General features: G+C 35.2%; 1 protein-coding gene, 1 long non-coding RNA gene, 1 other non-coding gene and 1 pseudogene across 3 annotated transcripts; 2 read left to right on the top strand and 2 right to left on the bottom strand.

Moving 5' to 3' along the window:
- LOC124887799 overlaps positions 1–11,294 on the top strand; it is a 25,734-nt pseudogene extending 14,440 nt beyond the window's left edge.
- Positions 11,295–23,644: 12,350 nt separating this feature from the next.
- LOC124887798 lies at positions 23,645–81,099 on the top strand. Its single transcript, XM_047397712.1, has 2 exons — positions 23,645–24,046; positions 80,722–81,099. The coding sequence occupies exons 1-2, from the start codon at positions 23,645–23,647 to the stop codon at positions 81,097–81,099; spliced, it is 780 nt and encodes a 259-aa protein (XP_047253668.1).
- On the bottom strand, positions 79,601–79,706 carry LOC124888276. Its single transcript, XR_007046406.1, has one exon. It is a non-coding gene; the product is annotated as a small nucleolar RNA R71 (small nucleolar RNA).
- A 48,940-nt stretch (positions 81,100–130,039) lies between the features above and the next one.
- On the bottom strand, positions 130,040–135,136 carry LOC107845764. The gene is made up of 3 exons (XR_001666984.2): positions 134,766–135,136; positions 134,634–134,684; positions 130,040–130,294 (listed from the first exon to the last, which is right to left on the bottom strand). It is a non-coding gene; the product is annotated as an uncharacterized LOC107845764 (long non-coding RNA).
- Positions 135,137–144,179: the final 9,043 nt, after the last annotated feature.

Below are 144,179 nucleotides of genomic sequence, written 5' to 3'. Positions count from 1 at the left end.
TTCGGAAAGAAGGGGAAGCTTAGTCCCCGTTATGTTGGTCCTTACAAAATTCTTAGCCGTGTTGGTAAGGTAGCTTATGAAGTCGATTTACCTTCCGAGTTGTCCTCTGTTCATCCAATATTCCATTTCTCCATGCTTAGAAAGCATATTAGCGATGTTGTGGTAGTGGATTCCTCTGTGAGTGCTGACATTCAAGAAAATCTTTCTTTTGATGAGATTCCTGTTGAGATTCTTGATTTCAGTGTCCGAAGACTAAGGAACAAAGAAGTTGCCTTAGTCAAGGTGTTGTGGCGAAACCAATCTGTTGAGGGTGCAACTTGGAAAGCTGAGGCGGATATGCGATCCAAGTACCCACACCTATTTTCCGCGAATTCCGACCAAGCCGAAGGTACCGTTCTTTCCTAAATCATGCACTTTTGATAAAAGTTGTTGCGGTTCAGCTGTCATTTATTATGTGTTCAATTGTAGTTACTTGAATTTATACATTCTATGTTGCATTTGGAGTGAGAAACGATGTGGTGATGAGTCTAACAAATGGTTTCATCTGAATTCTCAATTATATATCTAATCTTGGCATGTCTAGCGTCATTCGAGGATGAATGTTTCCAAGGGGGGATGATGTAATACCCCAGGAAATTTTTTGTTGAAATTTTATGCGTAAACCTGCTGGGTTCTATCTTCTAGAATGAATTATAAATTTTCCGTGTGAAATGTCTTAGATTATGATCCATCATTGCATAGAGTATCGAATAATATTTCCAATAATATGTGGATCATCCAAAACGGACACCAGAGCGACGAATTATGAACATTTCGATTGAACCGTGAATAGTAGTGAACAGTAAAACATGTAGGAAAAAGTACAGAGGCCTGATGTATTTTTTCTCTAACTTTAAATGATCGTAACTCCTTGTACATAATGATCTGGGTGTTCTACTATATATCAATAGAAATATCTACGAGTCCTCTTTCCAATGAAATTGGTTTCATCCAATTTGTCAATCGAAGCAAAATGTTACGGTCGATCTACTTCAGCCTATCAAAAGTGAAATTTTGGGTCAAATTTAAACGATCATAACTCCTCGTACACAATGATCTGGGTGAGATACTATATATCAATGGAAAGATAAGAGAGTTCTCTTTCTAATGAAACTGGTTTCATCCAATTTAAATATTAGAATAAAACGTTATAGTTGATCTACTTCAAACTATCAAAACAGTCCACCAAAGGACAGATTCCAGAATTTTTTTGATTTTTAGGGGCGTTTTGGTCATCCTCCCTCACCCAAAATCCGTCTAAACCCTATATTAAAGCCTATTAGAAGTATTATATGTTATATTTCATCAAAATCCCTCAAAAAGAAAATCCTAAGCTACTACATCCAACTTCAAGAACCTCCAAAGTTCACCATTAATTCTGCAAATTTATTCAAGATTCCAAGTTTCTAGTTCAAGAACTCCAAGAACCATCATTCAAAGGCACGATTAACATCTCAAAAACGAGTATCGATCTAAAGTTCATCATTCAAGATATGTGGGGGTTTTCAATAAGAACTCTCTTTTGTTCTTGTGCCCAAAAGTAATTTTCTTTACAAAGGCATGATTTTTATTTGATTTTTTATCAATTTGAAGCATGAACACATATCTTATGATGATTATTATGAAATCTTGATGTTTATGATTTTGAAAGATGAATTTACATGTGTGGTGATATATAGCATGAATTTTTAATTATATTTATCATGATTTTGATATTTGGGTTGTGAATCCCCATTGGAAATTATGTTTTTTTGAGAAAGTGTGTGTTATAAGCACGTTGATGCTGAATATTTGAGATATTTTGAATGATTTGACCTTTTGGTCTTAATGAAGTTGTTTTGAACTCGAGTGTGAAAGAAATCCACAACGTGGTTGATTTTGATAGATGGGAAGCATGATGGTTCCCGATGTACTATATATAACTGAAATTGTTTTATTGTGGATTGTCTTTGAAATGATCTGAGCTAAGTCCGGGAGAAATTTTTAGCACCAAGTGAGAGGTATAAAGCGACCTTACTTTCCTAGAACTGCGTGCCCCCGTAGGAGTGAGCCTGAAACTGATTTATATAGTGATCACTAGTTTGTGTGGATTTGATATCGATAGTCCTTCTCTGATGGCAAGGATAGGACGGCTCTCCCCAACGTGGGTTGTACGTTGGACTCCATGTAGCTCACATGGTTTATGTCGGTTATAGGATCTATCAGTGCATGTGTGTTTCCTTGTGTCTATGGTGAATGGTGAAGTGATTTGAAAGTGGAATTGTGAAAGTTATTCTTTCGAAAGATTTAAATGATATTTACATTATGAGAATTGATATTCTTGATGATCTGAAAGTGATTGACAAATTATATGATGACTCACATGTGTTATTGTACTTATTTCATCCTCTCATGATTATGATGATTTTCTTCTAGCTATGTGAGTCTTTCATAGATCCTGCATATTTCTTATAAATATTTATGATGATGATATTTATACAACTATATACATCCCTATATACTCGGTTCCTTTCCATGGTACTGACCCACATCTTCGGATGTGGGTTGTATTTTCTCAGAATATAGGTTCATGTGCTCAGTTCCAAGTTCGATAGTGATACTTCGGGCACGCTGTTCTACATCCTCTGTTGTGGTGAGTCCTCATGTTCCACGGGCGTGATGTCTGATGTTGTTTTCACAAAATTATTTACATTTGATAACTGAGTATGAGTTAGTTGGGGCATGTCTCAATGGGTCACTGGTTTTATTGATTTTCTTAGAGGCTTGTCAGACTAGTATAGATATTGGGAGTTTACTAATAAATCGTATTTTGTTATCTTTCTAAAAAAATTTTATTTGATGATGATTACTCTGTTGATATTTGAGGGTTATTTATGGAAACCCCGTTGATTTTTGTTGAACTGAATGAAAATGGCTCAAAGGGTTAGCTTAGGGCTACTCGTAGCCTCAAGCACCATGTGACGCTCCGGGACTCATTTTCTGGGGCGTTACACTTTGATATCAGAGCCTAAGGTTTTAATATGCCCTAGGGAGTCTGACAAGCCGCTTTAAGTAGAGTCTTGATCATCGGTGTGTAGCGTACCACATCTATGAGCAAGAGGCTACAAGACATTTTAGGAAAAAGTGTGATTCTTTATTTCAGAAGTCTATCGTGCTTAAAGTATCTCTCTTTGCTATTGATTCGTGCTTTCCTATTTCAAAAATATGCCTCCACATCGAGCGAGAAGAAATAATGATGGTCAGCAACCTCAACCCGCTGACCCATTGAATGAAAAAGTGTTTCATTCTTGATTTCGGTAAGCCTTTTAGGTGCTGGCCCAAGCTGTTACTGCAAATATTCTGGCCAACTCGGCCCTAGCTCCAAAGCAGCAGGGAGGTGATTTAGCTGCTGCCAGGATCCGTGACTTCATACGGATAAATTCACCGGAATTCTATGGGTCCAAGTCTGATGAGAATCCACAGTTGTTTTTACAAGAGGTGAGGAAGATTACTCAGGCGATGCATGTATCTGAGGAACATAGTATGGAGTTGGCTGTGTATAGGTTGAAAGACCTTTTTTATGACTGGGTTCTTGCTTGGAAGAAAGGTAGAGGTAAGGGTGCTATCCCTACAACTTGGCAAGAGTTCCAGGATGCATTCCTGGATAAGTTTTTCCCTTTGGAGATGAGGGAGGCAAAGGTAAAAGAGTCTATGAACCTGCGACAGGGCTCTATGACTGTCAGGTATTACTATCTAAAGTTCAATCAGTTGGCCAAGTATGCTCCTGACTTAGTGGATGATAATCGGGCTAGTATGAGTAAATTTGTGACTGGAGTGTCAAGTTATGTGGTTAAGGAGTGTAGGTCTGCTATGCTGACTAGTGAGATGAATTTTTCTAGACTGATGACTCATGCCCAATAGATGAGGCAGGCAAGATTAAGGAGAGAGATTGAATAAGAGGGAATAAGAGAGCTAGGTTCGAGCAGCACGGACAAGGTCAGACTAGATCGCAGGAAGGAAGTCGCCCTTAGTATCAGGATCGTTCGTCTATGCCATCACCGTCATCTGCTAGTGCTCCCATACCTAGAGGTAGGCAGGAGCAAGGTAGCAGGTCATATGCATCCAGGTCCCAGTACAGTGCTGGCAGTAAGCTAAATCATCCCCTGTGTCTTAAGTATGGTAGGGCTTATTCGGGTGAGTGTTGGGGTGAGAAGAAGGATTATTTTTGGTGTGGTGACATGGGTCACAGAGTTAGAGATTGTCCACTGGATGGATAAGGGCATAGTGACTATCGCCCTCAGACCCAGATTCAGACTGTTAGTGCTCCAGTTCTAGCGACTCACCCAGCCCCAACTCAGGGCGCCTCTTCTAGCAATACTGATGGGCAGTGCTATAATAGATTCTATGCTTTACTGTCCTGCCAGGAATAGGAGGACTCTCCCGATGTTGTTACTGGTATGCTTCGTATATTTTAGTTTGATGGGTATGCTTTGTTGGATCCTGGATCCATTTTCTCATATGTTACACCTTTGATTGCTGTGAATTTTGAAATGAGTCCTGAGATAATTCCTGAGCCTATCCTAATTTTTAGCCCAGTGGGTGAATTCGATTGTTGCCCAAAAAGTGTATAAAAAGTGTCCTATTACCGTTTTTCATAGAATCTTATTGGCTGATCTGATTGAGTTAGACATGGTAGATTTTGATGGGATTCTGGGTATGGACTAGTTGTATTCTTCTTATGCCTCTATTGATTGTCTGACTCGAGTGGTCAAGTTTCAGTTTTCGGGTTCATTCGTGTTTGAGTGGTCTGGGAATTCTGTGTCACCCAAGAATCATTTTATCTCTTATCTCAAAGCTAGAAAGCTTATTTCCAAGCGGTGTATTTACCATTTGGTTAGAGTCAAAGACACTAAGTCTAAGACTACAACTCTCCAGTTTGTTAACGTCGCCAATGAGTTTTCTGATGTCTTTCTGGATGATCTCCCAGGGATACCTTCTGATAGAGAGATAGAGTTCGGGATTGATCTTCTTCCCGATACTTAGCCCATTTCTATTCCTCCTTACCGTATGCCCTTGCAGAACTTAAGGAGTTGAAAGAGCAACTCAAAGATCTACTAGATAAGGGTTTCATAAGGCCCAGTGTTTCTCCTTGGGGGTGCTCCTGTGTTGTTTGTGAGAAAGAAAGATGGCTCTTTGCATATGTGCATTGATTACCGCCAACTGCATAAAGTCACCATAAAAAATAAGTACCCCCTTCCGAGAATAGATGATTTCTTTGACCAATTGCAAGGTGCAAGTTATTTCTCAAAGATAGACCTTCGTTCCAGCTATCATCAACTCAAAGTTAGAGAGTGTGACATCCCGAAAACTGTTTTTCGAACTTGTTATGGCCATTTTAAGTTTCTTGCTATGTCTTTCGGGTTAATTAATGCCCCAGCAGCTTTCGTGGACCTCATGAATTGAGTGTTCAGACCATATTTGGATATGTTTGTCATAGTGCTCATCGATGATATACTGGTGTACTCCCGTAGTAAGGATGAACCTTCTGATCATCTCTGAACTATCTTGCAAACCCTTAGAGATCACAAGTTGTTTGCCAAGTTCAGTAAGTGTGAGTTTTGGCTAAGGTCAGTTGCTTTTCTGGGTTATATCATTTCTTCCGAGGGTATTAGAGTTGATCCCTAAAAGATCGAAGTTGTTAGAAATTGGACTAGACCTATTTCTTCGACTGATATCCAAAGTTTCTTGGGTTTAGATAGCTATTACTGCCATTTTGTTAAGGTTTTCTCCTCTATAGCGTCTCCTATGACTCGGTTGACCCAAAAGAAAGTGAAGTTCTTGTGGTCCGAATCTTGTGAGAAGAGTTTTCAGGAGTTGAAGACTCGAATCACTTCAGCCCTTGTTTTGACTTTGCCTGATGGTGTTGATGGTTTTGTGGTGTACTGTGATGCTTCGAGAGTTGGGTTGGGTTGCGTATTGATGTAGAAGGGTAAGGTGATAGCTTATGCCTCTAGACAGTTGAAACCCCATGAGAAAAATTACCCTACGCATGACCTTGAGTTGGTTGCTGTTGTGTTTGCTTTGAAAATCTGGAGACCCTATTTGTATGGTGTCCATGTTGATGTTTTCACTGATCATAAGAGTCTGCAGTATGTATTTACCCAGAGAGAATTGAATCTCAGGCAGAGACGATGGTTAGAATTGTTAAAGGACTATGATATGAGTGTGCTGTAACATCCGGGAAAGGCCAATATTATGGCGGATGCCCTAAGTAGAGTGTCCATGGGTAGTGTTTCGCATATGGTAGAAGGTATGAAAGAGTTTGCTCGTGATGTACATCATTTGGATAAATTGGGGGTTAGGTTGTTTGACTCTGCTGAAGGTAGTATAGGGGTTCAGAGTAGTTCCGAATCCTCCTTGATTTCGGAAGTAAAGGAAAAGCAATACTTAGATTCTAGTATGGTCAGACTGAAGGAGTCAGTCAAGGACCAAATAGTAGAGGTTTTCTATCAAGAGGGAGATAGTGTGTTGAGATTGCAAGGCAGATTGTGTGTCCCGAATGTTAATGATCTGAGATAGAGGATTGTGGCTAAAGCGTACGGGGTGCGATATTCTATTCATCCTGGTGCCACCAAGATGTACCGAGACTTGCGGGAAATCTATTGGTGGAGTGGCATAAAGAAAAATATAGCAGCGTTTATAGCTAAGTGTGCAACATGCCAACAGGTTAAGGTTGAATACCAAAGACCTGGTGGTATGATGCAAGAGTTTAGTATACCCACCTGGAAGTGGGAAGAGATAAATATGGACTTCGTGATTAGTTTACTTACCTCCTTCCCAACGCCATCATGATTCCATTTGGATTATGGTTGATAGGTTGACTAAGTCTGCTCATTTCTTGCCTATTTATACTTCATATACTGCTGAGGATTATGCTAGATTTTAATCCGTGAGCTAGTCAGACTGCATGGTGTTTCTTTTTCTATCATTTCGGATAGGGGTACTTAGTTCACTTCGCAATTTTGGAAAGCTTTTTAGAATGGTCTTGTTACCCAAGTGCTTTTGAGTTCTGCTTTTCATCTGCAGATCGATGGTCAGGCTAAGCGGACCATCCAGACCTTAAAGGATATGTTGAGAGCCTGTGCACTTGACTTTAAGGAAAGTTGGGATGATCACTTACTGTTGATAGAGTTTGCTTACAATAACAGTTTCCACTCTAGTATTGGCATGGCTCCGTTTGAAGCCTTATATGGGAGGAAGTGTAGATCACCTATAGGTTGGTTCGAGGTGGGTGAAGCGGCTGTGAGTGGTCCTAATTTGGTATTTGAGGCTATGGAAAAAGTTAAGTTGATTAGGGATAGGTTGAAAACTGCGAAGAGTCGTCAGAAGTCATATGTGGATGTTAGAAGGAGAGACCTTGAGTTTGAAGTTGGTGACCTAGTGTATCTAAAAATTTCACCCATGAAGGGGGTGAAGAGATTTGAAAATAAAGGGAAGCTTAGTCCCCGTTATGTTGGTCCATACAAAATTCTTAGCCGTGTTGGTAAGGTAGCTTATGAGGTCGAGTTGCCTACCGAGTTGTCCTCTGTTCATCCAATATTCCATGCCTCCATGCTTAGAAAGAATATTAGCGATGTTGTGGTAGTGGATTCCTCTGTGAGTGCTGACATTCAAGAAAATCTTTCTTTTGATAAGGTTCCTATTGAGATTCTTGATTTCAGTGTCCGAAGACTAAGGAACAAAAAAGTTCCCTTGGTCAAGGTGTTGTGGCGAAACCAATCTGTTGAGGGTGCAACTTGGGAAGCCGAGGCAGATATGCAATCCAAGTACCCGCACCTATTTTCCGTGAACTCCGATCAAGCCGAAGGTACCGTTCTTTCCTAAATCATGCACTTTTGATAAAAGTTACAGCAGTTCAGCTGTCATTTATTATGTGTTCAGCTGTAGTTTCTTGTATTTATGCATTCTATGTTGCATTCGGAGTGAGAAACGATGTGGTGATGAGTCTAACGAATAGTTTCAGCTGTATTCTCTATTCCCCATCTAATCTTGGCATGTCTAGCGTATTCGAGGATGAATGTTTCCAAGGGAGGGATGATGTAATACCTCGGGAAATTTTTCATTGAAATTTTGTGCGTAAACGTGTTGGGTTCTATCTTCTAGAACATTCTATGTTGCATTCGGTGTGAGAAACGATGTGGTGATGAGTCTAACGAATGGTTTCAGCTGTATGCTCTATTCCCTATCTAATCTTGGCATGTCTAGCATCATTCAAGGATGAATGTTTCCAAGGGGGGGAAGATGTAATACCCCAGGAAATTTTTCGTTGAAATTTTGTACGTAAACGTATTGGGTTCTATCTTCTAGAATTAATTATAAATTTTCCATATGGAATGTCCTAGATTATGACCCATCATTGCGTAGAGTATCGAATAAGATTTCCAACGATATGTGCATCATCCAAAATGGACACCCGAGGGACGAGTTATGAACATTTCGATAGAACCATGAATAGTAGTGAACAGTAAAACGTGTAGGAAACAGTACTGAGGCCTGGCGTATTTTTGCTCCAAATTTAAATGATCATAACTCCTTGTACATAATGATCTGGGTGATCTACTATGTATCAACGGAAAGCTCTGCGAGTCCTCTTTCAAATGAAATTGGTTTCATCTAATTTGGATATCGGAGTAAAACAGTATGGTTAATCTACTTCAGACTATCAAAATAGTTCACCAAAGGACAGATTCGAGAATTTTTTTGATTTTTAGGGGCGTTTTGGTCATTCACCCTCACCCAAAATCCGTCCAAACCTTATATTAAAGCCTATTCGCAGCATTATATGTTATATTTTATCAAATTCCCTCAAAAAGAAACTCTAAGCTCCTACATCCAACTTCAAGAACCTCCAAAGTTCACCATTAATTCTGCAAATTTATTCAAGATTCCAAGTTCTTAGTTCAAGAACCCCAAGAACCATCATTCAAAGGAACGATTAATAGCTCAAAACGAGTATCGATCTAAATTTTATCATTCAAGGTATGTGGGGTTTTCCAACAAGAACTCTCTTTCGTTCTTGTGCCCAAAAGTAATTTTCTTTACAAAGGCATGATTTTTATTTGATTTTTATGAATTTGAAGCATGAACCCATATCTTATGATGATTATTATGAAATCTTGATGTTTATGATTTTAAAAGATGAATTTACATGTGTGGAGATATAAAGCATGAATCTTGAACGATATTTATCATGATATTGATATTTGCGTCGTGAATCCCCATTGGAAATTGTATTTTTTTAGAAAGTGTGTGTTATAAAAACGTTGATGTTGAATATTTGAGATATTGTGAATGATTTGACCTTTTGGTCCTAATGGAGTTGTTTTGGACTCGAGTGTGAAAGAAATCCACAACGTGGTTGATTTTGATAGATGGGAAGCATGATGGCTCCCGATGTATATTTATATATTACTGATATTATTTTGTTGTGGATTGTCTTTGAAATGATCTGAGCTAAGTCCGGGAGAAATTTTTAGCACCAAGTGAGAGGTATAAAGTGACCTTACTTTCCTAGAACTGCGTGCCCCCGTAGGAGTGAGCCTGAGGCTGATTTATATAGTGATCACTAGTTTATGTGGATTTGATATCGATAGTCCTACTCCGATGGCAAGGATAGGACGGCTCTCCCCAACTTGGGTTGTACGTTGGACTCCATGTAGCTCACATGGTTTATGTCGGTTATAGGATCTCCCAGTGTGTGTGCGTTTCCTTGTGTCTATGGTGAATGGTGAAGTGATTTGAAAGTGGAATTGTGAAAGTTATTCTTTCAAAAGATTTAAATGATATTTACATTATGAGAATTGATATTCTTGATGAACTGAAAGTGATTGACAAATTATATGATGACTCACATGTGTTATTGTACTTATTTCATCCTCTCATGATTATGATGATTTTCTTCGAGCTATGTGAGTCTTTCATACATCTTGCATATTTCTTATAAATATTTATGATGATGATATTTATACAACTGCATACACCCCCTTATACTCAGTTCTTTTCCATGGTACTGACCCACATCTTCGGATGTGGGCTGCATTTTCTCAGAATATAGGTTCAGGTGCTCAGTTCGATTTTTGATAGTGATTTTTGGGCACGCTGTTCTACATCCACTGTTGTGGTGAGTCCTCATATTCCGAGGACGTGATGTCTGATGTTGGTTTCACAAAATTGTTTACATTTGATAACTGAGTATGAGTCAGTTGGGGCATGTCTCAATGGCTCGCTGGTTTTATTGATTTTCTTAGAGGCTTGTCAGACTAGTATAGATGTTGGGAATTAACTAATAAGTCGTATTTTGTTATCTTTCTGAAATTCTCTTATTCTTGGATGATGATTACTCTGTTGGTATTTGAGGGTTATTTATGGAAACCCCATTGATTTGTATTGAACTGAATGAAAATGGCTCAAAGGGTTAGCTTGGGGCTACTCGTAGCCTCAAGCACCGTGTGACGCTCCGGGACCCGTTTTCCGGGGCGTTACACTTTGATGTATTTTCTTTTTTCTTCAAGAAAATAAAAAAAGCTAGGAAGCTCACTAATTTTCATAAGATTTGACCGTGGAACTGAATTTGAAAATTTAAAATTTCTAAAATTCTATACAGTAAATGGAACAGATAATAATTTCACTACTTCTAGAACACCACAACAAAATAGAGTAGTAAAAAAGAAAAATAATACCTTGGAAGATATGGCTAAAACAATGATGCTTGTAGGAAATCTTGCAAAAAATCTTTGAGTTGAGACCATAACAATTACTTGTTACATTGTGAATAGATGCATAATTATGCCCCTCCTAGATAAGATTCCCTATGAGTTACTCAAAGGTAGAAAACCTAATAGTTCTCATTTTAGGACCTTCGATTACAAATGTTTCATTCATAACAATAAAAAGATAATTTCAGAAAATTTGCTGCCAGGAGTGATAAGAGAATTCTCTTAGGATATTCTCACCATAGTAAAGCTTATAGGGTCCAAAATAAAAGAGAAAACAATGTTGAAGAAAGTGTGCGTGTTTTATTTTGGATGAATCTTGTACTTGTTTAAAACTAACATGCAGATAAAAGTGAAACTGAAGAGCAGTCACAGGAACAGGTTGTACCACTCGGTCCAACAAAAGATCAGAATGGAGGTATATTGACAGGGGAAACTGTTAATCAAGGAATTGGACCACCTACAACTCCAATCGATGCTAGTGATAATGCTCCTAGTATCTGACAAAGGGTGGTGCCTAAAATCTATAAGTACCAACGATCTTATCCAATTGAAAATATTCTCACTGATCTCACTTCTAGGATCACCACTAGATCAGGATTAAAGAACTTGTGTTTCTTTCAGGACTTTCTATTACTGATTTAACCTACAAAGGTGTAAAAAACCCAATTTGATGTAGATTGGACAGATGATATACAAGAACTCCACCAATTTGAAAGAAGAAAGGTATGACACTTGGTTCTACCACCACATGACAGGACTGTGATCGAAACTAAGTGGGTGTATATGAACAATGTTGATAAAAATAAAATAGTTACAAGAAACAAGGCAAGATTGATGGTCCAAGGATACAATCAGGAAAAAGGTATAGACTATGATGAAACATTTTCTAGTGGCAAGACTTGGAGTAATTAGGCTCGTTGTAGCCTTTGATGTCGTTAATGAATTGACTTTTTATCAAATGAATGTGAAGAGTGCATTCTTGAATGAAAATCTGAAGGAGAAAGTATATGTGAAGTAACCACCTAGGTTTGAAAGTACTAAATTTCCAAAACACAAAGCCTTATATGGGTTGAAATAAGCTCCAAGGGTGTAATATGAGAGGTTATCAATATTCCTCCTGGAATATGGGTATAGAAGAGGTAAAGTTAACAACAACCACTTTTTGAAAGCTAATGGCAAGGATTTGTAATTATGCAGGTATATGTGGATGATATTATCTTTCAACACTAAAAAAATGCCAAAAAGCGACGGCTAGCATCGCTTTTTTGGACAAAATCGACGGCTAGCATCGCCTTTTTTTCCGTCTAAAAAATAAGCGTTGTTTTTTTAAAAACGACGGCCTACGTCTCATTATTACGACGAACAGTGTCGCTTTTAGAGAAAAAATATTTTAGTTATTTTTTGAAAGAGCGACGTTGTGCGTCGCTTTTTGTTCTTCATGTGTTCATTATGTGAAGAACACACAACGAATATAAAACGATGGACATCATCGTTTTATTCAAAAAAATAATATTTTTTTCAGAAAAATTAACGCTCTCTGTCGCAATTTGAGAAAAATAAAATACTTTTTGAAAAAAAATCGACGTTGGTCGTCGCTTTTTGTTCTTCATAATGAATAAAAAATGACGTTGATCATCGTTTTTCGTTCTTCATAATGAATAAAAAAGCGACGTTTGGTCGTCGCTTTTTGTTCTTCATAATGAATAAATTAGCGACGACCGTCGTCACTTTTCTGTATTTTTTTTATTCAGAAAACTGCATTTTATACATCTCACCTACCAAATAAAAATGCAATTCAATATATACATCTCTCATGCAAAACACATTATTATAATAATCATACAACACACTACATCAACAAATCATTTAAGCAATTCAAATCAGCAACACTTAAACAATGAATCCAACAATATTCAAAATACTTACAACAATCCTAAAGATTTTTCACTAATTAAAATATAGGTTCAAAATAACTAAAAATTATCTAAAAGTCAAGTCCAACAACACTAAGGAGCAGCCCCAACAAAGTCCTCGTCACTATCTATTTCCTCTTTGCTACTTGAATAAGGAGCAACGACCTGTGTTAAGGCCCGTCTAAGATGTGCAATTTGATGTGACATAGAAGCATGTCTCTCAAAAATTATAGAAATGGCCTGATCGTGTTTTGCCAACTAACAACACATTATCTGAAAATCAATTGACTAGTGTTATATGAATTTATATGACTAGTGTATATATATATATATATATATATATATATATATATATATATAACTAAATAATTATTAAATCTAATATACCTTAAACTCTTGAAACATGGCTTGTTTAGAGACTATTGGAATGTCCCACCACTCGTGCCAAGGATATATAAAAAGTCTCATAACGTTATCTCTTACAGCTTCATTAAATTTTTTTTTGGCGCGGGATACCACCTGTAAATAACTATAATACCTCGGAAAGTTCTCTCCTAGTCTGAGCCTTAGAGCGTTTTTGGAAAAACAAAAATCCGAGTCTAAAAATTTTAGAAATATATTCCCAAGTATGAAACACTTTGAATCGTGTTGTATTTCCATAATTTCAACTTTTTGTCATGTATATCATTGAATAAGCTTTCCATCTATACCAATTTTATCAAAATCCAACACTGGACGAAGAAGTTATGACCGTTTTACTGAGCGTTGTTGGAATCGCAGGTTTGACGGTCGATCTGACGGACCGCCAAGTCCTTGGTGGACCGTTAAGTGTCCCGTCAGACCAAGGTAGTGGCTTCCTTTTTCGGTCATCATGTAACGAACAAAGTGGTGGACCGTCAGAAAGTTGATGGACCGTTAGATTTCTGATAGACCGTCACTTTGACCGTCACTCTAAGGAAGAACATCCCAGTTTTGGCACTTGAGTGACGGACGACTTGGTGGACCGTTAGTCCCTCTAACGGACCGTTACAGACCCCAATCAAAATTTTCTAGACAAATTTTAAAGGGTCATTTTGGTCTTTTCCATATCCTCCCCCAGCTCTATAAATACCGGGCCAAGGTCCTTCAACTTCATTTTTCTCTTCTTCTACCCAAAAACTAGGGTTTCCAGAATTAAAAATTCTCTCTCTTTCCACCAAATATTAAGAGAGAATTAAGAGTATGGATCAAGAATTCTTCCAAGAGCCTTCAAGAAAGAGTTTTGCCAAGGTATGTAGATGTTAATTCTTGGGTCCCTTTCATCCAAGAAGATCAAGTACCTTTTTTCTAAAGCTCCAAGATTTATGTTTATGAATTTTTAATGATTCTTATAAGTTGAAATTGGTGTTCTTTCTATGATTGTGTTGTGGTTCATGTTTGTCTACAAGATTATAGAGCCTTGGCCTTAGTATGTGGTATTTGTTTAGTAAATGGATTATGTACTTGTTGTTGATGTTGAATGACCTCCAAGATGGGATACTTATGTGGGTTGTATGAATCTATGATAATATATGAGTGAAAATATATAAATTTGGTTGTTCATAATGAGTAGTTGGGTTATTATACTTATGCATAAGTTGTGCATGTGAGGTGTTTGATAAAATGTCTAAGAGACTAGAAATTAAACATTGTAGTAAATCGTGATCTAATGACTTCTAAGATACAATTATGTGTTACGATTATTGATGTGTTCATGAATTTTGGGAGTAGAATTGGTTGATTTAGCAGAGTATGTCTCCCATAGGTTGATAAAAGCTTAGAAGAAGAATATGAGTCATTATAGCATGTTGAATAGGAAGCCCCGAATTGTGAGCTAGTCTATGCATGCCTAGTGTTTGAGAAAATAACCAAGTGAATGAATTATTCCTTGCTAGTAGGAAATCCCCAATAAGTGTGAACCTATGCATGTCAAGTGTTTGTTGAAGGACCTTAGTGAACGAGTGTAGATGTGATGGTTGTAAATTCCTCATTATGTGCCCTTTGATATATTCTAAGTTTTTAATATATTCCAAGTGATTAGCAAGTAAGCTATGACATGGTAGTATGAAGTTTCCCGAGTAGTGTGAAATCCAAATACATATTAAGACCGATATATGTATGAAATAGTTGAGGTAAAACCTTGTTGAATGGAGTACGATCTAATAACATGTTTCCTCTATGTTATTATATGATTAATGTCCCGAGATTCTTAAAGCGACCCTTTGGTAATTGTGATGATGAATAGAGGTTTATGTTTCCTAAATGTTGGATGTGATGCCTTAAGAATTTTGAGGGGAGAAAAGTATGTTATGATTTCTAATTACTTGGAGAGATGCTTTAATAATTATGATGATGCATTAATGATGGTGACGATTAAGGTATGATTATGATGGTGAATTAATGATTATGATGATGAATGAATGCTTGTGTTGATGCATGGATTATTATAATGGTGAATAGATGATCGTGATGATGTGAGAATGATTATGTTTTACTTTTATGTTATCGAATCCTGGGGGTATTTATACCCGATAATAGAGCTATTGTCTAGAGCCTATGTCAGTTTTACAATAATTCTAATCGAGCCACGATTATCAAAACTCAGTAAACTATAGAACTATGTATCTTCAGACAAGTGCGGAGCTCAATTAGACTCTGTAATCTCAGTTATCTCTGTAGTCTCTGTATTGCTGGTAATCTAGCCTCCGTCCTATAATCAGCTCAGATCTAATAGTATTCAAGTGATTCAATTCTAATCTCAGAAGCGATTTGAATAACCTATTCAAGCTCTGCATCATCAGTCAGATGCTATGATTTGATATCTTTCTATCAGATACAGAACTAACTAATCTCAGTGTAACTCAGTTAGATCTCCTGAGAAATATAATTAGTATCAGATTCAGCTCAGTCTAATTCCAGTTAAGAATCAAGTCAGTGTCTTTCAGTTGGGAGTAGAAACTAGCACCGAACAAGCTCAAGGATGGGGACTCACCAACTAGTGGAGGGTCTGATCCTTAGATGCGATCCTTGTGCTCCAAAACTACGTAGCCAGCGTAGGTTAAGACATCACACTTTCTAGATAAGGGTGGATGAGAGACATCATAACTGCTAGATGTGGGTAGATGAGGTGGCTTGACCTGTTAGATGAGGGCTCTACCGTTATCGTATGAGGACCTGATAGATGAGGGTCATATAAAGATAATGTCTTTACCCATGGCACGGTATTTACACCCTCCCAACCGTGGTTAGAGGTTGGACCCCTAAGAGATAGTAGGGGTATGTCGATTAAGTAACTACTTCCCATGGTCTCAGTTTCAGAATCAGTCTCAGATTTCAAGAAAGAGCTCAGTTCAGTGTATAAAATTTAAGGCTGTTAGATACAGGCCATTAAGTATGATTACTTGCTAATTCAAAGATTTGTTTCTAGATAGGCCGATCTCAAAATCATTTATGAAGAAGTATTATTATAGACAGACTCAAAGACAACCTGTTAGATAGGGTTGCTATCTGTTTCAGAAGCTTCAGATACTTGTAATCTCAGTATGTTCAGAGATTTCAAAACTCACTCCTTGATGAAAGTGCATCCATGTTTTTCAATTATTAATATCAGATGAGTCCGTAATTCAATATCTCAGTATTAATAGTGAGTTCAATTTGCAGGAAAGTGGTATCTGAGTTCTAGTCTCTAGAGTTGTGATGATTGTGATTATAACCTGTGCATTCATGTATGTGTTCTCGTGCGATGTTTTCATGATTATTCAATTTACACATTGTGCATGCATGAGCCCTTGCATTTAGCCTTACCTCGTCTACATACTCGATACATTTTGTACTTACGCATTTGCACAATTGTGTTTTATTTGACAGCATAGTTTCAGAGGTACAGGATTCAGAGTTTCCTCAGTAGTTTAGTCCCAGTTAGCAGCAGTAGCAGTGAGTCCTTTTTCTTTGAGGACTAATCTCAGTTTACTATTATTGCATCAGATTTTGTTTATATTGTCATTTGACGGAGTTAGTTGGGGGCATGTCCCATTAACTCCACAGTTCAGAAGTTTAAAGGCTTTTCAGACGGAAGTTGATGTATTAGTATTCAGTTTTCAATTTGAGTATGTATAGATGTGTTGAACCTTATGGCCAGTTTCCACATTTATTTCAGATAGTATGCAGTGTACAGGTACAGATATTCGAAAAGGGTTAGTTTGTGGCCCTTTAGGTCCGTAAGCACCGCGTGACGTCTCGGGATGGGATCTCAAGGCGTTACAATAACATAATAAGTATGTAAGCTTGAATATTTTATTAATGAAAAAATGAACCTATCAATTGAAAAATAAACTTATGAAGATCCATCAGGCTTAATAAACACTCTACCAAACATGTTTGTATCTCCAAGAATTAGACCAATCCAATCTACATCAATATGTTCTTCTACAGGAGGAGCTACACCAATTTCAAGTCATGAATTCACATTTTCAAAAGTTTACACTTTACTAGTTTCAAAACACAAGTTTCATCTTTCAAGTAACTACAATAAACCATTTTCAAGTCACTAATTCACTTCTTAAGTAACTACACTTGATTAATTCGAAGTCAGTAGTACACATTTCAAAACATTATGCTAAACCATTTTCAACTCTCTAATTCACTTCTCAAGTGACTAAACCATTTTCAAGTCATGAATTCACATTTCAAGTATCAACACTAAACCAATTTAAAGTCATGAATTCACATTTTCAAGTGATATTACACTTTACAAATTTTAAAACACAAGTTCACCTTTCAAGAACTACATTAAACCATTTTCAAGTCGCTAATCCACTTTTCAAGTGACTAGTACATATTTCAAAACACTACACTTAACCATTTTCAACTCTCTAATTCACTTCTCAAGATACTAAACTAAAGCATTTTCAAGTCATGAATTCACATTTCAAGTATCAACACTAAACCAATTTCAAGTCATGAATTCACATTTTCAAGTGATATTACACTTTACAAATTTCAAAACACAAGTTCACCTTCAAGAACTACATTAAATCATTTTTAAGTCGCTAATACACTTTTCAAGTGACTAGTACACATTTCAAAACACTACACTTAACCATTTTTAACTCTCTAATTCACTTCTCAAGTGACTAAAATTAACTATTTTCAAGTCATGAATTCACATTTCAAGTATCAACACTAAACCAATTTCAAGTCATGAATTCATATTTTCAAGTTATATTACACTTTACAAATTTTAAAACACAAGTTCACCTTTAAAGAACTACATTAAACCATTTTCAAGTCGTTAATACACTTTTCAAGTGACTACTACACATTTCAAAACACTACACTTGACCATTTTCAACTCTCTAATTCACTTCTCAAGTGACTAAACTTAACCATTTTCAAGTCATGAATTCACATTTCAAGTATCAACACTAAACCAATTTCAAGTCATGAATTCACATTCTCAAGTGATTACACTTTACAAATTTCAAAACAAAAGTTCACCTTTCAAGAACTATATTAAATCATTTTTCGTCCTCGAATGATGCTTTAACTTATTTGACTCCTATAATTATCTAAGACACTCATGGGATCATTTACTTAACTTCCACTTCATTTTATCCATTATGTGGTCCTAAAATTTTGTTGAGATCATTTACTTAACTTCCACTTCATTTTATCCATTATGTGGTCCTAAAATTCTGTTAACTCTCAATTTCAAAAAAATTTGTCAGAGTTTCCTCGTAAATAGGCCTATCGCAAACCTGTCAGCTAACCAGAATACATATAAATACGCTTCATAGAGTGTTACAATAAATATGTTACTCAACTAATAATACACGAGGCTCCACTTGGCCTTATAGTCATATATTATCATCTCTTTTTAGGTTTAAGCCATCATTCTAAGTTCACAGACCTCTACGTCATTCTAAGTTGAACCATTATCATCTTACTCTAGCGATTAATATATCACCATATATAATGATACTAAGTTATTCCTTAAAATTTTTCACCTAAAGTATAAATCCACAACTAACTACTCCATATAGAAACAAGACACACCTCAGATCCACACTACCATATTAACTAGCAAGATACTAAACATAAATTGATGCATAGGTTAAGTCAATCTACTAGATAAGTTTGATGTACTAGCACTACAATCCTAATAATCTTCCTTGCATTTTCAATCACAATTTAAGCTTAAGGTATAAAACTTATCATGGACAACCACAAAAATTTATATACTATGTTGACTTATAACTGTTGAATAGAGATCGAATAAATACTTGTCCACCAAGGTTCTGGCTCTGGTTGAGTGCTGCACATTGACTGGTGACTGGTGGTTGGTAGCACGGAGGCTGGTTCGTCCGGCATGGGGCTGGTTCGTCCGACGTCGAAGGTTGTTTTATTGGTGGTTGTTCGTCGCAAATAGAAAGAGCTACTGACGGCAGCTTGGGGGGCTTCACCGGCATGGTTTCATCGAAAAAGGGGTGAGGTGGCAAGGAACGAGAGAGAGGGAGAAAGATACATTTGTTATGGTGAGTTTTAGAGAAAGAGAGAGAGAATATAGGAGAGGGAGACAGATGTTTGAGGGAGAAAATGAGGATAGGGTTTGATTTTTTATTTAAAATGAAAGATTGGTTGATCTGATCTCAATCGTTGGATCAACTTGATTAACGACTAAGATTAAGGTATTTAAAATTAGGTCAATTGGGATTTAAATTGGGATTTATATTGATATTTAATTTTGGCTAAAATTGATACTAATTGGAATAAAAGATTGGCTCAAAATTAAACACAAGAAAGGAAAATTAAATAAGAATGGCTGCTAGTTTAATAAATGTAATAATAATAACAATAATAATAATAATAATAATAATAATAATAATAATAATAATAATAATAATAATGAGACGGCTTATGTGTTTTAAAAGAAAAGAGAGGGTAATTTGATCTCAGCCGTTAGATTAGGTTTAATCGACAACTGAGATTTAAAGGTTGAGAATTTGATCAAAATTTGCATAAATTTTTAATTGTGCCACAAATTTTCTATAATTGTAATAAATTAAATAAAACTAGGCTAAAATTGGTATATTGTGGTGAAAAATTGGGTCAGAAAAATAAATAGATCAGATAAACTGATTTAATTTAGACTATTATTTAAATAAATGTTATAAAAAATAACAATAATAATAATAAAAGTAATAATAATAACAATAATAATAATAATGAAAACCTGAACAATATATTTGTAAAAAATATGAGTGTGCACTATTGCATGAAAAAATAATTTAATAAAATTATGTAAAATGTCATTTTTGAGTTTAGAAGTTATAGAAAATCGTATCAAAATAATTTTTGCATTTTTCTAAATTATGAATATGACATGTCAATATGTATTTAATATAAGAATAATGTGTACAAAAATATTAATAATTGAAATCAAATAATTTTGATAAAATAGTAGCCTAAATGACGAGAAAAATAGTAAGACATTGATATTAAAATAAACTAAGCATGTAAGAATTAATGTTACGTAAAATTACTATATAAAATAGCAGCATGAGAGGGATATCGTGAGGTCAAAATGGGTGTCAACACAATTAAACCAATTCAATCCCACAAATTAGGTCTGTGGAGGGTACAGTGTACGCAGACCTTCTCGAAAACCTATTCAAGCTTGAAGATTCTTGTGAAATAAAACACATTATGTAGGATTTTCGCTTAGTGATTTGATTATTGGTTTAACTTATTTAAAAATTGATAACCGATAAACCAAATCGATAATATTTAAAATCAAACCGAATCGATCGATGCACACTCCTAATTTAAAGAAAAAATAGTGAAATTGGGATTAGAAATTGAGTTAAAAAATATTGAATTGGAGATTTCGATTACGTTAATACAACGTACTAATATGATGAATTATCAGTTAATTGGCTTCATTATTATAATTTCAATAGTGTACTATTAGCTCGATCATATGATATTAACGTATTATTCATAATATTTGGATATATAGACTCAGTTAGCTAACTTTTAACTGTACACATCATATACACGAGTATATTATCTCATAATACAACGTACTTTATTTCTACTCTAATGAATTATCATTTAATTTAGCTTATATTATTATATTATAATTTCAAAAATATATTATTACCTTGATCAATCGATCATATGACATCAATGTATTCAATATATATAGTTGATTGACTATAAAATCCACAATATATATTAGATACATCACATATACATGTAAATTACCCCGTAATACAATATTTTGTATATATATAATGATAAACTATCGTTTAATTTAGCTTATATTATTATATTATAACTCCAACATTATATTTTTTTTATCAATCGATCGTATGATATCAATAAATAATTGAATACATTTAATTTTTTTAATATATAAATTATTTATTTAATAGTAAATTAAAAATCAAATATCGAAGGACAATGTCGTTTTCATTAGATAATTTTTAGTTAGTTTTAACAAAAGCGATGTTGTCCGTCGCTTTTTGAAAAAATAAAGAAAAATTAAAAATATTTACAAATTGTGACGGACGGCGTCGCTTTTCTAGAATTAATATTTTAAAAAATAAAAATTATAGCGACATTTTTCATCGCTTTTAATTAAAAAAAAATAAAAAGCGACGGACAACGTCGCTTTTCAAAAAAATATTTTTTATTTAATTTATAAAAAGCGAAGCTGTCCGTCGCTTTTTCTAAAAATAAAGAAAATTTTAAAATAATTACAAATTGCGATGGACAGCGTCGCTTTTCAAGAATTATTATTATAAAAAATAAAAATTATAGTGACGTTGTTCGTCATTTTTAATAAAAAAAAAATAAAACAAAAATTAAATTTAAAAAGTGACGGACAGCATCACTTTTCAAAAAATTAATTTTTATTTAATTTTAACAAAAGCGACGTTGTCCTTCGCTTTTTGTAAAAAATTAAAAAAAATAATTTCAAATTGCGACGGACAGCGTCACTTTTCTAGAATTAATATTTTAAAAAATAAAAATTATAGCGATGTTGTCCGTCGCTTTTAATAAAAATAAACTAAAAAAAAATCAAATTTAAAAATTGATGGATTACATTGCTTTTTTAAAACTAATAATTCTTATTTTTCATAAATTACGACGTTGTACATCACTTTTATTAAAAAAAAATATAAACTATTCTTTTACTTGGCACAAAAATTCACAAAAAAGCGATGGATATTAAGACTTTGGCCGTCGCTTTTAATAAAAAACAAATAAAAATTAAAATTAAACTAAAAATACGATGACCAACGTCACTTTTTTCATCGCTTTTTAAAGCGACACAGTCCGTTGCTTTTTTTTTTTTTGCATCACTTTTTAGCCATTTTTAGTAGTATTTGTCTCTACTGATGTAAACATGACTCATGACTTTGCAGAGATTATTACAACTGAATTTGAGATGAACACAATGGGAGAATTAAACTTCTTCCTAGGATTGCAAATCAAGCAAACTCCTACTGGCAAACTGATTCACCTTTAAAAGTATGTAATAAAATTACTCAAAAAAAAATTCTATTGTGGAGTCAAAGGACATAAGCACTCTCATTGCCACAACTACAAAATTAGATATGGACGAAATAGGTCCATCTATATAACAAAAGTTGTATAGAGGAATGATTGAGTCTCTCTTGTATCTTACTAAAAGTAGGCCGAACATTGTCTTCAGTATTAGCTTATGTGAAAGGTTTCAGTTAAATCCTAAGGAGTCCCATCTCAAGTCTGTCAAACGGATATTAAGATACCTCAAAGGTACTATAGACCTAAGTCTTTGGTATCCTAAAAGAGGTAATTTGAAATTGGGAGGCTTTGTAGATATTGATTATACAGTACCATAGGTATGTAACATTTTCTTGGATCATACTTTATCTCCTGGTCCACAAAAAAACAAAGCTCTGTAGCCTTGTGCACTTTTGAGGCTAAGTATGTTGTTGCTGGATCATGTTTTGCATAATCTTTATAGATTAAGCAACAACAAAAGAATTTTGGTATGGATTTTGGTTGTGTTCCACTTTTGTGACAATACTAGTGCCATCAACATTGCAAAAAATTATGTGCAACATAAAAAAAAATTAAGCATATTGTCATAAGACACCATTTTTCTAGAGTAAATGTTGAAAAAGGTCTTATATAAATTATGTTTTGTTTCACTAAAAAGCAAATTGCAGACATTTTTACCATAGCCCTAAGTAGGAACACTTTGAAAAGAATAGGTTAGACTTGGGAATAACTAAAATTGCATGAATCGCCTTCAATGATTGGCTAGACTAATTGTTTTACATTCTTGTTAGAAGAAAAATTATTATCCTATTCAGTCTTGCACATTTAGTTATGTGTTCCAATTCTAGTTCCTAACATCTTTTATTATTGTATAATTCATCTATGCAGATCCTAGGAGATAAACGAGCTACACTAGAAGTCCTTGTTAAAACTATCTAAAGGTATGTACACATTTCCCTAAGTTTAGTTCTAATAAGAATAAAACATCTGAGCACAACTATTTTTTGCATTAAATGGGTCACTTTATCTTTCTCAACTGCTAAATTTTAGTGAGTCAATTCCCACTTCAAAAGTTTCCACCAACCGTCATGTCAATTTCACATCTCCTAATTCTATTGGTTATATACTGCCACACCTCTTCCTCTTCCCATAGTTTCATTTGAACACCACGCTTATTTAAATCATGTTCTCTAAGTTCAATTCTCATAACTCTATCTAAGTTTTTCCTTTTTGTTTCTCTTCTTTATTAAAGTTCTTTCCATGGATTCATCTTTATCACCCTTCTCCTCCACTTCTTCCTCTACTTTAGTGGAACTAGTTTTACTTAAAGCTCTAATTGCTCAGATTTCTCCCATTCCAACCTTCAAAATGTCTGACTTTGTTGCTTGGAATAATTTCAAAGCTATGGTTGATTATTTCAATTATATTTTGTCAAATCAAGTCCAAGATATAATCTCTATTCAAACTATTCCTTCTGAGACACACCCCATCTCAAACCTCATTCCTAAGAGAGCTAGATCTCGACTTAGGAAAACTACAGAAGTCCATATTCGAATTCCTGATGATGAGGTTCTTGATGAACCTGTAGTATCTCCCGGTCCAATAAGGACTCCTCATACTCGTAATCGTGAACACCAAGAGGATGTTATTCTTGAAAAAGATCTGAGGGCTAGTAAGAAGAAACTCCCCATAACTGTTGCTCCTCCATCTTCAGAGATACTATTTTTTGATGATGATTTTCTTCTTAGTCAGGTTCTCCATGGAAAAAGGGTAAAAAAACATAATCCTTAAACCTTCTCTTTTTTGCTCTACTCATTCCTCCTCCTCATCCAAACCAATACCAAAGAAAACTCTTCCTCCAGAACTGAAATCTTCTTCTAAAGCAAAATCCTCCTCTAGCTCTCAAAAGAAACAAGCCTCTCGACCTGCTCTATACACACCTACATCTTCTACTCCTTCACCTACTATTCCATGTAACCTCCCTTCAAGTCTTGATCTTAATTACATCGTCAAACTCCAAAAGAAATTTATTGTGCATGGCAGTGTTGTCACTTGTTTTGGGGCTCCTAAAATAGCTATCTTACTGACTAAATTGTTTCACAAGAGTGGTCTTACTTTTTTCTTTATGGCAATACACAATGTAAGTTTTCTAAGAAAGAGGTTGTTCAGTTCTACATTAATGGAAAATTTGATAGCACTTTGTTTTATCCAATATTCTTGGGATTTCCATTCACTTAACCATTGAGGATATTTCTTGAATCTTAGATGTACCTACTGGATCCTGGAGTCATTATGTGAAGTATGAGTGGCCACCTTTGTATCAATTTTTCCTTAGCCTTAGACATTATTAAAACCTTTTTAGGCTAACCCACTCTTCTTCATAATCACAGAGTTGAAAGAGAGAGACTTCACCAGCTTTATTTTGATATTGTTCACAACATTGTCCTTTAAATAAAGGAGAGGACTGAAGACAATTACTTTGACATAACTTTGATGTAATTATTAAATTCTGAAGTCACAATTGACTTGCTAAGTCTAATCCTCAAGCACATGAATAAAGTGCTTTATCAGGATAAAAATGATCACTTCTTGGCATATGGATTCTGGTTGGGCTAGATTTTTTAAAATTATGATGTTCCAATTCTTGTGTGGGAGTATCAGACAACCAATGATGTCTTACATAAGGTATATCACTCTGCACTCCCTGAAATAATATAAAGATCCAATACTCCCATCTAAAAGGCCCAAAATGCTCTAACTTAGAAGTTTAAAGAACTAGAGATGCTAGGGTGACTCATGCTCAAGATATTGCTGCACTCTGGGCACATATTTTGGAGTTAGGAAATGAGATTTCCCAGGAGAGAACCACTAGTGTTGTAACTATTCATCACCTGACACTACTGATCCCATCTGTTCAATTTATCTGATAGTCCTTTCTCCTTAGTGTCTTGGGATGTCATCTTTCTCTATTTGTGTTTACTAGTTTTATATTATTTTTGGATCCTTCTTAGCTTTTGATGTTCATACTTTTGAAGTATAATAAAATGGATATATGGTGTGCTCAAGTGTCTTCAATCTTCTTGCTTAGATTGATATACCTTTAATTTAAATTGTCATGTTCTGATTGCCTTGGTGATAGCCAGTGGCCATGGATGGTTTGACCTCTTTTTTTTTTCTAATATATATGTATATTCAACTTTCTAATGATGATAAAAGGGGTAATAAATAAATGATTATGCAATACTTATAACCCATAGACTCACCTATTTTATTTTAGTGTGTCTTGCATCAAGTTTCTACAAGTAAAGGTGGTAGATGCAAAATGACAAAAAGTTTGTCATTATCAAAAAGGGAAATATGTTGGGGTCTATGAAGTTTTAATGATTGACAAATTAATGAAACATGTTGATCAAGCTAGTTCACAGTTACACATGTGAAAGCTGATAGGCTTATAGAATGATCACTGGTATAACAAGACAATATAAATACAAGTTTACTCGATTGAAGGAGTGTTTGAGTACTTATAGTTGATAGACTCAAAGTAACTACTACTTGTGAAATTGAAGAGTTGAAGATGGACTACAACACTTGAAGAAAAGAGAGTTTGAATTGAAGAATGAGTCATATTTGAAATAGAACTCTAAAGGGTAAGTGTTCTGATGAAAGAAGAAGTTTGATTCAAGGAAGAATTCTTTCGAGAGTTATGTTAAAATAAAAGAAGTGACTTTCATAGTCACTCATACACTTAAAAAGCAAAAATCAATTGACAAATTGACTTGACTATGTGAAGCCTAAAGTTTGGAGAAACACTTTGTTGAATCTGGTCCTAATACTTAGAAAGATAAGAAACCTTAGTATTTATGTGTTAGGGTTAGTTCTTGAGTTTTAGCTTTGTTATAATGCTAGTTTCAGTGAGTTATAAACTAAGTTAGGTTATTGTCTTCAAGTTAGGAAACTTGAAGACTTGGGATTAAATACCTTGGGAGGTTTGTGAGTTTTGATTTTCATAGGAGTTAGAGTTTATAATTTCTAGATTACAGAAGTCTTGTAATTTGTTATTTTTGAGGTTCAAGTTGTTTATTAAAGTTGAGGTGAAATCCTGTAGACATAAAGGTCGTGATTTTTTACATATTTTTAAGCCGGGTGCTTTCCACATGAAAAATACTCTCCTTTACTCATATTGTTACTTAATTATTTAAACACGTTACTCAACTTATTTCACTCTTAGGCTACTATTGAGTGACTATAAGTAAACTAATAGGTTTTGTAATCTATCACAATCTATAATATCTAAAAAATATTATAACTAAATCCAAATATATACTACTTCCGTAACTTTAATCAACATAAGCTCTGATACCAATTATAGGGGGTGCGTATAACTTGGGTAAATAAATAGATCTATTATAATTCTAATGGTGTTCTTGAAGCTTCTTCTTGAAGTTCTTGAATTAGGAAGCTTGGGTTATTGTTTTTCTTAAAGAAAATTTGATGAAGTTCTTGGTGTTCTTGAGGAGGCTAAGGTTTTCTTGGTGAGAAAAGGATGAATAATAATGTATCTAATTCTTTTGGGGGCTGAAATTATGTTTTATGGACGGTTTTGGATGAGGAGAATTGACCAAAGTGACCCTAGAACCCTTAGGAACTGAAACAGCGTGTGAAATATCTTTGTATCATATTGGCTATCGTGTTGGGGATAGCAACGTGTCGCGTCGCTATCGCATCGGCTTATTTCCTCTTACGAAAAATGCCATAACTTTTTACTTAGGTATCGAATTAAGGCAAAATTGGTATATTTGGAAAGCTAACTCAATTTTATATAATTTTTTGGGTCTTGAATAGAAAAATTCTATGTATATAAAAAGTTATACCCATTCAAAATCGACCCTAGTAGAATCGACTGCAAAGATTTAGCCGAATCAAAGGATCTTAGCCCAACTTCACTCTAAGTGCTTCCTATAAACATTTTTCACCTAGAGAGCACTTCACACACTAGGATATTGATCATGAAACTTATATACACCTGGTAATCATTTTGATTAGAGCTTACATATGTAGGAACAATGGTTAGAATTCTAGCGCAGAAGTATGGGGTGTTTCACCTAACTCTTCCAAATCCTCCCAACTCACTATGATATCTAGGAACCTACTAACCATTCCATAAATTCTCAATTTGATCTCAATTGAAATCATTTGAACCCACCGAAAGCACACTCTGACCCTAACTCAAATCATTACTTCTATGATCTCCCTAACCCTAATATGATTTTATTCATCATCCTACCTCTAATTTATGTAGAACTTATATCTTTAGATAATTTAAGTGGAAATACAGTTCAATAAATTATCATTCAATATCACCAATTCATTACCTAGTTCTAGTTGTTATTTAATCCATCCAAACTTTGTGCTCGAAGGCCTAAGACATAAAATATCCCGACATAACTATAATTATTATGTACATCTAGCCCATGTCTACTACATTTAAATCATAAGCTGCCTCTCATATGATTCCAATGCTATAAAGAGCGAAGAGTTAAATACACATGCCTTGCTCATTATTAACACCAAAAACTACACCAAAAATACTTTGGAATCGCTCTCATGGATCTTGGCCTCTAAATCTTTATTGTTCTAAGCATATGGTTCACTTGATATTTTTTAAAGAGGATGATGACATAAGAAGCCTTAGCCGAATAAGATTTTTAATTAATCTTTGGGTTGGAAATTGCTTGATTATTGTTGTTATGATAGAACTACTGCCGCAACAACAGATGTAATGCTACAGTGGCAGGTTAACAGGCCTGACCCAATTTTTCCAATTTTGACCCAAATCCAATTTGGGCCACTACTTTTTCCCACAAAATAATTACTTCAACATCTGAAACAAGGATTTCTTAGTCAAAATATTTTTTCAGGATAATTTCAATATAACAAAGATTTGGACCACTACATTAGATATCAATTTATCTAACGATATCAATTTATCTAACATTCGTCCTCGAATAGTTATGAAGGGACGAAGAAGGTATGCAACACAATTCTTGGAATCAACTTACACGGCGGTTTTTGTAAGAGAAGAGTGATCCATTATATTATTATTATTATTATTATTATTATTAAGTACCTGATAATGTCCCACTAAAATTTTGATTAATTAAAGCTATACTCACCATTACTCTACCTATCCACACATTGGGAATCTTTAAACATTCTTAACCTGATGCACAATCATTATAAATTGAGAAATAAAATTAACAAAAATATATTACGTGATGGGCCATCTAAAATACCCCAAACATTGCAAAATATCACAAAGCATAAAAATTTAGGACAAAAGTAAACTTTACAGATCCCATCGGTGTAGTGGTAGACCCAAACAATGAGGCTCAACAGTTCAAGTAAGAGAAATGGGTTTATCTTTCAATAACTCTCTCATTTTCCCTTGATAAAACCTCTTTTCGACAACACAACTAAGGTAATTCTCATCTCACTACTTTATTTACATGTTTATCATCATAGAATCATAAAATTTAGAATAGAAAAGGGATATTTTGAGTTGGTTCTGGGTGAAACTTTGAATTTATTATTTTGTGGCTTTCTTGGAAGATTTGACAAGCATGTAGATTATCTTATGTCTCCAATGCTCCTACAACATTCTATACATAATATTAATGATTTTCATGGTAGCTTTTGGTCTTGAAAAGGATGGGAGATGATGAGTCACCATTTTCAATAATTTAGAATAATTTGAGCTTAAATTTAGGTGTGAATCACCTGCATTTTAGTGTAAAAGAGTTCATACATACTCTATTAATGTGCCATGGTTTTATGGTACTTTTGAAGTTAAGGGCTTGTTTATGTGGATATGATGTGTTTGTGGTGTTTTTTTTAAAAAAAAAATAGGATTCATAAGTGAGCAACAAAAAAGAATAAGAAAATGCACAAGTGTTAGTACCCAAAGTTTGGCTACAATACATTGAGTCGCTCTACTAGTCATAGAAAAAGCCGTTGCATTACTAATAAAAGGGGTACCAATGATTTAAAATTGGGAGTTGGCAACAATCGAGATATATCGTGAACTTACGATAATTTTGACCTTTCAAATAAAGGATATTGCTAGATTAAAGTCATTTTTATGGGTATGACTTGTATTTATGTTATTTATAGTTTAAATAGGTTTGAAAAATTAAAGTGCAAGAATTGGGACTCAAAGGCATCAGATGATCCAAACAACGACCATTGGATCTGACAAAGGTCATTAGAAGAACCCTAGAAGGTGAAACATGAAGGAGAAATATGAGATCTAATAATCATCCCTTGCAACAACGAGTTCTTCCTGAAGATCGTGGGAGGAGTATCGAAAATTAAAGGTGGATATAATGAGAAAATGCAACTACCGTTACATAAAAGTACAAGTTCATCCTTAAAATCTTTCTAGAAACATCTGTAAGTGTGCAAAAAGTCATCCATCATTCATCTAGCATAAAGAAAGATCATAGTATCTACCAACTATCGCCCCTATCTTTATTTGAGGTGCTGACTCTGTAAGTCCTAGTGTGTATAGGATAGATGTTTTTTCTATAAATACTTTTGAGTTTATTGTATGAGTTTACATTCTCTTAATACTTTTGAGGAATATTATTGTTCTTTGAGGTACTAACATCAATATTTAGGATTTTTATTCAAAGTGAGATTTGTGGTTTTCATCTTCTTCTTCATAAATTCATAATAATGATTTCTTCTCGGAATTATTCTTATGTGCTTACAATTATGAGTAGATTAATATCATAACTAGGATTATGGAAATCATGATGGATTAATGAGTTAGCGGTCAAAGTTCGATGTAATTCTCAAAGAATGTTTGTGCATGTATTGTTATTCTCTTTGGTTTGATTGGTTTTTAATGGTGGAAAATGTATGAAATCACATTATCCTTACCCATAACAAAAAAAGGTGTGTCAAATGAGAAAAGGAAATTAACAATGAGACTTCAAGCTATTAACCTCAATTTAATTGCTTGAGCAAATAAAAGGAATAACTAATCTAAGATCCATGAGAGGGGTTAGTAATGCAAATAGATGAGACAATAATACGTGATTTGTGTTAGTTATGATAAAGTCATTTAGAAGAACGTAACCTATCAATTCTATATTCCAAGCACCGAGAGAGATCACTAGTACGAAGAACCTATGAATTTAAGAAGTATTGGGAACACAGTCCTAGTGATTTTCTCATATTGATTGTAAACCAACTAAAATCAACAATCGATACTGTTAAAATTATGAATTTCAAAACTCCCCTTTACAAGAAATTATTTATTGACTCTTTTGATAAACACATTGATAGAGATTTTGGCATATTCTCTTTGGGATCAACCCCAACCTATTATGATTCTATATTTAACCAGCGAGCACTTTATACTTTTATTTGAGATGTAATTTGGAAAATATCAGATTCTGGCTTCGTTGTTGGGGAATACAACTACGGAGTTGACAGATAGTATCTATTTTCTGATTTTACATTTTTGTTATTTCTACGGTGCATACTAGTACATGCCCAACACTCAAAGTAAAGGCAATCCTCTAATTCCTCTTGATCCTGAGACTGAAAGGACTCTAAGAACTAGAAAAAATGGTTAATGAAGGAGTTTATGATGAGGGAGTTCTGGGATACAGAACCAGAGACTTCAAAAGAAAGTAGAGCAAACCATTGATTGGCAGGTTACTAAAGAGAATGCAAGGAAAAAAGCTGCCAGGAAAGCAACAAGGAAAGAATTATCAAGCAAAAGCAGCAAGTCTATCACACTTGAGGAACAAAATAGGCGAAGAAGGAATAGGGGAAACAACCCCCATAATATTATGTTTCTCAATTTGATGATGCGGAGCATGATATAGACTTGCTTGAGGTAGCTAACATAGGAGTCATTATTCCACCCCTATTGCCACCGGGAACTAAGTTCGACATTACCAGTGCTATGATACAGTTGTTGAACTTGAAAAGAGCATTTGTGGGCCTTTCTACTACTAATTCAAACCTTCATCTGATGAACTTTGTAGGGATTTGAACTTCCTACAACCTTTTGGGTGTGAGTCTGGATGCTATTGGACTAAAATTATTTCCCTGCTCTTTGACTAGAGAAGCCACTCTATGGTTGATCGAGTTGTTATATGGGTAAATCACAAATTGGAAAGAGCTAAAGACACAATATTTAGAGTTGTTTTTTTACACCTTCCGGAATGGTGCAGTTAAAAGATACAATTTATAACTTTAGACAGTTATATTTGATAGTGTTGTATAAAACTTTGTTGAGGTTTAGGAAGAAGAAGAAGAATGCCCCAACCAATAGAACATCGGGCAAAATTTTTCTTAAAATCTTTTATATAGGTCTTAGTATGAATAATAAGGTTATGGTAGACACTGTCAAAGGTTTAGAAATTATGATCTTAACTTAAGAGAAGGCCTTAGAGATTCTAGATAGGATTACTAAAACAAATTGGGGCTGGCAAACTCTAGAAGCAAATGTACCCACGGGCACTTATATCATTAGAGCATATGTAGAACACTGAATGGTTGATGATTCTAGTACCTAAGAGTTATCATAACTGAGGGCTGAATTTAGTTTATTAATACAATAATTTTCAACAACGGGAGCCAAAGAGGTAAATGAGGTTGGTTTGCAAGACAAGGTTGTCACGATTCGAGTCGGGGCCCTGGTCGTAACAAGCATCTCAAACCATGAAGGCCCAGGCGCCCCTTCTCTATCTGGTAATTATGCACAACATTCATACAATATAATAAATTAGCAAAAAATAATACAAGACGGAAACATGGTCACTATCTTTTTCTTTAACTGAACAATTAAAAAATGAGTTCATGAAACATTCAAAACACCTGACACTAGTTTGCAAAATCTCTAACAACTGAAAATGATATCTGTCTAAAATCTGGGACATGGCCCCCAGTTGGACCATGAATCAAAATAAAATAACAATGACAAGTTTCATAATCAGTCCTTCGGAAGTAAGGGAGGCTGACTAACTGTAGACTTTTAACAAGTCAATCTACTGCTTAACAGAACCCTGGGACTGTATCTCAGAATCATGAAATATAGGGGATCAATACAGATGTACTGGTACGCAGAGAAATCTAAAATAATATATTTTTTTCATACAACATAAGTGAGAGAAATTTGTAAAACACTATGCATGACATAATTTAATACACATGGGCAATTTCAAATAATCTTAAAACAACTCTGTAGATGTAATTTCATTCTTTGTTTTACTTCTGAGCTAGGTGGTACACCCTACAATCTATAATGACATGGGATATTTAGAATCCTCCCTTGACTCGATTGCCAAGCTCCCAATCCAAGTTTACTACCAGAAATGGAGGATCAATAAGGGGGGACACGTAAGATCACACAGCAGGGTGCCAAAATCTCCAATAAAATTAACATGTCATGGTAGTTCATAAGATCACAAAGCAGGGCTCCTAACCATTGTTCCAATTTGGGACGACATGAATCAAGGTACACAAGATCACAAAGCATGGTACCATAGCCCCGTGTCGGCATATCATGATTTCTAGTATTGAGTCTTTCAACTCGTACTTTCTTTGGGTAACCACCTAAATATTTTTAAGCCCATTTTTATTCTATTCTAAACATGCATATTTCTAAAATCAAATTCTAAAAATCTGAGTAAAATCTGTATTTTAGTTTATTCTGAATCTGCTATGGCATTCATCTATTTGGCATCGTCATACCAAGACTTGCAAGTCATATATATAAGCCATACATTATCATGTTATATATCTTTTCATTCAAAACAATGTTCAGACCACCAAAATATTCAAACGGTGAAAAAGGATACTTATTTCAAAACATATGGCAAATTATGTAAGATTCTCTCTTTTTAACATTTCAACAAACATGTGGTGGTCAAGTATTTTCTGACAAACCATGTGATCCTTTTAGTAAACATTGATAACATTTAACAACTAGTAAAACACCCTTCCTTTAATTCAAACCAATCTCAAATCATTTAACAATCACCATGAATATTTATACCATGCTTCAAGATGTGAAATTTATCAATTCGTAAAACGTGAAAATCAAGAAGTATCATAACAAGAGAGGGAGGGTAAATCTTTATGCTCTCAATTAACTTTCAAATTCCAAACACATACACACATATATACAGACCAAAAATAGAATTTAAGGGAAAGGCCTCAAGACCAAAATATTACATCGTTGAAAGAGTTCAAAATGCATGATTTTTAATTTAATTCAAAACCTTTCATGAACACATGATTTATCAACATTCAATCATTATTAAAAATGTTTTTCACAATTCCCATATAGTTTAGGAAAATCCCACGTACCTTAGATTACTTAGGTTGAAGAATAGGACCCGAATCTTGACTAGTTTCTTGGGAATCTTGAATTGAAAGGATTAGATTCTTGATTTCTTGTTCTTGGAGGAAACCCTAATTTGATCTTGTTCTTGAGAGTGAAGAGAATTCGATATATTGTAAAACAAATAATAGTTGAGTAAATAACATTTAGGGTGTTATTTAATTCGTGTGAGAGGTTTTTGGGAAGGAAAAGTACCAAAATACCCTGCTAAAAATGTACATTTTGTACAATTCGACCTTGACTGACCCCTCTCTGGAAAATGGGCATAACTTTTTACTCTAATATTGGATTAAGGCAAAATTGGTGGAGTTGAAAAGAGGACTCAAAGGCCTTTGATTTGATATATAGTAGGCCCCCTAATTCTTTATATACAAAATTTTATCATCGATGAAAACTAACCCAAGTTTAGACATTCACAAAAACTTAATCGATAGGAAAATTTTCAACTCGTGTTTGAGTTATAGGATTTTGTGACCTTAATTCATAGTCAAAGGTATTAAAACACTATAGGATTGATCATCACACATATATTAGCAAAGAATCATTGTGTTTGGGTATATACATGTAGAAAAGATAGTTCAAACTATAGCCCGAATGTGCGGGATATTACAATTAAGCACCTAGACATGATGACTATGATTTTGAGAAGGAGGATAAATATCTTTATGATTAGATGGTGGGTATCTAAGACAAAGTCCAAGGGCCTAATCTAGATAATTAGCATATTGGTCAAGGTAACCAAGGTCGAAACTACTACAATGATAATAATTATAATATGTCTGGATTTAGAGATAGGAGTAGAGAGAAAGATGATGATTGGATAAGGAAGAATGATTATAAATATAGACGTGGCCTTTATGTTCCACATAGAACTGTGATACTAATTTGAGTAATTTGAGGATAGAATACAAGCTTGTTGTTGATGGTGGTAGAAAAAATTGAAGACTGCCTTAAGGAGCTTAGAGTAGATATTTTTGTGATAAATCAAAAAGTTAAATCAAATGTTGTGCCCATTAAGAAGATATTAGGAAGCTTGAGCAGTTTTTTGGTCAGATTTTGACTGTAATAAATTATAATCAACAAGGTAAGCTTCTAAGTAATACCATCCAAAATTTAAAATATAATAGTCATTTCTTGGCGGCTAATACTATGAGTGGTAAGATAATTATTGATCCACATATGCCAGGGTTATTATGAATGATATGGAGTTAGTAATTATCGGTGATGAGAAAGTATCCAAATCCTATAATCTAGAATATATAAAAATCCTCTAATTATAGAAAATGATGCTAAGGTTAAAAAGAGGAAGGAAAATGAGGTCCCATAAGTATTCTCTTATTCCATAACCTCCTCCTCCTTTCTCACAAAGAATGAAGAATAAAGCTTAAGAGGAAAAGTATTAAAAGTTTATCTAAATCTTATATAATTATCGATAAGCGTCTCTCAAGTTTAGGTACTTGAGAAAATTCTAGGTTATGAAAAGTTCATGAAATATTTGGTGATGAAGATGAGGATAGTGAGTTTTGAGTCCATTGATAACGTGCACTATTATAGTGCAATAGCTTTCCAATCTCTAGTTGAGAATAAGGAAGATCATAGAGCTTTTATGATTTTATGTACCATCAGGTCTTTCAACTTTGCCAAAGCTTTATATAATTTTAGTGCTAGAATTAATCTGATGTCGTTAGTAGTTTATATACAGTTTGGGAATAGGTCATCCAAATTGACTTCGATGAGACTTCTTATGGGATGGGACTATGAAGAAGCATCTGGGGATCTTATGTTATGTTTTAGTGAGAGTTGCTTCCTTTATTTTTCAAATTGATTTCTTTATCCTTCACTATGATATTGATTTTGAGATTTCCATTATATTGAAGAGATTATGCTTTTCGATTGGGCGAGTTTTGGTTCATTTAGAGATTGGAAGATAAAGTTTTGTAAAATCATAAGGAAGGGACATTTAATGTATGTCAATACAAAAAGAAGTTAAAGTATATGCATGCGATCATTGTCATCGATATAGTGAGGATGCATTGGTAGCTCTTATTGAGGAGAGGCTTTTATTAAAGCACTTGAAACAGTTATTATAAATTTTGAGGGTGATATCATTAGATCTTAATTTGAAGAAATTAGTTACCCTACCGGTTATGCCTTTTATTGAGGAGCCTCCTATTTTGGATCTCAAAGCCCTTCTATCCCATCTTTGTTATGCATTTTTGAGAGCCAACAACACGCTGCTTGTAATTATTACAGTTGATTTGGTTGAGTGGCATGTTGAATCTCTAGTATCTCTTTTGTAAAAGTTCAAGAGGACCATTGGATGGTCCATTAATGACATCATTTGGATTTTTCTCAAAATTTACAGACGCAAAATCCAACTCAAGACAGGTTGTGTTCCTATGATTGAGCATCAACGAAGACATAATTCACCTATTCAAGAGGTAGTTAAGAAGGATATCATCTAATGGTTTAATGTTGGTATTGTTTACCCTATTCCCAAAAATAATTGGGTGAGCCTTGCTTAATATATGCTGAAAAGAGATGGAATCACTGTGGTTCCAAATGAGAAGAATGAGATTATTTCTATAAGGCCCGTCATTGTATAGATAGTAATGATGGACTTTAAAATCTAGACGTATGGACTGAAAAGGATCAACTTGTAAAGACTTTCATGGATCATACATTAGACTGTCTTGCTGGTAGATGATAGTATTGCTTTCTTGATGGTTACTTGGGTTACAATTAGATTTCAATTACTCTTCAAACCAAGATAAAACCACCTTCACTTATCCACATGGGACTTTTGCATTCAAGAGATTGCGTTTTGATTTATGTAATGCAATAGTGACCTTTTAGCATTGCATGATGTCCATATTTTTAGACATGGTGGAAGACATTATTAAGGTATTTATGGAAGACTTCTTAGTTGTTAGTGATTTATTCAAAGATTTGTTGGCCTTTCTAACTAGTGTTTTGAGGAGATGTGAAGATTGTAATTTGGTGCTGAATTGGAAAAAGTGCCTCTTTATGTCAAAGAAGGAACAGTGCTTGGTCATAAGATTTAAATGAAAGGGATCGAGGTCAACAACGCAAAAATTAAGGTGATTGAAAAATTGCCTCTACCAATTTTATGAAAGGTATTTGTAGCTTTTGTGGGCATGATAGGTTTTATTGTAGACTCATCAGGGACTTCTCTAAAATTATACATCCATTGTGTAAATTGTTGGAGAATAAAGTGAAGTTCATTTCTGATGATGTGTGTCTTAAAGTATTTGAGTGTCTGGTAGAGAAGTTGATTTTAACCCCTATTATTGTGTCACCTGATTGGTCTATGCCAAAGGTTATGTATGACAGTAGTGGTGTGGCGCTAGGAACAATCCTAGGCCGAAGGAGACAACTGATTCTACATCAAATTTATTATGCTAGCAAAGTACTTAATCCTACTCAAAAAATTATAACATGATTGTACAAGATTTTTTATTGTGGTGTTTGCTTTTGAGAAATTTTGATCACATCTGCTTTGATCAAAAGTAATTATGCATATTGATCATGCAACTCTTCGGTACCATATGGCTAAAAAGGATGCAAAGCCAAGGTTGATTTGTTTGGTACTTCTGTTACAGGAATTTGACTTTGAGGTCAAGGTTCAAAAGAAAATAAAAATCACATAGATGGTCACTTATCACGGCTTGAAGAAGAGCCAATGCTTAAATTAAAGGACGAGTATGAGATAGATGATACTTTTCTATACGAACAAGTATTAGCTTGCAACGCCCCGATTTTTTGAACCAAAATGCTACACGATTCTCATGACCCCGAAGGACCCCAAGCTAACCCATGACTGATATCTGTACTAGTAAACTGCATAATATCTCATAAAATATACAGAAACATGAACTGTAAGACCATAAGGTTCAATACTAATACATATTTGAAAAATATGGTATATCAATACCAAAAATGAACATAAATATTGAAGTCTGAACATCAAATGACATCTAGTCCGAAAGCCTCTAACTGAATTGAATAAGGAGTTAATGGGACATGTTCCAAACTAACTCCAACTACTGAAATAAAGTGAAAACTAAAATGAAATGAAATCATCATGTCCTCGAAGGATGAGGACTCACGTCTAACTCTGACTGCTGATCTTGGAATCTACTGCTGATTTGGAGCTCATGCCTCTGAACTTATGGTATAACATAAGAGAAAGCACCATAGAGCAAATGCATCAGTATGTCTGAATGTACTAAGTGTATGAGTGAGGTAGTCTAAATGCAAAGGGTTATATGCATGGACAATACTGACTAATATAAACGTGAGAGTACATACATGCATACGTAACTGTAACTGAACTCGTGGAGATACAGACTACTGAGTCTGAATACTGACAACATGAGTGTATTGATAATGAGATTCTGAAAGACTGAGTTTACTGATATTGATATGTAAATCACTAATAAGTGATGGATTTGATACTGTATTACTGATATACTAAGAGACTGATATTTCATTACTGATAAATGAATGATTGTGTCTGACAGTTCAAATTATAAGAACTGGTAGGATTAACTGTATCTGACAGTCCTTAAGCTATGTACTGATAGTATGAGTTCTGATAACTGTTGTGATTGATAGCATAAGTGACTATATCTCACAGTCCATAAATGTAAAGGAAACTATCTGAGTTCCGTTCTATTTCTGAGTTGACTGTATTTGACAGCCCTGATATATTGAAATCTGAAGAGCTATCTAAGTTCTTTACTGAGACTAGGTAGCTATAGCTGACAGTCCTGAAATCTATAACTAAAACTGTGGGAAGTAGTTATCCAACCAACATGCCCCAAATATGCTATAATAGCTAAGTTGGGGTCCAATCTCTACCCCAACTGGAGGGGTATCAATACCGTGCCACTCGTAAGGACAGTTGTGAGAACCCTATACTAGTAGGTACTCAATGAGAACGGTGGGAACCCTAAACTGACGGGTTAAGCCACCTCATCAATCCTAATCTGACAGGTTAAGATGTCTCAATCTACGCTGGCTACGTAGTTTTGGAACACAAGGATGACTACTAAGAATCACACCCTAAACTGTCGGGTGAGTTCCCATCCTTGGTTTCACTCGGTGCTAACTTCTACTCCCATCTGAAGGACACTGAACTGAATAACTAAGATGAAATGAATAACTAAACTAAACTGATTAGCTGAACTGATACTGATTAACTGGACTGATACTAGTGGTATTGTTTAGCAGACCTAAACTAAGTTTACTGGATTTCAATGACTGACGGAATGTACTGAGTTCTGAGGACTGGTTGAGATTACTAAAGTTACTGAGATTGACTATGAATACTGAGGTTGCTGAGGTTACTGACCACTGAGATTACTGAGATTACTGAGATTTCTGAGTTTTCCTGAGTCACATGACTGACTGAATTCTATAGATCATGCCTTGACTGAGAGTATCTTGAAAACATGACATGGCTCTAGGCACACAACTATATTTTTCGGGTACAAGTACCCTTAGTACTCGATGGAATAAAACTGATACAACTTGAATTTCTTGAGTACACGACCATCAATAAAAATCCATAATACATGAGTGGGGGATTTCATGAAGTACATGGTCATCATAATATCTATCATGGATAGGAATGCTTATAATCAAGTCATAAATCTCATATTCTAATATCATGGGCATTCCGACAACATATACTATTCATAGCAATCGCATGGAAACCATTCAAGCGTAAGGGAACGGCAACATGTAACATTTAGTTCATATTGTAATAATTTGGGGATATTATACTTCATGTATTTATTCAACATCTCAGACATGGTAGGGAAAGCATGGATATATTTTGTGTACATAATTTATATCTCCATTATCATACATGCTTTATACCACAACAATAACAATACATAATTTGCATGGAAATTCATATTGGAGTGTATGACTAACATGAACTTGTTATTTAGATATCATGAAATCATGTAAATATGAAGTTATAACATACTAGGCATTTTATCGAGAACCTTGCATGCATTCTTTAAGGCATAGGTGGATTTCATACTTGCATTCTATCAATCCATCTAAAGATCATGTTTTTCAACTAACAATATAACTTTCATGAGATATACAGTCACGATACTATTATATAGCAAAACAAACAAGCATCAACATGGGTATATCATATCACCACAATCAACCAAGCTTTTGTATTTTAAAGATTGATTCTTTAACTCCACGAATGAAAGAAATCTGTGGATGAACACTATGCATACCTCGGAAGGGAGATTCTTGATGATTGACGGAGGAATTTCCTTAAAATTGAATCTTCAAGCTTAATTATGCAACCCTAGTTGTTTTTCTCTTTTAGTGATCTTGGATGATGAGCTTTGAGATGTTAATAGGGTTGTAATGTGTTTAGAAGCTATATATCTCATAGGGTTAAGTTGAGGGACATGTAAGAAGTGTTAAAAGACTTAATTACCCTTAAAATAACTCAAAACGGAGTGTTTTTGGCACCTGGAATTGACATAGGTGGCGGCCAAATGATTGCCTAAGCTAGGTACGGTGGCACCTAACCAATCGACTATGCTTGGGTTGGGCGGCGCCTAACCAATTACCTATCCTTACTGTCTATCACAAAAAAGGGTATAACTTTTCGCTCGGGTATTCGATTAAGGTGAAATTGGTATCGTTAAAAAGCTAATTTGATTCTATAAAATTTGGTGGATCTAAATCAGCCAAAATACCACATTAACATTGAGTTATACTCGTTCAAATATGACCCTTGCAAAATTGAACACTAAAACTTGATGTATTCAAAAACTCTTAGCTTGTACTACCTTAAGTGACTCATATGAACATGCTTAATGTATCATAAGCTATCTTATCACTAGGATACTCATTGTAAGTCATGCACTAAAATTCTACTCATAGGGTAGGAGGTTTCATACGTAGGAAAAAAGGTTCATCTCCTAGCTTAGAAATATATGGGGTATTATAATATCTCCCCCTTGGGAACATTCGTCCTCGAATGGAAATTAAATGAAGTGGGAGAGATGATAAGATGAAGTACGTACAAGACATACACTACTGAAACATGGTTTCATGACTGGCATGACTGAAAGTTGAGCACAACATATTGAACATGCATATTTGATGCATGGGAAGGTGATTCATGAATATAAGATTGAGGATTCTAATAAAGAAAGTTTTCTCAAAATGAGAATGCATATCTGATGCACAACTGAAAGGCTGAATCCATGCATATTTGATCCATGATTATATGACTGACATAATACGTGAATGCATGACTGAAAGTACTAATGAGCTGATCACACATATCTAATGCATGAATTCATAACTAAACCTACTCATGAACATGCAATGGTAAAGGTATCAAGTTTGAACTAAAAAATGATCATGGAACTGAATACCAAGTTTGGTACTGAAATATGAACGAGTAAGTTTAAGGAAAACTGTTAACTTGAACTGATAATACCGATAAGTTTGAGATTAATTACTCCATATTCATGATTGAAAATATGAGAATATAACTAAGTCTGGGACATGGTAGGTATATTGAATATCATGATCTAAACTGAATCTTGAAAACATGGCATACGACTGAAGTTGGAGTTTAAGGGTTAACTTATGAGCACCCCTTCTCCAAACTGGATTCGTCAAAAGAAAATAGAGCAGCATGTTTATGTCATGAAATTTTGGGGGTATGATATGTCTCTCCCTTGGGACACTATGTCCCTCAAAGAATACTGACTTGGATGAGCTACTGAGGGAAATTAAGGCGACGTTCAAAACACCTAGGAACTGAGTCATGACTGAATAACTAGGATCTGAAGCTGAGACATGATACATGAACTGAGTTGAACACGAGTGCATAAATATACTAACTTATCTGATTAACTGAATAAGTGATAGCTGAATACTGGATCTGCAAAGCTAAACTGTACTTAGTCTAAATAGCTGGGCTGAGATTTTTGAGTTTTATGCATAGGAGATAAGGACTAAGTGAGTAGAATGAGGTATTTGAGCATGGATTCATAAAGTCTGTATTATTTACAAATGCGAAACCAAAAGTACGACATGGCTCTGAGATATTCTATAAATTGGGGTACTGAAACACTGATAACTGAGTACTGACAACCTGAATGCTATAGTAAAGCATGTCTGGAACTGAACTGAGTTTTAAATATGGTTACTGAACTTAAAATGACATTATAAGTAAGCCTATAGCTAGTACAGAAGTACTGAATTCAAGGATTGAACACTGATCACTGAGTGCTGGATACTGAAACTATAATTGCGTTGGCAACTGAGTTTTTGATGGCTACATACTGAGGACTGACATAAGTCAATGATCTAAATGTACACTTACACTTTGTACTTTCCCAACTTCTAAATACAACCCCTTTCTAGACGTTTAATTGCACATTTATCATGATATTCAAGCCTATTTTCACAACTACACCCTCGTGCAAAGTAAGCATGTAACAATCTTCTCTTATCTAAACAACTGCTCATCACTACACTGTTCCATAAGTAGAGCTAACTGGAGGAGTAAATCAAGAGGACCTGAAACATGAATAGATACAAACTAAACTTGACAAATAACTAAAACTTGAGGAATAAAATATCAATAGTTTGGATTTACCAATAAGGTTTGAACTGAGAATATACATGACATAGTCTAAATATATCTGATCTGTAGGGGCATAGCATGAGCCATGGAAGCTAAGTATACTGGAAAGAATGATATGCGAACTTGATTCATGAGATGCATGACCTAAGTCTAGAGTTTTCTATACTCGTGGGACATGATTTGAATATTGAGGGTGCTAGAACTGAACCCCTTATACTGGGAACTGAAGGCGCACATAATCCCATGGAAAGTGTGTGAATGTAGATTGTTATCATGGAACATGAATCGTACTATGGAGTAAAAGGGACTCCTTATGCTGGAAATTGAATTCATACATGATTATTGTTCGTGACCATAGAGTTGGTATGCCATGCCTGAGTTGGTTTTGTGATAGCTGAAGTGAAAAACTCTGCACTGAGATGAGAATGGGTCTGGAATTGTCTTTCTTTACTACTTTCTATACATACTGGCTCTACTACTAAAATCTGAGGGCCTGGCTTAGGTACTTGATCTGTCTTAATAAACACATCATCTGATTCTGTTTCCTCATATACTGCTAATATCACATTCACACCTTCATGCTTAATTTTGAGTCAATAAACTTAAGTGTTTAGCTCGTACTGTTCAAACCTACTGATCTAATCCCCATGAATACATAATCTGATCAAATAGAATAATACTATTCCAACTCTACTACTGCTAAACTTCTGGGTTCAAGAATGAGTTCTCATAATCATGAATAAAATTTGTATGACATTGGAACAATAATGAACTGATGGTATACTGTTTGAGTCTGTTGCTAATCTCATAACTAACCGTAGGGACTGTCTGAGAAAGCCCTGTCTTTAGGACTTTGAACTTCACTGTTTATATTACCTTGAAAGTAAGGTAAAGTGAACATGAGGGGGGCATGATATGAATCTACATAGTTTCCTTAAAGAAACTTGATATAGCACGATCTTGAGACATGAAAGAAGGTAAATTGTTCCTAAAACATCTCATAGCCTCTTGTACATAAGTGTGGTGCACAACATGCCCATGTACTAGACTCTACTTGATGCAGCTTTCAGACTTCCTAGGACACTGTTGAACCTTAGGCTCTGATACCAAGTTTGTAACTCCCCGATTTTCTAAATCGAAGCACTACACGGTGCTCATGACCCCAAAGGACCCCAAGCTAACCCATGACTGATATCTGCACCTGTAAACTGCATAATATCTCATAAAATATGCAAAAACATAAACTGTAAGGCCATAAGGTTCAATACTAATACATATTTGAAAAATATGGTATATTAATACCAAAAAGGAACATAAATACAGAAGTCTGAACATCTAATCTGACATCTAGTCCAAAATCCTCTAACTGAACTGAATAAGGAGTTGATGGGACATGTCCCAAACTAACTCCAACTACAAAAATAAAGTGAAAACTGAAATAGAAATGAAATCATCATGTCCTCGAAGGATGAGAACTCACGTATAACTCTGACTGTTGATCCTTGAATCTACTGCTAATTTGGAGCTCATGCCTCTGAACCTATGGTGTAACATAAGAGAAAGCACCATAGAGCAAATACGTCAGTACGTCTAAATGTACTGAGTATACGAGTGAGGTAGACTAAATGCAAAGGGTTATATATATGGACAATACTGACTAATATGAAAGTGAGAGTACATACATGCATACGTAATTGTAACTGAACTCGTAGAGATACATACTACTGAGTCTGAATACTGATAAGTGATGGATCTAATACTGTATTACTGATATACTAAGAGACTAATATTTTATTTCTGATAAATGAATGATTATTTCTAACAGTTCGAATTATGAAGAACTGGTCTGATTGACTGTATCTGACAGTCCTGAAGCTGAGTACTGATAGCATGAGTTCTGATAACTATTTTGATAGATAGCATAAGTGACTATATCTCACAGTCCATAAATATGAAGGAAACTATCTGAGTTCCATTCTATTTCTTAGTTGACTGTATCTGGCAGCCCTGATATACCAAAATCTGAAGAGCTATCTAAGTTCTTTACTGATACTGGGTAGCTATAGCTGACAGTCCTAAATTCTATAACTAAAAATGCGGAAAGTATTTATCTAACTGACATGCCCCAAATACGCGATAATAGCTAAGTTGGGGTCCAATCTCTGCCCCGACTAGAGGGGTGTCAATACCACACCACTATTAAAGACAACTGTGAGAACCCTATACTGGAAGGTACTCAATGAGAACGGTGGGACCCTTAAACTGATGGGTTAAGTCACCTCATCAACCCTAATATAATGGGTTAAGATGTCTCAACCTACGCTGGCTACGTAGTTCTGGAACACAAGGATGACAACTAAGAATCACACCCTGAACTGCTGGGTGAGTTTCCATCCTTGGTTTCACTCGGTGCTAACTTCTACTCCCATCTGAAGGACACTAAACTGAATAACTAAGATGAAATGAATAACTGAACTAAACTGATTAGCTGAACTGATACTGATTAACTAGACTGATACTAGTGGTATTTCTTAGCAGAGCTGAACTAAGTTTACTTGATTCAAATGATTGACAAAATATACTGAGTTCTGAGGACTGGTTCAGAGTACAGAAGTTACTGAGATTGACTATGAATACTGAGGTTGCTGAGGTTACTGACCACTGAGATTACTGAGATTATTAGACTACTGAGATTACTGAGATTTCAAAGTTTTCCTGTGTCACATGACTGACTGAATTCTATAGATAATGCCTTGACTGAGAGTATCGTGAAAACATGACATGGCTCTAGGTACAAATCTATATTTTCTGGGTACAAGTACCCCCAAGACTCGATGGAAGAAAACTGACACAACTTGAATTTCTTGAGTACACGACCATCAATAAAAATTCATAATACATGAGTGGGGGATTTCATGAAGTACATGGTCATCATAATATCTATCATGAAAAGGAATGCTTATAATCAAGTCATAAATCTCATATTCTAATATCATGGGCATTCCGATAACATATACTATTCATAGCAATCGCATGGAAACCATTCAAGCGTAAGGGAAAGGCAACATGTAATGTTTAGTTCATATTGTAATGATTTGGGGATATTATACTTCATGTATTTATTCAACATCTCAAACATGGTAGGGAAAGCATGTATATAATTTGTGTACATAATTTATATCTCCATTATCATACATGCTTTATACCACAACAATAACAACACATAATTTGCATTGAAATTCATATTGGAGTGTATGACTAACATGAACTTGTTATTTAGATATCATGAAATCATGTAAATATGAAGTTCAAACATACTAGGCATTTTATCTAACACCTTGCACGCATTCTTTAAGGCATAGGTGGATTTCATACTTGCATTCTATCAATCCATCTAAAGATCATGTTTTTCAACTAACAACATAACTTTCATGAGATATACAGTCACAATACTATTATATAGCAAAACAAACAAGCATCAACATGGGTATGATCATATCACCACAATCAACCAAGCTTTTCTATTTTAAAGATTGATTCTTTAACTCCACGAATGAAAGAAATCTGTGGATGAACACTACGCATACCTTGGAAGAGAGGTTCTTGATGATTGACGAAGGAATTCCCCTGAAATTGGATATTCAAGCTTAATTATGCAACCCTAGTTGTTTTTCTCTTTTAGTGATCTTGGATGATGAGATTTGAGATGTTAATAGGGTTGTAATGTGTTTAGAAGCTATATATTTCGTAGGGTTAAGTTGAGGGACGTGTAAGGAGTGTTAAAAAACTTAATTACCCTTAAAATAATTCAAAACGAAGTGTTTTCAGCACCTGAAACTGACTTAGGCAGCACCCAAGTGATTGCCTAAGCTAGGTTGGGCGGCGCCTAACCAATCGCCTATGTTTGGGTTGGGCGGCGCCTAACCAATTGCCTATCCTTACTGTCTCTCACAAAAAAGGGCATAACTTTTCACTCAGGTATTGGATTAAGGCAAAATTGGTATCGTTAGAAAGCTAATTTGATTCTATAAAATTTGGTGGATCTAAATCAGCCAAAATACCACATTAACATTGAGTTATACTCATTCAAAGATGACCCTTGCAAAATTGAACACTAAAACTTGATGTATTCAAAAACTCTTAGCTTGTACTACCTTAAGTGACTCATATGAACATGCTTAATGTATCATAAGCTATCTTATCGCTAGGATACTCATTGTAAGTCATGCACTAAAATGCTAATCACATGATAGGAGGTTTCATACATAGGAAAAAAGGTCCGTCTCCTAGCTTAGAAACATACGGGGTATTACATAGCTGTATTTCATGACTTGATTCCTTGGTTATCAGAAAAGGAAGTTTATGCATGTTGTACAATAAATTTTTTGGGATAAGTCATACTTGTTCCAAATTTGTGCAGATAAACTGATTCATAATTTTATTCATGTGATGGAGATAATGAGTATTCTAGAGGCATATCATTATTCACTAGTTGGGGGTCATCATAGTAGTGCGCGGACTACTGATAAGATCTTACAATGTGTATACTATAAGCCCACTATTCATAGAGATGTGCATTACTATGAAAGGGATTGTGATCAATGTCAAAGACAAAAAAGCATCTCAAGAAGACAAGTACTCCGAATGACCGCAATATTAGAGATTGAGCTATTCGACGTATTGGGCATTGATTTCATGGGACTCTTTATGAGCTTATATAGTATGAATTATATTTTCTTATGGTTAATTATGTTTTAAAGTGGGTGGAAGCAGTTGTGCTGCCAAACAATAAAGGGAAGTGTGTGGCCACATCCTTAAGGAAGAACATATTTTCTAGATTTGGCACACCAATCAATCATCTATTTAGAACCCTGCTTGAGAAATATTGTGTGAAACATAGGATGGAAATACCGTACCCTACCATTTTCAGATAAATAGGGAGTTGAGGTCTTCAATAATGAGATAAAGTCCATTTTTGTAATGCCCCAAGATCCCATCCTGAGATGTCACACGGTGCTTATGACGCGAAGGACCATAAGCTAACCCTTTTACTGATATCTTTACCTGTGCACTGTATAATATCTGAAATAAATAACTAGCCATAAGGTTCAACACATCTATGAATACACAAAACTGAAAACTGAATACTAATACATCCGTTTGAAAAAACCTCTAAACTATCTGAACTGTGGAGTTGATGGGATATGTCCCCAACTAACTCCGTCAACTGAAAGTAAACAAAATCTGATGTAATAATAGTAAACTGAGATTCGTCCTCAAAAGAAGAGGACTTACAGCTATGGCTACTCCTGCTGGCTGGGACTAAACTACTGAGAAAACTCTGGATCCTGTGCCTCTGAACCTATGGTGGCAAATAGAACACCATAGCACAAATGCGTCAGCACATGAATGTACCGAGTATGTAGACGAGGTAGGTTAAATGCAAAGGCTCATGCATGCATAATTTCTAAACTGAATAATCATGAAAATGCCGCATGATAACACATACACATACATGAATGCATAGACCATAGTCTCAATCATCACAACTCTAGAGAATGAAACTCGAATATTGCCTTACTACAGACTGAACTCACTACTGACACTGAGATACTGAGGCACTGACTTATCTAATACTGATGACTAAGAAACTAGATGTACTTATATCAATGACTGAATTCTGAGCTTACTGCTCTCGACTGATAAGATTAAAGATCAACCTCTCTAACGGATGATTAAGAAAGTTATTATTAATGGTAAGGAAATGATCATATCTGAATCTAACAAGAATACTCAATAGAATCTAACACTATGATCGACCCTGTCTGGCGGCATATCTCTAAATATAATATCAAGTAACTGTATATGAGACCAAGCATATCTGACGGATAGTCCATGAATCAATGAAACTATCTGAGTTCCTCATAGAGATAGATGATTGTATATGATAGTCCTAATTTCTGAAGATTGATACTGAGACTGAGACTGAATCTAAAACTGAAACTAGAACTGTGGGAAATAGTTACTTAACCGACATGCCCCAACCTACCATAGGTGGGGTCCAACCTGTAACCTCAGCTGGAAGGGTGTCAATACCGTGCCATAGGTAAAGACCTCTCTCTGGTCCATCCTCTCTGATGGATGACCCTCAATAGAAAGTCTACCTAAGCCAATATCATAGTCAAATAGTCTCTCTTTGGAGGTGACAATCTTTACTGATGGAGACTCTTTCATTCTTCATTGGCTACACAGTTCTGGAGGTCAGGGATTGCTACTAACGACTCCATCCTCTCTCTCGCTTAACGGGAGGATCCCCCATCTCTTTTCTCGCTCGGTGCTAGTTTCTACTCCCAACTGAAAGACTCTAGACTGAATTCTAACACTGATCATATTTCTCAAAAGATCTGACTGAGCTACGCTAAGATTACTTAGTTTCGTATCTGACGGAAATGGTATTGAATCACGGTATCTAACTGATGATACAGAGCTTGAATAGATTATTCGGTCACTAACAAGATTAGAATTGAACACTTGCATACTGTTAGATCTGAGTTGAGTACAGAGTTGAGGCTAGATTACTAGCGATACTGATATTACAGAGATTATTAAGATTACTGAGATTTTTAAGCTTTCTTACATTTTGCAATTTTCTGAGGATACAGAGTTCAGTAGCTCACTGAGTTTTAAGAATTATGGCTCAACTGTAATTATCATGAAACTGACACGGGCTCTAGACAATAACTATATTGTTGGGTATAAATACCCCCAGGACTCAATAACATAAAAGTAAAGCATAACCATTATCACCGCAATCATTCATTCATCATTGCAATCATTAAAGCATTTCCTTAAGTAATTAGGAATCATATCATATGTTCATCCTCATAATCACTAAGACATCACTTCAAGCATTTGGGGATCACAAACATCTATTCATCATCACAATCACCAAGACATCACTTCAATCATTTAGGGATCACAAACATCTATTCATCATCATAATCACCAAGGGGTCACTTTAAGTATTTCAGAATCATAAACATATAATAGCATAGGGGAAATATGCTACTAAACCATACTCTATTCAACAAGGTCTTACATCAAATATTTTGCACGTATATTAGTCTTGGCATGTATTGGATAGCATATGATTTGGGAAAAACTTCATATTATCATGTCACAACTTGCTCGTCAAGCACTTGGCACGTATTAAAGGCTTATCATGTACCAAAGAGCACGAAATTGGGAAATTTATTACTATCATGTCTCAACTTGTTCACTATGGCCTTTCAACAAACACAAGGCATGCACGGGTTCACACTTATTTGGGAATTTTCTACAATCATGAAATAATTTATTCACTTGGGCATTTTATCAAATACTAGGCATGCATAGACTTGCTCATACTTTGGGGTTTCCAAATCAACATACTATAGTGACCCTTATGCTTCACCTAAGCTTTTTATCAAACTTATGGGGAACATGCTTTGCTTATTCAACTATTTCTACACCCAAATGACATGGACACATCACATAGGAAACCACTTCAAGAGGGCTCATCATAAACATCATATAAATTCCACATACTAGGGTCAAAGCTCATAAATCTTGTAAATAATCATGAATCAAAACACAACAGCTGGAACATCAATTTCAAATCACATGAATCATTAACAACTCATAAACGTAAAATCTTTGAGTTTTAGAAAAGGGTACTTGAGCTTCTTAGATGAAAGGGACCCAAGAATTGACATCTACATACCTGGCGAAACTCTTTTTGAAAGCCTTTGAAGAGATTTTCTTGATTTCCCTTGACTCTCTTGATTTTTGTTGAAGAAGAAGAGAGGATTTAATTTTTTTTTTGGAAACCCTAGTTTTTGGAGTGGAAGAGACAAATGAGGCTGAGGTCCTTTGGCCAGGTATCTATAGAGGCTGGGGAAAAGTGGAAAAGACCGAAAAGCCCTTGGAATTAAACTGAAAAAAAAACTCCAATTTTATATGCTGGCGCGATGCGCCATAATCGTTCCAGCTCACTGGAATTTAGACAACTGGGAAACTGCACGACGGCGATGTGGTGGAAATCGCATTGCCCCCTTGGTTGCGAACTGAAACTATACCGCAACGCGGTGGAATTGTCGAGTTTCACTGGAATTTGACAAATTCTAAAATTAAGCCTTGGCGCGATGCGCTATAATCGTGGAGGCTTACTGGATTTTGACAATTTCTATTTTGGCTGGCTCCGCGATGTACTAAAGTGCTAGGTGGCACACTGTCACACTAAAATGGCTCTAACTCTTCACCAGGGTATCGAATTTGAGTGAATTTGGTATTGATGGAAAGATTATTCAATGCTCTACATGACAAAGAGCTGAAATTAGGGAAATTCCACACAATCCAAAGTATTTCATACTTGGGGAGATATTTTTGAAACTTTTAGACTTGTATTTTCGCTTTACTGAATACGCTCTAAGGCTTAGGCTGGAAGAGGATTTTGTAGGGCATTACAATTTTAGCAAAGATCATGAATACTTTTAGAATAGACTAGGCAAGGAAATTGGATAATACACTATAGGAAACCAGATAGTATTCAAGACCCCTATTAGTGTTTCTTCGTATCAACATATGTATCACAAAGCTTACCACTTGCCTATTGAACTTGAACATAAACAATTATAGGCATTGAAAAGGTTAATTATGGAGTAGAATGATAAGAAAAGTTGAGGCGAGAGCAGGTGAATGAGATGGATAATTTTTTTCTTAGGGAATATGAAAGTTCAACTTTGTACAAAGAGAAATAATGTTTTACCAGAACTAGAGATAGAAAAGAGAGAGTTCATTGCCGGTGATATGATCTATTGTTCAAGTTCTAACTTTACTTGTTTCTTATAAAATTGTAGTCAAAATAGAGGGGGTCATATCGAGTGGTGACTATATTTACATATGGTTCAATTGAGATTGAAAATAGTTAGGGCCTAAAGTTTAAAGTAAATATCCAAAAGGTGAAGCACTATATTAGTGATGTTGAAAAGGTCAAGGTAATCTTTGATGTAGATCTTCAAAGTGCTTGAGTAATAAAACATACCAAATTCATGTCGCAATGTTAAATTTGGCACTTCATGGGAGGCAACCCTTGGGTTAGTTGGTGAAGTCTTGTAACAAAACTAGCCAAGTCGTGGCGAGACCTTAAATCAAGAGCTTCTTGGGAGAAAACCCAAAGATCTTTTACTAGTTTTACTGTTATTTTTGATATAAGGTAACGTGTTAAGTGTGCAAAAACAATATAGAAAAGAACTTATGACCTAGAAAAAATAATAACCATGAAATCATTGAAAAATCATTGGAAGTTCCAATTATTGTGGTTTCTATCATTTGTAGGAAAGTCTAGATAATTAATTTTCAAAAGATGGCCAAACGATCGATCACCAATGATCTTTCCAAGATAAAATAATCGTGGGATCCATTATCGGACTAAACTCCTACAAATCAACTTTTAGCTATTGGAACTAACGAGTTTAAGGAGCGGTTGTTACAATATACAATGATCATACTTAAGTTTCATTGGTTCTTAGGTAATTTTTCTTTTAGTTCTAGGAACGAGGACATATAATGACCATTGTATGAACCTTCAATTCTAAGGATGAGTCGTCCATAGGGTTTTTAATTCTTATTTTAAATAAACCCAAGTCAACTCAGCTCGTTAATTTAATCTCTATTCATATACAAAAGACCCAATTTACACCCACTCTTATTCTAACTTATATTTGAATCATAATGTACAATCAAAGAGAAAAACACCCAATTATACCTTAAATTATGTGTGTTTTCACTTGCTCTTATATGCTTACAACCTAAATATCTTAAATACCTTATAATTAAAGATTCTTTCACTCACTATTAAGTAAGCTCTTTTCTAATACATAATTGTTGATTGGGTATGAGTTTAAAGAGATCAAAGTTCATAAGTATCTTGTTGAGTGCCAATTTAATGCTAAAATAAGTTTGGAGGGAGTTAAGTACCTAAAGCTAGTTGTATAATGTACATTGTGAAGTTGTTGTTTGAAAAGGTAAGGGGGGGTCTTAGTACCCCTTGGGTGTTAAAGAAGGGTTCCCATGTTGAAGTTACAATGATCAAATATCAGTGCAAGCTGAATGACATGACCAACAATCATTGTATCTATGAATAACTGTTGCTTAGATCATTCTGGGTGCCAAATTGTAAGGTTGCAAGGAATCTACTAGATTATAGCTTCCAATGATAATTATATCAAAGAAAAATCATTGGTAGATTTTATCTGATTGGAATGCTCTCAGGTCATTTGAGAAGGACTTCCAACGATTGAAAAAACAATTGTCCTTCCTACAATGATCGTCCAATAAGTCATATGTACAAAGTACTGAGTACTTGTGTCTATTTTCATACCGATACTATGGCACCTAAAGTGATCTAAAAGAAGTAAGAGGAGTCACTCCTCAAAGAAATAAACAAAAAGTTGGCACCAAAAGACATGTCTTCAGCCTCGAATACAAAATCAAATGAATATAGTGGTTCAAAGGTTGAATACTCCATAACCACTGTTGATGAACAACCAGAGGCTCGGACTACTAGATCTAAACCTATCTAGGCCAAGGCCACCCCTTTCACAATATTAGTGCTCGTGGGAACTTTGATTAACCCTCCTCAGTCTGAAGAGCCAACCAGAGGTACACCAGAGGCAGAAAATCCTAGTGATAAAATGAGTTTATCTGAGGATGGTAAGTCATTAGAAGGTTCCAATAGTACTAATTCAGATTCCTCCACAAGAGTTGTTATTAGGAATCCTAAAAGGGCAGTAGAACTGAGGTAATGGTTTGTTCCAAAGTCCCTTAACTACTATAATAATGAGGCATCCCTAAAAACAAAGGGAATATAAGGAGAACTATCCATGATGAACCCAATATGCTACCTGGGATAATTCAAAGGGTGTCAAAACTAAATTAAGTATTCTAGAAATACAAGTTGGGGTACATGACAAGACCAAAGGGAAACAATAGGGATGAATTGGTGGATGAATTCTATGCCAACTATGCACCGATACTTAAGAACCTAAGATCTACAAGGAAGGAGAAATATATGAGAAAGAAACAGCGATTGGATACTTTAATTGTGAGAGGTATGAAGATTGATATCTCTAAAAAGACCATTTCTAAGGTTTTGTTTGGTGATGTGTTTGAGATGCTAAGACTTTGGAATTAATCTAGCACATATCGAACCTAAAAAATATTAAAATATTAAGTACAGATGATAAGCTACTTCATTACAAATGGTTCACAAACTATGTTACCGAGGCTAAGGAAGTGGCAAAATGGTAAATGGTACAACTATCTATAAGCACACATTAAGCTTCATTATTACGGCTTGGTGGTCCATAGTCAGGTATTGTATTACACTAACTATAAATGATAATATGTTGAGTGATGATAAAGCAAGTTTGGTAGCAGCCTTTATACTAAAGCTAGAGTTGAATATTTAATGGATTATTGTGGAAGAGATTCAAGAGTGGGTGATGTTATCTCATACTACTTTGTAATTCCCTAGCCTAGTAACCCTATTATTCTAGAAATCAAGTGTGCTCGCTATTCCTGCTATTGATAAATTACACGATAGACCAATACCACTAATATTATGACTATATGAACTTCGTGGCTCAAGCCTGGGGTCCTTTGCTAGACGTAGCTCCATAGGCAACAAAGGAGATACTCTTGTTATATTGATTCTAACTTTAAAAGTTAGAGTTTCTTCCTCTACACAGCATCCCAAATCACCTTCAGGTGTACTCTAATCTGTGCCTATAGCCTATACATTAGTTCTCATAGACTTTCTAGAAAAGATGATGAGCCATCTTTGAGGTGAGGATAAGGAAGTTGGAGGAAGGGGTCAAACCTTATATGGAATATGAGATTAAGGATGTTGTGCAAGGTATGTAGACTCGATTTGATATATTTGAGTGTCGAATAATAGGAAAGTTGGAGAGTGTCCAGGCTCCTTCTTTGAGCTCAGTCACAATGAGCTAGCAACATTGAAAAATATAGTGAAGGATATTTTCAAGAAGCAATTCTCGATTATGCAACCTCTACCCCTGCCTATTATTGAGGATTTTAATATTGAGATACCAAACTTTTACACCAGGCCTCAAAAATAGAGGCAAGGGTAAAAAAGTGAATGTGATGGTGAATAAGATGGATCATGATATACATCTCTGTAAGAAGAGAAAGAGGAAGGATATGAAAGCAAAGAAGAAGAAAGAGAATGAGCAAACCTCTAATGTGTACATATCATATAGAAGTAAGGTCTCGGCTGATACTGATGCTATTGCTACTAGACTTGAGAGTGGAAGAGGCACTTAGATATCCCTCACAATACCATATTTAAGTGCACCGACCACCACTAGTTCCAACTTGAGCATGAGTGCCATAAAAACTGCCGAGGCCATTGGAGTTGGAGAGCTTGGAGGGGCTACATAAATGATCCTGGCTGATCAGTCCATGATAGGCATCTAGTGCACCACCACTAATATGTCTCTTCCCTAGTTTTGTATTTTTATTACTTGTGTGCATTGGGGATATTGCATAATCACTTAGTTGGGGGTGGGAGCACACCAATATTTGAGGGATTTTATTGCCATGTTTGTCATGTTTCTTTTCCCTTAGATGTGATATCTTGTTAGAACCAGCATATTTAGGAGTTTAAGTTTTATTTTGTGTTATTTGTGTAACCAAAAGATAAGTAGGAGAACTTTGCAAAGTCAGAATAAATAGCGCATGCAACTATTTTTGGTTGAATTTTTTATTGAAATGATGCCCCTCTATAAGAAAATAAAAATTATTGTTTTGGTTGTATAGTGTGTTTACGGTGAACTTTTACCATTATGGATATCATTATTGCATTAGGATTATGAACATTACAATGTATCCAAACGATGCATGAATTGAATAGGTAGTAACTATGCGTATTCCTGAGATATGTGTGTTGTGAGTTATTTACGTAGTCGGTATGTGTGTGCAATCTTGAACTTGCCTAGTTAGTATTGCCAAGGCTATAGGATACTAGGTTAGTAAAGGGTCATAGGCCATTCTTGAAGTACAATATAATCCTAAAAAGCCTACCATACGGAATATAACTTCCTTTGATCCCGAACTTTGACCCTAAATAGGCCTTTTTCTTGATCTAGTCTATTTACCTTCCCAATTTATTTACAGTGAATCTTCTTTGGCTTTAGTCCTTTCTTGGAAATTATGCACCCAATCAGATAAATCACCTAAGTTGAGGGTAGCTATTATAGGGGTGCATGAAAGAAAATTATGTATGTAGAATATGTTAGGAAAGAAAAAAGGATTCGGGTGCAGTCTTGTGTTAAAAAAGAATGAAAAGAAAAAATAATCAGGAAGAAAGAAGAGAAAAAGAGATAGAAGAGAATTGGTAAAAAAAACTACACACGAGGTATAAAAACATAAAAAAGGGAGAAAAATAAAGAGAGTATGAAAATGGAGCCAAACATAGTGTAGTGACAAGGAGGGATAAGTCACTTTATCCATATATACCATACCCATCCATAAGCCTACATTAAAAGCCAATCAAATTTCTATAGTGATCCTAATTTGGTTGTCCAAAAAATTGAGGTGGAGAGAATAAGGGCAAGCATATGTTTTTTCATGCACACGGCCTGAACTTCTTTAAGAGAGTGAGTGGTTAGACTCAGTCTCTATTCTGATATCTATTATGTATTTTGAGTGTGGGGCACTTCTTTGATGTGGGGATATAGGGGCCGCATCATGGTTGCCATTTGTTTGAATAATTTCATTGGTTTGTATGAGGTTGTCTGTTGATAATGTAATTGCATTGCTTGATCCATTACATCATGGTAAAGATTTTGTGTGCACAGATCAATTTTAGTTTTGATGATGTTGGTGGGGGTTGAAATTGTGTTTTCATTTATGTATGCTAAAGTTGATTTTTCTAATATGACTGTCGTAGGATTCTTTGATTTCTCTTGGATAAATGTAGTGTATTTTGTTGTTTTGTTTGCTATGTTTTATTCTCCTGAAGACAGGTAAATTTTCTAAGTTGAGGGTGTTGATGTGTAGTGAACTTATGGCACTTTTGACGCCTAAAGCAAAGGAAATTCTAGTTTAAAGCATGTTTTTTTGGATATAATGTGTTTTATGATATTTGCGGGTTAAATAGGTTTGAAGAAGTAAAGTGCAGGAATTGGGACTAAAAGGCATCAAACGATCCAACCAAAGACCCTAGGATCTGACAATGGTTATTCCTTGATATAATGAAATATGAAGGAGAGCAGACAAGAGATCTAACAATCATCCATTGAAACAATGAGTTTGTATTGAATATCATGGAGGAGTATCTTGCAAAGTGAAACATTAAAGGTGGATGTAACAAGAAGAAGTAACGATTGTTGGATGAAAGGATAAGTTCATCTTGAAGATCGCTTAAGCAACATCTGCAAGTGTTCAAAAATTCGTCCATCAACTAATGAGACGAAAGGACGATCATCGTATCTACTAAAGAACATCTTTTCCCTCACCCGAGGCGCCAACCCATCAAGTTCTAATGTGTTAAGGATAGGTTTGATTTTTCCTTATAAGTACTCCTTTTAGGTTTGTTGTTAGAGTTTACATTCTATTTAAAATTTTTAGACATATTATTGTTCTTTGAAGTACAAATATTGATTTTTAGGGTTTTTATTCAAAATGAGATTTATAGTTTTCATCTTCATATTTGTAAGTTCATATTAATGATTTCTTCTTAGAATTATTCTTGTTTGCTCACAATTATGAGTAGCTAAACACAAAAACTAGGGTTGTGGAAATCATGATGGATTAATGAAGTAGAGTTTAGAGTATATTGTAATTCTCAAAGGATGTTTGCACATGTATTGTTAATCTCTTTGGTTTGATTTCTCTTTAATGTTGACCAATATTAGAATTTGCATTATCCTTAGTCACGATGAAGGAAGGTGTATTAGATGATAAAATGAAATTAACAATGAGATTTGAATCTATCAACCTGTAATTAATTACTTGATTCGGTAAAAAAGATAGCAAATCTAGGATCCATGATAGTGATTAGTAGTTCAAAACTCATGCAACGATAATATGTTGTTGGGGATAGTCATCTAATAGGGGAATAAAGTTATTTAGTTGAATATTTTACATTCCAATCACTAATAAAGTTATTTAGTTGAATATTTTACATTCCAATCACTGAAAGATATCACTAGTATGAAGAACCTACGGGGTTAAGAAGTTATAGGGAACACAATACTAGTGATTTTCTCATATTGATTACGAACCAACTAAAATCAACAATCATTACTATTGAACGTTTGAATTACAAAACCCCTTTTATAAAAAATTTATGTATTATTTAGATAAATACATTGATAGAGATTTGGACCTATTCCTTGTGGAATTGACCCCAACCTAGTTAGGTTTTATATTTGATTAGTGACCGCTTTGTACTTTTACCCGACGCATAATTTGACCAACATCAGATTGCATGATATGAACCTTAGGGTTAAGTGACTAGTCATCAGATGACTCTTCCTGAACAAACATACAAGAAGTCCAAAATATGTGAAAATTCCTCTCAGTGGCAATAAGTGCTCCATACGATTTGTCACCAGTAACTACAATTTGTTGTATAGACTCGTTCTAAGCATAATTAGCCAAATTCCAACAAATGTACAAAACTTTAAATAATGTCGATGATTCACCTAATGAGTCATTGATAGGGGTATGCAAATACTGAACCGATCAATAAATCGAACGATAAAAATGATATTGGGTTATTACTGTTGTTTTATTGGGTTAATTGTTTTAAAATGGTTTTATTAATTTTTTTTATTGGGCTATTGGTTTGGTTTTGATTTTTCCTTAATGGGTTACTAGGTAAATTGATAACAACATAAAGTCCAAGCATGACGTTTCTTGTAAATTAAAATTACATCATGTAGGATTTCGACTGTAATTACGATTCAATTTATTTTCATGTTAATTGTTAATATTTTTATTTAACAAGCATTTTCTTATTGGTTAACCTAAATATCAAATCGTTAATGAATAAAAACTGATAAAGAAGAAACCAATTAAAATATCTTATTAAATTGATTATTAGGTTTAGCATATTTAAAAATCAAAAATTGATAAACTGAACCAATAATATATAAAACCGAATCAAATTGACTGATTCACACCCCTAGTCATCAGGTGACTGTATGAGTCATTGCTAGAGTTGAAGAAGACAAGGCAATTGAAGTTTGAAACACACAACGAGTTGGAGCTAGACTCTATGACTCATTGACGCTGCCGACCTTGCAATCCTATTTTGTTTAGGAAAAAATTCTTCAATGTCTATAAATACTTCTATTAAGCCTTGTTTTTCAGTTTAAATTTTATTACTACTTTTGAGTTACACACTTATTCTTCAAAGTTGTACACACTGACTTTTAGCATTTTAATTCAAAGTTGATATTCATGATTTTTATCTTATTCTTCGTTGGCGCATGATTATGTTTTCTTTCCAAAATTATCATTGTATTCTTATGATCATGAGTAGCTAAAACCCTAACTAGGGGTATGTGAATCATGACAAATTAACAAAGTAGGTTTCAAAGTATGAAGTGATTCTCAAAGGGTGTTTGGGTTTGTATTCTTTTCTGTTTGATTGCTTTCTAATAGTGAAAATTATTAGAACTCACTTTATCTTTACTCTCAACAAAATAAGGGGTAATGTATAGAAAAAGGGATTATGCAACAGAGACTTAGAGCTTTCAACATTCAATTAATAGATTGAGTTTATAATTCGTGAAAGCTTATCTAGGTCCAAGATAGGGGTTAGTATTGCAAAACTACAAAGATAAGAAAATGTACTTGAGAATAGTCATCTATTAGGAGTAGAAAGCCGTTTAGTTGAACATAACCTATCGATTTTGCATACCAAGCACTGGGAGAGATCACTAGTATGAAGAAACTATGGAGTTATGAAATTATGGGGAACATAGTCCTAGTGCCTCTTATCGATTAACTAAAAACTCTATGAAATTAGCAATTGTTACTTGTTGAAATCAAATTCCAAACCCCCTCCCCAAATTTACTGAAAATTACTGACTAATTATTTAGATAAACACTTTGATTGGGACCAATTCCTTATGGGATTGTTCCTAACCTAGTTGGGTTCTATATTTTGTGTAACAACCACTTTATACTTTTTTTGGAGGGATAATTTGAGTGATATCAAATTTTGGCTTCATTTTCGGGGACTGTATTGTAGTTGTTAGATTGTATTTGTCTAATTGCTGGTATTTACTTCCTAATTTTACTTTTTATATTATTTCTAGGGTGTACACTAGTGCATTCCCAACACTCGTAGTCAAGAAAATCCCCTGACTCCACCTAATCCTGAAATTGAAAGGACTCTAAGATCTAAAAGAAGAATAGCTATCGAAGGAGTTCTAAACCAAGGAGTGCATAATCAAGGAGTTTAGGAGACTGCATAAGGAGCTGTACAGTGTACTTGTTGAAGAACAAGCAATACAAGAGGATTCCAGGCAAGCAACACTTAGGGAGCAGGCTAGATAATAAGAAGTAGATTATATGATTCTCATTGTGTAACACCCAAGACAGAGAAACAATAGGGGATATCAGTGTCCACAACACTATATTTCTTAGCTTGATAATGTATATGATGATCTAGATTTTCTAGAGTCAATTAAAACAGGTGATACTGTTCTACCCTTATTACCATCAGAATGAAGTTCGACATCACTGATATTATAATATAGCCACTAAGCTTGAAAGGGTTAATTTCCATTTTATAAAATTTGTAGGGATTTTTAATTCCTACAACCTACTTGGGGTGAGTCAAGTTGCTATCAACTGTGGTTATTTGAGTAGTTTTTTTTACATCTCGTATGTTGTAATTAAAAGTCGAGATCTATATCGTTAGACAACTATAGTTAAAGGTGTTATACGAGTGTGGTTGAGGTTTAAGAAGATGCTGAAATATGTTCCAAATCACTAGATCCCCAATCATAATTTAGTTGAGATTCTATAGAAGTTTGAATGATAATAACATGGCCATTACAAGAACTATAATGAAAGGAACATTTATGATTTTAATTTGGGAGCAGGCTTCTACAATTCTTGATAGACTCATTAAAACCAATTGGTGTCAGAACATGCGAGATTCAAAAGTACCTAGAAGCACTTATATGATAGGAGCATCTGTAGAACAAGAATGGCTAATAATTCTGTCACCTAAGAAGTAGCACAGTTTAGGACTGAGTTTAGCTTATTCACAAAATTATTTATAGCAAGAGGAGCAAAAAAGGCAAATATAGTTTGACTGCAAGGTAAAGCATCTAGAAATAATTACTCTAATTTTGAGGAGGGGGCAAAATATCAAGAAGATTGGGTGGTAGGTTTCCATGCCAAAGGCCGAAGGTCTAACATAGACAATTGGTGTTTTTGTCAAAGAAAATAAGGTTGGAAATTTTACAAGGATATCAACTACAACCAATCTGTATATAGAGATAGGAGTAGGGGGGAGATGTTAATTATAAGAGAAAGAAGTATTTGAAAAATTATAGAAGTGGCCTTTACGTTTCTCTTGGGAGTCGTGATGGTAATTTGAGTAACTCTAGGATAAAATATATGCTAGCTAAATTGATAAAATATGTGGAAAAGGCTGAGGATTTCTTTAAGGATATTTACACAGATACTTTGGGAATTAGTCATAAAGTTGGGTCACATTCTAACGCTATTAAGCATCTTGAGTAATTGTTTGGTCAAATTTATTCCACAGTGAATCAATATTAGAAATGTACATTTCCAAGCAACACTATCCAAAATATAGGGAACGACAATCTTTGCTTGGCTATAACCATGAGAATTGGTCAGATGACTGTCGATCAACCTATGCCTATAGTTGTTGAAAATAATGTTTATCTTATGATGATCGATAATGAGAAAGTAGATGAATCACAAAATCAGGTTATCAATGAGAAAGTTTCTAAACTGACACCCGCAATTATTGAGAAAGCAGTTTAAGCTAAAAGAGAAAGGAAGAGGAGGTCGTACAGGTGTTAAATCCCATTACATGACCTCATCCTTGTTTTCTTCAAACATGGAAGAAGACCGATAAAGAAGGGAAATATCACAAGTTTATCTCAATATTAAAGCAACTATTCATTAAAATTCATTTATTTGAGTCACTTGAGCAAATATCAAGTTACACAAAGTTCATAAATAATTTGGTGACTAAAAAGAGGACTGTGAGTTTTGAGCCTATTGATAATTCATGCCATTATTGTGAAATATCTTTTCAATGTCTTGTAGAAAAAAAGAAATATCCTAGAACTTTTATGATTTCATGTTCCATTGGGCTTTAAACTTTTGAAAAGTCTTTGTATGACTTGGGTGCAAGAATTTATTTAATAATGCTAGCAATATTCAGACAGTATGGGTTAGGGTCACCCAAATCAACTTATAATACTTCTTATAGTGTACCGCACCATAAAAAACCTTTGGGCATTTTATATGATGTCTTGGTGAGAGTTGAGTCCCTTAATTTTCAAGATGATTTTGTTAACCTTGATCGTGAAGTGATTTCAAGGTTTTTATTATAATAAGGATACTATTCCTTGTGTTTGTAAAGTTTCAGTTGAATCATGAAATAGATATGTTCAATGTTGTTCAACACATGAACCAACCAAAGGACATACATCTAATCTCAGTCATTAATATAGTAGATGAGGATGCATTGATAGTTTCTGTTAAGCAGAGACTTGGTGTTCAAGCACTAGCAGCAGTGACCATGATTTCAAGGGTGATGATAGTGATGAGTATGACGAGATAATGAGTGAAATTACTGGTTTAGGTTCCTACAAGTATATACACCAAATAAGTTTGAATTATATTTAAAAAATAGTGCAACCTAATAAGCCAGGCCTTCGATTGAAGACGCTAGTGTCTTGAAGCTCAAGGATCTTCCATACCACATTCGTATATTTGTATGGGACCCAGTAGCACTTTGTTGGTTATTATAATAGCAGATTTGGTTGAATGGAAAATTGGGGCTCTAATATCGGTGTTGTAGGGATTCAAAAGGTCGATTAGGTGGACTATTGCTGATATTAATAGTTTTCTACCTAGAATTTTCACTCACAAAATCCAAATCAAGACAAATTATATACTTAGTATTAAGTATCAATGGAGGGTAAATTCGCCTATGCAAGAGATAGTGATCAAAGAGATCATCAAGTAGTTGTATTCTGGTGTGATTTACCTTATTATTGACTGCAAATAGGTGAGCTAGGTTTAATTTATGATAAAGAAGGGTGGAATCACAATGGTTCCAAATGCGAAAAATGAGCTAATTTCAATGATACCAGTCACTAATTAGAGAGTATGCGTGGACTATAGAAAGCTGAATGCATAGACTGAAAAGGATTATTTTCCAATGTTTTTCAATGGATCAGATGTTAGATCGTCTTACTGGTAGAGGATGGTATTATTTTCTTAATGGTTATTTGGGATACAATCGGATCTCAATTATTTCCAAAGACCAAGAAAAACCGACTTTCACTTGTCCATATGGGTGTTTGATTTCAAGAGGATGCCTTTCAAACTATGTAATGTGCAAGCAATATTTCTGTGTTACATGATGTCTATCTTCTCATACATAGTAGAGGTGTAACGCCCTAAAATCTAATTCTCGGAATGACACATGGTGCTCCGAACTACAAGTAGTCCTGAGCTAACCCTGACTGCTTTCTATCAAATCTGAATATTAAAATAGGGAAATAAGAATATACGATACTGACAATGTGGAAAACTATCTGAAAAGTTTGAGTATATTTGAAAATACTAATCAGATCAATCTGATAAAACAAATACTAAAAGGCCTAAATACAACATCTGAAATCTAAGATAGAATCTAGTAGTCCGACAAGCCTCTACTAACTGAATCTAGAGAGTCACAGGGACAGGCCCCAGCTGACTCAGACTGTCTGAAAAGAGTAATGAAAACATTTACTAACAACTAGAAATTTGAATAGCTAAGTCCCTGAACTAAGAGGACTCACCAATTGTAGGGATGTAGATGAGATGCTCGAAAATCACTCTCGTTGCTAAGACTGAGCACCTGAACCTACATAATGAGACAATGTAGCACACCAACGTATATATGGATCAGTACTTTGAGGATATATTGAGTATATGGGGGTGTATACAATAACTAAACAATATCATCACAGTTTGTGAAATCATGCATGTTAAATGTAAATGACTCAAGTAAGCGTGAGTAAATCTAAAAATTGTAGATCATAATCAAGAATAGTAAAACATATAGAATAAATCTTGTGAGCCATAACACTTAGTTCTAAAATCTGTATTATTTTCTTATTCTTAAATCATATCTGAAAACTTATTCTGCAAGAGAATTCTTTCAAAGCTTTAGGGAATATATTCTTAACTGTTAGACTGTATAGAGGATATATTTAAAACTATTATGGAAATCTTTACTGTTAGGGAGGTTCTCTTAACCGACATAAACCATGTAAGCTACATGGATTCCAACGTCTTGACCTCCTAAGGAGGAAACCTCACGTTGGGGAGAGGTGTCAAACTCTTGCTAGGTAGTATAACCTAATCCAAGTGATCGATCATAAGCTAAATCTGTCATCCATATAAATGGGAATAATCTGAGTCTGTACCTACGTTGGCTACATAGTTCTATGGAAGATAGGGCATGCTGATCCCACACTTCCCGCTCAGTGCTAAATATACTCTCTCTTAAATTTGTATGCTCAAACCATTGGAAATCCACTTTTAGAAACTAGAATAAGGATTTGTATGAAAACCATTTATGTATTTATCTGAGTAAATCTAAGTTCTATAAACTGTAACATCTGTAGTGGATTCCAAAGCTAAACCAATAATCAAAAGATCAAATCTTTTTTTCTGAAAATTGAGGATAATCTGTTCATAAGATGCTTAAAGCATCATATTTCTTGAAATAATAATATTAAATCTTGGGATAATAATCCATGCTTCAATATCATGTTAAATCATCATAATAATCATGCTTGATACTGTCAAGATTGATAAAACAACTCAAAATCTGGAAATTTCAGCAATATGCATGGAGATATGAACAAAATCATGTAATTCAATTTCTAAATCAATGGAAATATCATAAACTTGTAAATAACAATAATGAGCATAAACCCTAACTTAAATTTCATGGGAAATAACATGAATTGCAGTAAACTTGTAATTAAAATAAAGCTTTGGGCACAAGGATGAAAGAATTATCCTTGTTCAAACCCCACATACCTTAATTCGATGATCTAGATGCTAGAACTTGAATCTTGGATTTCTATTGATGCTTTGGAGATGGCTTCTTGGAGTTCTTGAATAGGAAATTCTCAATCTTGAAGAGTCTTGGAGAATTAATGGAGAAATTTTGAATTTCTTGGGGAGGAAGTATGAGCCTTACGGTTTTGTTTAAGAGAGAATGATGAATAAAGCATAAAGTGCTTTTAAATATGTTTAATCTATTATTTTTGGATGGATTGAGGGTTGGGGATTTACCAAACTACCTCCTTTAAACGCTTATACAAAGCTGGAAAACGTACATTTTCTCGATTTGGGTGGCCACTACGACACTCTACTATCGCGGTGGCTCACTGAAAATCGACGAATAGGAACTGAGCAGACTCCGTGATGCGGAAACATCTCGGTGCCCCTTTGAAAGGCCATTTTGGCACATGAAGTGACACACCATTATCGCACTGGACCTTTAGAAATTTACAAATAGGAAATTGACCCTCTCCGTGATATGCCAATATCACGGAGGGACACTGGAAATTGACAATCGTCATTTAAACCTTCTTCACGATGTGCTATTGACTGAAATTATGGTGTTTTATGACTGGAACTTAAAATAGCCATAACTTCTTACACGGTTATCGAATTTATGCGAATCTTATATCGTTGGAAAGCTAATTCAATTTCCTACAAAATGGAAAGTCAAAATATAAGGAATTACACATAAAATAACTAGTATTTGTTTTGGGAAGCTATCCCTAAACACTCTAGGGAGAAATTTAAGCTAGGAAAAATTGTGGGGTATTACAATATCTCCCCCTTGAAAACATTCATCCTCGAATATGGCTAGTTAAGCTGAAATTTCTAAGGAATATGAGAATATAAGATAGTATGCACAACTGAACAAAACTACGAGTCTGATTCAAAATCATTCGGAGCTTCTGAGTAATCTATGAGTGCATGAACTTACATGAGGACAACTATATAGCTGATTGTAATGTATGATGAGAAAAGAATTGAATCAAGGAAGAGTATTACCTTATGCTCATCTGAGTTTGTGGAGAAAAGTTAAGGGTACTTGATTCGCATATCCTCTTCTACTTCCCAAGTAGCACCCTCAACAGAATGATTCCGCCAAAGGACTTTAACCAAGGGAACTTCTTTGTTCCTTAGTCTACGGATTTGATGATCTAAAAACTCAATTGGAATATCTTTGTATGAAAGACTGTTCTAAACATCTGATTTGATTTCTAAGGGAGCTATGATAGTAGAGTCACCGATACTATTCTTAAGCATAGAGACGTGGAATATAGGATGAATGGCTGACAAGTCTGCGGGCAAATCAAGCTTATAAGCTACTTTCCCAAAACGACTCACAATTCTATAGGGGCCAACATACCGGGAACTAAGCTTCCCTTTTTTGCCAAATCTCTTCACCTCTTTCATGGGTGAAATCTTTAGATACACTAAATCACCAACCTCAAACACGAGGTCCCTTCTTCTCCCATTCGCGTAGGATTTCTGACGACTCTAGGTAGTTTTCAATCTTTCTCTAATCAACTTAACTTTTTCCATTACTTCAAACACTGCATAAGGCCCAAGCAAAGCGGCCTCACCCACCTCAAAACAACCTATGGGTGATCTACATCTCATCCTATAAAGAGCCTCAAATGGATCCATCTGAATGCTAGAATGATAATTGTTATTATAAGCGAACTCAATCAATGGTAAATGCTCATCCAAACTGCCCTTAAAATCAAGAGCACATGCCTTCAACATATCTTCTAGAGTTTAGATGGTCCTCTCTGCTTGACCATCTGTCTGAGGGTGAAAAGCTGATCTAAGATAGATTGGGTACCAAGACCCTTCTGAAAAGCTCTTCAAAACTGGGAAGTAAATTGGGTACCCCTATCTGAGATGATAGACAAGGGAACCCCATGAAATCTAACCAGCTCTTGGATATACAGCTTAACATAATCCTCAGTTGTGTAAGATATGTGAACTGGCAAAAAATGCGCTAACTTATTTAATCTATCTACAATAACCCAAATCAAATCATGATGACATCGCGATTAGGGTAAACCAGTCACAAAATCTATATTCACCTCTTCCCACTTCTAAGTGGAGATACCAATCTCTTGCAATGTACCACCAGGTCTTTGGTGTTCCATCTTAACCTGCTGATAAGTTGCACACTTGGCTACAAACTCTACTATATCTTTTTTCATACCACTCCACTAATAAATTTCTCGCAGGTCGCGGTACATCTTGGAAGAACCTGGATGAATAGAATAACGCGCACCATGTGCTTCAGCCATGATGAACCATCTCAAATAATCAACACAAGGCACACACAATCTATTCTGGTATCTTAGCACAATATCTCCCTTGGGAGAAAAACTCTACCTTTAGGTCTTTAACCGACTCCTTCAGTTTGACCGAACTAGAATCCATATCTTGTTTCTCTTTCACTACTGAAACTAGGGAAGATTTGGAACTACTCTGAACCCAAATATTTCCTTCAGCTGAATCAGCTAACCTAACACCCAATCTAGCCAAAGGACGAACTTCTTGAACGAACTCTTTCTTATCATTCTTCACATGAGCAACACTGCCCATAGACAACCTACTAAGGGAGTCTACCACTATATTGGCCTTTCCCAGATGATACAACTCACTTATATCATAATCCTTCAACAACTCTAACCACCTTCTCTGACGGAGATTCAACTCCCTCTGAGTAAACACATAGAGCAAACTTTTGTGGTTCGTGAACACATCAACATGCACACTATATAGATAATGTCTCTATATTTTAAAGAAAACACCACAATAGCTAATTCCAGGTCATAGGTTGGGTAATTCTTTTCATGAGGCTTAAACAGTCTAGAGGCATAGGCTATGACCTTAACTCTCTGCATTAACCCACAACCCAAACCAACTCAAGAGGTATCACAATAAATAACAAAGCCATTGGTACCATCAGGTAATGCTAGAACTGGGGCTGAAGTGAGTCGAGTCTTCAACTCCTGAAAACTCTTCTCGTAGGAATCTGACCATAGGAACTTAACTTTCTTTTGGATCAATCTAGACATCGGAGATGCAATAGATGAGAAACCTTCCACAAAATGGTGGTAGTAACAAGATAGACCCGAGAAACTCCTAATGTCTGATGGAGAGATAGGTCTAGGCCAATTCCTAATGGCTTCTGTCTTTTGGGGATCAACTTTAATGCCATCGGTGGAAATAATATGGCCGAGAAAAGCTACTGACCTTAGCCAAAATTTGTACTTGCTGAATTTGGCAAATAATTGATGGTCTCTAAGAGTTTCCAAGACAACTTTAAGATGATCTACACGGTCATCCGCACTACGGGAGTACACAAGGATGTCATCAATGAATACTATGACAAACATGTCTAGATACTGTTTGAACACTCAATTCATGAGATGAAAGCTGCTGGGGCATTAGCTAGCCTGAAAGATATGACTAGAAACTCAAAATGACCATAATGGGTTCTAAAGGCCGTCTTTGGAATATCACATTCCCTTACTTTAGCTGATGATAGCCGGATCTAAGGTCTATCTTTGACAAATAACTTGCACCTTGGAGTTGATCAAATAAGTCATCAATTTTAGGAAAAGGATATTTGTTCTTGACTATGACCTTATTTAGCTGACGATAGTCAATGCACATACTCAAAGAACCATCTTTCTTTTGCATGAATAGGATGGGAGTGCCCCATGAAGAAATACTAGGCCTTATGAAACCTTTATCTAAAAGATCCTTGAGTTGCTCCTTCAACTCCTTAAGCTCTGCAGGATCCATATGGTAAGAGGGGATAGAAATAGGCTGAGTATCCGAGAGAATATCAATACTAAATTCTATTTCTCTATCGAGAGGTACCCCTGGGAGATATTCAAAAAAAATATCAAGAAACTCGTTGACCACTCGGACGGACTCATGTGTTGGAGTCTTAGACTTTGTGTCTTTGACTCGAACTAGATGATAAATGCATCCTTTGGATATCAAATTTCTTGCCTTAAGATAAGATATGAAATGACTCTTGGGGGATAATGAATTACCTGACCACTCAAAGACTGGCTCATCTGGGAACTAAAATTTTACCACACGGGTGCGACATTTTATAGAAGCATAACAAGAATAGAGCCAATCCATACCTAGAATAAGATCAATTTCAACCGTATCTAACTCTATTAGGTCTGCTAACATGAATTTATGAAGAACCGTGATAGGACATTTTTTATAAATCTGTTTGGCAACAACTGACTCACCTACTGAAATAGACACCAAGAAGGGTTTAAGGATCTTTTCTGAATTTATCTCAATAGGCTCACATAAGAGAAACTCGGACCAAGGTCTAAAAATACATAAACATCAAAATGAAAGACACAAAACATACCAATCACGACATCGAGTAAATCCTCCTGCTCCTGGCGGGATGGTTAAGCATAAAACTAATTTTGGTGTTGACCGCCACCGATACTGGATGATGCACCCTGAGGAGGAACTGGGTGACCTAGAGGAGCTGGTGCACTATTAGCCTGAGTCTACAGACGAACATCCTTATTTCCCTGTCTAGCATGCGGGCACTCTTTGATTCCATAGCCTGGCTGGCCACACCCATAACAACTTCTTCGTCCTGCTAAACACTCACCAGGATGATTCTTGCCACACCTAGCACACTGAGAATAGCTGGGCCTACCACTTACACTATCCTGAGATTTGGACATAGAAGACTTACCTCACTGTTCTTACCTATTTTTAAGTGTAGAAGCACTGGCTGAAGAAGGCGCAGGCATAGATGAATGATTTTGAAACAGCAAATGATTTCCTCCTCTAAACCTATTCTGACCATAATTAAACTGCCCTGTTTTAGCCCTCTTACTCGCTCTCTCCCTTTCTTTTCCTTTTTCTGCCTCAATCTTCTAAGCGTACACTATCAATATAGAAAGATCCATATCTCCAATTAGCATAGCAGTCCTACACTCTTTAACTACCAATCTAGACACACTGGTCACAAACTTACTCATGCTTGAACTAGGGCCAGCCATCTATTCAGGGGCATACTTAGACAATTGGTTAAACTTGAGGCAATACTTCTTCACTATCATTGAGCCTTACCCCAGGTTCATGAACTCATCTATCTAATCTTTCCACATCTCACGTGGGAAGAACTTGTCTAAGAATGATCCTGAAATATCTGTCAAGTCATAGGAGTTGCATTTTCTCCTCTACTTTTCTTCCACATCACTACCCAATCATACACAACATCCTTCAGCCTATAGGATGCCAATTCTACACTCTCTTTTTCAAAAACATGCATAATTCAGGAGATCTTCTTTACCTCATCTAGATATAACTATGGGTCCTCACCTGCCTTTGACCCATAGAATTCTAGCAGATTCAACCTCATAAAATCTGAGATTCTGGTTGTGGCTAAGTCCCCATACTTCTCAGGTAGGACTGCAGCCTAACGGTTGCCCTAAACATTAGCTGTCACAGCTTGGTCTAGTGCCTGAAAGGCAGCCCAAAACTTTGCATGTGACATTCTCGTTTAAAGAATTTGCGAGCTAAGTTGGTTGGTTATCGTTTCTACTAGCGTTAGCTCTGCGAGGAGGTATATTATTTCATAAAAGAGCATGAGTTAATAGCAGATAGAGGTATACGTAAGCACGATGGATTACAAAATAAAGAGAAGATTTTCCTAAAATACTCCATAGCCTCTTGCTCATAGATATTGTGTGCTTTACACCGATGATCAGACTCTATGTAAAGCATCTTTTCTAACTCATTAGGACTCTCTAAACCTTAGGTGTTGATACCAAGTTTCTAATGCCTTAAAATATAATTCTTAAAATGTCACATGGTGTTTTATACTATAAGTAGTCCTGAGTTTTAACCCTGGATGCTTTCTATTAGCTCTGAATCTCAAAATAGGGAAATATGAATATACGATATTGATAATGTGGAAAACTATCTAAAAAGATTGAGTATATCTGAAAATACTGATCACATTAATCTGATAAAACAAATACTAAAAGGTCTAAATACAATATCTAAAATCTAAGATTGAATCTAGTAGTCCGACAAGCCTCTACAAACTGAATCTAGAGAGTCACTGAGACAGGCCCCAACTGACTCAGACTATCTGAAAAGAGTAATGAAAACATTTACTAACAACTAGAAATTTGAATAGCTAAGTCCCCAAACTAGGAGGACTCACCAACTGTAGGGATGTAGATGAGATGCTCGAAAATTTCTCTCGCTGCTGAGACTGAGCACCAGAACCTACATTATAAGATAATGTAGCACACAGACATATATGTGGATTAGTACTTTGAGGATGTACTAAGTATATAGGGTGTATGCAATAAGTAAAAAATATCATCACAGTTTATGAAATCATGCATGCTAAATGTAAATGACTCACGTAGGCTTGAGTAAATCTAAACACTATAGATCATAATCAAGAATAGTAAAACATATAGCATAAATCTTGTGATCCATAACACTTAGTTCTAAAATTTGTATTCTGTTCTTATTCTTAAATCATATCTGAAAACTTATTCTACAAGAGAATTCTTTCAAAGCTTTAGGGAATATATTCTTAACTGTTAGACTATTGGGAGGATACTTTTAGAACTATTCTAAAAATCTTTACTGTTAGGGAGGTTCTCTTAACCGACATAAACCATGTAAGCTATATGGAGTACAACGCCTTGACCTCCTAAGGAGGAAACCTCACATTGGGGAGAGGTGTCATACCCTTGCCAGGGAGTATAACCTAATCCAGGTGATTGATCACAAGCTAAATCAGTCATCCATGTAAATGAAAATAATCTGAGTCTGTATCTACGTTGGCTACATAAATCTGTGAAAGATAGGACACGCTGATCCCACTCTTCCCGCTCGATACTAAATACTACTCCCTCTTAAATCTGTACGCTCAAACCATTGGAAATCCACTTTTAGAAACTAGCATAAGAATTTGTATGAAAACCAGTTATGTATTTATCTGAGTAAATCTGAGTTCTGTAAACTATAAAATATGTTGTGGATTCTAAAGCTAAACTAATGATCAAAAGATCAAATCTTTTTTTCTGAAAATTGAGGATAATCTGTTCATAAGATGCTTAAAGCATCATCTTTCTCGAAATAATAATATTAAATCTTGGGATAGTAATCCATGCTTCAATCTCATGTTAAATCATTATAATAATCATGCTTGATAATATCAATATTGATAAAACAACTCAAAATATGGGAATTTCAGCAATATGCATGGAGATATGAACAAAATCATGTAATTCAATTTCTAAATCAATGAAAATATCATAAACTTGTAAATAACAATAATGGGCATAAATCCCAACTTAAATTTCATGGAAAATCACATGAATTGCAGTAAATTTGAAATTAAAATCAAGCTTTGGACACAAGGATGAAAGAATTATCCTTGTTCAAACCCCACATACCTTAATTCGATGATCTAGATGCTAGAACTTTAATCTTGGATTTCTATTGATGTTTTGGAGATGAATTCTTGGAGTTCTTGAATTGGAAACTCTCAATCTTGAAGAGTTTTAACGAACTAATGGAGAAATTTTGAATTTCTTGGGGAGGAAGTATGAGCCTTAGGGTTTTATTTAAGAGAGAATGATGAATAAAATATAAAATGCTTTCAAATGTGTTTAATCTATTATTTTGGACGGTTGGGGGGTTGGGGATTTAACACAATACCCCCTTTAAATGCTTGTACAAAGCTGAAAAATGTATACTTTTCTGATCTGGGTGTCCATCGCGTGTGCCACTATCGTAATGGTAACTAGACAGACTCCGCGATGCGGAGACATCATGGTGCCCCTTTGGAATGCCATTTTTCCACATGGCACGACACATCATTATCATGCTGGACCTCTGGAAATAGACAAATGGGAAATTAACCCTCTCCGCAATGCACCAATATCGTAGAGGGCCACTAAAAATTGACAATCATCATTTAAACCTGCTTCGTGATTCACTATTGACCAAAATGATGGTATTTTACGACTGGAATTTAAAATATCCATAACTTGTTACCTGGTTATCGGATTTATGTGAATCTTATATTGTTGGAAAGCTAATTCAATTTCCTACAAAATAAAAAGTTAAAATTTATGGAATTCTACATGAAATAAATAGTATTTGTTTTAGGAAGCTATCCCTTAGCACTCTAGGGACAAATTAAGCTAGGAAAAATCGCGGGGTATTATAGGAGGACACTATTATGGTATTCATGGATGATTTTTTTTATTGTTGATCATACTTTTGATGGTTGTCTTACCCATATAGCTATTGTTTTAAGAATGTGCAAAGATTGCAACTTTGTATTAAACTAGAAGAAATATCACTTTATGGTCAAAGAAGGGATAGTGCTCAATCATAAGATTTCCAAAAAAGGTATTAAGATAGACAAGGAAAAGATTGAGGTAATTGAAAAATTACTTCCATCGATTTCTGCAAAATTCAAAATATTTCACTAAAATTGCACAACCTTTAAGTTGTTGGAAAACAAGGTGATGTTTGTATTTGATGAAGCATACCTAAAATCATCTGAGTGTCTCAAAGAAAAAATGACGTTGGCCCCTATCATTGTTTCACTTGATTAGTCTATGCCATTTAAGGTTATGTGAAATGCTAGTAGTGTGGCGCTAGGAGCAATGTTAGGCTAAATGCATGAGAAGAGTATTTATCCAACATATTATACTAGCAAAACACTTAACCCATATTAAAAAAATTACACTAGGACAAAGCAGGAATTACTTGCTTTGGCTTGCATTTGAAAAATTCTTATCTTATTTGCTTGGAAAAAAAATGATTGTGCATACATACCACACAACTCTTAGGTACCTTATGGCAAAAAGGATGCAAAATAAGATTGATTTCTTAGGTGCTTCTATTAAAGAATCTAACTTAGAGGTCAAGGATCTAAAGAGGACCAAAAATCAAGTAGTTGATCACTTGTCACGACTTATAGAAGAGGCAATTTTGAAATTGAAGGATGAACTTGAGATTAATGATACTTTCCCAGACAAACAAGTATTGTCTGTATCCCAAGACTTGATTCTATGTTTTGCAAATTTTGCTAATTATTTTGTAAGTGGTGTAGTGCCCCTGAGCTATCACTCAAGTAATGAAAGATATGCATGATGTGTAGAAATTTTTCTAGAATGATCCATACTTGTTCTTAATATAAATAGATAAAATGATTCGTAGATGTATTCTAGAGATTGAAAGATGAGTATTTCAGAGGCATGTCATTTATCCCAGTTAGGGGTCATCATAGTGGTATGCAGACTTCTTATAAGATTTTGCATATGGTACTATTGTCCCACTATTTATTAGGATGCTCATGACTATTCAATATTTTGTGACCAACGGCAACCACAAGGAAATATCTCACAAAGGCATGAGCTACTCTTGACCCTGATTTTAGAGATTGAGATGTTTAACTTGTGGAGTATTTATTTCATAAGTCCATTTGTGAGCTCTTATGGTATGAAGTACATCTTGGTAGTTGTTGATTGTGTTTTGAATTAGGTGGTGGCAGTTATGCCTCCAAATAATGAAGGAAAGAGTGTGACAACTTTCTTAAGGAAGAATACATTTTCTAGGTTTTGTACGCCAAAAGCCTTCATCGACCATGAGGGTTCACACTTTTGAAATCATTTTTTAAGGCTTTGATTGAAAATATGGTGTGAAACATAAGGTAGCAATGCCTTATCATCCTCAATCAAGCAGGCAAGTTGAGGTTTCGAATTGGAAGAACAAGTCCATTTTGGTAAAGACTGTGAATGCCAATAGAACAAACTAGGCTAGAAAGTTAGATAATGAATTATGGGCTTATCAAATAGTATTTAAGACTCCTCTTGGGGTTTCTCCATATGAGCTTGTTTAGGGAAATACATGCCCCTTGCCTATTGAACTAGAGCATAAGGCATGTGGGCACTCAAAAAGTTGAACTTCGTATGGAGTGAAGTAGAAAAATTGAGTCTTAAGCATATGAATGAGATTGATGAATTCCGTACCAAAGCATATAAGATTACATCCTTGTCCAAAGAAAAGATGAATTTATACCATAACCATAAGATTGAGAAAAGAGAGTTCACAACTGGAGACATGGTTCTGTTGTATGATTTCAAAACAAAGTTTTTTCCTAGAAAGTTGAGGTCAAGATGGAGGAGACCTTATCGATTTGTGATTGTGTTTCTTTAAGGGGCCATTGAGAATAATGAGGGCTTAAATTTAAAAGTGAATTGATGAAGGGTAAAGTATTACCTCGGTGATATTGAAAAGATAAAGCTGATATCGATGTGGTTCTTAGTAAAGTATGAGAAATCAAGAATAGACAAGACATATTGTGATTTTAAATTAAGCACTGCATAAAAGGCAACCCATGGTTCAGTTCGACGAAGTTTGAGTGGCCAAACTAGCTACATCGTGTTGTGATGTTAAATTAAGAATAACTTGGGAGTTAATTGAAGGATTTTCTTCTTATATTACATTTATTTGTATCATGTGATACAAGATAATATGGGTTGTTGTGTGCACATCACTATCGGCTCTAAATGAAACCAAAATATTTTTGGTGCCTAGTCCCTACGACCAAACCAATGACTCATAGCCAATGGCAATGAGTTGTAGGGTGAGTCATCGCCACTTGAAGAGAATGAAGAAAGGTATAAGTCTATAGAATCTCTACCCAAAGAATTTCAAAATTAATTATAGCATCTTCCAACGACATGTCGCCTTGAGTCATAGGTATTGCAGTAGCCAACCCAAGTAAGTCACTTATCCTGGTCGCTATGGATTATGGAAATGACTTGTAGCCTATAAATTCAAGTCATAGGGTAGGTTATCACTATTGTCTCAAATTTGGTCCTAATTTTTAATTAACACCACTTGACCCGACCCACTTACACAATTTAATACCTAAATTCCTAACCCGATATGATTCCCTTTGCATTTCAAAAAAGAGTAACTCCCTTCACTTCCATAACCAACCTCAATCACCTATTTTCTCCATAAAATATGCCCCACTATTATGAAGACTTCCCATTAAAGTCCTAACTTGCACACCAACTACTAGTCTTAAGAAAGTCATCGAGAAAGCCTTTTTCAAATGGTCTTTTAAGCATCACCGTCTTTGAATCAAAGTTAATGCAAAGTTGTTTTTAACCCTTTTAATTTATGAACGTGCAATTATTTGAGGGTTGTTCTTCCAATACAGTTAAGTTCTTAATTCATCATTGTAATTTCTTGAGTAAGGACATAGAAATTTGTTTCACGAAGAATAAAATAGCATATTTGATGCTCACCTTGTTTTCATAATAATAGTTGTTAGAAACTTGTACATGATTTTACCTGGGGTGAAGTCTGAGTAACCCTGATGTTTTAGTTAATGTGTATGCATGAGGAATTAGATATAACAGCCATATATATTTGGTCTGTATGTGAATTAAGTTAGGAATGCAGCGCTTGAGAATGAGACCATTTCGATACGACCAATCTACCATCCCTACGACTCTCGAAAGGACTTATACCCTAAGGCAACATGTCATAGAGTGAGTCATAGTCACTGGCACTTTAGTCCAAAATGGTAAAGTCATAGGAATTAAGCAAAAAATTGTAGTATGGGTCACTCAACTAGTTATAGGTTAACCCAACAACTCATAGAGTTCACTCATACTAAGAACCTACTTATCATTTGTATAGGAGTTGGACCTAATGACTCACCAAACTAGTTGTAGGGAGACCCAACGACCCATAGGGTAAACTCGGGATAATATTAAATAAACTAAATCTGTGGATCTCACCCTATGAGTCTGTAACGAAAGGAAACAAGTCATTGCCTAATTCATAGCGACTACCTAACGTGCACACTTCATAAGTACTAGGGCGTAATGACCCTCTAGATCATTTTCTATATTTCCAAGTATTTTCACTATTTAAATCTTTTCTATAGTTGCCCTAAGTCATCTATGACTTACTGGAGCTGATAGTTCAATTATCGAACAATTCATTTGATTTTTAGAGTTAATTTTCTATTTTAAAGTCTTCGCTAGTAAGATTTGGTTATTGGAAAAGAATCCAATTTAACAACCTTGTATACTAATTTTGTCAGTTCTATCAACTTTGAAACACCGATTTTAGGCTAGAAGGATCTTGGGTTTGGGTCCCGAGGCTTTCAAACTTATTTTGAACTATTGGTCAAAAATTAATAAAAAAGCCTATGGGTATAGGGCCGCCCATTTTACTCATTTTGGGATATTGGCTGGAATTTGATAAAAAGGTCTATGGGTATGGCGGTCATTTTTCATTGAAATAGCCTCAGATGTAAATTGAGTCCAGAATATTGAATTTGATAGGGTAGCATCATTTGCATTCCCGGGATTTTGGATGAATCCCAAGTGGTTGGTGAAGGCCTAAAAAATTTCCAAGTCTCAGTTGGTGCACTTAGTAGGTGCATCCCCTAAAGCAGACCTTGGAGTTCTTTAGTGGAGGCTGCTTAAGTAACCAGTCGGTTTTTTAAGCGACCAAGCTTGACAAGACGGGGGGCCGCTAAAGCGGAGCCCAGTCCGCTAAGATAGATGATCTTGGGCGTATTTATATATCCAAACACCAATATTAACCCATATTTGGACTTTTTCTAAGGATTAAAACATGTTATTCTAATTGTAATTGAGCTTTAATTGTGTTCCTTATCTAATGTATAAGATTAGTGTATGCAAGAATACATAGTGATGAGATTGGACCTGATTTGATGCATGAATGAAATATTAACGTTTAAAGGAGCAATGAGGGTATTGGAATATGGCTTGGGAAGGCTTTGAGGAAGAAAAAGGAAGAAATCAATGCCACCTCATTGCGGTGAACAATTAAACCTCAATAAGCTAGTTCCAAAATGTCAATGCGAAACTACCACGTTATAGTGAAAGAGAAAAGAGCAAATGATCAAATCCAGTAGCTCACCTCGATTGCACTGCGTCGTGGTGAGAATAGCAATGGTGATGCTGCTGCGATGTGGTGAGAGGCAAAAGTGGGGTTAATTGACCTAGGTATAAAATGAACAATTCATTACAATAAAAAACACTTTTGAAAGCACAGCAGCGGCAAAAAAAACAGCAAAATCTCTCTTTTAGGGTTCTTAGAATCTCTTTGAACTTCTTTACTCCAAGATTAATTTTAGGTGTGATTAATTACTTATTTTTGATGTTGAATTCAGATATGAGTGGCTAAAACCCTTGTTCTGGGGTTGACGCTAAGAACATGATTACTCTTTGTATTATTTATCGTAGTTTCTTGTTGGATTATCATCTGGGTTGTTCTTAATTCATGTTCTATATTTCTATATGAATCCAGGAGTAGAATCATAGAATAGAATGGAGAAATTAAGGAGCAATGTTCTCATCCTTTTATAAAATAGAGGATTTGAATTAGCATCTAAGATAGGGATATACCTAGAAGCTTTGTTTGGTTCAATTGCAGGAAGATAGACATATACATCTAAATGGATTATTGTAGCCCGCTCAACGATATAGTTGCAAAGTTTATATAGGTAGAATATTAGAGGTCGGGAGACCATGATCGTGTTATAAACCTTGTAAATCAACAACCAGATAACCAACTAAACTGCGATATGAATAGAGATTTGAAAGATTGTTAGAAGTGCCTCAACCATGGAATTCTCATCATTACTATTTACAACCTTTGCTTGCTTTTCTATTGTAACAAATTGTTATTTCTTATTGATTTATATTTTTATTCAAAACTTCAAAATCATCTTGATACTTTACAACACTTAATACCTCCTTGTCTGAAACTATAATTGGTTGAATCACTAGTTGCATAGTCCTCGTGGGGACGATATCCGACTATCTAAGTCACTAAATTACTTGCACGATCACGTGCACTTGCATGTCCATTTGAACGCAATGGCAGAGTTCACTTAAGAGGCCCGCGACTGCTTTAGAAAAAGGGGCAGGCTAAGCAGGTACCACTTAAGCGGTACTTGGCTACTTCGGCGGTGACCACTTAAGCAATCAAGTGGCTACTTAAGTGGAACTTGGAGGCCATTAAATGCCCCATTAACCTAATTTTATCCTAATTTTTTACAAGTTTGAGAACTAGAATGCCTTAGAGAGTGTGGAAAATTGAGAAAGTGATTATTAAGAGATTTTGGGGTGTCTGTGGCTGTTTTTTTAGGACTACCTCAATACAGGACTGCCGAGATAGAGAGTTAGTAGAACCTTATTCGAAACCAGAATTGGTATTTCAATAGATTAGAAGAGCTCAATATCCAATCCATCAGGTTTAAATGGATAAACGCAGAGATCCTAATGACCCAATTGATCCAGTTGATCCAAATGTTGGGCATGTTCCAACTATGATTATTCCGGCTACTCCTGCTTAAGCTGTTAGACCTATTCATAAGGTGGTAATCTCACTTACAAACCATGCTACTAACAGTATTTGCAAGCTCGATCCAGGTGGTTGATTTGAGTTGAAGCAGAATATGGTGCAGTTGCTAAATTTGGCTAGACAATTTGCTGAATTTTCACATGAAGACCCATAGCAACACATACAGACCTTCCTAGAAATAAACGATACCTACATTCCTGCAGGGGTGAATACTAATTATGTCAGACTGACTCTCTTCCTCTTTTCTTTAATTGGGGAAGCAAAAAGGTGGTTACATAATGAACCACCAATCTCCATTAATTCTTGGGAAGATCTAGATCGGAAGTTCCTTATTTGATTCTTTCCATCTGGGAAGATTGCATTCTTGAGAAGCGAGATTTTGAGTTTTACGCAGAAAGAAGAGAGAATCTCTACCAATCTTGGGAGAGATTTAAGAGTATGCTCAGAAATTGCCCTTACCATTATCAGTCTAATGATGTTTCTGTTCATACTTTCATTAAGGGGTTAGAGCCAAATACCAAGTTTCTCTTGGATTCAGCAATAGGTGGGCAAGCTCTTGAAAAAACTTATAATGAATTGTACACACTGCTAAATTAGATTTCATAAGGGAATCCTAAATGGCACACTGGCTCGAGGAGTGCTCCTAAGAATGTTGCAGGTGTGTTAGAGGTAGATCAGTTTACTGCTTTATCAGCTCAGCTTACAGTAATGCAAAGATGCTTACTCAGTTTAACAGCATAAAGTTAGGGGTTCTGCAAATAGCAGCTATAGCTAATAAATCTAACAGGTAAATTTTGGTGTGAGGTTTGTGGTAGTAGTGAGCACGTAGTAGATACTTGTATGATTAATATAGATTCTGTTAATTATGTGGGGAATGCAAATAACCAGGGACAATAGAACTTTGGAAACACCTATAATCCCAATTGGAGGAATCATTATAATTTCTCATGGGGTGGAAATCAAGCACAGAATAATAATCAGTATAAGGGGTCAATGCAATAGAATCAAGAATAGGTTCAGAATAATTAAGCCACTACTCAAACAAGAAATATAAAAGATAAGTTGAAGCAACTTCTAACTTCTCAAGAACATATGGAAAGTGATATAAAAAGTCAACAGGCAGATATGAAGACACAACAATTGATCGCTAGGAATTTATGGTTACAATTCAATCAGATTGCGGGAGCACAAAATACTAGACCTCAAGGAGGCTTACCTAGTGATATTGAGGCAAATTTGAAGCAGATAAATGTAGTCACAACAAGGAGTGGTTTGTAGTTAAAGGAGGCAGTACCTGAGCAGGTTAGTCCTACAGCTACTGATAATGATCCTAAAAAGAATAAGGAGAAACGTGCTAAAGAAAAAACTACAAATGATGAAATTCAAGTGGAGAAGAAGACTATACCTTTACCCTTTTCTCAAAGGGAACAAAAGCACCAATAGAATACAAGTTATAAGAAGTTTTTGGATCTTCTAAAGTAGGTTCATGTAAATCTCCCTCCTTTTGATATTCTACGAAGTGTTTCAAATTATACAAAGTATCTGAAAGACATAGTGGTAAACAAAAACCGGTTAACAGAGTATGTTATAGTTGCACTTACTGAGGAGTACACATCTAAGATACAGAACAAATTACCCATGAAAGTGAAGGATCCAGGAAGTTTAAATTTGCAGATCACTATTAGGCAGGCCATCAGTGCTCGTGGATTATGTGACTTAGAAGTGAGCATCAATATTATGCCTACATCTTGGTTTCAAAAGATGGGTCTTGTAAGTCCCAATCCCACGACCATTATTTTGCAGTTGGCTAATAGGTTCCTTGTTACGTCGGATGATATTATTGAAGACGTATTAGTGTAAGTAGGATCACTAAGCTTTCCAGTAGACTTTGTTATTCTTGATTTTGAAGCTAATCTGGTTGTTCCATTTATTTTGGGATACCTATTCCAAGAAATAGGGCAGTCACTTATTGATGTAGCAGTAGGGAAGATGACTATGAGAGTGCATGACAAAGTAGAGGTTTTTTATGTATATAAGGTGCTAAAATTATCTTTTATATATAAAGAATTATCTTTCATATCAGTTATTGACCTAGCATCTGAGCTACATTTGTTATTGTATGGTGATCCACTCGAGAGAGCTTTGATGAGTTTCGATCTTTATGGAGATGCAGAGGTGCTTGAATTGGTTTAAGTTATGAATTTGGTAGTTATTGACATGAGAAAGCTACATTTTGAGCCATTGAATAGTCCAATTGGCCCATCGTCCAAAGATTTAGTTGATGAAGCTCAAAAATTGAAGCTTAAGGCTTTTCCTCCACACTTAAAATATTATTTCCTTGGTGATAATGATACCTTACCTGTTATTTTGTCTGTAGGTTTATCTAATGTGCAGGTAAGGAAAACATTAGCAGTTTTAAAAAGGAGAAAGAAGAAATAGTGCTGGTTTATGCATTCAATAAATTTAGATCATACTTGGTGGGCATCGAGGTAATTATCCACAGACTATACTGTCATCAATTACTTGTTCAATAAAAAAAATGCAAATCCATGATTGATATAGTGGATTCTATTGCTTTAAGAACTTGACCTAGAAGTACGTGATAAAAAAGGAGCAGAGAATCAAGTTGCAGACCATTTGTTAAGGCTAGAGAATCATGACCATATTGTTGATGATACACGGTGCATTCGAGAAGAATTTCAAAATAAGAAATTATTGGCTCTTGATGTGTGTAAGTTACCTTGGTATGCAGACATTATAAATTTGTTAGTGTGTGGGCTTTACCATCCTGAAGTTACAACAGAGAAAAAAGTAGCTACATGATTCTCACGCCATACGTATGGGATGAACCTTATATCTTCAAATTGGTCCCAGATGGGATTGTGCGTAGATGTGTGTCTGAAGCTAAATCACAACAAGTGCTGTAAAAGTGACATTCACCTCCTTACGATGGTCATCATGGGGGAATGTACGGCTAGAAAAGTGTTAGAATCAGGATTTTTTTGGACAAAATTGTTCAAGGATACAGTTGCTTTTGTGAAGGGATGTGATCAGTGTCAGTGGTTAGGTAGAATTTCAAGGCATCATGAGATGCCCCTGAACAACATTCTTGAAGTTGAGGTATTCGGTGTTTGGGGGACAGATTTTATGGGACCATTCCCACCATCCAGTTGCAACTTATATATCCTAGTAGTGATTAATTATGTATCTAAGTGGGTGGAAGTTTCAGTTTTCCCCACTAATGATACAAGATTGGTATTGAAGTTTGTGAAGAAACATATTTTCTCCCAGTTTGGCACTCTCAGAGCTATAATCAGTGATGGAGGTACATATTTTATTAGCACTTGGTTTAAAATCTTTTGGCTAAATATGGTGTTAGGCACAAGATGGAAACTGCGTATAATCCACACACAAGTGGACAAGTAGAGATATCCAATCGAGAGATAAAACAAATTCTGTAGAAGACTACCAATGGTCAGCGGAAGGATCAGGCTAAAAATCTGGATGACGCACTGTGGGTTTATAGGATAGCTTATAATATGCCCATAGGTACCTCTCCATATTATTTAGTTTATGGGAAAGCCTGTGAGCTTGAGCATCAAGCTTATTGGGCAGTGAAAAAGCTGAATCTTGATATAAAGGCCATGGTTGATAAGTGATTATTGAAGCTTATTAAACTTGATGAGTTTCATCTCCATGCTTACAAGAATGCCAACTATATAAGGAGAAGACCAAGAAATGGCATGACAAGCATATCCTGGACATAGTTTTTAAACTTGGACAACTTGTTTTTCTGTTTAATTTGAGGTTGAAATTGTTTCTGGGTAAGTTACGATCTAAGTGGTTTGGGCCATTTGAAGTAGTAAGAATGGCTCCGCATGGTTTGGTAGAGTTGTGGAACTAGGAAAAGAATGGGAAGTTCTTGGTGAATGGACAATGTGTGAAGCATTATTGGGTGGATCATGGAGATAAGCATAATGTGTCCATCACCTTTGCGAATGAATGAGATTGAGCTAAATCGTGCCACAACGTAAACTAAGGTGCTACATAGGAGGCAACCCACAAATGTAATGCAATAGTGTGGCTTCAATTTTTAGTTTTTAGAAGAGAAATAGAAAAAGAAGCAAAAATACAAAAAGATGAGTCATGCCACGACCCAAACTAAGGCACTGAATGGGAGGCAACCCACTTTTTCTTACGTTGTTTTGTTATTTTTGTTTAGTATAAAGGGATGAGAGAATTCAAAGTGAAAAGGTGAGAATTAAAATCAGGCTAATGTCACATCAAAGGAAGCAATCAGTTTGTAAATGATGTGTGCAAGTTAGGTACAATACCAGGTAAAAAGGGGGTTGAAAATGCAATAGAAATGTGAATTTAAGTGCCACCACATCACGGTGCTATGCCAAAATGCAATTATTAATTTCCAGTGAATTATCATGATTTCACCACATCGCGGTGATGAGTTAAAACAAAAACAAATTCCAAATATTAGTGTTACCGCATCACGATGAGGTGACAAATCACAATTGTTAATTTCCAGTATGTCACCGCGATTTCACCATGTCTCGGTGAGGGTCAATTTCAGAATTTTTTTCTTAAAAATCAATTGGGTTTTGACCCGTCCCAATCCTAATGGCTATTCCCTCTATAAATACCCCCAAACCCTCATTTTTTCCCTACCTTAAACCCTACAAGTGCCGCCCCAAGTCCCTTTAACAAATATTTTCTCTCTATAGTCTTTGAACATAAGAGTAGGATCCAACTTCTTTTTCCTCAGTTACCTCAACTCAGGTACGTGTTTCAAGCATGATTCTTCTGATTATATTGATGGTAATTTTGAATTTGATATCATGTTTAGTTGAATGAGATATGTACCAAAATTTATGAATATCTTATTGTATGTGACATGTGCGATAAATTGGTGCCTAGTTTGATTTGTATTTTAGGCCTTGCTCCATGTGTGTGCTTGATTTTTCTACAAATGGAAGATTTATATGGTTGTTACGATGCTATGGGGTAGAAGTTGTATTGTTATCAAGAAAGGAAGGGAATAGATTTATGGTAGATATTGGATGCCTTCTCTACAAATAGGGGAACTTGGTTAGTGATTGAACTTGTAGGTTAATGTGGAATTGTCATCTACTAATGAATATTGTATGCCTTCTTCTAAATTGTGAGTATGCTACTTGTATTTGTTTAGCATAAAGGGTGTGCTACACCATGAAGGGAAGTCTGAGTACCTTCATTGGAAATGATGCATAACTTAAACGAAGTGACTAAGTATGGGGTGACCCCAAATTATGATTGTGCGATATAATTGTTGATTTCCCATCAAAAGAGTGTGTGTGAAGTTGCAATAAGTTTTTGAATTATGTTAAAATTACGTAATTGGGTATTTCGCGTGATGATTGTACACTGTGCTTGTTGACTCCCCTCTATAATTACGAGTAATATTAATGTATGTGCATAGTTAGGAGTTGTTCGTAATTGTGTCCAACATATTTTAACTTGATGTAATTCTATGTGCGCTTGACGTAGGTACAGAATTGTTGATACACATGGGTTGAACTTGATTTGAGAAGTTTCTGCAAATTGTATTACGTTTACCATTAAATTGACTCCATGTTTGTCATTGTACTTGTGTAAAGATGTCGAGTTGGGCACATGTATGAGTTAATGTTAGTTTGATTTAACTGAAATTAGGGAAAGTCTGAGTACCCTAGTCCCATACTTATACATTGCCGCTAGCAACTAAGTGTGGGGTGTCCTTATCACTGGTCCACACTTAGTTTAGGCTTGCTCATCTAATTATTCCAGTCTAATTTGTTTGCTGCATGCTCTTCCTAACAGGTACTATGGATCGTAGACAACTAAAAGGCAAGGGCAAGGCTGGTACTTCTGAGCCAGCCAAGAAATGAAGCAGCCAGTCGGACAGGTAAACTGATAGGGTACCACAAGCTCTACCAGTACCTCATGCTAAGGCAAGAAGGTTTAGACTTAAGGCGGTCTGCAAAATTGGAAAAAAGTGGTATACAAAACACCTCAACATAAAGTACAGTTCGGAGATGTTTATTGATAGGATAAGCTTACAAGGGGAATACCTTAGCATGGTTCTCCGATTGGAGCAGCTGAACATGACCTTTGTGTTTGAATCCTAAGCTTACAACGGGAATACCTTAGCATGGTTCTCCGATTGGAGCAGCTGAACATGACCTTTAAGTTTGAACTGCCTACAGAGTTTGGCCACATTTATTAGAAATTACTTACTATTTGTTTAGATAAACACTTTGATTGAGAGTTTGGCCTATTCCTCGAGAGATTGACCCCAATTTAGTTTGGTTCTATATTTGATTTAATGACCGCTTTATACTTTTTTTTAGATATAATTTCGGATACATCATCTACCAAGCCCGATCTACACTTAAAAACAAAAAAAATTGTAGAAATTTAAAATTTTGCCACGGGAGGGGTCGGTTCTAGTTGGGACTAAGGCACCATTGCAACCATGGATTTGTTGCTGCAGTGGTACCACTGCAGTGAGAAATGTTCCACTGCAGTGGCACTGTTGTATTGACAGAAGCATCACTACAACAACAATAGGCAATAGGTCCCTGTGTTTTTTTTTTAAGTTTTTCTAATTTGCTTATTTTCCTTTTCTTAGCATCCTGAATCACTTTCTAAGACTATAACTGCAATATTTGAAAGTCTAATACTATGGTTAACCAGCACGCATACTAAAGGTTCGTTAACACCACCTACCGTGAGCATTATAAAGAAAGGTAACTCACTAAGGCCTTCCTCTATGATAACGGGTTTGTAATGAAAGATATGGCTTAGAAGGCCCCTAATATTTACAACCAGTTAGAGACTATTAACTGGGCAATATGATAGAGGCCATCTATGCATGGCTGGATGTAGTTAAGGAGTTCAATGTCATAATCCCAAATATGGATTGGTGTGTGCCCCTACCCACCATCTGTATTCGAGGGAATAATGTTCCAGTGGATGGTGCAACCATCAATGACACCTTGGGGGTACCCAAGGCTCTATAATGCTGTCTTTAAGGCTAAAATTAAACCTAAATTGGGTGGAAACCTAAATTGGGTGGCACAAAATCGATATCAAATTGTTAGTAATCATTCCTTTCTCTGCAGAGGCTCAAAGATGGTTGCAATTGGAATCTCAGGGGATCTTTCCTTTGAGAAATATTACTGATGTGACCTTCCACAAGGATATGATGGTACACTATGCTCTCTCGTGTATAGAAATGAATGTGGGAATATATATTATCAAATAGTGGCTATGTTTATACACCAGGGGTAGGTACTCGAGAGATCTTTTCTTCCCCTCCCTGAACATGGAGCTGTTGTGATGTGTCCTTCAACCCATTGAAGACGAAGGCTTCATGGAGAAGAAGTAATAAAAAGAGGAAGATAGGGTTGAAGGGTAAGAGTAGCGTGGCCGAAGGGAGAGAGGAGACTAACACCCCTCCTATAGGGTCCTATATCCATAGGTGGATAGGTAGCCAACCTTGCTATTGTTTAGGATTATTTTGGGTGGCCCCATTTGCATTTTTGAAATTTGGCTCCTATGAGTTCCACGACTCCTTCAAACTCAACTCGATCCTATGCAAAGCTATTAAAAGAGCTTGATGAGGAGAACAAGAAGTGAAACTTTCAGTACCGTATACTGGTCTGGATGTGGAAGGATATACAAGCCATATTCAAGTGTGCCTCTCTTGCTAATAAGCTCCTAAGGATGATGAAGAAATATATAAAGGAGTTCTCGTTCTTTAGCAAGATGAAGGAGGAGGGCTTAGATGCCTCGAGCCTCGGAGATGGGGAGGCCACCAGCTAGACCCTTCCCCCTCAGTTGTTTTACGAATTTTGGATTTTGGGTTTCCCCTCTCTGGGACATCTAATAAATAGTATTTATATTTTTTTCATACTTCTAGGGCTTATTACTTAACAAAATAATATAATGCATTACTAGATATGTAGGGTAATGATTTCTATCCAAAATACTACAAACATAGGGTTATTTTTGTGAAAAATAAAGAATAAAAAATTAGGGGATGCCCTGGCAGCTTACTGGCTTAGCATTAATACAATAATTGATTCACCACTGTAGCAACAAAGTGGTATTGCATCTGTTCCATAGAAGCAGTAAGAAGCCGCTGCAGTTATATTACTGCAGCAATAAATATGTCGCAACAACAGCGTCTAACAATGACTTTGATTTTAACCACTTTTAGGTCTTTTCTAACACGATGCTATCCTACGAACTCTTTATTACCCCTTTCCCTCATGTCTTGGCAACTTTTAACCAAGAATACTCAATTTCATTTTTGTAAGTCTATTGTTTACGTTGTTTTCAAATCCTGCAACTCAATTCGCACAAACTATGTTCCAAAACACCGCTCGTCTTAAGAAATTACTTACCATGATAACTTAGCATGAAAATAGCAGGTACCCAGATAATTTGTCAGGACAGGGATAAAAATTAAGGAATACTTGAAATCACTAGAAATTAAGATGTGTCCTAAATCACAAAGATAAAGATATACCTCAAAACCACATTAGCCCTTACAATCCTGAGTTCTTTTTGTAAAAACTCACCTTGTATAACTCATAATAATCACTTACGCTTAAGAAAGTGGACCTGCTTACAGTAAGGCACTCATTATAGCAAATAACACAGTTCATATAAGTAATACAAATCGAAATCTATTGTAACATGGTGTAAATAGTTACAACACAAGTATTTTCTCATCAAGCATGACCGCTTAATAAAAGAGGAGTTATGTTCACTAGCAGCACTAATACTACATCATTCTCTATATCTAAATATAATTTTTGACATTAGACTACAAGTCTTGTACTTCTTATCGACCTCTATCAATTAGAACAACATTATTCCAACCTTCGAGATTATTAAGAAAACACCGCTCGTCTTAAGAAATTACTTACCATGATAACTTAGCATGAAAATAGCAGGTACCCAGATAATTTGTCAGGACAGGGATAAAAATTAAGGAATACTTGAAATCACTAGAAATTAAGATGTGTCCTAAATCACAAAGATAAAGATATACCTCAAAACCACATTAGCCCTTACGATCCTGAGTTCTTTTTGTAAAAACTCACCTTGTATAACTCATAATAATCACTTATGCTTAAGAAAGTAGACCTGCTTACAGTAAGGCACTCATTATAGCAAATAACACAGTTCATATAAGTAATACAAATCGAAATCTATTGTAACATGGTGTAAATAGTTACAACACAAGTATTTTCTCATCAAGCATGACCGCTTAATAAAAGAGGAGTTATGTTCACTAGCAGCACTAATACTACATCATTCTCTATATCTAAATATAATTTTTGACATTAGAATACAAGTCTTGTACTTCTTATCGACCTCTATCAATTAGAACAACATTATTCCAACCTTCGAGATTATTAAGATACCAGTGGGGACTGACTAATTCCAATTGTAATTGACGAGATATAAATTGGAATCTATGAGATACTAATTGGACTCAACTCGAGTAAACAACACTAATATGTCATGATATGAAAGAAAAAGTGAGATTGATTTCTTAGATACCTTTTAGCTTCCTTCCAATTTGATATGGACGTCAACACACTAATCTATAGGACTTTAATCAACATTTGTTCTTGTACTTGGAAACTGGTAATATGGTCTTTGATACAATCTTGTCATGACTCAATTCACGAATCGTGTGGGCACCTACCCGCCTCTACCCTAGATAGGAGAACCCTTACCACCCAACTATGCAATTAAGTGTGAAAGTTAGATAAAATAGTTTTTAAAAGAAATAATCCCTTAATCAACACAAACTCTTATCCAAATACATTTGATAATTAATTACAGTGCAGAAAATAAAACAATCATTTCCCAGAACCTAATCTAAACTAGTACAAAAGCACTAACAATGGAAAGAAGGACTCGAGACATAACATCCATGTAAGAGTGAGATGACAGAAGCTGCTAAAGATTAACTATCATTTTACCTATAAAAACTCTAACTGTCCTAAAACATGGTTATACCCTCGGATGGAGATATAGTAAGTGTAGTACTAGTACAACCACATGTTCTAGTAGTTATCATTGGTCCACTAGGGATAGAAATAAATAATAACAATTTCTAGTTTAGGTTTAGAATAACTAAACCCTCCAAATGCTCATCTCTTCATGTTTTTAACACATTGTCCTTAGCATCTCTATTACCTGTCTGCCATTCAACAATTTTGTGTATCTTTGTCCTTTCACAATTTAGTCCCTCTTTAAGTTCCCTAACTCTTGTCTTACCCTCTTAACAAACATCCCTATGAATCTACTCCCAACATAATTACAACTCACTATTCCACCTCTAAATTATACTAACACAACCATTAATCTCACTTTCTAGGATACTATAAAATCTAGACTAAATCACCCAATACCCCGCATATACCGCGTATATACACTATCCATACTAAGATTAAGATAAGTAATCAAATATAGGCATACCTAGCACTACACATACTTCCAGTACACTAATCATACCCACAAACCAACTACACAACATAAAACAAGTACAAACATAACACTTTATCTCAGCAAGTATATATAGGTATACAATACATCAATTACACTTAGGTAGATGATTGCAACAATGGTCATCACAATAAATATATTAGAGTCGGCAAGGATTTCTAATGATAATTGAATACATATGAGATTTACACACATACTGAGTCAGCAGGGAGTCTTAACTATGACCTATAAGGGATGAGCCCTATCCATGTACCAGAGTCGGTGTGACATCCATTCCACCAACCGTGTCTGCATGATATCCATTATGTATAACATTGTTGGTGTGATACTTGATTCATATATCATCTCAATACTATCTCAAAATCATATGTTAAATGCATGATATAGTCAATAATCACCATTAATGCCCAAAAGTTAATCACAAATGCGGAACTATTATGTAATCACAGAGTCAAGCAAGTCTTTACTAATATTAGTGACTCATGTAGTTCCACCAAAGTCTAGTCGAGAAATCATTTTTACATGCACATATATAAGCAAAGAGTAACAATTTTGCATTACACCCAAACTATCCATGCTTACCCAATCTATGATTAATACCGCTAGCATTCACCTATATTTATACTAACTGGTGAGTCCCAACCTAGATACTATGTCTTACCTACCCTCTCTTTCCTTCCCTCTGACTATATCTATTCCTATTTTACTATCAGCAACTACCCATAAACACCGTACACATACCCAACTTTTTTGACTCCTTTCGACTCACCATGACATCTAGGAACCTACGTATAATGTAGGGTCTGAGGAAACCTCTTTTATCCCTATGCAGTGTTAGGTGGATTCGTGTTCGTCGGTTGGTCTACGTTGAAGTGGTGATCCTCCATCTTTTGGAAGGCCAGACATTTCGTTGCTTTCCTTATGAGTATCTAAATCCCATCGATTTCCATTCATATTTTGGATTTCTTTTTGTCCATGGTCGGGGGGCATGTCCCGACCTAGTTTGATATTCTGATTGGATTAGAGGCTTTTATGGATATATGTGTTGGTTGGATGGTGTTGTTGACTCTTAGAGATTAGTTTTTAGCTACCTTAACTGTTTTATCTTTTTTTCTTTGGTTGCCTTCCCCTTGTTATTATTTGGAATATGTTTGGCTTGTACAGGATATAGGGGTGGTCTCCGATCCTCGGTAGACTTGAGATACTTGTCACAACTAGGCTTGGGGTCGGGTCGTGACATCTAATTTCTATACAATTAGTAGAAAATGGGAGAAATCGAACTAAATGGGGATTTTATAAGTACTGGGTGTTGTTAACTCCACCATTGGGTTGCTTAAGCGGTCATCATATTAGCGACCAAGTGTCACTTTAGCGAAACTTGTTGACCCCTGCACATATCTGTAAATCGACCTTTGGTCGCTTAAGTGGCCATTGCTTAAGTGACAAAGGCATCGCTTAAGTGACAAAGAAATACCTTCTGAGCAAGACAGGTTGCTTAAGTAAACGAATGGGCGCTTAAGATAATGCAGCAGCACTAGCTGAAAACTTATAATTATTCTGGGTTTCCATCAACCCCTTGGGATCCATCTGGAATCCCGTATGTTACCCAATAAAATTTGACATTCCAGACTCAATGACGCAGTCAAAATTTTCATTTAGGGTTGTTTTGATAAAAAATGGATCCCACACCTATGTGCCATTTTTCTTAACTTTTGGCCAATAGCCCGAAATGAGTCCAAACGCCTTGGGACCTGAACAAAGAGTCTTCCTAGTCTAAAATTGATATTTTGGAGATGTTGGAACTCTTAGAATTGGAATACAAGGTCGTTTGACTAAATTTTTTGGTCGGTAGCCAATTTTAACCAACGGAGACTTTAAAATAGAGAATTAGCTCTAAAAATCAAAAGAAGTGCCCGATAAATAAATTGTCAGCTCCAGCACGTCATAAGTGACTTGGAGAAGCTGTAGGAAAGCTCTAAATGCTGAAAATGGTGAAAATGTAGGAAATGACCTAGAGGGTCACTACAATATCCATTACTAAGAAAACTTTCATCTGCAAAAGTAAAGGATTACGATCTACCTAAAGTCTCAAATAGATGAGGATATTAGGTTCGAATCTCACTCTCAATCTCCCAGTAGTCTCTTCTACTAGGCGGTGTCTCCACTGAACCTTAACTACTGGAATCTCTCTAGTGCGCATTCGTCTGATATCCCTTGCTAATATGAACACAGGATCCTCCACGAAGGTCAATCACTCATCCAACTGAACCGAATCCCATCGAAGCACATGAAAATGTACCTCCGCAAAATAAAAACATGAATAATTGGATGAACAACACAAATTTGGGGGTAAGTCTAACTCATAATCCATCTCACAAACTATGTGAAGGAACTCAAAGGGTCTAATATATCTAGTACTGAGCTTGCGTTTCCTCCCAAACCTCATCACACCCTCCATGGATGATACACCGAAGGAATACCCAATCACCAACTCTAAATAATCAAGACATGAAGTCTACGGTCTGTGTAAGCCTTTTGCCAACTCTAAGATACCCTCAACTTAGCTTGAATAATCCTAACTCTATCCTGAAGCAAGTCGGTACCATGAGGTCTAATCTCGTAGGTCTTAAACCAAGCAATCATAGAATGACATCGTCTACCATATAAAATTTCAAAAGGCTCCATCTCAATACTCGAATGGTAGTTATTATTATACACAATATTTTCCAAAGCCAAGTGCTACTCCCACTAACCTCCAAAATGCATAACATAGGCTCATAGCATATCCTCAAAAACTTGAATAGTCCATTCTGACTGTCCTTCAGTCTAAGGTTGGAAGGTTCTGCTTAGATCCACCTGAGTACCTAAGTCCTCCTAAAAAGCTCTACAAAAGCTAGAAGTGAATACTGAAGTTTGATCTAAAATGATACATATAGGCACACCATGCAAATGGACTATCTCACGAACATAGATACGGGCTAACCTGTTGGCATTAAAGGACATCTGAATAGGAATGAAATATGCCTATTTGGTCAACTAATCCACAATGACCCAAATACAATCAGAAATACGGGGAGTACGAGGCAAACCACTAATAAAGTCCATAATAATTTACTCCTACCTCCACTCGGGAATGGGTAATCTCTGAATTAAGCCACCAGGTATTTGATGCTCGGCCTTCAGGTGCTGACAACATAGGTAATAAGAAACAAAGTTTGCTATATCTCTGATCATACCACTCCACCAATAATGCCGTCTCAAATCTCAATACATCTTAGTTATACAGTGGTGAATAGAATACTGGGATCTTTGAGCCTCGCACAAAATCAACTTAATCAAATCACAAACCCTCAAAACATAAATGTAGCTAACAAATCTCAAAATACCCTCAGTATCTATAGTAGCCCTCTTGGATTAAACACCTGATCACAAATAATGCAAAGTCTTATATCCTGAAACTGACAACTCCAAATTTGTTCAAATAGTAACGAACTCACCTCAACACTAGCAAGAATTCTCTTGGGGTCTAAAATATCAAATTGCACCATCACATTGGCTAACGAGCAGATGTCCCGTGTGAACAACTTCTAAGAAACTCAGATAAAAGCCAAGGTACCCATACTAGCTGCCTTCCAACTCAAGGAATCTTCTACTACATTTGTCTTGCCCGGACAATACAAAATGGAAATGTCATAATTATTAAGAAACTCCATCCATCTACGTTGCCTAGAATTAAACTTTCTCTGGGTCATAAGGTGTTGAAGACAATGATGATTCGTGAGAATCTCACAATGCATGCCATAAAGATAATATTTCCAAATCTTAAGCATGAAAACTATTATTTCCAACTCCAAATCATGAGTAGGGTAGTTGCATTCATGCATCTTCAGCTGCCTCAATACATAAGAAATAACTTAACCTTGTTGCTTCAACACATAACCAAAACCAGTACTGGAAGCATCACAATATACAGTGAACCCCTCAGTCTTAATAGAAAGAGCAAAAATAGGAGCTAAAATGAGGAATACCTCTCAACTCACTACTGGGACCATTGAAAAGGAACCTCTTTTTAGGTTAATCCAGTCATCAGCACTGCAATAGTAAGAAATCTCTCAATGAATCTTGTATAATAACCGTCCAAACCAACAAAGCTACGAACCTCAAATGGAGATGTAGGCCTAGCCCAATCACTAATAGACTCAATATTCACTGGATCCACTATAATCCCATCCTTAGACACCACATGCCCAAGGAATGTCACTGACTCAAGCCAGAACACACACATAGAAAATTTGGCAAAAAATTTATGATCTTTCAAAGTCTGGAGCACAATTCAAATGTTGCATATGTTCCTCTCTACTCCTCGAATACACAAGGATGTCGTCGATTAACATAATCACAAAAGAATCTAAATAAGGCCTGAACACGTGGTTCATCAAATCCATATATGCGGCTGGGGAATTAGTTAACCCAAAAAACATCACTGGGAACTCTTAATGACCATGCATGGTCCTAAAGGATATCTTTTGGATATCCCTAAGATGAATCCTCAAATGATGGTTATCGAATCTCAAATCAATCTTAGAGAACATTGTTTCTTCCTGAAGTTGATCAAATAATCATTAATACAAGGTATATGATACTTATTCGTCACCGTCACCTTGTTAAGTTGTCGATAATCAATAAACATATGCAAGAAACCATCATTTTTCAGTATGAACATGATAGAAACTCCCCAAGGTGACACAATCAGTCTAATAAAACCCTTACCAAGAAGATCCTAAAGCTGAGAATTCAACTCCTTAAGCTCGGCTGGAGCTATACAGTAAGGTGCCATAGAAATAGGTCGAGTGCTTGGCTCAAGATCATTAATAAACTAAATATCACGCTCAAGAAGAAGACCAGGCAGATTAGTATGAAAAATATTAGGAAACTCATGAGTTATAGGAATAGAGTCAAGTGACAGACTCTCTACTCTAACATCACAAATATAAGTAAGATAAGACTCACAAACCCTCTAAATGAGTCTCTTAGCCCGAATATAAAAGGTAATCCTTATCAGCACACGAGTAATAGCTTTTTTCCACACAACCGAGGGTATTCCAGGCATGGCTAAGGTAACAGTCTTGGCAAAACAATCCAAGACTGCATGATAGTGGGATAATCAGTCCATGCCTAGAATAACATAAGAATTCACAATGTTTAACTTTATAAGATCATTCATAGTATCAAACTCTCAAACAATCACCACACATGATCTATAAACTCAAACAACTACTAAAGAATCGCCCACAAGAGTAGATACATATAACGGCACAGATAAAGAATCCTAAGATAACTCTAACCATGAGGCATAATAAGTAGACATATAAGAATAAGTGGATCCCAGATAAAAATAGGTAAAATCCATCTGATGGCATACCAAATCATACCTATGATAACAACATTTGAAGACTCAGCCTCAAGTCTAGCTGGTACGACAAATAACTGACCACATCCACCACCTGGCTGGGCTCCAGACTGATCTCCTGTCTTACCTGCCTGAGGATCTCCATGAGCACCATAAGGACCACCCCGATGACTATGCATACCACCTCTAGCTGGGGTAAAACACTCTGAACTGAAGGAACCATCGCTCCACGACTGAGGCACTCTTTCGATAAATGGATAAAGGCCCCATAATCATAACATGCCCCAGGCGCTACACTGAAACCAGAAGATTCGGCTGGCCCAGAATAAACACCATAGCTAAAATACTCTGAAGACAAACCCCTCAGAGGATGACTATCACGACCCAATTTTTGGCTCATGATGACACCTACTAAAACCCATCAATAGATAAGCCGACATCATAACTCGGGGCTAAGGAAATAGGTTACCTTGGTAGGAATGTCCAACATGGACCAAATAAATGAACATAATATAAGCAACAATGTTCCAAATAAAAGAAAAGATCCAACATACGAATACTAATCCCCATGACCAGGTAGTACCAGTACAAGAGCACACAAGGACATAACCGATCAATGACATAACCACACATATATCGACATATTCATATACCCTTACCATATATATTATCACCACTATATTAGTATATCATCCGGGTCTACCGGGCATCATCATAACATCAATACCTCTTCCAAATTTACTGGGCATCATCACATTATTAATATATCCTCTGAATTCACCGATCATCATAATATTAATACATCTTCTAGATTTATCGGACATCATTACATTATCAATATATCCTCTGAATTTATCGGGCATCATCATATTATTAATATATCCTCTGGATTCACCGAGCATCATTATAACATCAATACCTCTTTTGAATTTATTGGGCATAATCACATTATGAATATATTCTCCATATTCACCGAGCATCAACATAAAATCAATACCTCTTCAAAGAAAATAATAGATACATACATATGTAATCAAATTAATAACAAGTACAACCCAACAATAATAGAGAATAAAAGGGGTAAGGAAATATGTATCAAGGTACTTTACCATTAATCATCACCACATCATATAAGTAGATGCATGGGCATGTATATCTAAATGATATAATCAATCACCACCTTTCCAAGTTTCATCATAATTATTAATAAGTCAATTACAAGTCATGTGTATGCCTTCTAGAATCCTTTTCTACTCACATGGTTCAAAATATTAGCGTAATAGATTCTTTTATACTACCATTATCTTAGTCATAATGCCAAAATTATGATAAGAGTTGTGATATAATTCAAGGTTTACATAGTAAACTAGCAAATGAGCCAAGTGATAGCATAACAATAGATTCATTCCACAAGACTTTCCAATGTTATCTATATCATGATAACAAGGTAGTAATCAAGTATATAAATCATCCCAATATCGACCATATGCATAAACCATTTATTGGGATTAGCCATTACATCACCAAGAGCATGATCTAGGCATTCAAGACATATCTAGGTCTCTAAGAAGTTACATAGTTCAAGATTTAGGCAAGTCAAGTTCTGCTTCTAATAATTCCACAAATTTCTCTTCACAAAGTCTAAATTCTACCCAAAATTAGGCTAAGTTATCTAATTCATTCCTTAAGGGTGTACCGATCCACACTAGTTCTATTAGACAATACTTACTCAAGTATTCCTCGTAAGTCAACCCAAGTCCCTAAAGACATCTTCACAATAAGCATATCTAGTTAACATAGCTCTAAGGTGAGTGAACAAAGTCACTCTTATCTACTAGATAAGAAAGAGTATTCTCATGTTATTCATGCTATTGCAACTCCAACTAACCAAGGTTCTAAGCTATGAGTCAAATATCACACTTACAAATTCAAAAGCCTAGATGATTCAACTAATCCCTAACATTATCGCCTTCCATTTCAAATTCTAAGAACCCACCCAATCTTAGCAAGATATCAAGTTCATACAATAATAAAGCTCAATCTATCGAGAAGTAAGCCTAACCTACCTCAACCCCAAGTAGCTCATGAACCAACAATCTTTGCTTTTCCTTTCCTTAAAGGTTCTTCCACTAGCCAAGCTATCAACAACATAATCTATGCATTATTATGAGAATAACAACACCCATAATGCATCATTGTGCTTTGGGTCCAAAATGACACCAAAATCTCTCAAGTTGGTCCCACATAAGGAAAATAGATTTTTGAGACTAACCCATTTCTTGACTATCATTAGGGAGTCATATCTCTGAATAATTAAGAGAATACCATATACATTTGGGTTAAAATAATGCTTCAAGACCATATGGGGTTTTGGGTCCAAAAATAAGAAATCAACACCAAAATTTAAAGGATTCATACCTTAGATTCATGGACAATCATGAATACACAAGCTATTTAGACTTCTAGTCAATACACAAAACTCACTTAGAGAGATTAACACTTTATTAGGGTTTTAGAGCTCAAAAGGGATGCATAAATGACTAAATTTTATCCCAAAAATGGCTTATAAATGGACCACTCCAACTCTCAGGATGCCCAATCGTGCACATGCTCTAGGACGTGATAGCACTCATTCAACTATGATCAGGGTATCACCATCCATGATAGGCAATGGCTCAAATTTGATCCCAAGTTTTGATCAATGCCTTGGGATGCATCCGAAGTTTGATACAAACAAATGAGATATGTAACCATATAAATTTCGACGTTCTGGACACGTTTACAAGATCAGATTTTCCATCTGATACCATTTTACTAAATTTTTTACTAGGTGACTAATTGGAACCATCGAAGACTTCTAAATGGGTAAATGGTTCTAAAAATCAAATGAACTATCAAGTAACCTAACTATCAGTTCCAGCAAGTCATAAATGAATTAGAGAGGCTATAGGAAAGCTCTATCAGCGAAGATAAACATAACATTAAAAATGACCTGAAGGGTCATTACAACATCGACTACTAAGGAACTTTTATCCCCAAAAGTTAAAAACGAAGAAATATAACACCCCATATTTCCCAAGAGTAATCTAAGTCCTAATACATGAGTATTCGTATATGAAATTTTTGAAAAACTCATTATTTTTTAGTTTAAATACTTCCATTGTGTAGGAAATTCTAATAGCTTTCCAACGATAAAAAATTTGCCCAAATCTGATAATCGAGTAAGAAGTTATAGCGATTTTAAGTTTTAGTCATTACACACCGTCATTTTAACCTTTAGCACGATGCAGAGCAGGCCAATCTCCCATTTGGAAAATTCCAATGAGGGTCCACGATCCTGGCGCATTGCGCTATAGGTTTACTTGATAATTGTCCATTTCCAGTGTCAACGCGCGATACCACCGCATCGCGGTGAACTTCCAGGTCCAACCAATGAAGGGTCGCGATTTTCCCGCGTCGTGCCATAGACCAGTTTCCTAGTTTTCCAATTCTAGTGATACAGCACGATAACACCGCATCGTGCTAGCCCAAAAAATTGGGATTTTCAGTCAGTTCTGAGTTTTAAATTCTAAGGGCTTTTTAGTACTTTTCCCTTGTCCCAGTCAGCCCCAAACATGAAATTAAGTCACTAACAACCTAATTGGGCATTATTCAAATCAATTTTTTCCCAAAATCAAGAACATTCTCTCAAGTATCAAAACCCTAACCTTCAAGAATCAAGGTCAAATTTCAAGAACTCTCCATCAATCCTTCCAAATTCATTATCCCAAGTAAGTTAGATGTTTATCCATGGATACCTTTTATCCATGGAGCCAAGTAACCTATGTTATTATGTTTTAAATTATGATTTCATCCATGAATCTCCATGTACTATTGATTTTATACCATGTTACCATGAAATTATTGTTATTATTCAATCTTTCATATTTTAATACTATTATTTATTCAATTAAATCATGATTTAATGCTATTATGATGAATTTATGCTATTCCTACAAATTTCATGACATTCCTTTGATTCTTTTAAACCATGAACTACAAGTGTTTGATAAATGCATACAAGAGTGATTTATTTAATAATAGCCTTCATGTTTTGTTCTTCAAGATTTAGTGTCTTTTCAGTATTATTTTTTTAAGTCCTGGGGGTATTGAATACACGAAAACCATAGTTGTTTATTTAGTCTAGTCTTGTTACATTACAGAATAGTCTCCAGATTATACTATGACCATTATAAGAATAGTCAGATATCAGTTATTAAACTCAGAACAGTCTAGTATCTCAGTGTCTTTAAGTTGGGAGTAAGATTTAGCACCGAGCGAGTGAAGGGATGGCGGCTTCCCCGTCAGATAGGCAGAGTCGTTAGTTGCAGTCCCTATACTCTAGAACTATATAGCCAGCGTAGGATAGAGTAGTCACCTATCAGATTAGGCTTGACTATCTCTCAGGGGTCATCCGTCAGTCCAGGCTTGACACCCTTAGTCCTTTGGACATTATATAAGTTTAGTGGATCCACATAGCCATCATTAGTACCCGTGGCCTAATATTAATATCCTTCTAACTGGGGTTATAGGTTTAACCCCGATTAGCTCAAATAGGGGAATTTCAGTTAGATGATACCTCCCACAGTCTCAAATATAGTCTCAGTTACAGTCCCAGACAGTTATTCAGTCTTAGTATTATTTGACCAAAGTATACAGATTTAAGTTATTTCAGTATTTCAGTTTATAGATTTTTCTCAGTTTATGTTATATGCTTGGTCATGCATCCTCAATATTTATAGATTTATGCATTTTCAGTGTCTACAGATACCATACATTTTATTCAGTACTTCATGCTTTACATGTATGTCCAGTTAATTATTATTATCCCTATTTATGAGACCATGCATATCAGCCTACCTCATTTAGCATACCAGTACATTTAAAGTACTGATCGCATAAATTTTATTTTGTGCTATGATGTCTCATATCATAGGTGTTGATGCTCAGTTCCTGGATCGCACCTAGATTCTCAGATTATCAGTCGTACAGTAGCAGTGGTGAGTCCTCATTATCTGAGGATAGATCATATTACTTTATGTCTTTATCTCAGTAGTTAGAAGAGTTAGTTGGGGCCTATACCATCAACTCACAGTATTCAGTTTAGAGGCTTTTCAGATACTACAATTAGCCATTCAGATTATTCAGATTTTAGTATTTTGCCAGATTCATAATTCAATAGTCATTTCATTATTAAAACCTTATGACATTTCAGTTATTCTTCTGTATTCATGATTATATTATTCAGTGCTTACTGCTGGTACCAGCTCATGGGTTAGCTTATGGTCCCTCACGACCATAAGCATCGTGTAACGACTAGGGGGTAGTCTCGGGTTATTATAAACTTGATATCAGAGCCTAAGGTTTTAAAGTATCCTAGGATGTCTAAAAGTCGCGTCTAGTGGAGTCTTGTGCATGGGTGGGTAGCGCGCCATACTTATGGATGAGAGGGTACAAGACGTTTAGGAAAAAGTTTCCCTTCTTTTAGTATTCATGTAGTGCGATTGAGCATGAGCTCAAGTTAAACTCTCAGTCTAATCTATTTCCTCTTTTCATTTATAGAACATGCCTCCCAAGAAAAATGGAAGAAGAACAGAAAGTCAACCAGTCCCTTAGCCCATCCAGATAGATCCTCTGGACGAGCATGTCTCTCGCGCAGAATTCAGGGCTGCGTTCACTACCCTAGCAAACTCCATAGAAGTACAAAATAAATGACCAGCTACTATTCTGGCCAACCTAGTGGCCAATACTACTGCAACTAAAATTTAGCACTTCACCCAGACTAATCCTCCTTCTTCCACGGGGTTAAGTCTGAAGAGGATCCACAGACATTCTTAGATATGGTTCAAAAAGTTAGGGGTGCTATGGGGGTAACGTCTAGTAAGAGTGCCGAGTTGGCTGTTTATCAACTACAGGATATAGCCCATACTTGGTTTAAGTATTGGAAAGTTGATAGAAGTGTTGATGCAGGGCCTATAGAATGGGAAAAGTTTTCCACGACTTTCTTGGATAGATTCTTTTCATTAGAGTTGAGGGTGGCTAAGGTATTAGAATTTATTAATTTAAGGCAACGCAGCATGAGTGTGAGGGAGTATTCTCTCAAGTCCACTCAGTTAGCTAGATTTGCTCCTCATGTGGTAGCTGACAGTAGGTCCAAGATGAGTAAGTTTATGTTTGGCGTGTCTGATAGTGTGGTCAAGGAGTGTAGGACCGTAGTGCTAATTAGTGAGATAGACTTATCTAGACTGATGGTCCATGCTCAACAAATAGAGCAGCAAAAGACTAAGAAGAGGGAGAGAGGAAACAAAAGATCTTGGGTAGTTTTAATTTCAGTCAGCCAAAGTTAGAGGGTGGTAACCATCCTTCATTTCACCTGAGGTCTTTAGCCCCAGAGCCCTCTTCAACTAGTGCCCCAATACCCAAATTCAGAAATGACAATAGGGATAGGGCACCAGGCTCTAAGTCCCAGGTCAGTGTTAGCAGTGCTCGTACAAATCCTTTATGTCAGAAATATGGCAGACATCATCAGGGTGAGTGTAGAGCGGGTAGCAATATGCGCTTTGGGTGTGGCAATCCAGGCCATCGAATTTGGGAGTGTCGGGTAGTTTCTCAGAAGGGTAGGGACGTGCGCCAACAGAGCCAGTCCCATCATTCGTCAGTTCCATCTGGCCACACAACTCGGTAGGGTTCTGCTCCTATCTTTCATCAGTTCCATCCAGCCACACAACTCAGCAGGGTGCTGCTCCAGTGCTACCAGCGGTCAGCGTCCGAACAGACTATATGCTCTTTAGTCTAGCCAAGAACAGGAAGATTCTCCTGACGTAGTTACTGGTACGTTGCATTCTTTCACTTATATATTTACGCTTTAATATACCCTGGAGATTCTTTTTCTTTAGTAACTCCATATTTATCCATTAACTTCGGAGTCAGTCCCAAAACTCTAGCAGAGCCCTTTTCAGTGTCTACCCCAGTAGGAGTTTCCATTGTAGCCAGGCAGGTACACAGGAACTGTCCAGTCATAATATCTCAATAAGTTACCTCAGTTGATATCATGGAGTAAGAGATGACATATTTGGACGTCATTCTCAGCATGATTTAGCTCCACTCATACTATGCCTCAGTTGATTGTAGAAATAGAATAGTTCATTTCCAGTTCCTAAATGAACCAGTCCTTGAATAGAGGGGTAGTACTACAGCGCTTAAGAGTCAGATGATTTTGTATCTTAGAGCAAGAAAGATGATATCCAAGGGGTGTGTCTACCATCTTGTTCAAGTCAAAGACTCTAGCTCAGAAACTCCTAGTCTTGAGTCAGTCCCGGTAGTAAATAAATTCTTAGATATGTTTCCTAAAGATCTTCTCGGAGTTCCTCCCAAAAGGAAAATTGACTTCGGAATAGACCTTCTCCCAGATACTCAGCCTATATCTATTTCGCCATACAAAGTGGCTCCAGCTGAACTCAAAGAGTTGAAAGAACAGTTAAAGGATCTCCTAGATAAGGGATTTATCAGGCCCAACTTCTCCCCATGGGGCACGCCTATTCTATTCATGCATAAGAAAGATGGTTCTCTCAGAATGAGTATTGACTACCATCAGTTGAACGAGGTCACAGTCAAGGATAAATACGCACTTTCTAGAATCGATGACTTGTTTGACCAACTTCAGGGTTCCAGTTACTTTTCCAAGATAGACCTCATATCAAGCTGTCATAAGATTAGAGTCAAAGAATATGATATTCCAAAAATAGCATTCCGAACTTGGTATGGTCACTTCAAATTTCTAGTCATGTTCTTTCATCTCACGAATACCCCAGCAGCTTTCATGGACTTGATGAACTGAGTACTCAAGCAGTACTTAGACATGTTCATCATAGTATTCATTGATGACATTCTAGTCTATTCTTATAGTGAAAGAGATCATGCATACCATCTCATCATAGTGCTTCAGAATCTTAGAGCCCACCAGTTATTCGCTAAAGACACTAAGTGTGAATTTTGGATAAGATCAGTAGCTTTTCTTGTCCATATTATTTTTGGTGATAGCATTAGAGTTGATCCTCAAAAGATCGAGGTGATGAGAAACTAGCCTAGACTCATCTCTCCATCAGACATCAGGAGCTTCTTGGGTTTAGCTGGCTATTACCGTTAGTTTGTTAAAGGGTTCTGTTTTATTGCATCCCCCATGCCCATTGACTCGGAAGAAAGTTAAGTTTCAGTGGTAAGATAACTACGAGAAGAGTTTTCCAGAATTGAAGACTTGACTTACCTCAGCCCCAGTTCTTACCCTACCAGATGGTTCTGATGGGTTTGTTATGTACTGTGATGCGTCCAGAGTAGGCTTGGGTTGTGTCCTCATGCAGAGAGGTAGGGTCATAGCCTACGTCTCCAGATAGCTTAAGCCTCATAAGAGAATTATCCTAATCATGACCTTAAGCTAGCAGCAGTAGTATTTGCTTTAAAGATTTGGAGGCATTACTTGTATGAGGTGCATTTAGATGTGTTCATAGATTACAAAAGCCTATAGTATATGTTCTCTCGGAAAGATTTAAATCTGCGTCATAGAAAATGGTTAGAGTTATTGAAGAATTATGACATAAGTGTTCTGTATCATCCGGACAAGGCCAATGCAGTGGTTAATGCTCTCAGTAGATTGTCGATGGGTAGTGTTGCTCATATTGAGGATGGTAAGAAGAAGTTAGCTCAGGAAGTCCATCAGCTTACCCAACTAGCTGTCCATTTACTCGATTCAGCAGAAAGTAGTATATGGGTGCAGAGTTCAGTAGGCCCATGTAGAAATAGGAGGAAGTGAACATAGACTTTATGACAGGTTTGCCTCGTACCCGCCATCAGTATGATCCCATTTGGGTTATTGTAGATAGGATGACCAAATTAGCTTGTTTCTTGTTAGCCCATACCTCTTATTCAGCAGAGGACTATGCCAATCTCTATCTTAGAGAGTTGGTTAGGTTTTACGCTATTCCCTTATCTATCATCTCAGATAGAGGTACCCAGTTTACCTCTCACTTCTAGAAAGCATTCCAAAAGAGTCTTGGTGCCCAAGTCCATCTCAGTACTGCCTGCCACCCTTAAACAGACGGCCAAGCAGAATAGACCATTCAGACTCTTGAGGAATGCTGAGAGCATACGTTGTTGATTTAAAGGGTAGTTAGGATGACCATTTGTCTTTGATTGAGTTTGCATACAATAACAGCTATCATTCCAATATCCGTATGGCTCCATTTGAGGCTCTCTATGGCAGGAGATGTAGATCTCCAATTGTTTGGTTTGAAGTAGGTTAGGTTGTAGTAGTTGGGCCTGACTTAGTATTTAATGCCTTAGAGAAGGTTCAGTTGATCAGAGAAAGGATTAGGGCTGCCCAGAGCCGATAGAAATTATATGCCGATGTAAGGAGAAAGGATCTCGAGTTTGAGGTCGGTGATTTGGTGTACTTGAAAATCTCTCCTATGGAGGGAGTGAAGAGATTAGGCAAAAAGAGAAAACTCAATCCCTGCTATGTCGGTCCTTTTAGAATTCTCAGTCGTTTTGGAAAGGTAGCTTACGAGCTTGAGTTGCATCAGATTTAGCCTCAATACACCCAGTATTCCATGTCTCATTGTTGAAAAAGTGTATCAGTGATCCAGCTATAGTTGTTCCCTTAGAAAGTGTAGATATTTAGAATAGTCTTTCCTTTGAGGAAGTTCCAGTCGAAATTCTTGATCATCAAGTTCGCAGACTAAAAACAAAAAAGTTCCAATAGTCAAAGTTCTTTGGCGGAATCAATCCGTTCAGGGAGCTACTTGGGAAGTAGAATCAGATATACGGACCAAGTACCCTCATCTTTTCTTTGCAAATCCATATTCAGTATAAGGGGCCAATCTTCTTAAGATTTTTTTCTGTCATGCTAAGTTTTAGCCGCACATCATGTTCATGTCAATCGTGCATTCATAAATCACTTCACTAATGTATTCCATGCCTCAGACATGCATATTCAGTGTGTAAGCTCAGTTCATTAGTTTCCTCAACTTAACCAGTTTTATTCGGGGATGAATAATCCCAAAGGGAAGATATTGTAACACCCCGTATTTCCCTAGCATAACCTAACTCCCAATACATGAGTATTTGTATATGAAATTTTTGAAACACTCATTATTTTTCAGTTTAGAGCCTTCCATTGCATAGGAAATTCAATTATCTTTCCGACGATATAAAATTCGACCAAATCCAAAAATCGTGTAAGAAGTTATGGCGATTTTAAGTTTCAATCGTTAAACACCATCATTTTAACCTTTAGCGCATCGCGACGAAGGCCAATCTACAATTTGGCAAATTCCAGTAAGGGTCCGCGATACTGGCGCATCGTGCCATAGGTTAACATGACAATTATCCATTTCCAATGTCGAAGCGCGACACCACCGTGACGAGGTGAACTTCCAGGTCCCAATCAGTGAAGGGCCGCGATTTCCCTACGTCGCACCACAAACCAGTTTCCCAATTGTCCGATTCTAGTGATACGACACGATAGCCCCGTATCGCGCTAGCCCAGAAAATCAGGATTTTCAGTTAGTTCCGAGTTTTAAATTCCAAGGGCTTTTTAGTACTTTTTCCTCGTCCCAGTCAGCCCCAAACACGAAATTAAGTCTCTACTAACCTAATTTGGTATTATTTAAATCAATTGTTTTTCAAAATCAAGAACATTCTCTCAAGTAGCAAAACCCTAACCTTCAAGAATCAAGGTCAAATCTCAAGAACTCTCCATCAATCCTTCCAAATTCATCATCCCAGGTATGTTAGATGTTCATCCATGGATCTCTTTCATCCATGAAACCCAAGTAACCTATTTTAATCACCAAGTTATAATCTTTCAAGTTATTATGTTTTATATGATTTCATCCATGAATCTCCATGTACTATTGGCTTTATACTATGTTACCATGAAATTATTGTTATTATTCAATCTTCCATGTCTTAATACTATTATTTATTGAATTAAACCATGATTTAATGCTATCATGATGAATTCATGCTATTCCTACAAATTCCATGACATTCTTATGATTGTTTTAAACCATGAACTACAAGTGTTTGATAAATGCATACAAGAGTGATTTATTTAATAAGAGCCTTCATATTTTGGTCTTCAAGCTTTAGTGTCTTTTCAGTATTGTTGTTTTGAGTCCTGGAGGTATTGAATACCCAAAAATCATAGTTGTTTATTTAGTCTATCTTAGTATATTATAGAAGGGTCTCCAGATTATATTATGAGCATTATCAGAAAAGTCAGCTATCAGTCATTAAACTCAGAACAGTCTAGTATCTCAGTGTCTTTTCAGTTGGGAGTAGGATTTAGCACCGAGCGAGTGCAGGGATGGCGGCTTCCCTGTCAGATAGGCAAAGTCGTTAGTAGCAATCCCTATACTCTAGAACTACATAGCCAGCGTAGGATATGAGTAGTCACCCGTTAGATTAGGCTTGAGTATCTCGCAGGGGTCACCCGTCAGTTCAGGCTTGACACCCTTAGTCCTTTGGACATTATATAAGTTTAGTGGACCCACACAGCTATCGTTAGTACCTGTGGACTGATATTAACACCCTTCTAACTGGGGTTACAGGTTGGACCCCGATTAGCTCAAATTGGGGAATGTCGGTAAGATGATATCTCTCACAGTCTCAGATATAGTCTCAGTTACAGTCCCAGCTCAGTTATTCAGTCTTAATGTTGTTTGATCAAAGTATACAGATTTCAGTTATTTCAGCATTTTAGTTTACAGATTTTACTCAGTTCATATTATACGCTTGGTCATGCATCCTCAGTATTTATAGGTTTTCATGCATTTTCAGTGTCTACAGATTACATGCTCTTTATTCAGTACTCCATGCTTTACATGCATGTCCAGTTAATTATTATTATTATCCCTATTCATGAGATCATGCATATCAGCCTACCTCATTTAGCATACCAATACATTCAAAGTACTGATCGCATACCTTTTCTTTTGCGTTATGATATCTCATATCATAGGTGCTAACGCCCAGTTCCCCGATCACACCTAGATTCCCATATTATCAGTCGTACAGTGGCAGTGGTGAGTCCTCAGCATCCGAGGACAGATTATATTACTTTATGTCTTTATCTCAATAGTTAGTAGAGTTAGTTGGTTGTCCCATCAACTCACAGTATTTAGTTTAGAGGCTTTTCAGACACAACAGTTAGCTATTCAGATTTTAGTATATTGCAGAATTCATAATTCAATAGTCGTTTCATTATTAAAACCTATGGTATTTCGATTATTCTTCTACATTCATAATTATATAATTTAGTGCTTACAACAGGTACCAGCTCATGGGTTATTTTGTGGTCCCTCGAGACCTAAGCACCGTGTAACGACTAAGGGGTAGTCTCGAGTCGTTACAAAAAAATACCTGAAGTCTCAAACAAATGAGGATATTAGGCCCACATCTCACTCTCGATCTCCTAAGTAGCCTCCTCCACTAGGAGGTGCCTCCAGTGAACCTTAACTACAGGAATCTCTCTCGTGCGCAATTGCCTTACATCACTAGCTAAAATCAGCACAGGCTAATTTACAAAGGCCAACTGCTCATCAAACTGAAATGAATCCCACCTAAGCACATTAGATGGAATAGGAATATACTTATGCAATATAAAGACATGGAAAGCCGAATGAATAGCTGCAAAATCTGGAGGTAAGGCTAACTCATATGCCACAGGTGAAGCACGAAGGAAAACACAGTCACCAATACCAAATCTCAAGGCACGGAGTCTACGGTATGCATATGCCTTTTGCCTACTCTAGGCTTCTATCAGCCTATCCTGAATCACCGTGACTCTATCCAATGAGTCCTGAAGTGAATCAGTACCACAAAGTCTAACCTCCAAAGTATCAAATCATCCAATTGGAGAATGACATCTCCCACCATACGAAACCTTATAAGGCGCCATCTTAATACTCGAGTGATAACTATTGTTGTAGGCAAACTCTACTAATGCTAAATGCTTTTTCCACTGTCCTCCAAAATCCATAACACAGGCTTGGAGCATATCCTTAAGCACCTAAATAGTCTGCTCAGACTGACCATCTATCTGCATATGAAAAGTTGTACTCAAATCCACTCGAGTACCCAAATCCTCCTGAAATACTCTCCAAATCTTGACGTAAATACAGAACCATAATCTAATATGATCGACAAAGGCACCCTTTACAAATGAACTACCTCTCAAACTAAATTTGGCTAATCTCTTAGCACCAAATGTCATCTGAATAGGAATAAAATATGTCGACTTGGTCAAATGATCCATAATAACCCAAATACCATCAGTACCATGGGGAGTACGAGGTAAACCACTAATGAGGTTCATAGTAATCTGTTCCTATTTCCACTGGAGAATGGGAAACCTCTGAATTAATCCACCTAGACGTTGATGCTCAGCCTTAACCTACTAACAAAATAGGCAACGAGCCATAATGTCTGCCACATCTCTCTTCATCCCACCCCACCAGTAATGTTGTCTCAAGTCTCTATACATATTAGTTGTACTAGGGTGAATGGAAAATATAGAACAGTGAGCCTAATGAAGAATCGACTAAATCAAGTCATCCAGCTGGGGGACACAAATATGACCCTAAAAACTCAAAACACCCTTAAAATCAATGGTGTGTCTCCCAGACTCACCACTCACCACCTGATCACGGAGAAAGCACAACTTGCTATCCTAATACTAACGATCACGAATCTGCTCAAATAGGGAGAAACCTTGCCTCCACGCAAGCTAAAATCCTTGTAGGATACGAAATATCAAGGTGAACCATAAGATTGGCTAAGGACTGAATGTCCTATGACATAGGCCTATGAGAAATAGTTATACAAGTCAAGCTACCCATATTTACTGCCTTGCGACTCAAGAAATCAGCTACCATATTCTCCTTTCAAGGATAGAAATATCATAGTCCTTTAACAACTCCGTCCATCTGTGTTGGCAACCATTACGCTCTCGCTGTGTCATAAGATAATAAAAGCTACGATGATAGGTCAAAATCTCACAATGCACACCATACAAATAATGCCTCCAAATCTTGTGCGTTTAAACTATCGCTGCAAACTCCAAATCATGAGTGGGGTAGTTGCGCTCATGCATCTTAAGCTATCTACAAGCATAAGCAATAACATGACCCTATTGTATCAAAACACAACCAACTCCAATACCAAAAGCATCACAGAACACGGTGAATCCCTCACTCTCAACTAGAAGAGCTAACACTGGAGCTGAAGTAAGATAATCCTTGAGCTTTCCAAATCTCAACTCAAACTCCTCAGACAATCGGAAAGAAACTTCCTTCCGAGTTAATCTAGTCATAGGGGCTGAAATAGTAGCAAAGCTCTCAACAAAATCCCTATAGTAACCAGCCAAACCAATGAAACTGCAAACCTCAGTTGGAGACATAGGCCTAGCCCAATCACGAATTGCCAAAATCTTAGATGGGTCTACTATGATATCTGTTTTGGACACCACATGTCCAAGGAATGATACTGACTCAAGCCAAAACTCACACTTTGAAACTTGGCAGAAAGCACATGCTCTCACAAGGTCTGAAGTGCAATCCTCAAGTATTGTGCATGTTCTTCACTACCCCTCGAATACACCAGAATGTCATCAATGAACACAATAACAAAGGAGTCTAGGTACGGTCTGAACACACGGTTCATCTAATCTATAAACGTGGTTGGGGAATTAGTCAACCCAAATGACATCACCAAAAATTCATAATGACCATAACGGGACTTGAAGGCTATATTCGAGATATCCTCGGCCCGAATCCTCAACTAATGATAACTGAACCTCAAGTCTATCTTAGAGAACACGACTGCACCCTGAAGCTGGTCAAACAAATCATCAATACGAGGCACAGGATAATGGTTCTTCATCGTCACCTTATTAAGCTGCCTATAGTCAAGACACATTTGCGTTAAACCATCCTTCTTTTTTATAAACAAAATAGGAGCTCCCCATGGGGACTACTTTGATCTAATGAAACCCTTATCAAGAAAATCCGAAAGTTGAGAATTCAGCTCCTTAAGCTCAGAAGGAGCCATACGGTAAGGTTTCATAGAAATAGGTCGGGTGTCAGGCTCAAGGTCAATAGCAAACTCAATCTCACGGTAAAGGGAAATACTAGGCAGATCGGCAGGAAACACATTTAGAAACTCACAAACAACAAAAACAGTGTTAAGCGATGGACTATCTACACTAGTATCACATATATAAGTGAGAAAAGACTCACAGGCCCTCGATATAAGCCTTCTAGAACAACTATAACAAATAATCCCCATTGGCTCGTAGCTAACCACTACCTGCCACACGACTGGGGTACGTCAGGAATGGCTAAGGTAACGGTCTTGGCATAACAATCCATGACTGCATGATAGTGGGATAACCAATCCACGCCTAGAATCACATCAAAATCTAACATATCCAGAATAATAAGATCAGCATAGTTATCAACATCACTAACTGTGACAACGCAAGATCTGAAGAGTCAATCCACTACTAAAGAATAACCCACGAGAGTAGATACGGGCAATTGGACGAATAATAAATCACTAGTCAAGTCCAATCATGGTGCATAATAAGCATATATATAAGAATAAGTGGATCCGAGATCAAACAAAGAAAGAGCCAACTTGCGGCACATAATAATCATCCTATCACAACAACATCTGAAGTATCATCCTCGGGTGTAGAAGGTACTGCATACAACTGACCATGCCTGCCACTTGGATGGGCACCTAAACGACCTCTTGTCCTGCCTGCCTGAGTACCACCTCGAGCACCCTGATAACCACCCTTGTGATCTATCGCACCACCTCTACTTGAGGGATATACTTCCCTAATAGGAGTAGCACCCTGGGCTGACACAACCATCGCCCCACGACTAAGGCAATCTCTCAAGAAATGATTGGGAAGCCCACAAGTAAAACAAAAATCATGAACAGACCCAGAACTCACAAATTTGGCCAAATCAGAGCAACCACCATGTCTAGCATAGCCTGCAATGAACCTCTCCGAGACTGATCACCGCCCTTACTAAAGCGACCACTAGTACCAAGCTGACCTACGCCAGTGTTCTGAAGAGCTGTATAAACTGGTCGACTAGCCTAACTCTGAGTCTGAAAAGAAGGATGCGGAGGATTCCCAATATAAGAAGTACCACCTCTGAATCGGGAACTACTATGACTTCCACCAAATCTGCCCTGATACTTGGGCCTCTTATCATGGCCCTCACGATGCATGTCCTCAATCACTCTAGCATGATCAGAAAACTCAGCAAAAGTCCTACCCGCAATAACTAAACTTTGAGTTGCCATCCGAATATGAAGTTTCAATCCTCTCACAAAGCAGCAAACTCTCTCATGCTCAGTATCCAAGATAGAAGTTACATGATTGGATAACTTATGGAAACAAGCCTCACACTTAGTGACTTTAATATAACCCTGATCCAATCTAAGGAATTGATCTCTCAATCGATCCCTAAGGTTGCGTGTCATATACTTCTCCAAGAACATCTCGACGAACTATGTCCATGAAAGGAGAGATCTATCTAGCCTAACACTTATAAAACCTCTCCACTAGTGTCGAGCAGACAAATCCAACTAAAATATGGTGTAATCCACACTATAAGTCTCAACAAGGTTTAATCCATGAAGCCTATCCGCACAAACAGTCAGAAACTCAAATGCATTCTCTCCAGGAGCACCAGAAAATCTACGAGGAGCCAACCTCAAAAATCTACCCATCATCTTCTGCTCCACAGTATACATAGTAGGCTGGGTTACAACTGGCTGAGCAACCATCGGCTGAACAAATGCCGGCATAGGAGAAACCTCAACTCCAGGAGCTACAGCTGCAGGATGGACTCCTATCCCAGTAGTCTGCGAACCATCAACAATACCCAACAGTTGAACCAAGTAATCTCTAAGCAAAAAAAAGGGAATAAAACCTAGTGAAGCCTAGGCTGGTCCCTGGCCCACTGTTGGCTGTGGCGAAGGAATCTCTAGCTCAAGTACAGGAATGGGGTTTTGGGGAGGCACCAAAAAGGTACAGAAGTGTAATATAAGTACCAAAACAATGGGTACTCAATAGGCACCATCGTCCAATTGATCTAAACTATGATATAAAGATGATATAAAGTAAGACAATAACTATAAGTCAAGGTATAGAATCGAACTTGAATCGTCTCCATCATCACTATACAAAATAATTAATCAACTAGAACAGTAATACTACATCTCATATCGATATGCACCACAATCGTCATACAAAGCGATTCACCAATTCGGAAGTGTAAAGTAACATGTATAAAAATAATGACAATCTCATAAATGCCAAGTTCAACACTTATAAAATCATTCAAGCATAAAGTAAAAGAACTTACCATGGAGTCCCATTCCACCGGGAAGTACACCCAAAAGAATACAAGTAAAAAACTCATCACGGCGTCCCATACCACCGGAGAGTGCACCAATAGATCAATTCATCAACGTATCAAGATGTATAAAAATACACAAACAACTCATGTTTATCATAGTTTCCACATTTCCATTAATAGCCATTTGCCAAGTCTCATAATTGTCATCAATTACCACATTCGACACAACCAAACCAATGTAATCATAAATATATTTATACAGTCAATTAAATATCTAACTCCATAATCTACTCATTCTAGTATACATTAACTAACCAACACTTGTTATTAAGCTATGAGTTACTAGTTATCTTAAGGCCTCCAACCATTAGCCTAACCAATTCTTGATAGACCTCTTCATGAGATGGCAACTAATTACCATACATTAAATAGCCAACTTTCTTATCTATTCAAGATGCACAACTAAACCATATTCACCATTTAACTCCAAGGATGATTTCTAGTTACCATCGGCACACTAGCCAATATATGGGAAGAGGTCACATATTATCAAATACACTTATTTATCTTATTACTCAACACCTCTTATTAGTTAACATCATAAATCTCCAAGTCAACACTTAGGCAACCCACGGCATCACCTACTAGGCACCAATATCACTAATCTTTAACAATGTTAGGTCTATTATATTCATTAGCCACTTAACCAACCATAACTACTAGTTACCACACTTTAACCAACAAGGTCCACCAACTAGTATTCTAGGCTTCTAGTGGTCTAGTAACATAACCACTTTATGTAACAACTAGCTATCATATAACCTTTTTACTAGGCAAAAGTCCATAACCAAAACTTTATTTCAAGCCAAAAACATATATTAGGTAAACCTTTAACTCTACACATGGTTTCACCTTCCAATTAGTCTTCTCTCAATATTCGACATATTCAACTTCTATTTACTATTTAGTATTGACAAGAGCCACGCCCCTTAACTAGTGATTAATAGTAGAGAATTATAGACAACCTCCCAAGGATAACATCATATCCTTAGAGCATACAAGGATGTACCATACAATGACACAACCATACATATACCGATATATTCATATACCCTTACCATATGTAACATCACCATAACATTAGTATATCCTCTGGGTCTACCGAAAATCATTATAACATTAATACCTCTTTCGAATTTACTGGGCGTCATCACATCAACAATATATCCTCTGAATTCATCGGGCATCATCATAATATCAATACCTCTTTCGGATTTATCATGCATCATCACATCATCAATAAATACTCCAGATTCACCAAGCATCATCATAACATCAATACCTCATCCAAATTTATTGGGAATCATCACATCATCAATATATCCTTTGGATTCACCGGCATCAACATAATATCAATACCTCTTCCAAGACAAAAATAGATACATACAGATTTAATCAAACCAATAACAAGTACAAGTCCACAATAATAGAGAGTAAGAGAGGTAAGAAAATACGTGTCAAGGTTCTTTTCTATTAATCATCACCACATTATATGAGTAGATTCATGGGCATGTATATCTAAATTATATGATCAATCACCACCTTTCCAAGTTTCATCATGATTATTAACAAGTCTATTATAAGTCATGGGTATGCCTTCTAGAATCCTTCTCTACTCACATAGTTCACAATATTAGCACAAGAGATTCTTTTACACAAACATTAGCTTAGTCATTAAGAAGAAATCATATAAGAGTTGTGACATAATTTAAGGCAAACACAGTAACTTAGTCAATGAGTCACGCGATAGCATAACAATAGATTAATTTACAAGCCTTTTCAATGCTATCCATATCATGAAAACAAGGTAATCAATCAAGTATACACATCATACCAATATTGATAATATGTATAAACCATTTACCAGGATTAGACATTACATCACCAAGAGCATAATCTAGGCGTTCAACACCTATCTAGGTCTCTAAGAAGTTACATAGTTCAAGCTTAAGGCGGATTCCACTTCTAATAATTCCACAAAGTTCTCTTTTAAAAGTCTAACTTCTACTCAAAATTATTCAAAGTTATCTAATTAATGCCTAAAGGTCTTACCAATCCATATTAGTTCTATAGGACAATGCTTCTTCAAGTATTCCTCCTAAGTAAACCCAAGCACCTAAAGACATCTTCACAATAAGCATATCTAGTTAGCATACCTCTAAAGTAAGTGAACAAAGTCACTCTCATCTACTAGAGCAACTAGAGTATTCTCATGTTATTCATGAGATTATAATTCCAACTAACCAAGGTTCTAAGCAATTAGTCAAATATCACACTTACAAGTTCAAAATCTTAAATGATTTAACTAATCCCTAACATTATCCTCCACTATTTCAACTTCTAAAACCCTGCCCAATCTTATCAAGATATCAAAATCATACAATAATAAAGCTCAATCTATCTACAAGAAAGCCTAACCTACCTTAATCCTAAGTAGCTCACAAACCAACAATCTTCGCTTTTCATTTCCTCGAAGCTATCTCCACAGGCCAAGCTATCAACAACATAATTCGTGCAGTATTATGAGAATAACAACATTCATAACGCACTATTGTGCTTTGGGTCCAAAATGACACCAGGACCCCCAAGTGGGTCCCACATACAAAAAATGAGTTTCCGAGACTAATGTATTGCTCGACTATTTTTAGGGAGTCATATCCCTCAATAATCAAGAAATACTATGTACATTTGGGTTAAAATCAAGCCTCAAGGCCATATGGGGTTTTAGATCCAAAAACAAGAAATCAACACCAAAATTTAAAGGATTTATACCTTAGAATTGTAGATAATTGCAAATACACAAGCTATTTAGGCTCCCAATCAACACACAAGACTCACTTAGAGAGATTTACACTCTATTAGGGTTTTAGAGCTCAAGATGGAGGCACAAATGACCAAATTTCGGCCAAAAGATGGCTTTTAAACTGAACACTCCATCCCTCATGATGCGCGATCATGTACACGCACTAGGCCACAATCGCACTCATCGTGGTCGCACTTATTCAACCGCGATTCTGGCATCTCCATCCATGATAGGCAACGACTGAAGCTTTGAATTTTTTCCCAAGCTTTGACCAATGCCCCGGGATGCATTTGGAGTCCGATATGAGAAAATGAGATATTTAACTATATAAATTTCGACGTTCTGGACGCGTTAGCAAGGTCGGATTTCTCACCCGATGCCATTTTAATGAATTTTTTGTTAGGTGACCAATTGGAAACATCGAAGATTTCAAAATAGGGAAATAGTTCCAAAAACCAAACAAACTTCCAGGTAACCAAACTATCAGTTTCAGTAAGTCATAAGTTACTCGGGGCAGCTTTGAGAAAGCTTTATCGGCGAAAATAAGAAGAAACACAGAAAATGACCTAAAGGGTCATTACACTGATCACTACTCTGGCTAAGATGATCACTGTAACTAGACTGGCCTCTATCGATAATCTAATATATGGACTGAACGGCCTACTAAACTGACTATGATACTGGTATGGCTGACGTAGATAGAACTTACCCTGAGAACTACTGCCTCAGAATTATGAGTCACTGCGGCTTCCACTGAAATTACTATAATATCATAACCTCTTATTACTACCTCTTTGGTCCTTGTAATGTATCTCCTCCATAACCTGAGAATAATCAAAAACCTCAGACAAGGACCTACCCACAACAACTAGACTCTATCGAGACATGCAAAGGGGGAGTCTCAATCCCCAAATAAAAAATGAAACAAAACGAAACCCTCTCATTCTCGATAGTCAAAATAGATGTAGCATGACTAGACAAATCATGAAATCGAGCCTAATACTCCATAACAGTCATGGAGCCCTGCTCCAACCTCGAAAACTGATCTCTTAAATGATCCCTAAGACTGCGAGGCAAATACTTCTCCAAGAAGATATCAGAGAACTGAGTCCATGTCAATAGGGAAGATCCAGCTAGCCAGGATTCAAGATGATGTTGTCGAGCTGTCAAGTCCCACTAAAAAGTAGTGTAATCCATATCATGATTCTCAACTAGGCTCAAATTATGGAGCTTATCCTCACAAGCAATCAAGAACTCATAAGCATCCTTGTCTAGTGCACGAGAAAACCTACGTTAACCTAATCTCAAGAATCTACCCAGCATCTTCTGCTCCTCAACATCCATAGCAAGTTGGGCAACCACCGGCTTAGTAACTACCAGCACAAGAGGGACCTCAACTCTAGGAGTCATAACTACAAGTTGCACCCCCACCTAAGTACCACCCTGATCTGTAAACTGTGCACCATCATATAGTGCACTACAAACTAATCCCAAGAGCTGCGCCATTGTATCGCTGAGCAATAAAGAAAAAATAAACACAGATGGAGCCTAGGCTGGTCCTTAGCCCACCATTGGTTAGAGCAAAAGAATATTTGGCTCGAGAGCAGGAATAGGTTCTGTTAAAGGCTCCTTATCCCAGTCCTTAGTTGGGGATACATCTATAGGGTGTCTACGACCTCCACGTCATCAATGAACAGTGACAGAATCCCCAATCTCGAACTCGAGATCCTCATCTCGTGTAGCGGTAGCATGTGTCCTAGCCATCTACAAAAGAGCGAAATCTCAGAAATCTTTATAAACCAACTCAGACTCTTATTATGAAATGCGTGAAAGAAGTGAAGAACTCCTAAGAATGTCCTATATCCTCATAAGATAAGAAATGAATGTCATTATTCTGATCCGCACAACTATACTAGACACTTGCTCTTGTACCAACAATACTGGTGAACATAGGCTCTGATACCAATTTGTCATGATCAGATTTATGATTCATGATGGCACCTACTTGATCCCACCAGTAGGTAAGCCAAATCATAACTTACAGCAATAAACAATGTGCTAATTTGGTAGAAAAAGACATAAAAGCCATAGATTTACAAATAAGTATGACAATAATAATAAGGCGACAATAATAATAAGGCAATAATAACAGTTTAAAAGATAGATAAAACATCAATAACCATCCCACAACCTACAAGTGCCGGTACAAGATACACTAGCAAAAAGGAACATGAGTACCATAGTAGTCAATATACATCAGTCTCGAATAGTTAAAGACTAGACATAAATAGCATAAGGAAAAAGGGCAACTTCGACTTCAACAGCTCACCATATCTCTGAACGCAACTCAGCACGATCGTCACGTCAGCGGCAGCCACTATTACTCAGATCTACATGAAAAAGGTATAGAAGTGTAGTATTAATACCAAAACCATAGGTGCTCAGTAGGCATCATCGGCTGACAGACCTAACGTGCTCAGTAGGCATCATCGGCTGACTGACCTAACTCATGATATAAAGATGCTCAGTAGGTATCATCGGTTGACTGAGCTAACTCATGATATAAATATAATAAGATGCATAACAAATAAGCTAGTCAAATAAAAAAGATGCATAACAAATAAGCTAGTCAAATAAAAAGGAGAAAACCTAGAAATAAGATCCAACACAATGAATAAATAGCCAGAACAAATATAACATAAAAGAAAGCATAGTAAATACTACAAGACGGGCCCCCATAAGCCAGTATGTGCGAAAAAATAAATAACCCAATGCGGGCCTCCATAAACTGGAAGAGGGCAATCAAGAAAGTAAATAATCAAAATTTTATAGATTTCCCAAATATCATGTCATAACCGTGAGTTCATCCTCCATGACATACCATAAATGACCTCTCCAAGATGAAATCAAATGGGAACTCATATCATCATTATTTAACGAACTTAAATCAAAACTCATATCATCAATTACCAGACTTTAACCAAAACTCAATATCAATAAATCATTGACTTGAACTGGAGCTCATATCAACGCACAAGTACCGAACCAGCATATGCATAAAAAATCTAGTCTTTTCCAACCTCTAAAATATGCAATTTAAGGAAAATAATATGCCCATTAAGTCTAAAAGAAACTAACAAGAGTCTTGGCTTAAGGTGGGCCAGATGGGTCCACTTCGAATCTCTGAAATCCGTACCAAGGCAAAATCTACCCCAAACTAGGCTAAGGTATCTGAATTTATTTCTAGAGATCAAATAAGCCACTATTAGCCCTAGGATGGCGATCTTACCCTAAACATGAGAAACTAAATTGATTACGCCTAATTTTTGGTTCCAAAATAGTCTAAACAGTCCAACTAATACTAATTATACAAAGTATACCACCAAGACCTAATTTCCATTTGCATATTTAGCATAATATTATAAATGTACTGCAAATTAGTTCAATCTACAAGGAAAGTCAACCTAGCCTACCTAGATGCTGAAGAAGAGCCCAAAGAATCTGCTAAACCATCGATTTTCTAATCTGAAAAGCTTCTGCAAGATGCCAGGCTTTCAAAATCATAATCTATACATCAAAATAAGAAAAATAATGCCCATATTACACTTTTATGCTTCAAGTCCATATCCTATGTGGAGCCCATTTGCGAAACCACACTTTTGAAACTGACAATACATCCATCTATGCTCAAGAAATATTTACTCTCAAGAATGGATAAATTTCGAACTCAAATGGTGATTCAATCAACCCGCTAATATTCTACGGATTTTGGGAAAATAATGAGAAATTAATCTATGAAATTGATCAAACTTACCTAGAATTTGGAGAAGAAATGAGTTATTCGAGCTTATGAACACTCCAAAATCACCCACTAATGTTTCTCCCAAGTTTTCACACCTTCTAGGGTTCTACATTCTTAAAAATGGGTGAAAATGGGAGAAATCAAGCTTAGTGGGAATTTTATAAGTATCAGGTGACACTAAAGTAGAAACTCGGTAGCTTAAGCAGTCATCGCTTAAGCAATCAAATGTCTCTTTAGTGATACTTGCTGACCCCTACACATGTCGCTTAAGCGACCTTTGGTCACTTAACCAGCCATTGCTTAAGTGATACCTACTAAGCAAGCCAGGCCGCTTAAAAGATCGGTTGGCTGCTTAAGTGATCTTTGCTTAAATGACCCAATAGGCACTTAAGCGAAAGCACCAACACCAACTGAAGACTTGGAATTATTTTGAGTATCCAGCGACCCATCGAGGTCTATATGAAATCTCATATACGCAAATGAACTATGCTAACCTATCAAATTCAATGTTCTGGACTCAATGACACAGTCGAAATTTTCTGTCGAGGTCATTTCAATGAAAAGTGGATCCCATACCGACATATTATTTTTCTTAATTTCCAACAAATAACTCAAAATGAGTCCGAAAGCCGAAACTAAACCAAGCATCCTCATAGCCTAAAATAAACATTCCAGAGTTGTTGGAACTGTCAGAAATAACATACGAGGTTATTTGACTGGAGTTTTTGCTCGGTATCGAATTTTAACCCACAAAGACTTTAAAATAGGAAATTGGCTTTAAAAATCAAATGAATCACCCGGTAACTAAACTGTCGGCTCCAAAAAGTCATAAATTACATGGGGCAGCTATTGAAAAGCTCTAAATATAAAATAAAAAAAAAATAAAAATAAAAAAAAAACAAGTGGAAATACAAAAAATGACCTAGAGGGTCATTACACCTGCAACACCAATCAAAACCACTACCTCTAGGCCCACACCCTGTTTTTCTACTACCTCCACCTCCTTTACATGATCTTGAGATGGAGAGGTGAGGGTGTCCTATCAGAATTCTGGCCAACTGCCACTTGAACTCTACCCGTAGCTGGTGTAGCTCTCTCTCTCCTTTCCCTACCGCTTGCCCTTCCAGCTGGCTCCACAGCTGAAGCAGCTAGGACACAAACTGCTAGTCGGGTTCCATTAGACCTAGTATTCACTATCTACAGACAAAAGAATGAAAAGGATTAGATACCAATTTGGATCACTAGATACCAATTGGAATCAAGTTATAGCACGTCTTAAGCCTCCTAAAGAAAAATAAGGACATTTTCGTACCATTCTGCAAAACCCTACTAGACTTGTTTTGGTACAATGAGATCAGCAAACCTAGTCTCTGATACCATTTTTATTACAACCTGCCCCATCATGAGTGGAACCCACACTACTCATCCGGTGGAAAAACCAATAACCCAGAAGAAATAATTAAAACTTAGAATCAAACATAAATTATCCCATTAAATAAGCATCAATGTCTAAACGAATAAGCATAAGTACAACTTATAGAAAAACTTTCGTACTTAACCAAGAAAATATCCCTAGGATCCAAAAGTCAATGTACCAAAAGTTTTAAGAGTGTCAAGGAAAAAAGGATGCAACCTCAAAACTACTAAAATAAACCATAATCTAGAACAAAGAACTATGTCAACAAAAAGAGATTCCATGGTAGCCCAAAATACATTGCCCACCCTCACTACAACATTTTAGTCTTTCGGCCATACTAAATCTAGACCACACTTGTAAAGTGTGGCCTATACTATTAAAGACCATGCTTTTAAAGTGTAGCCTTAGTTTTCAGCTTTTTGCCACACTAATTTTGGCAACACTTTGAAAGTGTGGTCCTTAATAGTATAGGTCACACTTTACAAGCGTTGATAAATAATGATTTAATTAGCAACGTTTATTCATATATACAACAACAATTATAAATGTGGTATTAGTATAATTTGAAAGACAATACTTTTAAAATGTGGCTTAAAACTTTTCCTTAAAATATTTCACTATCCTTCAAAATATTTCACTCTCCCTCCAATTAATAATTAGCCAAAAATAATCAAGAAATGTAAGGATTTACACTTCAGAAATATAATTCTCTCACAAATTCCTTCCAAATATATCTATTCTCTATCTCGCACCCAACCCTATGCCCAAATTTCTTCGAATTCATCGTATCCACATATAGAGTTCTTGAATTCTTGAAGCTTGTTCGGAGTAAGTTCTGGGTGAGTTTGGTTGATTTTCAGGTGGGGTCATTTTGGGATGGGTTTCGCTGTTTTTAATGGGTTTTCGGCAAGGGATTCCACTATTGGAACACTAACAGCGACAGTGGGGATGTTGGGTCAGTGATTTTTTAAGGTTTTCAATGAGGGGAAGGTTTTGGGATTTTGGAGCGGCAATCATCGCTGGTTAGGCATCCCGGTGGGGTGGTTTATGTAATTTCTGGAGAAGCTGGTTTGGGAATTATTCGCTAGAGTCGTATCATAGTGAATACTACGTAAAGAAAAAAACTGTGATAAGAGGTTGAATAGGGTACTTTAGTGTGTTCAGACACTTCGAAATTTGAACATTTTCTTATGGTTTTTGCTCTTGATGTTTCCTTGTTTCTTCTTCCTTATGTAGTTACTATATAGATTTTGTATGAAAGAAACACCTTTTTAGTTTATTGTTTTTTTCTAGTGTAAACTTGTGTTTTTCTGGTGGCTTGGAGTGTTCTTCTTTTGGCTCTTTTTCTTAGTATATTGAGATCATAGGTTGCTGCTAATTTGGAGAGCAATTGTAAACTACTTTACCAGTTTATTTTTATTTGTGAAAACATTGCTTGTTCAACTTAGTTTCTTAATCTATAACAGTAAACAATGAGAAAAAAGGGAGAGAAGCAATTTAGGTGGCCAAAACCAATGAAAAATTTGATATTGGAGATCCTAGCTAATGAAGTGAAGCAGGGAAATAAATGGACTAATCAATTTAAGTCCAGCACATTTAATCGTGTTTTAAATTCCATTAACAAACTAGGAACGAATTGTTCACCTAAGCATGTGGAGAATCATCTTAAAACACCAATAAACAGATGGAATATTATGCAAACTCTACTAAACAAGAGTGGTCATGTTTGGGATGACACCTTGATGATGATTACGGCTAGTCCAAGAGTCTATGCATTGCATATTCAAGTAAAATCTATTGATTATTTATCCTTAGTGTTGATTTAAATATAATTGTAGATATTTTTTTTTGGAAGCATGCTGGCCTAGTACGATTTTAATATGGATGTCGTAGTTCCATAAGTAAAACATTATGGAAATTGTATGGCTGACAATATTGGACTACTTACAAGTTCCACCTTACTAGTTCAAATAGGGGGACAACTGTATATTTGGATTATTCAATAGCTACTGTATTTTATAGCAATCACAACCACCATATCTGAAACATTCTAACTGTCTTTCCTTTTTCTATTGGGTGTTGGCAGAAGCAATATGAGGCAGTGAGAAGTTTGCTAGTTTTTACGCTTTCCTTTGGTGGCCCTTGAATCATGAGTCTGTTGTTGGCAATGTGATCGAGCGGTTACAAAGAGAGGAGGGGGTAAGATAGGCTTGGGAGCTATTGGTGGGGAGGATTTGAAGAAGTGGGAGAAAATGCAAGGGGCTGCATTGGGTGGTGAAGAGAAGATGCTGGTCTTGGTAAGGCTGAGGCCTTTAAGTGAAAAGGAAATCACGAGGAATGAAGTTTCAAATTGGGAGTGTATCAATGAGACCACCATCTTATATAGGAACAGCCTCCAGGAACGGTCTGGATTGCCAACAGCTTATCATTCGGTGAGAAAATTTCCCGTTTCTGCAAATTTCCCGTTTCTGCCTTTGCATTTAGACCTGATTGTTGTAGAATGAGAAATATTTTGTGAGAGATAAATTGAGGACGAGATCTGGATATTTTAGTTTGTGAACTCAGGCCGAGATCACTTCTTGGATTGGGCTGTTCTACTCTGCAGAACCATATATATTTATTGGGATAATTTCAGTGGTAGCTCAAGTGTAGTTTATAAATGATTTACTAATGCTACACATATTTTCTTGTTTTACTTTTTTGAGATTAGACAGGGTATATAAAGGTGATTATTCAACAAGGGAAGTGTATGAGGGAGGAACAAAGGAGATTGCTCTTTTTGTTGTCAGCGGAATCAACTGTGAGTGTACCAGTCATATGCCTCTCACATTTTGTTGCAGATTTGCTATTCATTTGATACTGTTACAACTACCTAAACATATTATGCAGCAACTATCTTTGCGTATGGGCAAACAAGCAGTGGTAATACATACACAATAAATGGAATTACAGAGTTTACAGTCACAGACATACATGATTATATGCAAAAGGTAATTTATAGGGAAATTCAGCTGATACAGTCACTATCCTTCTAATACTTTTCTGTTCTTCTGTTTCAGACAATTAAAAGTTCAGCTCATGAGTTTATAGGGAAGGACAACAAAACAACTCTGTGTGGCATGCATCAATTAGCTCACTGTAGGGGTCTATCGTCATTCTCGACATGGCACATGAATTGCTGATGGCAAATTTATGACTTTTGAATGCAGAATTTTGTTGATCTGGCTGGAAGTGAACGTACATCTCAGGCGCTGTCAGTTGGACAGAGACTAAAAAAAGACTGTCATATTAATCGTAGTTTGTTGACTTTGGGAACGGTTATTCGCAAGCTAAGGTTGATTGTTTGTTTCTTACATCATCTTTCTAAAACATCTGGATTTGCTGCAGCTTAGCTACATGTCTGAATGGTCTTTAAACATCAATTCAGTTTTACTGTCCATATAGCAAGTTGGGGATTTTTTTTTTCTTTTTCATTCGTCTAATTAGCGAAGATAAACTTTATGGTGTTGAATAGTGTTGCTATGAGAATTGTGTCTATGTTTAACAGTACATGAAATGATGTTAACCACTTTGCGAACTTCCATCACACCCTTTGGATGTTTATATATACATGCCTGTGCATTCAATTCATCTTTTCCACTACCTTATTGTTGAAGCTTCACTGCATATAACACTTACCTTAATTGCAGCAAGGGAATACATGAGCATGTCAATTACCGAGATTCTAACCTAACTCGTATCCTTCAACCTGCTTTGGGGGGCAATGCCAGAATTGCCATAATCTTCACCTTGAGTACTGCCCGAAGCCATGTAGAGCAATCTCAAAATACACTTTTATTTGCCTCTTGTGCCAAAGAAGTGACCACTAATGCACAAGTCAATGTTGTAATGTCTGACAAGGCATTGGTAAAGCATTTGCAGAAAGAATTGGCCAGACTAGAGAGTGAATTAAAAACCCCCCACAACTACTTGTGATCATGTGGTATTGTTGATAAAGAAAGACCAGCAGATTGAAAAGGCGAGTACACTTTCCTATTGAAACTTAGCAGCTACTAGCTTTTGGATTGGGTAGCACGAGCAATTGAATTAATGAAATGAACCAATTATCAATCTATTTCCCACAAAGGTTTTTATCTGACTGCTGATTTCACATATTGTTCACTCAGTTATTTGCATTTAATTTGTTAAAGCATCCTTGCTTCATGTTACAGTAAAAAATTCTCGAGGGTTATATAAATTGAAAGTTTTTTTAATTCCCAATTTTATCTGTCCATCTGAGAAATTGTTGGTTCCACAGTTGTATTAACTTGAGAATAGTTGTTGTTGACCTTTGAAAATACTAATCTTGTAAGCAGGTAGTAAAATGTGCAGAGAAAAATTGCAGGTGAACTTAACGTTAGTCTTGTAGAGATTAACTGATATCACATAATAATTTAATTTACCTGGCTGTGGAACAACTAGTTGAAAATAAACCTCCTCAAAAGATGATTTTGAATCAGCTTGCATGGTTATATTCAATCATCTTAATTGCAGTAGTGGTAAAACTCGCCCTGTGGCTTTACTGCAAAAGCTTAGGGAATGACATTGTTCGCACCTATGCAAAGGTATGTTTTTATTATCCTTTACCATCTAGCTTCCATGTCTTCTTCTGATGATCGATTTGCCTAAATTGTCGATGTATTTATCTGGATCGCTATTTCGATGTGGTTACTAATGTAGTCGGGTTGATAGCATCAGTAATTGGTCATATTTCATTACTACGTTGTTATCTGTACTGTGAGACAATGAAATATGAAAAAGAAAAAAAAAAGAAAAAAAGACCAGCCATCAGGCGAAGGCTGAATACTGGTCGGGAAGGAAGCGAAAACATAGTAATGAAGCAAAAGTTACTGAGGGAAGTTATGAATAAAAGATTGATAACAGATGGGTAACAATGCCTATACAGTGTTGAAAAGACTGAACGAAAAGCGAGTATAATATTAGTAAACAACCTTATAACCTTAACGACCACCGTTTAACCTTATAACCTTATAATCTTAACAAGATGTTTTCTCAAAGTTTTTTTCTTTTTAAAACTGTTATGTGAAGAAATGTTTTTGTGCTCGGGGACAATATTTTGAAGGAGGTTGTTATGGTACCTCTTTAAATCATTAATTGTAATAGTTAATATATCCCTATTTAGTAAGGTTTGGTTGTATGGGGAGCTGGTATGTGGATAAAACAGTGGTATTTTCCATTGTAATACCTTGAACAGAGAATAACTTTAAAGTTATTGTGAAAAAAAAAGGGTCGATTCACTAGCATTGTTGTTATTGTGTTCATCTCTTTTCTTGCTCAAAACTAAATCTAAAATCTAGTGAAGCCGTGTGGGGCTATTTCGATTCACTAGCATTTGGTTGTTGTGTTCGTCTCTTTTCTTGCTCAAAACTAAATCTAAAGTCTAGTGAAGCCGTGAATGGCCTATGTCGATTCACTAGCAACTTGTTGTTCATCTTGTTGCTCTTGTGTTGGCTTGAATCGCCTGATACACACTTAGTCTTGTATCAATATGTTATTAATTTGTAGAACTTAATTTGATAGTTGTAGTAAGTTAGCAAAAACATCTAGATGCTCCATCTTTGTTGTTTGGCTTTCCCTTAATATCCTGAAATCCATTCACGCTGTGTAACCATAATTGATCCCGCACAACCACTTTCTTAATAAGAGTAAAACTTAATGGTCACCGTTAAGTAAACAACCTTATAACCTTAGCCTTAACGGCCACCGTTTAAAGCCTAATCTATACATAAAACCTAACGGACACCATTTAATAAACAACCTTATAACCTTAACGGCCACCGTTTAACCTTATAACCTTATAACCTTAACGACCACCGTTTAACCTTATAACCTTTTATCAGGAAACAAACTTATAACCTTAACGGCCACCGTTAAGTAAACTACCTTATAACCTTAGCCTTAACGGCCACAGTTTAAAGCCTAATCTATACATAAAACTAAACGGTCATTGTTTAACCTTATAACCTTAAATTAGGAAACAACCTTATAACCTTAGCCTTAACGGCCACCGTTTAAATCCTAATCTATACATAACACTTAACGGAAATCGTTTAATAAACAACCTTATAATCTTAACGGCCACCGGTTAACCTTAAAACCTAATATTAGGAAACAACCTTATAACCTTATAACCTTAACGGCCACCGTTCAACCTTATAACCCTATATTAGGAAACAACCTTATAATCTTATAACCTTAGCCTTAACGGCCACCGTTTAAAGCCTAATCTATACATAAAACATAATGGACATCGTTTAATAAACAACCTTATAACCTTAACGGCCACCGGTTAACCTTAAAACCTTATATTAGGAAACAACCTTATAACCTTAACGGCCACCATTTAACCTTATAACCTTATATTAGGAAACAACCTTATAACCTTAACGGCCACCGTTAAGTAAACAACATTATAACCTTAGCCTTAACAGCCACCGTTTAAAGCCTAATCTATACATAAAACTTAACGTCCACCTTTAATAACCAACCTTATAACCTTGATGGCCACTGTTTAACCTTATAACCTTGTAACCTTAATGGCCACCGTTTAACCTTATAACCTTAAAGGGCCACCATTTAACCTTATAACCTTGTAATCATGCCCTTCTGTATGACCTCAGTGTTTGGACTAGGCATAAAACCACTCCATTTTCCCATAAAATGGGTGAAATATGACAACGACATGGCGATGAATACTAGTAACCTATAAAGACAAGTAACCTACAGCAGCTGGTTTTGAAAGCTTGTATCATGTTTCTGTGGAAATTGAAGTAGTTTGCATGTTTCAAATCACAGGAGTAATGCAAGTCATAAGAGGTCTATTGTGGCCAGCTTGGTAAAGGGCGTGCTCATTCTTGAACGTGACATTGAAGATCAATCTATCTTTGGTGCCATTTTCAAATATAAATCTCCCAACTACTACTGTCACTCAACTACACTGTCTAACAATCAGAATCAACCAAAGTATCTAATTGCCTTTCAAGGTACAAACACAACAGGAGATAGCTTATGCAGAGACATGAAGGTTAACGGCCAATTCATTGTAGACCATCTCAAAAACACCTCTCGAGTCCATATGGGTTTGAAAGTTGTACAAAATATCATTCAAAATGACAAGACTTAAATACCTTGCTTGCAGGGCATTCTTTAGGTTCTGCAATTTCCTCAATGATCGGAAGGTATATGGCTAAAATGTAGATGATATTGATCTGCTAAATGTAAGCTTTGACGGTTCATTTGTTTAAGGGCCAGGGTTCAACAATTTCTTTTTCTCAAAAGCAGCAAGGGTTCAACTTAAAGAAAATTGGCTTTGATTTGATAATGCTTCTAATTTGGGGTTAAGGTAGTGATATGCTTGTTTCTGTACGTATTATATCAACTGGGTCAGGCTTATTTTAGACAAAAATCATTCCAGAAAGAAGTAAGCAAATAAAAAATAGAGGGTAAAGGGAAAGACACCATGACTAACTTTTGATATTTCATGTGATGCTTGCCTGCTCTCATGGTCTATAATTTCATTCCATTATCTTCACCTCTTTATCTCGTACTACTTGCAGGGTTTGTCATTCTTTGATCTTATGTATGAAACAAAAAAATATGGCAACTGATGTTTCAAATCCGACTTAACATCTGGAGAATGTCTCAGAGGCTTGCTGTGAGTTTACACCTGTGCTTTCTCTTAGTTCTTTCTCTGCAATCTTCACACATAGTAGCCTTGTCATGCATTAAGTTATAAGTTGTTCCTTTTCGGTTCTTACTTACAATTCCTTTTCTGTTATCTATTGTATAACTTCTTGTTAATTCTATCATTTTATATGTTCTGTTTTGTCATTTGATTAGGCTACTGTCATAGTTTATTTTTTAGTGTTACTGCTCATTGTCCATCTATTAGCATGTCGTGGTTTGTATTTCTTTTCATTTCAGTGAATATCAGTAATATTTGTAATCTCACTTGCATTTGACTTCACTAATATTGGTACAGGGCCTTAAAGAACTTGTTAACTCATTACCGAAAGTAAACAGCAACAGATTTATTACATATGCCATTACTCAAGATGGTATATACAACAACATAGTATGTTATTCAACTAGAGAGGATCATAGTTCAACTCATAAATCAGCAAATATATGAATAATAATGTATATTGTGATCGAGGACGTCGCAAAGCCTAGATTAAGCATGGAGTCAGTCTATTTCTCGAAGGGAACATGATGAAAATTTGCGTGTACTATAATTTTTGAGTTATTCTTATCTAACATAGTGTTTTGAGACGATCTAAATAGAATAATGATGTATAATATGACTAGTGGATGTATCAGAATATAATTGTATTTTTCAATCAAAATTTGTAGTAAATATTAATCGTATAAACTAGACAAGAATGATATATTTTAAACGTGTGGTCATTGGGAGCAGGGATATATATTGTGCGACTAATTTAGATGTGTATTTGCAATTAGCAAAGGCAACACTTTGTAAATATTGCTTTAGAGAAGGTATTAATGGCTACACTTCAAAAGTGTGGCCTTAAGAAAGTAAAGACCACGCTTTTTAAGTGTTGTTATAGAGATGCTACAAAAGGCTATGCTTCTGAAGCGTGCCCAATAGTAAAACAAAGGTAACATTTTTTATGTGTTGTTGTAGAGGTGCTACAAAAGGCAACGCTTGTGAAGTGTGCCCAATACCAAAACAAAGGCAATACTTGTAGCTTTATCAAATAAAAGTGTTGTCAATGACAAGCTACAAAGCGTGGCCTTTATACCTTAATGGTCACGCTTTTTAAGTGTAGCTGATATGGCAACAATTGAAAAGCGTGGTCTTTGATCAAAGGTTACGCCTCTTTAGGCCACCCCCTAAAAAGTGTTGCCTAAAGTCCAAAAGTGTAGCCTTTGATCAAAGGCCACACTTTCTGCTATTTTAGGCCACATTTTACCAGAGTGGTCGTAGGCCAAAAATGTTATAGTGCCTGAAATCTAGAACTTAGCTACTGGAATCAACGATGACGTCTGGCAGGAGACGTCGGAATATTCGCTTCACTCACAAAAGTAAATGTAGGTATAGTATCAGCACACAAGAACAATAGTGTACTTGGAGGTTCATTTGGCAAACCCAAGATGAAAATATGAAACACATAACTCATATATAATACAGTCAATTAATCCATGTTCAACACATATATATTCAACATATAAACAACAATAACAATAGTTAAGATCAAGCAACAATTAAGATATTATCACCAAGTCAAGTATGGTCAAGATAGGTCAAACCAGTCAATACAACTTATTAAGCATAGAAGCATAATTTCCTGTTTCACTCATGGAATCAACAAACTCATCTGGCCCTCGTACATACACGCTAAGGAAATTTCAACCCCACCCTCTAGCTATGACCTGCAGGGACAATCCGTCCATGTACTAAATTCCAGACTCAAGTTACTTCTAACCTTGTTTCGCCAATAACCTATGAGAATGTTTTTAATACCAAAACGTTCAATAATTAAAAATAAGCTCAATCAATTTATTAAGCAAGTAAGCATTCCATTGACCATACCAAACAACATGCATTAATCGGTCACACTATAAAGTAGTTAACATGCACATATAATACATGTTGGATTAAATACAATACTATCACCTACCTCGAATCAAGCTTGCATCTGTAACCTAGACCATGCGTTTTCATGCAATTCCTGAGTGCTCATGGTAAAAAAACATGCATATAAATACATACATCAAGAAATGACCAAACATGTCGAGATTTATAACTTATTCCCAACTTCTAAAGTCAAATCCATGATCATTTCCTTTTTGTTCCAGGACTTTTCTATCATAATTCACCTAAAACTATCGATTTCATGGATAAATTAGGAAATTAATGAAAGCAAGCGTAATTAAGCATTAACTAAATGAAAAACATTAATTTATCCCTTAACTCCCCTGGCACCAGAAATTTACCAAATTCAGCCCTAAAACCCTCCCTAAGCATTGTGAATTAGTGATTCTACGGATTAATCATCAATTACAAGTTAACAGGGATGTGAATTACTTACCTTGACAAAGCCAAATAATGAATTTCTAATGAAATTCGTCCTAGGTCACCCTTTCCGTGCCCCCAAAATGATTTTAGAAAGTACAATAAACTATTTTGAGGAGACATTACATAAATTTTCAATTTCCACTGCTATCACGGTACCCGACCACTATAGCGATACTACTATAGCGGTATTGACTGCTTTGACCATCCCTATAGTGATAATTTTATCACTATGGCGCTCACTACTATAGAAGTTTACCAACTGCTATTGGGGAGTCGATGGTACAGAAATTTTGTCTTCACCCAAAAATCCCATTTTTGCAACATACTTTAAATCTTGGGGCATTTCAAATAATGTTCTTTACGTTTAGGTCAATTTCAGAAATTTTACTTATCCAAATTTAATTCTGTAAAATCTTATAGGTTCCTTACCTTCTTAGCTAGATATAAATTCATGTCGAAGTCACCCAGCTGATCTATATCAGTAATAGATTTTCCTAGACCGTACTCGCTCAGAAACCGATCGAAACTAGTCTAGCTTGATTTTTATAACTTTCAAATCAGAAGAAATTAAACTTGGAATTTTAAACGTAGACTCATACGTAACAAAGAAGGTTGTTACATAAGAAATCTCTAAAATTCAAAAAGTTGATGGACTTGGGTAGATGAGAGTGAACATGTTGTTGAGGAGGCTATTCACTTCTTTCAAGAGCAATTTTCAGGAGGAACAGGTTTTGGTCCCACTATTATTACTGAAAAAGACAATGCAGCCATTAACACAGGCCCTACAGAGGAGGAAATTAAAAGAATAATTTTTTATCTTTATGTGGACAACTCAAGTGGATCTAATTATTTTACAAGTTCATTTTTTTAGAAGTACTGGGATATAGTTGGTGGTGATATTGTGAAAGTAGTTGAGGCTTTCTTCGGAGTATATACTTTGCCAAAATCTATTACTTATACTAATTTGGTCTTAATTTTAAAAAAAATAGTGTAATCTTTTTTTAATATAAGATCAATTAATCTGAGTAATTTTTTAAATAAGGTAATTTTCAGATTACTACATGATAGATCAAAAGGTCTTTTGGCAAAAGTTATTTCTCAAAATCAATTAGAGTTTATTAAAGAAAGGAGCATAACTGAGAATTTGGTGTTGGCTCAGAAAATTATTACTAACATCAAGAAAAGAGGTAAGCCTGCCTGTTAATGTTGTAATTGAATTGAACATGGTAAAGACTTAAGGTAGAGTTAACTGAAATTTCTTGATCAAGGTGTTAGAAAAGATGAAATTTAATAGAGCTATAATTGATAAGATTTGGAAATTTATTATCAATAAATGATACTCTATTTCATCAATGAGGCAGACTCATAGTTTCTTTTATTCATCAAGGGGAGTAAAATAGAGTGAGAGTTTATCCCTACTCTGTTTATTTTATCTGCAGAGGTACTGTCTAGAAGCTTGAATAATTTATTTTTTACAAGGATTTCAGGGATGTTGAAATATTCAAGTGGAGTGATAATCTGAATCATCTTGCATATGCCGATTATATAATTATTTGTGTATTTGCTGATAACAAGTCCCTTCAGATGATCATGAATACTTTAGGGAATTATAAAAAACATCGTGGTAGGAGATTAATAAGGATAAATGTTCTTTCCTTGTGTATCACAAGACTGTTGGGACTATTATTCAAAAAGCAAAAGATTTCATAGATTATTCAAGGGGGGATTTCCTTTGACCTATTTAAGATGTCCTATAGGTCATAACAGAAAAAGAAAGACTCATTTTGCAGAACTCATGAAGAAGGTATAAAACAGATTGTAAGTTTGTAAAGGAAGGCTCGTATTATTTGGGGGAAGATAGTGTTGATTAACAGCATTTTTCAAATCATTTTCATATACTTGTTATCAGCTTTAATCCCTCTCAAACATGTATTGTATGATTTACACATAGTTTTTGCTAAATCCTTATAAAATTTAAAGAAGAGGATAGAAGCAAGCATTGGGTATCATAGTCTAATATCTGTCTACCTAAAGAAGAAGTAGGATTGAAATTTAGATCCATATTTGATGTTTTCGAAGGCCCTATATACTAAACTGTGGTGGACTTTTTAGGACCAATATGTCCTTATGAAATCATGTAGAATAAATATTATAAAAGACATAGACTTCAATTGATGAAATAGAAAGGAGATTCACAATTATGGAAGTATATGTTGGAAGCTAGGACTCCAAAGATCAGAAAATCTGGTGGGAACCTAAATGTGGTTATTCTAGCATTTGATTTACAATTGGACCCAATCTTCACTATTATCTTCCTATTACTAATGCTAACAATTATGAGAGGGATGAACTAAATAATCTTATGGTGCAATATTCTTGGAATGAAGAGTAACTTCATAAATATTTTCTGAAGAGGTTTGTCCGCACATACAAAATATAAGTTGGGAGTGAAAAGATATTGAAGATTGAAATAAACCTAGGTGAATGTTAAATGACACTGAAATTTTTTTTTTGTAAAAATTATGTGGGGGTTGATAAAGCAGAGAGGGAAAACACGAGAAATTTAAGATCATTTGAAAAAATGAAGTGCCTTTTAAGTTGTCTTTTTTCTTTTAGAGGTTTTGCTAAAAGAATTTCCATTAGAGAAATCTCAATGACATTCGAAGAGGAAGAAACAGTACACTATTGTTGCTGAGAAGGAAGCTTCCTTGAGACCTTTGAATAGCTATTTTTTAACTGACCTATGTCAAGGAAAATCTGGTGGTTTTTTGCAAATACAACAGGAATACAGGGTCAATTTGTTCGACTTAAAGAGATCATTAATAAATGATGGCATTTTAATGGTCCTACTAAGTTGAAACCTCTGCTTAGAACTATGCCAACTTTTATACTAAGGGTAACTTGGAAAAGGAAAAATATAATAAAGCGTGAGGGTAGAATGTCTTTCAATAGTATGTTTTAGAGATTAACAGAAATATTCACATGCTAGGTGCAAGTATTCCTAGTTAAGGTTCATTCCTAATACCTGGTCTTTAATTGTGAGATTTTTTTAGGAGCATATACCAACTATTGATTGTAAAATTGTGCACAGAAATCCTCTTGAGATAGGGATTTATAAATGCAATTCAGATGGATCATCTAAAGGTGACCCTGCACAAAGCTCAATTGCCTTGGTATTAGAGATAACAATGAGGATCAGATTTTGAGGAATCAACAAGAATAGAGGAGGGGACTAGCTTAATGGTTGAAATAGTTGCTTTAAGGAGGGGATTAGAATATTGCATATCCTAAAATCTATTGTTGGTAGTGTTGGAGACAGATTCTTTGATTTTTACAAGAGTCCTAGATGAGATTTGAAAAATTCCTTGAGACATTCTGATGGAAGTGAAGAAAGTTAAGAATCTGAAGACTGAAAAATATGCAAAGGTGGTACATACGCTCAGGGAAAGGAACATGCTCATGGACTATTCTCTAACCTAATCTTCTTTTTTGTAGATACACAAAAACTTCATACTCGTCAATGCAAGAAATACCATCAGAAGGAATGTCAATTATCAGATTAGAGAAAAGCAAAATTTCAAATCTCACAGTTAGAAGATGCCAAAACAATAATTTTACACTTAACTGGAAGCAGCAACAATATTCCTAGTTGAAGAATAGAAGATAATTTTAAGTCGACAACATAACTAATTACTGCTTTAGAAACAATGTTTTCATCTCAATGAGTACAGATCTAGTAGATATGGTTGAGATTTTGACGAACCTGTTGGCTTTTGATACTTTAATAGTGGTATTAGCTTCTACGAAGCTCAACCTGCTAAGTGAAAAAAGACTTCAATTAATCGCATTTTCAGCCTCGATTTAGTTGAATGTGAAGGAAAGGGTATCACCTTACCAATGGTTGATCAAAGTAATTCAATGGTCGAAGAAGTCTTCACTGATGAGAAGGTCAAGATACTTGTGAGATTTTTTAAGTGTTTAAAAAGGAATCCTACCAAACTCTTGTTATCTCTGAACTTAGCATCAACGATTTGAGGGGTTAATTTTTTTCTCCCGCACATGAAGTTCATCAATTGAAGGCTTAGACGTAGACATGGCGGATTGAGTTTGTATAAGCTCATGGAAGGTGGATGAAGAGTTTCTAGACTCTTCAACTTTTCCTTTTCAGCTCTTTTCTTTTGATTTTGATTTTGATTTTGATTTCTAGATTTAGCTTTTATGTTTCTTTTTTTTTTTGTTTGGCGGCTTCTGTAGGCTGCATTTTTGTTCGTTGAGTTTTGGTTTTATTTATCAATAAATATTTTATTTATCAATAAATGGACGACTTTGGCTTATTTGAATTAAAAAGGATAAATTTAGAGCAAAAAAAAATTAAAAAAATAATTATTCGAATATATACTACTACTTTAACTTCTCGACATTAGTTTGACTTATTTTTACATCTAAATTAAATTAGATCGATTCAGTATTTTGAAAAAAATTAAAAAAATTAGATATTCAAAAATATATAATAAGTACCAATTGCAACTGTTTTCATGTCATTATAGTAGGGGTGTCAAGTGGGTCGGGCTGAGCTAGTCTAATCTGGCCCGGTTTTACCCTGCCGGTAAGCCCTAGGGCTTTAGGGTTTCGGGTTTCGGGCCGATTATTTTGTTAAAATGGGTCCGGCTAATTCGACTCGGACCAAGTCCGATCCAGGTCCGCCGGTTAACCGACCCGAAAAAATAAAAAAATAAAAAAAAGATATTTTGGATTTTGGGCCAAACTAGTCGTTGGCCCAACGGCTATATAGCCGGTTTTGGGTCCAAACTAGCTTATTAAAAAAAAAAAAAAACTTTAAACCAACATTGCGGTTCATTTGTTGATTCTGCTGAGCATGCTACATAATTATGATTGGGTTGTAATTAATGATCTTGTTAAGTTTTTAAAAAATTTTATGTAGCTACGGTTGAATTTTTCGGTGCTTATTATCCTACTGTTTGTAATATTTTGGCATATATAGCCGATATTTTTGGTTTGCTCAAAGAATATAAAAATAAAGAAGGTTATAAAGAAGCTGTTGGCGCCATGTTTACGAAATTTTAAAAATATTTTTTTCCGATTCCCCCTATTTACTTGGTTGGTGTTATGCTAAATCCGTGCATGAAATATAATCATATGTGTCACTTTAGTACTCTTATTTATACTAACTTAGAAATAAATACTAACCATGATTCTGAACAACTACAACCTGATTTGTGGACGGCTACGGCTGACGCAAAGGATTACATAGAAAAATTATATAATCACTATGCTGATTTATTTGATTTAGCCGTACCTACAAATATCACTCCAACTGTCGCTCCTCATCTCCTAAGGAGCCATCATCTTCTAAAAGGCCGGCACATAGTGGTTTTTCTAATTCGTTTTATGATTTAAATTGTTGGAACAGTATTGATGAGAGAACTTACACATCAACTTATCGGGAAAAGCTGAAATATTATCTTCGAACGGCACCAGAGGATCGCAGACGACGGATCAACGCGTTGGATTAGTTGAGGAGTAATGAAACACAATAGCCTGTGCTTTCAAGATTAGCCAGAGATATCTTGAATGTTCCAATGTCAACCGTTGCATCAGAGAGCGCCTTTAGTCAGGGACGACAACAACTTGGAGACAACCGACACTCATTGGGAAGCAATGCAATGAATGTTCTAGTTTGCCTCAGAGATTGGATTAGAGTGGAAAGAAGAAACCAAGGAATGGAACCAGAGCCGAGCGACGAGCTGAAACTTGAAGAAATTATGACTTCACGGGAGAACTCAGTAGAATCAAGTCCAATGCATGGTTTTGCCCCCGTTGACTTCGACTATCCTATGCAAGTTTCCATTAATATTAATATGAATGAGTTGGAAAAAAATGATGCATAATTTATAGATTTTTCATTCATGTAAATTATAAATTTTGGATCATTTTGCAATCAATAAAATTTCTCAAATTCATTCACTCCTTAGTCCTTATTTTTTATTTTTTTCCATTTAACGATTTAAAATTTTAAATTGAATTTCTAGTTTTCTACTTTAAATTAAAAACTTACTTCTAATATATTATTAATTTACTATCAAATAATATTAATTTATTATATTAAGTAGCATATGTTTTGTATATTTGTGCATATATCTTCTATAAAAGTGTATATTTAACATATACATGTGTATATATTTTATAAATTAGTATATAAGTATATCTATATATATTGTAATGTATATATAATGCAGTATATTTTATAAGTAGTAGTATATATACATTGAATGGTGCGTATACACGTGTATATATCTTCTATAGAAATGTATATTTAACATATACATGTGTATATATTTTATAAATTAGTATATAAGTATATCTATATATATTGTAATGTATATATAATGTAGTATATTTTATAAGTAGTAGTATATATACATTGAATGGTGCGTATACATAGAATAGAGTGTATATATGTGAATAGATCTTCTATAGACGTGTATATTTAACGTATACATTACTTTATGTTTTATAAATTAGTATATATATTGTAGTATATACTTTTTTTAAAGTAGTACATATATATTGAATGGTGCGTATATATGTGTATATATCTTCTATAGACGTATATCTTTAAAGTATACAAGTGTATATGTTTTATAAATTAGTATGTAACTATATATATATACATATTGTTGTATATATATATATATATGTATATTGTAGTATATATTTTATTTAAAGTAGTACATATATATTGAAATGGTGCATATATATGTGTATATATCTTCTAAAGTAGTATATATTTAACGTATACATGTGTATATATTTCATAAATTAGTATATATATATATATATATATATATATATTGTAGTGTATATATATATATTATACTATTATAGCATATGTTTTATTTAAAGTAGTACGTATAGTCATATATAATTATATATTGAATGGTATGTATCTATGTGTAATTTTTTTATATATTTTTTTAAAAATATATATTGTATATTGGAGTGTATATAGTTTATATTGGAGTGTATATAGTGTATATTGGATTTTTTATTTATTTTTTAAACGGGTTTAACCAGTTTTTAACCGGGTTTGACTGGGTTTTGATAGGTTTGACCTGGTTGGGTTAAGTGGGCCGGGTTAGGGTGGGTTTTAACTTTTTTACTATTTGGCCCGGCCCGGCCCGATTAACGTCAAAACTGGCCCTCAACCCGGTTAAAATGTAAGGGCCAGTTCCGGATTGGCCCGACCCGGCCCGTTTGACACCTTTACATTATAGTGAAAAGTAATGGTGTACGTTTGGTATTCGATTTGATTATTTTTAAAGCTCATATTCCATAATTCAGTGATCAGTAATTGAAAGTTGATATTAAATATCATACTTTAATGTTTAGTTCGATAATTTATAAATTAAACTTCAATTCGATATGATATTTGATAATATCATGTTAAAGTTGGGCTAACTTTTAGATACCAAATCTTAACTAGTAATACACAAGCTTTACTTATCTAAAGAAGGTTTGATAATAAAAGTGAGTACACAGAGATAGCATTTTCATACAAAACTCATGGCGAAAAAAAAAAAAAACTAATTAAAAATGATACTCATCAAGTTTAAAAGATCGTTCGGTATTCAGTACCTCGTATAAATCTTCATGGCAAAAGAATATTTATTTAATAAAGAATTTGATATTCGATAAATATCGAATACCAAACGATATTAATATCTTATTTCAAACTCAAATTCAAATAACGTAATTTCAAAATTTTACTTTCAAATATTGAATTATCATTCGATTCGGTAATTTAAGTTTTGATATTTCATGTTCAATCTTTAAAAAAAAAATGTCACATAAATAATGACGAAAAAAGAGGCTAGTCAAATTGACATGGGGACAGCACTAACTATATTTCTGAGATCGGGCGAATATGAAATGCATCGATACTAGCACAAAGTTAAGATCCCTTTTTTGGAGGCGGTTATTTTCCTTTCGATGTTCGATATCCATGTTGAAGTTCGACTGATTGAATTTGTTATGCATAGAGAAAAATACTCTCTACCATGAATTTTATCATACTCAAAATTTAAATATAAAATCTCTAATTAAGAAAAAAACAGTCTTATCATCTTTCACTGTTAAACCGAAAAGAAAGGAATTCCGACATTTCAGTTATTAGCAACAAAAGTAGATCTCAATATCTGTGAGTGCGGTTCTGCTAGTTTTACTGTATTCATTCACATTTCATCATTTATAAGACAAATTCCACAACGATTGAGCACTAAAATAGGCCTACACTTCCCAAATTATTCAACGGCCATTTGCTGAAATTTGGACATTAGTGAAGCTTTGTTTTTGGCATAGTTTCAATTGGTAAAAACAGAAAAAAGGTAGAATATTTTAAGGACAAAATTCAGAAATAGCATATTTATCCCTTTAATTATGAGTTTCATAGCAACAGTTTCATAATTACATAATATAACAAGTTGTATTTTATATTTTTGCAAACTATTGCTACAAAAATATAAATACATATGATTTTTACTGCCCATATGATCGATATGTATTTTATATTTTTGTAAACTGTTGCTGCAAAAATATAAATACATACAAATACATATGCTACAAAATGTAATTTGATAAAAGTGTTGTTATTTTTTGTACTTTAATACTTAAGTATACTACTTTATGTGTTTTTTTCATTTTTTTAAAGCGTTGTAAGTCATTACTCCCTCCGTCCATCTTTAAATTGAATTTCACGAATGATCATCTAACTTTGTATTTATTTTTTAAAAATTAAAGTCAATTTCTTATATTGTGACTTAACTTAGAAAAATATCCCATTAAAGTCATTAATCTTTTATTTTTCAATAATATCATTCAAGTTTGTGCATTTTTTTTACAAACTAATAATTGTTAAAAGTACTCAAAAATGACCAAAATAGTCCATCAAATTTAAAATTTGAATTTAAATAATCCTTATTTTTACATGAAATATTAAATAGGCCTCCAATTAATTTTACTTTTTTACTTCTTAAACTAGATTTTAATATATTTTATCGATAAATGCATAATATAATTTAAAAAGACACAAATCATAATATTAGAAACAAATTAAAAAGACAGGATGTTAATTTAGAGCTTAAAATAGATAGTTATATTTTAAATGAAAAAAAATAAGAAGTACATTTATTGTCCAAATTAAAAAATGCATTCAATTTTTACAGCCAAGTTGACAAGGCGATGTAATTTTCTCTGAAATAATATCACAAGATTGATAAAAATAATATTGAAACTTTAAAATATTTTTAAGTTACGAAATGGTTACATAAAATCACCTAATTTTATTTGATAGAGAATGATTGATGATATAATCAGGGTATTCGTTAATATGCATTATTATTTTTTTTAATAAAAATCCTTTAAAATTTATATATGGTTCTTCTACTAGCTAGGAGCCCTAGTTTTTTTTCTTTTGATTTGCAGAAATTCATTGTCTTCTTTATGAATTATAATTTTTTTGACAATAATTTTGAGGTAGAAGAAACTAACAACTAATTTGAACTATTATATCAAAAATAAAGATTAATCCTAAAATGAATAAATCTAGAATATTATTGTATTATTGAACTCCTAAGTTTTCAAATAAATACAATACATATGAGCTTATTTCTAATACTTGTAATTGTAATATTTGGTGGATGTCGTTAAATTTAATATCACAGTTAGAAGTTGAAAGAAAATTGTACTCGTTAAGTTTTATAGTGGAAAGGTTATTAATATTTCATATTGTTAATTAATAAGGATCATTTAAACTCAAAGTTTAAACTTAAGGGACCTTTTTAATCATTTTTCTCTCATCTTTTGAGCCACTTTTAGCAATTATTGATTTTTAAGGAAAATGATTAAAGTTGGATGACATAATTTGAACAAAAAAAAGATGTTTTAGTGAGATATTTTCTTAAGTTGAGTGACAATATGAGGAATTTACTCCAAAAATTATTATTCTTTGTTTTGTTACACAAAAGTCATTTAACTTTATCTTATCTTTTACAAAAGTAAGTTTGACAAAATTTGGCTAAAACGCTACGTAAATTTTGAGATAAATTAAAAAAAGATCTCTTATATTGGAGGATAGGTTCGAAATGGTCTCTCAAATATACTTTTGAGAAGTTTTTATACTTTAAACGTGATAAATGTAAGTACATTGGATCTTCATGAATACTTAACAAACTTTAAATATTAAATTTTATAGATTTGTAAAAAAAAAAATCATCAACTCATATTTAGAGGTGTATGGTTTGCAATTTTTATTTTTGATTTATTGCATGATTTGATGTAGCTTGCTAGATGTATTTATCAAATTTAAAAATAATTTCAGTGACCCCTTCAATTTTTTCGCTTCATAGCGTTAATATTTCATATTACATATGATACCACATTATTTTGATTTCTTTGTAATATTTCCTTTAATGTATTTATTACTAATGCAAAATGTATACTTAAAATTATTTTTTCATAGTAATACTATTTTACTTGATTAATTTTATAAAAATTTATTAGTTTTAGCCCTTTTAGTTATTTCATTCATTGTTACTATTAAACAATAATAAAGAGTACATGTTTAATTTACTCTCTCTGTTGTCATTGGACACGAATATTAAGATCACTCAGAATCAATTCCTTTATGAAATAATTGAATTGTCAAGAAATGAAATACTTGTATAAATTTTTAAACTTTTATCATATCATATTTTTACTTTCAACAAATCTTTCAGCTCCGTCTCGAATTTCTCCAAAAAATCTTCCATCCAAAATTTTTAAGTTTTCTTTTTCATAATTAACATTATTTTTTCTTTTGTTTTCTTTTAATAACTCTATTTACTAAAAATATCACAGTTTAGGTCACGTATTCAATATATTGATAATAATATTTATAGAAACTATTACAAAATAATTCAAAAATCATATTTATTTACTTAATAATGTACTAATCATATGAACAAAATAATATTTAACAAAAATAAAGAAAAAAGGTCTATAAATTAATTAAATAAAATAGTATATTAGTAAAGGGAGAGTAAATGAAAATGTAATTATTTTACATTTATGATAAATAGATTTTAAGAATTTCTTCTGATTCTACCTTGTTTCAATTTCAAAAAATCAAGTAGGTAGAGTTTGACAAATATATGAAAATAAAAGGACTCATTTTTATCAAAATAGTGGATCAAAAATGTTCAAAATATATTAAGAGACCATTTTGAATTTCCTCAAACATAAGGAATACTTTTGTTATTTTCTCTCACATTAAAGGTAGAGTTCCATCTAAATTTTATCAAAATTACTTTTGTGAAAGATAAGGTAAAATTAAATATTTTTGTGTAACATAATAAAGAATAATAACTTTGGGGGTAATGAATACAAAGTTAAATGACCACTCATAAAAATTTACTCTCCATCTTTACTTGTCCACTTTTCTATTAATACAAAAATTAAGAAGAAATAATTGATAGAGTTAATTTTTACCATATTACCTTTTGAATATAATAAATTTAATACTTGTGAAAATGTATTTATTAATGAACCGTATTTAATGTTAAAGGTAAAATAGATAGAAATAGGTAAATTATTTATTGATTTTATAAACTACACAAATATTGTTTGATATCCCAAAATAGAAAAATGAGTAAGTAAAAATTAACGAGAGAGTACTTTATTTACTTTTCATTTTGATAGTTTAAGGAATTCCAAACACTTAAAAGGTAAATTCATACACAAATATCGTTAATTGTGTTTTAATATTCAATTTTGTAAATTGACTATTTGAAGCATATACATGTTGTGATCATTAGTATTTCAAATAATTGTGTTTTAATATTCAATTTACGAGAAATTATATAGAATAATATGAACAATATAAAGTAATCAAAAATTTCTTGTAGTGAACATTTCGCCCTTTAATAAATCCTACGTGATCCAAATTAACATTACTTAGGACGAAATATACTACTACCAAATAATTATATGATTTTTTAAAATAATATTTATAATAATTAGACAAAAGTCCAGTCATGGATGAAGTCAAACACGAGGACATTGAAGTCTCGTATTTTCAACCCTTTGATTAAGGGCCCGTTTGGCCATAAGTTCTTTTCCTTTTTTTCAGCATTTTTTTCATTTTTTTCATTTTTTTGAAAATTGTGGTGTTTGATCATGAAACTTTGAAAAATTATTTCGGAGTTGAATTTTAAAAAGTTAAAACAAATTTTTGTTGTTTTCACAATTTTTCACTCTCATTTTCAACTTTCATTATTATTATATATAACCCAAATCTTTAATTATTTACACAAATACCTCTTATAACTACAATCACCAAGAAAAAAATTATTATTTGTTTTTTATGGTAAAATATCATTTTTAATTGTTACAGATATTCTAATCTCTTTTTCTTCTTTTAACCAAAATTACTAACGTGAAGTAAAAAATAATAAATGACAATCTATGGCGAAAATATATCAACTTTATTTTGAATGAACTATATTATGGAATTATAAGGCCTAGTACATTATGTTATTTAAAAATGAAAAATTTAATATTTTTTCTTGTCATTCTAATTTTCTGCATATGTCATATAATGGCTATGATGATTTTAATAAATTATTAAAAAATGGTCAATAAAGTCGCATATCAAACATAACGTAACGATCCATATTGACGATTACCTTATTTTGATTTTATGGATTTTGAACAACAAAAGTTTGTTCTCTTTACCAAAAAAAAAAACCATATATATTCAAGGAAAATCAATATCATCAATAAAAATAAAAAAATAAAAATGAGCACTAATCTATTCAGAAATAATTCATTCGTAAATTTTTTAAAAAAGATCAAATTCAATAAATTAATTAATTCAAGTGAAAGTAATTAATAATTTTCATCAACAAATCTAAGAATATATAAAATATATTTATATCCATCAATCATATTTATCAAAATATATTTTCTCTATTCAATCGATTATGATTAGATAAACTTATTTAGCTCATGTTTGTGATATTTTTATTCAAATTTTAGACGAATAACAATCATAATAATTACTTTGTTGTTAATTATTTTATCAATTGAATACATATAAATTATTTTCTCAATATATGGTTATATATTAATAGGTAGATTAGTAGTCGAGTGATTTTGATAATTTTTAAAAGTTGAGGGCATAAAATCATATTTTTTTTTTTTTTTTCAAAAGTCTAAAAAAAATTCTAAAAAGACATGGTCAAACACAATTCCA

The sequence above is a fragment of the Capsicum annuum genome, chromosome 10 (genome assembly GCF_002878395.1).
Source record: "Capsicum annuum cultivar UCD-10X-F1 chromosome 10, UCD10Xv1.1, whole genome shotgun sequence".
NCBI lineage: Eukaryota > Viridiplantae > Streptophyta > Magnoliopsida > Solanales > Solanaceae > Capsicum > Capsicum annuum.
Note: the sequence above shows the minus strand (reverse complement) of the source record. Positions and strands in the feature narration are given on the sequence as shown.

Coding starts and splice junctions, on each gene's coding strand:
- LOC124887798 (XM_047397712.1), top strand. CDS start 23,645: ATGTCTGACTTTGTTGCTTGGAATAATTTCAAAGCTATGGTTGATTAT. Junction 24,047..80,721: donor AGGTTCTCCATGGAAAAAGG/GTAAAAAAACAT, acceptor CTTCTAAAGTAG/GTTCATGTAAATCTCCCTCC.